The sequence below is a fragment of the Coregonus lavaretus genome (genome assembly GCF_964263955.1).
Source record: "Coregonus lavaretus genome assembly, contig: HAP1_SCAFFOLD_918, whole genome shotgun sequence".
Lineage (NCBI taxonomy): Eukaryota > Metazoa > Chordata > Actinopteri > Salmoniformes > Salmonidae > Coregonus > Coregonus lavaretus.
This window is the reverse complement of record NW_028161843.1, coordinates 59,198-198,119: the sequence shown is the minus strand read 5'-3', so window position 1 is coordinate 198,119 and position 138,922 is coordinate 59,198. Positions and strand designations below refer to the sequence as shown.

General features: G+C 45.5%; 3 protein-coding genes across 5 annotated transcripts; 1 reads left to right on the top strand and 2 right to left on the bottom strand.

The window, feature by feature from the left end:
* Positions 1–22,828: 22,828 nt before the first annotated feature.
* Positions 22,829–112,367, bottom strand: LOC311120006 (coronin-7-like; the record flags this gene model as incomplete). The annotated part of the gene is made up of 9 exons (XM_084194640.1): positions 112,234–112,367; positions 109,341–109,437; positions 108,842–108,922; positions 107,414–107,484; positions 102,905–103,091; positions 100,086–100,162; positions 88,337–88,387; positions 23,139–23,225; positions 22,829–22,911 (listed from the first exon to the last, which is right to left on the bottom strand). Coding segments are annotated over exons 1-9 (794 nt in total), but the record flags the coding sequence as incomplete, so codon positions are not given.
* A 391-nt stretch (positions 112,368–112,758) lies between these two features.
* Positions 112,759–123,793, top strand: LOC311120008 (dnaJ homolog subfamily A member 3, mitochondrial-like; the record flags this gene model as incomplete). 2 transcript variants are annotated; one of them, XM_084194641.1, is made up of 11 exons in its annotated part: positions 112,759–112,966; positions 113,623–113,765; positions 113,893–113,976; positions 114,266–114,478; positions 114,761–114,913; positions 114,994–115,141; positions 116,263–116,456; positions 118,200–118,315; positions 118,502–118,599; positions 118,770–118,902; positions 122,004–123,793. In XM_084194641.1, the coding sequence occupies 10 exons, from the start codon at positions 112,759–112,761 to the stop codon at positions 118,886–118,888; spliced, it is 1,476 nt and encodes a 491-aa protein (XP_084050767.1). In that variant the 3' UTR covers positions 118,889–118,902; positions 122,004–123,793. The 2 variants fall into 2 exon arrangements, with proteins under 2 accessions (XP_084050767.1, XP_084050768.1); XM_084194642.1 differs by lacking the exon at positions 118,770–118,902.
* A 2,412-nt stretch (positions 123,794–126,205) lies between these two features.
* On the bottom strand, positions 126,206–135,755 carry LOC311120012 (heme oxygenase 2-like). 2 transcript variants are annotated; one of them, XM_084194645.1, is made up of 8 exons: positions 135,673–135,755; positions 134,803–134,894; positions 132,441–132,577; positions 131,929–132,046; positions 131,249–131,461; positions 130,650–130,925; positions 128,984–129,113; positions 126,206–128,664 (listed from the first exon to the last, which is right to left on the bottom strand). In XM_084194645.1, exons 3-8 carry the CDS (start codon positions 132,521–132,523, stop codon positions 128,537–128,539), a joined length of 948 nt encoding a protein of 315 aa, XP_084050771.1. In that variant the 5' UTR covers positions 132,524–132,577; positions 134,803–134,894; positions 135,673–135,755; the 3' UTR covers positions 126,206–128,536. The 2 variants fall into 2 exon arrangements, with proteins under 2 accessions (XP_084050771.1, XP_084050772.1); XM_084194646.1 differs by having other exon boundaries at positions 135,610–135,679.
* Between the last annotated feature and the right edge of the window lie 3,167 nt (positions 135,756–138,922).

Here is a 138,922-nt window from a genome sequence, read left to right as displayed (position 1 = left end):
CTCTCACACTCTCACACTCTCACACTCTCACTATTCAAACACCAGTTCACAGTCACAACCTTTAACCAGGCAGCACTGCTCAGCTGAAGCATGTGTGTGTCCTCGTCCATCCATCAATTGCCTGTGGTTTCACTTCAGTGCTACTAAAAGACCCCCCCACCCCCCCATTCCCGTCCCCTCTTCTCCCCCGTCACACCACCCAAGACTGTCTGGCTGAAAGGCCCAACAGCACACCAGCTTTGTCCCTCTGAGAACAAACTGGCCCCTCAAACATGTTCCTGAACAGGGGCCCTTTTCTCTCTAGGTGTTCCTCTGGTCAAAACATGTTTGTCTAAGTCTCTTTGTCTAAGCTGTTGTCTTTTCATGCCGTCTGCCCTCTATGTTGTTAAGGTCCCATTCACATAGAGGACGGAGAGAGAGACAGGAGATGAGAGAGGCAGGTTCAGGTATATGCATCGGAATAGAAGGGAATAGATTGGAAGAGGAGTTTTATTCATTTATTTCTCCTTTATTTAACCAATGAAGTCCCAATGAGATATAACCTTTTTAAGTGAGCCATGAAAACAATAGAATAGCACTGAGCAGAGCATGTTTTCCCACGACAGAGACACAGAGAAACCACTATTATAAGCATAGAGCAGTGAGCCACAACACAGCAATACAACTAGACTGTTGAATATGGACCATGACATCATCAGCATTAAGAAGACAGAGCCTTAACATGGGAATCAAATAAATCAGCGACACTGGGAGAAGAAATGGATGAGAAAATCTTGTCTCCTACAGAGACACATACCTCACTGGCTGAGTGATTTAGCGGTCCCTGGCCCCGGCAGAGCCCGCCAGATAAAAGACAAGTAGAGAGGGAGAGGGGATGAGACAGGGATGAGACAGGGATGAGACAGGGATGAGACAGGGATGTCCTGTTTGGCTGTATGAAATATGGTAGTAGAGACACTTGTGGAAGTCGTGAGACTATTCCAGTAGGGTGACAGCCTGTCAAATACAGCCTGTCAAATACAGCCTGTCCATACTGTCAAATACAGCCTGTCCATACTGTCAAATACAGCCTGTCCATACTGTCAAATACAGCCCGTCCATACTGTCAAATAAAGCCTGTCCATACTGTCAAATACAGCCTGTCCATACTGTCAAATACAGCCTGTCAAATACAGCCTGTCAAATACAGCCTGTCAAATACAGCCTGTCCATACTGTCAAATACAGCCTGTCAAATACAGCCTGTCAAATACAGCCTGTCCATACTGTCAAATACAGCCTGTCAAATACAGCCTGTCAAATACAGCCTGTCAAATACAGCCTGTCCATACTGTCAAATACAGCCTGTCCATACTGTCAAATACAGCCTGTCCATACTGTCAAATACAGCCTGTCAAATACAGCCTGTCCATACTGTCAAATACAGCCTGTCCATACTGTCAAATACAGCCTGTCCATACTGTCAAATACAGCCTGTCCATACTGTCAAATACAGCCTGTCCATACTGTCAAAAACAGCCCGTCAAATACAGCCTGTCAAATACAGTCTGGAGGACATATGTGGGGAGTCTAATGCAGGAGAGTGTGCACACATTCGCACACACACCATAAACCACTTAGTCATTATGAGGAAATCCATGGTAGAAATGGAGGACATTCTTGTTAGCTCATCTCATACAAGCACACATACAGTAGTGTACACACACACACACACACACAATGGATGAGTAAACTTCAGATGCCCTGTATAGGGTTGCACAATTCTGTGAACTTTCAATAAATTCCCTGGTTTTCCAGAAATCCTGGTTGGAGATACCAGATTTCCTGCTTATTCCCTTTATTTATTGAAAGTTCCTGGAATTTTGCAACTCCTAGCCATGTAACCCGTCCTTCTACTGTTATAAGATTATGTATGTTGTTGTGACATGGTCTGTGTGTTCTGAATTGTGTGTGTAACGAGTGTCAGTGTAATGCGGTGGATCGAAGTCAGGCGCAGGACACAGAACTCGAAGAAACGTACTTTACTGAAAATGAGTAAATAAAACAACACAGAAATACCTTCACACAGGAAGGAACTAACCCGCTCACCAACGACACACAAAACGAAAAACAACCACGCATAAAACACATTGGGAGCCACTGGGTTAAATAGGGAAGGCGTGATTACAATAATGGGCAACAGGTGTGTGACATAGACAACAGGTGCAACATAGAAACATAGACCATAGATCGGCAGTAGCTAGTATTCCGGTGACGACGAACGCCGCAGCCTGCCCGAGCAAGGAGGAGGGGCAGCCTCGGCAGAATCCGTGACATCTTCGCCGCCCGGATGTACTCCAGATTGCAGTGGTCAGTGAAAATGAGAAAAGGGTGGTTAGCCCCGTCAAGCCAATGTCTCTACGCTTTCAGGGCTTGGACCACGGCCAACAGCTCTCGGTCCCCCACATCATAGTTGCGCTCCGCCGGACTGAGCTTCTTAGAAAAGAACGCACAGGGGCGGAGCTTGGGTGGTGTGCCTGAGCGCTGGGAAAGTACAGCACCTATTCCAGCCTCCGACGCGTCCACCTCAACCGTGAAGGCCAAGGAGGGATCCGGATGAGCCAGCACTGGAGCCGAGGTAAACAGGTTCTTCAGATGATTGAACGCCCTGTCCGCCTCAGCTGACCACCGCAGACGCACCGGTCCCCCCTTCAGCAACGAGGTAATGGGAGCCGCTACCTGACCAAAGCCCCGGATAAACCTCCGGTAGTAATTGGCAAACCCCAAAAATTGCTGCACCTCCTTCACTGTGATTGGAGTCGGCCAATTACGCACGGCCGAAATGCGGTCACTTTCCATTTTCACCCCAGACGCAGACATGTGGTACCCTAGGAAGGAGATGGACTCCTGAAAGAACAGGCCTTTCTCCGCCTTGGCATACAGGTCATGCTTCAACAGTCGTCCAAGTACTTTACGCACCAGGGACACATGCTCGGCCCGTGTAGCGGAGTATATGAGAATGTCATCAATATACACCACTACACCCTGTCCGTGCAGATCCCTGAAAATCTCATCGACAAAGGCTTGGAAGACTGATGGAGCATTCATCAACCCGTATGGCATGACGAGGTACTCATAGTGTCCTGAGGTAGTGCTGAAAGCCGTCTTCCACTTATCTCCCTCCCGAATACGCACCAGATTGTACGCACTCCTGAGATCCAATTTCGTGAAGAAGCGCGCCCCGTGCAGTGATTCCGTCATACATGCTATCAGAGGTAAGGGATAGCTGTACTTGACAGTGATCTGATTAAGCCCACGGTAATCAATGCACGGGCGTAACCCACCAGGTGAAGTGGAATGCCGAATGTATCCCTTTCTCAGAGATTCGGAGACACATGTTTCCATAGCTGCCTTCTCCGCCTGTGACAGAGGATACACGTGACTCCGGGGAAGTGCAGCGCCTACCTGGAGATTTATCGCACAATCCCCCGGACGATGGGGTGGTAATTTAGTCGCCCTCTTCTTACTGAAGGCGAGAGCCAAATCGGCATACTCAGAAGTAATGTGCACTGTGGAGACCTGGTTTGGACTCTCCACCGTAGTAGCCCCCAAGGAAACCCCTACACACCTCCCTGAGCACTGACTGGACCTTCCCTTGAGAGCCCTCTGTACCCTCTCCTGGTCTCCCTAAGCGCAGCACCTCCGAGCTCCATGGGGGTAGATTCGGAGGTGCTGGGGGATGGAATGAATGGGCCCTGATCAGAATGTCCGCGGGTCTCCAACAGGTTATCCAGCCTGATGGAGATCTCCACCAGTTGGTCCAGGTTGAAATTGGTATCCCTGCAGGCCAGTTCCCGCCAAACATCCTCCCTTAGGCTGCACCGATAGTGGTCGATCAGGGCCCTCTCATTCCATCCGGCGCTGGCTGCCAACGTCCTGAACTCCAGCGCAAAATCCTGGGCGCTCCTCCTCTCCTGTCGTAGGTGGAACAGACGCTCGCCCGCCGCTCTCCCCTCCGGTGGATGATCGAATACCGCGGCGGGTGAAATCCTCGTAGCGGACAGATGCAGCGTCAATTCCTCCCCACTCTGCGTTGGCCCACTCGAGCGCCTTCCCCGACAGACAGGAGATGAGGGTGGACACGCTCTCGTATCCCGAGGGCGCCGGGTGAATGGTTGCCAGGTAGAGCTCTACCTGGAGAAGGAAACCCTGACACACGGCTGGTGTACCGTCATATGCCCTCGGGAGCGAGAGCCGAATCCCACTGGGCCCAGGTGGAGAAGGGGTGGACTGTGGTATGGGTGGTAGAGTGGTTGGAGGAGGTGTGGGAAGGCCACCTCTCTCCCAACGGTCCATAGTATTCATCACCCTCTCCATGGCGGTGCCGAGCGCCTGGATGATAGTCTCCTGTCGTTGAAATCGTTCCTACATCGATTCGGACTGACGGGCTGTACCTGCTGACTCCATAGATGATGCGTGGTTCTGTAACGAGTGTCAGTGTAATGCGGTGGATCGAAGTCAGGCGCAGGACACAGAACTCGAAGAAACGTACTTGAGTAAAGAAAACAAGACAGAAATACCTCCACACAGGAAGGAACTAACCCGCTCACCAACGACACACGAAACGAAAAACAACCACGCACAAAACACATTGGGAGCCACTGGGTTAAATAGGGAAGGCGTGATTACAATAATGGGCAACAGGTGTGTGACATAGACAACAGGTGCAACATAGAAACATAGACCATAGATCGGCAGTAGCTAGTATTCCGGTGACGACGAACGCTGCAGCCTGCCCGAGCAAGGAGGAGGGGCAGCCTCGGCAGAATCTGTGACAGTGTGTTCTGAAACACTGACAGAGACGACAGACCAGTTGAGACACGTTGATATTGTTAGTGTGTCTGTGGGTACACTGTTTGATGAGTGTGTGTGTGTGTGTGTGTGTGTGTGTGTGTGTGTGTGTGTGTGTATGTGTGTGTGTGTATGTGTGTGTGTGTGTATGTGTGTGTGTGTGTGTGTGTGTGTGTGTGTGTGTGTGTGTGCATGACAGCAATATGCGTGTGTATGCTGGTCGTTCTTCCAGTGTGTGTGGACAGTGAGTGAACCATCATAGCTTGCCTGCAGGAATGCGGCCCCTCCAGCTGAGCCACGCTTGGGCTGCTTTGTGAGGGACACCTGTGCCCTATGCGCCCTCTGGGTCTATTTACCATTGCTAATTTGCTCCCCAAATTGAGTTTTAAAAGGGTAGGAAGCATGAGTTTTTACTCACCAAAGTAACAACAAAGTGTGGTCAAAGACTTAGTAACTTAGTTGTACGATCTAGTTACCTATAAGTACAAACATAGTTATGTTTTGGGTTATTACATATTTATTACATTATTTACAAATATCTTCTAATCTACCCATAATGCACTATTTCTCAAAGTCATATGGAGAATCTACTCTGTGCTACCGAGTTCGTATGCTAGCTCAGTAGCTAGCTCAAGCTGACTTTTTTAAATTCATTTTTATTCTGTATTTATATAACCTTTATTTAACTAGGCAAGTCAGTTAATAACAAATTATTATTTACAATGACGGCCTACTAACGTTAGTATCCTCATGCTCTTCACTGACTTTGTGGCAGTGTTATCTATTGGGAACCCATTAGCATGGCAGGCTTCTTGCCGTGGGCTCATAACGAAAGGTAAAATCATAGCTGCTTGCTCTAATTGTGTAGTACCTCATCTGTTCTCCTTATTGTTTTGTCAACTTTTCAGCATGTTATCTGTGAAGTAGGCTACAGGAGTTTTGTAACTTTTTCCACCTTGGCTTAGTGCTAGCACGCTAGCTGACTGACATCTGGAATCTATCTATTTGGGATATTTCTCACTATATAGCTATTGGATTTCTCTCACTGACTCTCCTTCGTCCCGGTGAAAACTCCCGCCTAAAAATATAATTAAACCAGTAATCATGAGTGCAAGAGATTTGGTTTAATTTTGAAGTTATACATTTTAAGTTATTTTTGTTGGAGTTTCCATTATAGGGAATAGGCTGGCTTGCCGGGTCCTCCATATTACATCACACCCCGGAAAAACATTTTCAGACATTACTTTGGCATTCTTCAGAATGATCGGTTTCATGCAATAACTAGAAAAATAGAAAAGTGAGGTATAACTTTGCATTGGGACTTGATGTGTATACTATCCATATGTTACATGTGGTTATGTTTATGCTACCTAACTTTAAAGTTATTTAAAATTGTAAATTAGTGTTCTAAATGAGTGTTTAGTGTACTTTGTGTTGAAAATAAAAAGTAATGTGCTAAAATTTAACATTTTACTCTGAATCAACAACCATTACTGTTTCCATTCTGCTTTCCTCATCTTTTATTCACCTTTGGTAATGTCTCAAACCTAATGACATTTGGAGGTTAAAAGGGACCCCAGTGCATTCTATTACCTGACTGGCTGCTGTAATAACCTGACTAGTGCTGTAATAAGGGTTGAATGAGGCATGTTCAACCCCCCAGGCTGACACAGTGACCCTAACAACAACACTGACTAACTGACCTTCCTGAATGCAAACAGCCATGCAGGGGACTTCATTTAAATCAATTTGAAGCAACAGGAAAGCCCCTTGAGATCCTCAAGCTGCCTCAAGTGCAGGCCAGACACAAAGCGGCTGTTGGTTGTTCCTCTACCTTTTCTTCCCTTTCATTCTCTTTCATTCTCTTCCTTTCTTCCCACAATGAGGGAATTATTTCCTATCCCCCTCCAGCTCCTGCCAATTACATTTTGATGAAGCTTTTCGTCCTGGTCTAAGCCAACCTGTGACCCCCTCCACGGTTGCAGTGCAATAAGGAGCCAGAGCAGGTGCAGAGCTGCTTTGTTGTCATAACATTTCCATGGAGACCAACTAGACAGGAACTGTTGTCTTCCTATTGCTTTTTGCCTTTCTCTTCTAAACCATCACACACACACACACACACACACACACACACACACACACATACACATACACATACACATACACATACACATACACACACACACACACACACACACACACACACACACACACACACACACACACACACACACACACACACACACAGACACACACACACACAGATCTCTCAGAGACAGAAGTCTGAGAGGGGCACCTGCAGGACATAGATAAGACAGCATGGTGCTGGAGCATCCAGTCAAATGACCAATTACACAGTGGGCAGACACCCCCCACCCCCACCCACCCCCCCAAACACACACACACACACTCCGACACACACTCTCCCCCCACACATACACACCACTTTTCCCATTTAACTAAGCGTAGCATATTACCCCTGCCTCACTGACACTGACATGTTTCCAGTCGAGACACTGATTCCTGATTCGCTGGAGAAATATGGCCCACATGGGACGTGACATCACCGTGACCCGCAGGCAGCCCACCTGTCAACAGCGAATCACGCAGGCTCGTTAATGAACAGTTTCCCTTACGGCATGTTGAGCAACGGAAAGATGAAGAGACCAGCTATGGGTCAATAGTTTGGAAAAGATGAGGAGAGGGATAAAAGAGAGAAACAGAGGGATGAGGCAGTCGGTCTATCTGTGTGTCTGTGCTCTTTATTAAAAGAGCCAGTCGGAAAACTGTGCTCAGCCTCTTCACTTAGAAAGAGGGGAAATTTGGGCCATTCTAACAGGAGTTAGAAGGAAACCTGATGTGGATGAGTGCTCTGGACGTTACACAGACCGTGCATGTCCCAAATGGCCCCTGGTCAAAAGTAGTGCACTATATAGGGGATAGGGTGCCATTTGGTACAGCCACTGATTATACACACAGGAGAAAAGCAGACCTTGGAACGGTTATAGTAGTAATAGTATGGCAACACTATTGGCACTGCATCTAAAGGACAGAGGATGGTTACCACATTATCAAATGTCATATCAAGCTGGATCTAAAGGACAGAGGATGGTTACCACATTATCAAATGTCTTATCAAGCTGGATCTAAAGGACAGAGGATGGTTACCACATTATCAAATGTCTTATCAAGCTGCATCTAAAGGACAGAGGATGGTTACCACATGATCAAATGTCTTATCAAGCTGGATCTAAAGGACAGAGGATGGTTACCACATCATCAAATGTCTTATCAAGCTGGATCTAAAGGACAGAGGATGGTTACCACATCATCAAATGTCTTATCAAGCTGGATCTAAAGGACAGAGGATGGTTACCACATCATCAAATGTCTTATCAAGCTGGATCTAAAGGACAGAGGATGGTTACCACATTATCAAATGTCACATCAAGCTGGATCTAAAGGACAGAGGATGGTTACCACATCATCAAATGTCTTATCAAGCTGGATCTAAAGGACAGAGGATGGTTACCACATTATCAAATGTCTTATCAAGCTGCATCTAAAGGACAGAGCATGGTTACCACATTATCAAATGTCTACCTAGTCTCTTGTTGAAAGGGGGCTTGGTGAAGCACGAGCGGTTGGCTGGATTCGGTATGTTGTCTTAATCCAGAGCAGAGTAAATCAGTACAGCTGCTCTGTAGTCTCAAACAGTGTCCCACCAACCCTAAAACCCTCAAACACACTCTGTCTGTCTCTGTCCCTCTCTCGCCCTCTCTGTGTGTGTGTCTGTGTGTGTGTGTGCATCTGTGTGTGCGTTTCAATTCCTAACTTATGTGTGTGAGTGTTTGCATTAGTCTGTATTATTGCAGATGAGTCTATGAAGTGCACACTGACAACCTGCCACTCAGCATCAGCTCCAGACTGCACTATGAGAGACAGCAGTAGGGCCCAAGCTGCAGGGGAGCAGGGCAGAAGAGGAAACCCTATGGTAATGGGAAACACATGTCCCTCCATCTCCCTAGCTTTTTTCAGAGACCGCAGAGAGGGCGTCCATTCAACAGGCGACTGGCGTCCAAAAGGCATCATTTAAAACAGGAGCTCCACGCCACCGCAGTTCCACACCCACACACACACACACACACACACACACACACACACACACACACACACACACACACACACCACAGTTCCTGCCTCTGGTGAAAGGGACAGTTATGACTACAACACAGTGAGGCATTGAGAAGTAAGAAAGGGGGAGGGGAGGGAGGTGTATAGATAGATAGAAGGGAAAGGGGGGGGGGAGAGGGGAGAGGGGTGTATAGATAGAAGGGAAAGGGGGAAGGAGAGGGGAGAGGGGTGTATAGATAGAAGGGAAGGGGGAGGGGGAGGAGGAGAGGGGAGGGAGGTGTATAGATAGATAGAAGGGAAGGGGGGAGGAGTGAAAGAGAATCTACTTTGGTACAGATGTACAATTATACTTTTGACTTCTAAAACGAGGGTTTTAATGCCTTGGCAACACTTACCCAATGTACCTGTGGCTGTCTTACATACACTACCTAAGTTAAATGAACTGACTAAGTCGCTCTGGATAAGAGTGTCTGCTAAATGACCAAAATGTAAAAAATTTCCAAATAAATTCAATTGAGAGAGTATAGAGGGGTAGAAACAGAAACCGCTTCATCTTTAGAGGAAGGAAAGATAAAGAGAGAGAAATAGAGAGAGAGAGAGAGAGAGAGAAGGAAAGAGAGATTGAATGATGATAAGGCAGGGAAGAAAAAGATACAGGCCTCCACCAGCTCACACACAATCTGTTCATACTTTCATATCACCTCTACCTTACCTGTCACCCTAGACCCACTTCAATTTGTTTACCGCCCCAATAGATCCACAGACGATGCAATTGCCATCACACTGCACACTGCCCTATCCCATCTGGACAAGAGGAATACCTACAGTGGGGAGAACAAGTATTTGATACACTGCCGATTTTGCAGGTTTTCCTACTTACAAAGCATGTAGAGGTCTGTAATTATTATCATAGGTACACTTCAACTGTGAGAGACGGAATCTAAAACAAAAATCCAGAAAATCGCATTGTATGATTTTTAAGTAATTAATTTGCATTTTATTGCATGACATAAGTATTTGATACATAAAAAAAGCAGAACTTAATATTTGGTACAGAAACCTTTGTTTGCAATTACAGAGATCATACGTTTCCTGTAGGTCTTGACCAGGTTTGCACACACTGCAGCAGGGATTTTGGCCCACTCCTCCATACAGACCTTCTCCAGATCCTTCAGGTTTCGGGGGTTGTCGCTGGGCAATACGGACTTTCAGCTCCCTCCAAAGATTTTCTATTGGGTTCAGGTCTGGAGACTGGCTAGGCCACTCCAGGACCTTGAGATGCTTCTTACGGAGCCACTCCTTAGTTGCCCTGGCTGTGTGTTTCGGGTCGTTGTCATGCTGGAAGACCCAGCCACGACCCATCTTCAATGCTCTTACTGAGGGAAGGAGGTTGTTGGCCAAGATCTCGCAATACATGGCCCCATCCATCCTCCCCTCAATACGGTGCAGTCGTCCTGTCCCCTTTGCAGAAAAGCATCCCCAAAGAATGATGTTTCCACCTCCATGCTTCACGGTTGGGATGGTGTTCTTGGGGTTGTACTCATCCTTCTTCTTCCTCCAAACACGGCGAGTTGAGTTTAGACCAAAAAGCTCTATTTTTGTCTCATCAGACCACATGACCTTCTCCCATTCCTCCTCTGGATCATCTAGATGGTCATTGGCAAACTTCAGACGGGCCTGGACATGCGCTGGCTTGAGCAGGGGGACCTTGCGTGCGCTGCAGGATTTTAATCCATGACGGCGTAGTGTGTTACTAATGGTTTTCTTTGAGACTGTGGTCCCAGCTCTCTTCAGGTCATTGACCAGGTCCTGCTGTGTAGTTCTGGGCTGATCCCTCACCTTCCTCATGATCATTGATGCCCCACGAGGTGAGATCTTGCATGGAGCCCCAGACCGAGGGTGATTGACCGTCATCTTGAACTTCTTCCATTTTCTAATAATTGCGCCAACAGTTGTTGCCTTCTCACCAAGCTGCTTGCCTATTGTCCTGTAGCCCATCCCAGCCTTGTGCAGGTCTACAATTTTATCACTGATGTCCTTACACAGCTCTCTGGTCTTGGCCATTGTGGAGAGGTTGGAGTCTGTTTGATTGAGTGTGTGGACATGTGTCTTTTATACAGGTAACGAGTTCAAACAGGTGCAGTTAATACAGGTAATGAGTGGAGAACAGGAGGGCTTCTTAAAGAAAAACTAACAGGTCTGTGAGAGCCGGAATTCTTACTGGTTGGTAGGTGATCAAATACTTATGTCATGCAATAAAATGCAAATTAATTACTTAAAAATCATACAATGTGATTTTCTGGATTTTTTTCATCTCTCACAGTTGAAGTGTACCTATGATAAAAATTACAGACCTCTACATGCTTTGTAAGTAGGAAAACCTGCAAAATCGGCAGTGTATCAAATACTTGTTCTCCCCACTGTATGTAAGAATGCTGTTCATTGACTATAGCTCAGCATTCAACACCATAGTACCCTCCAAGCTCATCATTAAGCTCAAGGCCCTGGGTCTGAACCCCGCCCTGTGCAACTGGGTCCTGGACTTCCTGACGGGCCGCCCCCAGGTGGTGAAGGTAGGAAACAACATCTCCACTTCCCTGATCCTCAACACTGGGGCCCCACAAGGGTGCGTGCTCAGCCCCCTCCTGTACTCCCTGTTCACCTATGACTGTGTGGCCAAGCATGCCTCCAACTCAATCATCAAGTTTGCAGATGACACAACAGTAGTAGGCTTGATTACCAACAATGACGGGACCGCCTACAGGAAGGAGGTGAGGGCTCTGGGAGTGTGGTGCCAGGAAAATAACCTCTCACTCAACATCAACAAAACAAAGGAGATGATCATGGACTTCAGGAAACAGCAGAGGGTGCACCTCCCTATCCACATCGACGGGACCGCAGTGGAGAAGGTGGAAAGCTTCAAGTTCCTTGGCGTACACATCACCGACAAACTGAAATGGTCCACCCACGCAGACAGTGTGGTGAAGAAGGCGCAACAGAGCCTCTTCAACCTCAGGAGGCTGAAGAAATGTGGCTTATCACCTAAAACCCTCACAAACTTTTACAGATGCACAATTGAGAGCATCCTGTCGGGCTGTATCACCACCTGGTACGGCAGCTGCACCGCCCACAACCGCAGGGCTCTCCAGAGGGTGGTGCGGTCTGCCAAACGCATTACCGGGGGCAAACTACCCGCCCTCCAAGACACCTACAGCATCCGATGTCACAGGAAGGCCAAAAAGATCATCAAGGACATCAACCACCAGAGCCACTGCCTGTTCACCCCGCTATCATCCAGAAGGCGAGGTCAGTACAGGTGCATCAAAGATGGGACCGAGAGAATGAAAAACAGCTTCTATCTCAAGGCCATCAGACTGTTAAATAGCCATCACTAGCACATTAGAGGCTGCTGCTGCCTATTGAAATCACTGGCCACTTTAAGAAATGGGACACTAGTCACTTTAATAATGTTTACATATCTTGCACTACTCATCTCATATGTATATACTGCATTCTATTCTATAATATTCTACTGTATCTTAGTCCATGCCGCTCTGTCATTGCTTGTCCACATATGTATATATTCTTAAATCCCATTCCTTACTTTTTTGTGTATATCGGGTATATGTTGTGTAATTGTTAGATATTACTACACTGTCGGAGCTAGAAGCACAAGCATTTCGCTACATCTGCTAAAAACACGTGTATGTGACAAATAAAATGTGATTTGATTTGATTTGACCCCATCACCCCTGCAGTCAGTGCCGTCTAAACTATAAAGTCTCCCCTTGCACTGATACATAATTGGGCTGGCCTGTTAAGTCTGTCTGTGTGTCTGTGTGTGTATGTCTGTGTTTTGTCCATGTGTTGTGGAGAAGGACCTGGTGCTGTTCTCACTTTAAACCTGTGTTCTCTGCCAACCCTCCTCTTCACATCTATCTCACAGATCAGCTACTGCATACTGAATACACACCCAGGGGAGAGAAGAGGAGAGAGGGAGGAAAGCAGAGAGAAAGAGGAAAGAGGGAGGAAAGAGTAGAGGAGAGTGCTGAAATGGACTTGGGATAGAGGAGAGGATGGAAAATACCTATTCCATTAGTATGGCACGGTGCCTGAAAGTGATTGTGAGTTTAAAGGTTCATTTATATTGGAGAGACATGGGATGACTAAGTACAATCGCTTATATGTGAATTAGAGTTTGGAGCAGTCTGACTGCTTTTATCCGATTCCCCCAGTGAATTGTGGCGTGCCACGGTGACCATCATTAATTGTGTCAGCCATGTTGGGGAAACTCTGAGGAGTCGGGAGCTAGAAATACAATCACCAGATAATCTAATAGAGAAATATATTATTTCTACTGTATGAGTTCAACCAGGCCCCAGCCAGTAAGAAAGACACAGACCTGCTAGGAGAGCTCAGAGCAGCCTCCAGGAACCAGACAGTAAGAAACAGACACAGACCTGCTAGGAGAGCCCAGAGCAGCCTCCCAGATCCAGACAGTAAGAAACAGACACAGACCTGCTAGGAGAGCCCAGAGCAGCCTCCCAGATCCAGACAGTAAGAAACAGACACAGACCTGCTAGGAGAGCCCAGAGCAGCCTCCCAGATCCAGACAGTAAGAAACAGACACAGACCTGCTAGGAGAGCCCAGAGCAGCCTCCCAGATCCAGACAGTAAGAAACAGACACAGACCTGCTAGGAGAGCCCAGAGCAGCCTCCCAGATCCAGACAGTAAGAAACAGACACAGACCTGCTAGGAGAGCCCAGAGCAGCCTCCCAGATCCAGACAGTGTGTGAGTCATTTATAACCAATTACCTTCACGGCATTAAGCCATTTTAAACTGCCACGTCAGGATAATAGCTGCCATGAGACCAATGCTTCCAACTGCACCATCTGTGAGGAATCATAATCCAAACCATTAAAGAAAATATAGCCTCAAAGGTAAAGGAGGGATGGAGGGATGGAGGGAGGGAGGGATGTGGGGATGGAGGGAGGGATGTGGGGAGGGAGGGAGGGAGGAGGGGCATTTTCTTATTTTTCCTTCTGTGGTAAGTTCACACAAAAGAGCTCCTTCTTTATCCTAGGGACGCTGTGCAAATACCTGCGGGATGAAATCAAACCCCTCAGAGAATTATATTAGCGATTTAACCCTGCCAGCCGCCAGGTTGCATATTTCCTCTTTATTTTTATAACGGCGGTGAAAGACTCCATTACTCTGGTTCTCTAAAAGAGACTTAATTTAAATCCCAGAAAGAACCTGAATTCAGGAGGAGGGAGGCAGTTAGGGAGGAAGGGAGTTAGGGAGGGAGTTAGGGAGGGAGTTAGGGAGGGAGGGAGTTAGGGAGGGAGGGAGGGAGGGAGTTAGGGAGGGAGGGAGGGAGGGAGGGAGAGGTGGCCAGGTAAAAGAAAAGGTGTGCATGTTGAAGGCTTACTCAAGCTCTGGAATAATAATTTACTTTTCACTCTCCTGGTCTAGCACATGGGGAGAGGAGGAAGGTTGAGGGGGGTGGACACTGCAGTGGGGAGGTTGGGGTAGTTCGAGGATCAGCACACGAGTTTCCACTGAAAAGCCCATAAACCCACACTGAGTCGACGTCTTTAAAAAATGAGGGGGATTTCAGAACCCCCTAACCTCCCTCCCTCTCCTCTATTCCTGTCCTAAACTCCCCACCCACCCCTCCAGCCGAGCGTATGCTAAAATCCCAAATGACTAGCAGACTCCACGGACCGCATTTCAACTGTCAGAATGCCTGGACCACGTTCGAGTTCAGGTTCCTCTGACGGAGCGAGTGGTCACGTCTCCCAACCCCCCACCTGGGATTTATAAAACCTAACCTTGAGCTCACCGGCCCCGGTCTGCTCACCAACCTTTTGACCACAACCGTGAGTTTTGGACCGTGAGTTTCTGAGTAAACCCCTCTCCACTAGCCAGAAACTAGCTAACAGAAAATAGAAAAACTCCCCCAAAAAACAAACTCCAAAAAATATAAAACTACTGTTGGGCCAACACAGGCCAAACATAAACACAACCTTTTCTCAACTTCTTGCCTCGTTCCATAACTGCTCTTGTTTGGAGCATCTGTCCCTAATCCTCAGAGCAGCACTTCATCTGTGTTTGATTTTAGCATTCGAGCCGAGGGGGAAGAAGGGAGGACTGTTGTCTCCTTTATGGTAGAGAGAGGACTGTTCTCTCCTTTATGGTAGAGAGAGGACTGTTCTCTCCTTTATGGTAGAGAGATGACTGTTCTCTCCTTTATGGTAGAGAGAGGACTGTTCTCTCCTTTATGGTAGAGAGATGACTGTTCTCTCCTTTATGGTAGAGAGAGAGAGGGTCTCCTTTATGGTAGAGAGAGAGAGGGTCTCCTTTATGGTAGAGAGAGGACTGTTCTCTCCTTTATGGTAGAGAGAGAGATGGTCTCCTTTATGGTAGAGAGAGAGATGGTCTCCTTTATGGTAGAAAGAGAGAGGGTCTCCTTTATGGTAGAGAGAGAGATGATCTCCTTTATGGTAGAGAGAGAGATTATCTCCTTTATGGTAGAGAGAGATGGTCTCCTTTATGGTAGAGAGAGAGAGGGTCTCCTTTATGGTAAAGAGAGAGGGTCTCCTTTATGGTAGAGAGAGATGGTCTCCTTTATGGTAGAGAGAGAGAGGGTCTCCTTTATTGTAGAGAGAGAGAGGGTCTCCTTTATTGTAGAGAGAGAGAGGGTCTCCTTTATGGTAAAGAGAGAGGGTCTCCTTTATTGTAGAGAGAGAGAGGGTCTCCTTTATGGTAGAGAGAGAGATTATCTCCTTTATGGTAGAGAGAGAGGGTCTCCTTTATTGTAGAGAGAGAGAGGGTCTCCTTTATGGTAGAGAGAGAGAGGGTCTCCTTTATGGTAAAGAGAGAGGGTCTCCTTTATGGTAGAGAGAGAGAGGGTCTCCTTTATGGTAGAGAGAGAGAGGGTCTCCTTTATGGTAAAGAGAGAGGGTCTCCTTTATTGTAGAGAGAGAGAGGGTCTCCTTTATGGTAGAGAGAGAGAGGGTCTCCTTTATGGTAGAGAGAGAGGGTCTCTGCCTCAATCCAGACTGATTAAAGGGAGTTTGGATCGATTACACCGGGTGCCCGACCCCGGATAACACACGATGCTCACACAAACACACTGTAGACAGAGTCACACAGTCTCAGGCACGACACTGGCCAACATACATTAGACACACAGCGACTAGGGCCATGGTCTCAGGAATGACCCCGGCACACACACACAGAGCCAGGAAGAGGGGAAAGGTGCAAACCGGAGGAGGGCTAGTCCCATTGTTGTCACCTCAAAGCTGGCCAGGATAGGTCTGGCATCCCCGCCCAAAATACCACCACTCCAACTTCTCCCACCCCCAACAATGACTTCTATAAGACCCCCTTCATCCAAGCCACAACTAGACCCATAATCAAACCCAAACCTTCAACCAACCACCGACCCTCACTTCTATAAGACCCCCTTCATCCAAGCCACAACTAGACCCATAATCAAACTCAAACCTTCAACCAACCACCGACCCTCACTTCTATAAGACCCCTTCATCTATCACACTTAGACCAACTAAACCAAACCCCAGCCTGAGACCCCCACCTCCAAAACCCAGACTTAAACCCCCCACCACACACACATACAGCTCTGACAGAGAAGTCTCTCAGCACTGCTGCCTCGGAGGAAGAGGCCTTTAAATAACCTGTGACTTGGTTAAGAAAACACTCAGGTCAGCTCTCCAGGTACAGCCTCTGTCTCTCTGTGTGTGTGTGTGTGTGTCTGTGCCCCTGTCTCCGTCTGTGTGTGTGTGTGTGTGTGTCTGTGTGTGTGTGTGTGTGTGTGTGTGTGTGTGTGTGTGTGTGTGTGTGTGTGTGTGTGTGTGTGTGTGTGTGTGTGTGTGTGTGTGTGTGTGTGTGTGCCCGTCTCCGTCCGTCTGTGTGTGTGTGTGTGTGTGTGGGTGTGTGTGTGTGTGTGTGTGTGTGTGTGTGTGTGGGTGTGTGTGTGTGTGTGTGTGTGTGTGTGTGTGTGTGTGTGTGCCCGTCTCCGTCCGTCTGTGTGTGTGTGTGTCCGTCTGTGTGTGTGTGTGTGTGTGTGTGTGTGTGTGGGTGTGTGTGTGTGTGTGTGTGTGTGTGTGTGTGTGTGTGTGTGTGTGTGCCCGTCTCCGTCCGTCTGTGTGTGTGTGTGTGTGTGTGTGTGTGGGTGTGTGTGTGTGTGTGTGTGTGTGGTGTGTGTGTGTGTGTGTGTGTGTGTGTGTGTGTGCCCGTCTCCGTCCGTCTGTGTGTGTGTGTGTGTGTGTGTGTGTGTGTGTGTGTGTGTGTGTGTGTGTGTGTGTGTGTGTGTGTGCGTGTGTGTGTGTGTGTGTGCCCGTCTCCGTCCGTCCGTCTGTGTGTGTGTGTGTGTGTGTGTGTGTGTGTGTGTGTGTGTGTGTGCCCGTCTCCGTCCGTCTGTGTGTGTGTGTGTGTGTGTGTGTGTGTGTGTGCGTGTGCATATGTGTAGGTAAGATATATGTGTGTGTGCCGAGAGGAGCAGAACATTCCCAGTGACTGCAGACAATTAAGAAATCTAAAATCCTGGCTGTGTTTATTCAGTTCAGTCATGCTGCATCCATACCAAATGACCCTCGCTGATCCCCCTGTCAGCTGAATGGCACATTTACCAGTTCATATATAGTGCAGGCACTACGCATCATTACAGCACTACCCTAGTTAACCCTGTACCAACAATCCCCTAACCCAGCGTGTGTGTGTGTGTGTAACAGGAAGCTGACGGGAAACGCAGCTAGCCCAGGTAATCACCATGACGTCGCCATGCAGTTTTTACTGAACAAGCTGGTTGTAATTGAGTCCAATTGTAAAATTCACTGATTGCAACCGGGCCAGAAGGTCCTATTAAAGTCCTTATAATTACCTTTATGGAAAGAGAGAGAGAGAGAGAGAGAGAGAGAGAGAGAGAGAGAGAGAGAGAGAGCAAGAGAGAGAGAGAGAGAGAGAGAGAGAGAGAGAGAGAGAGAGAGAGAGAGAGAGAGAGAGAGAGAAAGAGATGGACAAAGAGAGCGAAAAAGAGAGAGAGAGAGAGAGAAACTTTAGGGGAAAAGAAAGGGGGACAAGAAGAGAGCAAGAGCACGATGCTAAACGCTCCACTCCTGATAGAAATCTGAACACTGACTTGAAAATGGCTCTAATGGCTGCCTTCTTCTAGCAGTAAAAACACCCAGAACCCTCTCATGCTCATCACCCACAAACCAACCCATCTCCTTTTTCTCCAACTAATTTCCCACATCATTCCTCGTCCAAGTTCTATTCCCCAAAAGCTAGCTTAACTGTAGCAGCAAGAGAGAGAGAGAACGAGAGAGAGAAAGAGAGAGAGAGAGAAAGAGAAGTGAAAGAGAGAGAAAGAGAAGTGAAAGAGAGAAAGAGAGAAAGAAAGAGAAAGAGAAAGAGAAAGAGAGAGAGAAAGCGAAGTGAAAGAGAGGGAGAGAGAGAGAGAGAGAGAGAGAGAGAGAGCGAAGTGAAAGAGGGAGAGAGAGAGAGAGAGAGAGAGAGCGAAGTGAAAGAGAGGGAGAGAGAGAAGAGAGAGAGAAAGCGAAGTGAAAGAGAGGAGAGAGAGAGAGAGAGTGTCTACACCATGATTTTCTAAAGCAAACAGTCCTACCGAACTGTGACACAACCCAGCCAACCTGATAGTAGCCAGCGCGATGCTTGGATTACACCCATTAAGCACAGTACATTAAATGAAAAGCAGTCGTCGTAAAAATAAATAAAGGACAAATCCCTCTTTATCTGAATCTCAGGCCCAATAAATACACTGTTAGGATATTTGACTCTGGTTTCCAGGATTGGTTTCAGAATCAACACAGTAGTGTGGTTGGGTAGAGTACGTTCATCATCCTACAGACTCAGGGTTGTGTTCATTAAGGCAAATGTAGCAAAACTTTTTGCAACCTGAAAAAAAAAAATACATTTCTTATTGGACATGCTCACATAGTACCTCCCTTTTTCATTCTGTTTTGTACCGTTTTCTTTCATTTGGTGCCTACTGAACATGAACCAGAGCTGTGCCCTTAAGTGCGATGTTGGAGAGTTAGACCTGAAGTGATGCCATGTTGGGGAGTTAGACCCAGAAAACTATACACCATGAGAACAGAAAAGAGAGAGGACTGGTAGCCATCAAGCTACAACTCATTTAAACAGTCATGAAGGCCATAGGGCAGGGGTATTCAACTCTTACCCTATGAGGTCAGGAACCTGCTGGTTTTCTGTTCTAGCTGATAATTAATTACACCCACCTGGTGTCTCAGGTCTAAATAAGTCCCTGATTAGAGGGGAACAATGAAAAAACGCAGTGGAACTGGCTTCCAGGTCCATAATTGAGTTTGAGGGTCATAGGGGATGTTTATAGGAGATTAGGTTTGAAAGAGACGTTTGGACAGGGAGCACAGAGAGGCCTGGAATAGGAGGATGGAGAGTGAGATGTATGGAGAAAGGGAAGGGGGGGTTGAGAGAGAGAGAGAAAGACAGACATGCAGGGCAGGGCAGGGCAGGGCAGGGCAGGGCAGGGCAGGGCAGGGCAGGGCAGGGCAGGGCAGGGCAGGGCAGGGCAGGGCAGGGCAGGGCAGGGCAGGGCAGGGCAGGCAGGCAGGCAGGCAGGCAGGCAGGCAGGCAGGCAGGCAGGCAGAAAGAAAGAAAGAAAGAAAGAAAGAAAGAAAGAAAGAAAGAAAGAAAGAAAGAAAGAAAGAAAGAAAGAAAGAAAGAAAGAAAGAAAGAAAGAAAGAAAGAAAGAAAGAAAGAAAGAAAGAAAGAAAGAAAGAAAGAAAGAAAGAAAGAAAGAAAGAAAGAAAGAAAGAAAGAAAGAAAGAAAGAAAGAAAGAAAGAAAGAAAGAAAGAAAGAAAGAAAGAAAACGAGAGAGAGAGAGACAAACTGAGACAGACAGAGAGAAAGCTAGAGAAACAAGACATCTAAGCCAGTCTGTCCAGTCTACTGATTGGCTATATGGGTATCTGTTTTCTATCAGGTGTGGGCTAGTAGCATCTGGAGGGGGAGTGGCCTTGGGAATGACAGCCGACTGACTGAGACAGCAACTGGACCCCTCCCACAAACGAGAGCACTCAACCATGACCATCAGTCAAATCACTGGGAAGCTATTGGGCTAGCTGCTAGGCTATAAATGGACATGTTGAAGCAATAAGAGTGGGGCTGTTCCAAGATGGCAGGTCAGTTGAGCTAAAGGTCAAGGGTCAAGGGATGCTACAATTATGTCCATTCCAAATGTCTGACTTAAGTCCATTATGTTCAATTATGTTCAATCAAAAGTATTAGCAACAGTTATAGACATTTTTCCTATGGACAAAAACTAAAATAAAGAGATGGTGTTTCTGATGTCTGTCAGATAGACAGTGAGAATGTGTTGACAAAGAGAGAGAGAGAGAACAGACAGTCAGAATGTGTGGAGAGAGAGAGAGAAAGAGAGAGAGAGTGAGAGAACTGTAATGTTTACTGTTAATATTTATTGTTTATTTCACTTTTGTTTACTATCTACTTCACTTGCTTTGGCAATGTTAACATACGTTTCCCATGCCAATAAAGCCCTTCAATTGAATTGAATTGAATTGAGAACAGACAGAGAGAATGTGCAGTGGCAGCTTGTAACCAGATGAGAAGGAGTAGAGCTCCTCACACCAATGACAGATTCTTCACACAGGTGGTTGCTCTCCTAGTCTCCTAGGCCCACCACACCCACACAGTCAGTTAACAGAGGCTGAGCAAACAGACATTCCTCGCCCTAAAGAAGAGACTAGGAGACAAACACACACACCTCATAACAAGCTCCCAGTTAATGATTGTGTGTTCAGTACCTCCGGGAAACAGCGTTTTAGTGGAAAATAACACATTCCTAACTCCTTTTCTAACAGGTTTTTGCCACCTCAATAAAGACAAATGTGCTTATACCAAAATAACTTATGAAATAGTATTTGATTGTGATATTTAGAAGCCCAGGAGTAAGTAAAAGAGCTGACGTCCATCACTTGTGGTCACTGTAGGCTGCTACAGGCTACTACTTAAAACACTATAGCGCTGTTTAAGAGCCCTCAAAACAGCTTTGGAAAAAAAGGGCTACATTTTACTTACCAAAACACATTTTGCATACCACTTTATGAAATTTGAGTGTTCACTATAGAGCTGATTTGGAGAGCCGAAAATATATTTGATTTCTACAGTGAATACCTGAGGAGACCATCAGACCACCACAAGGAGATTCCAGACATCCAGAGGCTTACAGGAAGGCTGATATCTTTTTCATTCAAACTGACAGCAAATGGAGGAGAACTGGAGATGAGTTGCTAAATGGGAATGGCAGGAGGAGGGAGGTAGGGAGAGAGGGAGGGAGGGAGGTGGATGGAAGAATGGATGGAGGGAGGAACGGAGAGAGGGCGAGAGCAAAGGAGGGAGGGAGGGAGACGGAAAGAGAGGGGCTGGAAAGATGGATAGACCTCTTGCTGTGTAAACTCCCAAACGACTCTCACAAAAACACAGAGCAGGAACATTCCAAACAGTGGCATTCTGAGGAGAATGGAGAACGTCTCTCTGTGTTGTGTGCTAGCCCTCTGAACCAGTAAAAAAACTGTAACAATGTCACAGCTATAACTGTCCCTGTAAAAGTGCTTCACAGTTCACACATCTCAAACTCACCCCATCCATATACACACAAACCCGCACGCTTGCGCACACACCCCTCATCCACCTCCACAGTACAGTTACTTTGTGACAGGTTGGGCCTGGGGCACCAGACAAACTCCAGTCCTGAAGAACTGAACCAAGGATCAGAACCAATACCCTTGCTACCATAGCAGTGGCACAACACAGCAACGAAGCAGCACAAATACCTCTCTCTCTCTCTTACTGTAATACAGAAGAACTCTGTGACAGAGGCACTCTAGCACCCCTCCTCCTTCCTCCCTCCCTCCTCCCTCCTCCTCCCTCGTTCCCTCTCTCCCTGCCTCTGGAGCCCGGACACGCTCCCTCTCTCCTCCGGTCCTCAGCAGCGGCGTTTGGAAAAATAAACGCAGGGAGCAGAGGATTTGGAGAGGTCAGAGGAGGGATTGAGGGAGGCTGGGGGCCAATGTGTATGTGTTTATCACACCATGGGGAACAGTTCATTCCTATTCTGGCTTTCCCTGCTCCTCCAGCGAGTGACATATCATACTAGTGTGTGTGTGTGTGTGTGTGTGTGTGTGTGCTTTCTTTTGTGAGCATGCGTGCGTGTGCACACACTGCTACTATGACCTATAACCCCTCACCCCGTCCCCTGCCCAGACAGACAGACTTGTCTCTGAGAGGACAGAGGAAAGGAAGAGGGGCTCCTCTGTTTGGGACAGGAACCAGGAAATGCTTGGAATGTAGAGAGGTACAGTCATAAGTCTGGGGGGTCCGACATCTAAGGGTGTGTCCTAAATGGCACTCTATTCCATATAGAGCGCTATGGGCTCTGGTCAAAAGTAGTGTACTACATAGGGAATATAGGGTGCCATTTGGGACGCAGCCTTGAACAAGTAGGGGCCTAGATCCAAGCCACACACGCATCCGGCATAGGCTAAAGTGCAGTTTGTGCACATACCACAACAGGCTGGACAGTAAATGTACACTGAACATGAAGACACACGCACACTGTGAACACACTACATATCATAGATGTCCAGCTCTCATCCATGGCAAATTGGGTGGGGGGCCTGCTCCTGCAAGTGCCTGTGCGCACGCACACACACACGCAACACACACACTCCCAACACACACACTCCCAACATACACACTCCCAACATACATAGACACATACAGCCAGACAAACAGCAGGGTCACTGTGTACTCACCCGTTGGAGGTGCCCAGGTTGGCAGAGCCCAGAGAGGATCCCAGCTTCCTGCTGTCCCACAGTCTCAACTCCCGACCACGCATCTGAACATACAATCATGTAGAATTTAATAAATCCACTTTATAACACACACATGGGCAAACACAAGCCCGCACGCACGTACACGCGCGCGCGCACACACACACACACACACACACACACACACACACACACACACAAAACTATGCATCTGAACATACAATCATGTCACACACACACACAAACAAAATCACACACACACTTAAAACTGTGTATGTAGTAATGTTGTCACCTGATCGAAGCCGGTGGTCAGTATGTGGTCAGAGTCCTTGACCCAGAGGATTCGAGAGTCCTTGTTACTCTGAAGTCCCTGGGCACTCTGTAGAGACACACAGGAGGATACAGAGTTAGACTGAATACCTGGGTTAGGTTAAGGTCACAGACAGAGAGGCTATGAGGGAGAGACACATTGAGCAACATGTTATGGTTAAGAGTCATGATGTTGTATAGCAATATGACTCAGAAACCTCATGGACATCATAGTTACAGTATTAGAGATGAAGACATCATAGTTACAGTATTAGAGATGAAGACATCATAGTTACAGTATTAGAGATGAAGACATCATAGTTACAGTATTAGAGATGAAGACATCATAGTTACAGTATTAGTGGTGAAGACATCATAGTTACAGTATTAGAGGTGAAGACATCATAGTTACAGTATTAGAGGTGAAGACATCATAGTTACAGTATTAGAGGTGAAGACATCATAGTTACAGTATTAGAGGTGAAGACATCATAGTTACAGTATTAGTGGTGAAGACATCATAGTTACAGTATTAGAGGTGAAGACATCATAGTTACAGTATTAGAGGTGAAGACATCATAGTTACAGTATTAGAGGTGAAGACATCATAGTTACAGTATTAGAGGTGAAGACATCATAGTTACAGTATTAGAGGTAAAAAACATCATAGTTACAGTATTAGAGGTGAAGACATCATAGTTACAGTATTAGAGGTGAAGACATCATAGTTACAGTATTAGAGGTGAAGACATCATAGTTACAGTATTAGTGGTGAAGACATCATAGTTACAGTATTAGAGGTGAAGACATCATAGTTACAGTATTAGAGGTGAAGACATCATAGTTACAGTATTAGAGGTGAAGACATCATAGTTACAGTATTAGAGGTGAAGATAATAGTTGTTACCAGACCATTATGCTGTTGTGCATTTACCGCTATACGTCTTGTTCATATACAGTACCATTCAAAAGTTTGGACACACCTACTTATTCAAGGGTTTTTCTTTATTTGTACTATTTTCTACATTGTAGAATAATAGTGAAGACATCAACACTATGAAATAACACATATGGAATCATGTAGTAACCAAAAACAAATCTAAATATATTTTAGATTTTAGATTCTTCAAAGTAGCCACATTTTGTCTTGATGACAGCTTTACACACTCTTGGAATTCTCTCAACCAGCTTCACGAGGAATTACTTTTCCAACAGTCTTGAAGGAGTTCCCACATATGCTAGGCACTTGTTGGCTGCTTTTCCTTCACTCTGCGGTCCAACTCATCCCAAACCATCTCAATTGAGTTGAGGTCGGGTGATTGTGGAGGCCAGGTCATCTGATGCAGGACTCCATCACTCTCCTTGGTCAAATAGCCCTTACACAGCCTGGAGGTGTGTTTTGGGTCATTGTCCGGTTGAAAAACAAATGATATTCCCACTAAGCGCAAACCAGATGGGATGGCGTATCGCTGCAGAATGCTGTGGTAGCCATGCTGGTTAAATGTGCCTTGAATTCTAAATAAATCACAGACAGTGTCACCAGCAAAGCACCCCCACACCATCACACCTCCTCCTCCATGCTTCACGATGGGAACCACACATGCGGAGATCATCCGTTCACCTACTCTACGTAGGACAGATTATCACCGGTCTAATGTCCATTGCTCGTGTTTCTTGGCCCAAGCAAGTCTCTTCTTCTTATTGGTGTCCTTTAGTAGTGGTTTCTTTGCAGCAATTTGACCATGAAGGCCTGATTCACGCAGTGTCTGTTACTTGAACTCTGTGAAGCATTTATTTGGGCTGCAATCTGAGGTGCAGTTAACTCTAATGAACTTATCCTCTGCTACAGAGGTAACACTGGGTCTTCCATTCCTGTGGCGGTCCTCATGAGAGCCAGTTTCATCATAGCGCTTGATGGTATTTGCGACCACACTTGAAGAAACTTTCAAAGTTCTTGATGACTTAAAATAATGATGGACTGTCATTTCTCTTTGCTTATTTGAGCTGTTCTTGCCATAATATGGACTTGGTATTTTAACAAATAGGGCTATCTTCTTTATACCACCCCTACCTTGTTTAACACTTTTTTGGTTACTACATGATTCCATTTGTGTTACTTCATAGTTTTAATATCTTCACTATTATTCTACATTGTAGAAAACAGTACAAATAAAGAAAAACCCTGGAGTGAGTAGGTGTGTCCAAACTTTTGAATGGTACTGTACGTGTTGTTGACAGGGAAGGATGGTGTGTGAGATCAACATAAAGATAATGACTAACAATGAGACGTCATCTCAAAGTGATGAGACGTCATCTCAGAGTGATGAGACGTCATCTCAAAGGAGGACAGCCTGGAGTGGACAGTGACGACAGAGTGACTGACAGATTGACTCATCCAAAGTGGAGGGGGAAACAAGAGACTGTTCTCTAGTCCTGCTTGTGAGAGATCCACAGAGGACAAACCGGGTGTTGTCCCAATGAAATAATGAAATAATGAATGAATGAATGAATGGCTTGTTATTGTTAATAAACCAGACTAGGTGACTTCTGCCCCCGAGACCAGGTTCTATTACTGCTATGACTGTCTCTATGTTACTGAAACACTTCTACCATGGAAATTGGTGTCAAAACAACCTTGTTAGAACGTTAAAACAACATTGTTGCAACATTAGACAATGTTAGACAGGGGTGCTGCTGCCCTGAAACTGATACAGGGTCAAGGAAGAGGAAGGATGACTAACAACTGAGGTTAGCTTTTGCTTAACGGTACAGAAGCTATAGTTGTCACAACATATACGTCTACAGATCTTTAAGGCTGAATAACACAGACCTCCTCAGAGGCCCCTATGCATGAATGCAGGCCTTTGTCTGTGCGTGTGTGTTCATCCATGTATGTGTGTGTGTCTTCCCATATCTGCCTGCGTGTGTGTGTGTGTTTGTGTGTGTACTGTTCTCCAGTTACATTGAGAGCCTCCTCTGGGCTTTGAGTTAACAGGCTCAGTGGAACAGGCACAGTTTCCACAGAGCAGGCCGCCGGCCTTGTCCCCCCAATTTACTGTTGTCATTTCTACCACCCGTCTGTGGCTGTGCCAACCCTTGGAGGAGCGTGACACCACAGCTGTGCAACAATAAGGCGAGGGTTTACACGTGTGTGTGCTGTGTGTGGTGACGTCTCTAAACAGGGTAGTCACCGCTCGGCGCTTGCACAGCGACATTAATCGGCTCGTTGCAGGCAGAGGAAAAACAAACACGGGGAAAACCTGAGCTGCCGTGTAGTTAGAGTGACAAGGCCTCTCACTGTGAACTGTGGGAACCCCCCATCCAAGAAAATGGTTGAATCCCAAGGCTATTTGTCATGTATGGGACTGAACCAACAGGTTGAAGAAAACAGGGGGTGCAAGTGGACGAGAGAAAAAACAAACCTGGGGGAAAATCCGAGCAGCCGTGTAGTGCAGAGCTTCTAGATTAAAGTTAGAGTGGCAGGCCAGGCCAGGCCTCACTGTGGGAAATGGCAAGTGGGAACATCCCCATTTTAGAATGTGAGGCAGTCCCCAAGGCCATTCATCACATATGAGACTGAACCAACAGGTTAAAGAAAATGGGCGTGAAAATGAGCTCACAGAGCTCTCCACATGTGCAGGGTGGGACCCATCACAAATATGGGCCCTATCAGGTCTAATTACAAGCCCACTTCCCCTCCTCTATTCCCCCCCTCTATTCCCCCTCTCCGCTCTTCCTCTCTGACGTCTTCCTCACCACACTCCCAGCCTCGTGGTTTGGGGATGAAGAGCTGAGGGGATAGAAACAGGTCTGGTTCATCTTTACTTCTTCATCTAAACCAGGGGTGTCAAACATCCGGCCCGCGGGCCGGATCAGGCCCGCAAACGGGTTTAATCCGGCCCGCGAGATGATTTTGATTTTTTTTTAAAAAAAATTGTAAAGTATAAAAATGCGCTGCAATTTTTCAATAAAATAAACTGCTGTTCCAATTGCGTCCACTGGATGGCGCAATAGCAATTGTGTTAAGCAAGCAAACTGTTTATACCGGGGCAGAGCAAGTAGGTCAAGCACGTGCAGCCAATGAGCTACTTTGTTTTGCCCGCGATTTTTATTACGGCTTCTACTTTTAACATTATGTGCTTTGGCACCCTCATTGCCCCAATATGTCTCTGTCAAAAAAGAGAAAAGTGGACGCAGAGTGCAGAGTGTTCCAAGAAAAATGGTCATCCTCCTATTTATTCACGGAATTGAATGGGAAAGCTGTATGTTTGGTGTGTTCACAGCATGTTGCAGTGCTGAAAGAATATAACCTTCGTCGCCACTATGTGAGTCTTCATGCCGACAAATATGACAACTTTCAAGGACAGCGGAGAAGAGAGAAGGTGAATGAACTGTTGGCGGGTCTGAAGAAACAGCAGTCTGTGTTTACTCACAGCCGAGACATCAGTGACGCTGCAGTGAAAGCTAGCTACCTCATTGCTAATGAAATCGCAGTGGCTTCAAAACCATTTAGTGAGGGTGAATTTGTAAAAACATGCATGATGAAGGCAGCGGAGATTGTGTGCCCTGAAAAGCGGCAGGCTTTTGCAAATATCAGCCTGACAAGAAACACAGTTGCAGACAGGATTTCCGATCTTTCAGTGGATTTGGACAGCCAGTTGAAGCAAAAAGTAAAGTCATTTATTGCGTTTTCGGTTGCAATTGATGAAAGCACGGACATTACAGATGTTGCACAACTGGACATTTTCATCCGCGGAGTTGATGACACATTGACCGTCACCGAGGAGTTCGTGGAGTTGGTGCCGATGACAGATACAACGACAGCAGCTGATATTTTTACCGCACTCGTCGGCGCGCTGGACAGGGTCGGAGTGGACTGGTCCCGCGCTGTCAGCCTGGCTACAGATGGTGCGCCCTCAATGATCGGGAAAAAAGCAGGCGTTGTGACAAAGTTCAGAGAGAAAGTGCAATCTGCAAATGGAGGACGTGATTTTTTGACTTTTCACTGTATTTTGCACCAGGAGGCTTTGTGTTGCAAGTCATTAAAGATGGATAACGTCATGAAGGTGGTCATCCAAACTGTTAATTTCATCCGATCCAGAAGCCTGAATCACCGTCAGTTTGACAGCCTTCTCAGAGAGAAAGACCACATCTATGGCCTGCCATACCACACTGAGGTAAGATGGTTAAGCCGAGGTGCTGTGCTGAGGCGTTTCTTTGATTTACGAGAAGAAATTGAACAGTTCATGGAAGAAAAGGGCAAACCAGTGTTAGAATTTCATTCCGCAGAATGGATGCAGGACCTTGCATTTATGGTGGATGTTACAGAGCACCTGAATAACTTGAACAAACAGCTGCAAGGGCGCAACAAAGTTGTCACGCAGTATTATGACAGCATACGTTCTTTCAAGTTGAAGCTGTCATTGTGGGAGACGCAACTTGCCGGTGGTGATGCAGCTCACTTCCCCTGTCTGAAAAATGTGTGCGCGACCCAACATGTGGCAGACATGAAGCGGTTCAAAGATAAAATAACGGGACTGTTACGGGAGTTTGAGCAACGCTTTCAGATTTATGTTTATATGTTTTTATGTTGATGTGCTATTGTTTTTAATTGATTTTATTTTATTTGTATATTTAACCTATTCTTGACTCTGTGGTTCTTGCACTTGTTTGGGGAACAGGATTTCATTATTTTTATCTACATTTCTGCCTGAGAAATGACACCCTGATATAGTTCTGTGATCTGTGATATACTTCTGTGAATCACTGAGGCATTGTGTGTTTGTGTGTTCTTTGTCCTCAGAACTTTCAAATAACTTGAGGTGTTTTATGATTAATAGTGATGTTGTGCTTGTACTATTTTGGACACACTGTCCTCAGGCTCCAGCTTTATGTTGTATGTTGATCGTATTAAAACAAAGAAAACAATCTGAAGTTGTTGTTTTTAAGTTATATATACCATGATTTTTCCGGTCCGGCCCACTTGGGAATAGATTTTCCTCCATGTGGCCCCTGAGCTAAAATGAGTTTGACACCCCTGCTCTATAGACTATCTACAGACTATCAGTAACATTTCAACTAACTATCTCCTAACCTTAACCCTTATCCTAACCTCTAAACGCTTCACTTCTTTCTTCTCTCCATGGCTCTTCCTCCACTGGTTACATATGGAGGACAAATGACACACACACTCAAAGAGAGAAGTACACACACACACACACACACACACACCCAATCAAATAGTCAAAACACACTAATGTACATGCGCGCACACACACACACACACACACACACACACACCTTGGTTGCAGAGTAATTCAACATGTAAAGAAATGTCAGAATTGACCGATTCTAGAAACTCAAGGCCTTGCGAGGGGATAGGTCGGTACAGGGAGGTGGACGTTAATTAGACTTTGGAAATGTGTTCTCTATTGATTTCAATGGAAAGGAATCCTAGTCGGGCCTCTCCCTCTCCCCTGGGCCATCATACCACTCAACACACTGTATACAACCAAACCAAAACAAAGGGCTTGAGCCAGTTCAACACACCAGGCCAAGGCTGTGTGTGTGTGTGTGTAGCTGCTTCTGCTCCTACTATCTTCCTGTCCAAATCAATGTAGCATGGTGCATAGATCATCATCATGGTTACAGGTTTGACTGTGTGTTTGGGCCACACTCGAGGTTAAAGTTATATTTATTACACCTGACTGTGAAGCGTGTAGAATTTGCTACATATGCTTCACACATGAGAACACACACACACACACACACTTCAATAAAGCGTTCTTTAAAGGAAATCCTCAGATGTATTGTACTGTAAGACATCTCTGGGAGGGGAAATATATCTCGGAGCAGCATACCATGCCTTGTATCCAACACCATATGTGAGATATATGGAGAACTTAGCAGTGTTGGGCTCTTGGTAGGGGTCCAAATAACTCCATTCACTGGAGGATTATTGAACATATACCAAGCCAGATATTTCTTAAGCAACGTGGACACCAAACAAAGACAGAGTTGATAATAACTCCGTACTAAGATAAACACCACAGCCACAATGAAAGGGGGATCTTTCAGATGGTACAGTACCTTGGCAATGCCTTATTCAGGTACAGTACTTGTACTTATAAGGTGTGTGTGGAGGGGCTGCTGGGTACGGTGTGTGTGGATGGGTTGGTGGGTACGGTGTGTGTGGAGGGGTTGGTGGGTACGATGTGTGTGGAGGGGGTGGTGGGTACGGTGTGTGTGGAGGGGGTGGTGGGTACGGTGTGTGTGGAGGGGTTGGTGGGTACGGTGTGTGTGGAGGGGCTGGTGGGTACGGTGTGTGTGGAGGGGTTGGTGGGTACGGTGTGTGTGGAGGGGGTGGTGGGTACGGTGTGTGTGGAGGGGCTGCTGTGTACGATGTGTGTGGAGGGGGTGGTGGGTACGGTGTGTGTGGAGGGGCTGGTGGGTACGGTGTGTGTGGAGGGGCTGGTGGGTACAGTGTGTGTGGAGGGGGTGGTGGGTACGATGTGTGTGGAGGGGCTGGTGGGTACGGTGTGTGTGGAGGGGGTGGTGGGTACGGTGTATGTGGAGGGGCTGGTGGGTACGGTGTATGTGGAGGGGCTGGTGGGTACGGTGTGTGTGGAGGGGCTGGTGGGTACGGTGTGTGTGTGTGTGTCTCATGCTACTTCTGGGTGAATATTATGACAGATAGGAATGGCTGTACGGGGAGGGGCTCAGAACGAATGGAGAGATCATAGGAGCAATGGATCAAAAAAGGAGAGGGAAGGAGAGATAGAGCCAAGCATGGAATAAACAGACGAGGGAGAGAATCCTTTGTGTTCTATAGCCATCTCTTCTCCTCTGTGGATGACAGGGTCAATAAAACATGAAGTTGGGACTCTGGCCAAACTCAGAACGACTTGGGCTCTGTCTATTGTACAGTACCTTCCCTTGGTTGGTGTTGAATGTTGCCATAACCTTAGGGCAGTGTTGTCTGAAAGCAGCAGTGTTGGCCCTCATTCTTACTGGCAGCCATTGTGTACCAGAGGAAGATACAAGTAGCTTTAATAAGGCACAGGAGAACAGTCAACAGAATTAACGTATTATCTATCAGCACTATCAGTTGTTGTTGTAATAACTGACGCACAGCCACTCCATGTCAAAGTCCCACAGCAACTAAATGACTTAGTAATAACTGACAGACAGCCACTCCATGTCAAAGTCCCACAGTAACTAAATGACTTAGTAATAACTGACAGACAGCCACTCCATGTCAAAGTCCCACAGTAACTAAATGACTTAGTAATAACTGACGCACAGCCACTCCATGTCAAAGTCCCACAGTAACTAAATGACTTAGTAATAACTGACAGACAGCCACTCCATGTCAAAGTCCCACAGTAACTAAATGACTTAGTAATAACTGACAGACAGCCACTCCATGTCAAAGTCCCACAGCAACTAAATGACTTAGTAATAACTGACGCACAGCCACTCCATGTCAAAGTCCCACAGTAACTAAATGACTTAGTAATAACTGACGCACAGCCACTCCATGTCAAAGTCCCACAGTAACTAAATGACTTAGTAATAACTGACGCACAGCCACTCCATGTCAAAGTCCCACAGTAACTAAATGACTTAGTAATAACTGACAGACAGCCACTCCATGTCAAAGTCCCACAGCAACTAAATGACTTAGTAATAACTGACGCACAAATCAAATCAAATCAAATGTTATTGGCCACATGCGCCGAATACAACAGAAGCAGACATTACAGTGAAATGCTTACTTACAGCCCTTAACCAACAGTGCATTTATTTTTTATAAATAAGTAAAATGAAACAACAAAAAAGTGTTGAGAAAAAAAGAGCAGAAGTAAAATAAAATAACAGTAGGGAGGCTATATATACAGTGGGGTACCGGTGCAGAGTCAATGTGCGGGGTAGTTAAAGTAATACGTACATGTGGGTAGAGTTAAAGTGACTATGCATAAATAATTAACAGAGTAGCAGCAGCGTAAAAAGGATGGGGTGGGGGTGCAAATAGTCCGGGTAGCCATGATTAGCTGTTCAGGAGTCTTATGGCTTGGGGGTAGAAGCTGTTGAGAAGTCTTTTGGACCTAGACTTGGCACTCCGGTACCACTTGCCGTGCGGTAGCAAAGAGAACAGTCTATGACTAGGGTGGCTGGAGTCTTTGACAATTTTGAGGGCCTTCCTCTGACACCGCCTGGTATAGAGGTCCTGGATGGCAGGAAGCTTGGCCCCAGTGATGTAATGGGCCGTACGCACTACCCTCTGTAGTGCCTTGCGGTCGGAGGCCAAGCAGTTGCCATACCAGGCGGTGATGCAACCAGTCAGGATGCTCTCGGTGGTGCAGCTGTATAATTTCTTGAGGATCTGAGGACCCATGCCAAATCTTTTCAGTCTCCTGAGGGGTAATAGGCTTTGTCGTGCCCTCTTCACGACTGTCTTGGTGTGTTTGGACCATGATAGTTCGTTGGTGATGTGGACACCAAGGAACTTGAAGCTCTCAAACTGTTTCACTACAGCCCCGTCGATGAGAATGGGGGCGTGCTCAGTCCTCTTTTTATTCCTGTAGTCCACAATCATCTCCTTTGTCTTGGTCACGTTGAGGGAGAGGTTGTTATCCTGGCACCACACGGCCAGGTCTCTGACCTCCTCCCTATAGGCTGTCTCATCGTTGTCGGTTTTCAGGCCTACCACTGTTGTGTCGTCTGCAAACTTAATTACATTTACATTTTAGTCATTTAGCAGACGCTCTTATCCAGAGCGACTTACAGTTAGAGCATACATTATTTATTTTTTCATACCCCCTGTGGGAATGATGGTGTTGGAGTCGTGCCTGGCCATGCAGTCATGGGTGAACAGGGAGTACAGGAGGGGACTGAGCACGCACCCCTGAGGGGCCCCCGTGTTGAGGATCAGTGTGGCAGATGTGTTGTTACCTACCCTTACCACCTGGGGGCGGCCCGTCAGGAAGTCCAGGATCCAGTTGCAGAGGGAGGTGTTTAGTCCCAGGATCCTTAGCTTAGTGATGAGCTTTGAGGCCACTATGGTGTTGAATGCTGAGCTGTAGTCAATGAATAGCATTCTCACGTAGGTGTTCCTCTTGTCCAGGTGGGAAAGGGCAGTGTGGAGTGCGATAGAGATTGCATCATCTGTGGATCTGTTGGGGCGGTATGCAAATTGGAGTGGGTCTAGGGTTTCTGGGATAATGGTGTTGATGTGAGCCATGACCAGCCTTTCAAAGCACTTGATGGCTACAGACGTGAGTGCTACGGGTTGGTAGTCATTTAGGCAGGTTATCTTAGAGTCCTTGGGCACGGGGACTATGGTGGTCTGCTTGAAACATGTTGGTATTACAGACTCAGTCAGGGACATGTTGAAAATGTCAGTGAAGACACTTGCCAGTTGGTCAGCACATGCTCGGAGTACACGTCCTGGTAATCCGTCTGGCCCTGCGGCCTTGTGAATGTTGACCTGCTTAAAAGTCTTACTCACATCGGCTACGGAGAGCGTGATCACATAGTCATCCGGAACAGCTGGTGCTCTCATGCAAGCTTCAGTGTTGCTTGCCTCGAAGCGAGCATAGAAGTGGTTTAGCTCGTCTGGAAGTCTTGTGTCACTGGGCAGCTCGCGGCTGTGCTTCCCTTTGTAGTCTGTAATCGTTTTCAAGCCCTGCCACATCCAACGAGCGTCAGAGCCGGTGTAGTACGATTCAATCTTAGTCCTGTATTGACTCTTTGCCTGTTTGATGGTTCGTCGGAGGGCATAGCGGGATTTCTTATAAGCGTCCGGGTTAGAATCACGCTCCTTGAAAGCGGCAGCTCTACCCTTTAGCTCAGTGCGGATGTTTCCTGTAATCCATGGCTTCTGGTTGGGGTATGTACGTACGGTCACTGTGGGGACGACATCATCGATGCACTTATTGATGAAGCCAGTGACTGATGTGGTGTACTCCTCAATGCTATCTGAAGAATCCCGGAACATGTTCCAGTCTGTGCTAGCAAAACAGTCCTGTAGCTTAGCATCTGCGTCATCTGACCACTTTTTTTATTAACCGAGTCATTGGTGCTTCCTGCTTTAGTTTTTGCTTATAAGCAGGAATCAGGAGGATAGAGTTATGGTCAGATTTGCCAAATGGACGGCGAGGGAGAGCTTTGTATGCGTCTCTGTGTGTGGAGTAAAGGTGGTCTAGAGTTTTTTTTCCTCTGGTTGCACATTTAACATGCTGGTAGAAATGAGGTAGAACGGATTTAAGTTTCCCTGCATTAATGTCCCCGGCCACTAGGAGCGCTGCCTCTGGATGAGCGTTTTCCTGTTGACTTATGGCCTTATACAGCTCATTCAGTGCAATCTTAATGCCAGCATTGGTTTGTGGTGGTAAATAGACAGCTATGAAAAATATAGATGAAAACTCTCTTGGTAAATAGTGTGGTCTACAGCTTATCATAAGATACTCTACCTCAGGCGAGCAAAACCTCGAGACTTCCTTAGTATTTGATTTTGTGCACCAGCTGTTGTTTACAAATATACACAGACCGCCACCCCTTGTCTTACCGGAGTCAGCCGTTCTATCCTGCCGATGTAGCGTATAGCCTGCTAGCTGTATGTTGTCCATGTCGTCGTTCAGCCACGACTCGGTGAAACATAAGATATTACAGTTTTTAATGTCCCGTTGGTAGGATAACCGTAATCTTAGGTCATCCAATTTATTTTCCAATGATTGAAGATTGGCTAATAGGATTGATGGGAGCAGCAGTTTACTCGCTCGCCGTCGGATCCTTACAAGGCACCCCGACCTACGTCCACGATATCTCCGTCTCTTCCTCATGCGAATGACGGGGATTTGGGCCTTGTCGGGTGTCTGTAGGATATTCTTCGCGTCCGCCTCGTTGAAGAAAAAATCTTCGTCCAATAAGAGGTGAGTAATCGCTGTCCTGATATCCAGATGCTCTTTTTGGTTATAATAGACGATGGCAGAAACATTATGTACAAAATAAATTACAAATAATGCGGAAAAACACACATAATAGTACAATTGGTTAGAGGGCTGTAAAACGGCAGCCATCTTCTCCGGCGCCATTCTACAGCCACTCCATGTCAAAGTCCCACAGCAACAAATGACTTAGTAATAACTGACGCACAGCCACTCCATGTCAAAGTCCCACAGCAACTAAATGACTTAGTAATAACTGACAGACAGCCACTCCATGTCAAAGTCCCACAGTAACTAAATGACTTAGTAATAACTGACGCACAGCCACTCCATGTCAAAGTCCAACAGCAACTAAATGACTTAGTAATAACTGATGCACAGCCACTCCATGTCAAAGTCCCACAGTAACTAAATGACTTAGTAATAACTGACGCACAGCCACTCCATGTCAAAGTCCCACAGCAACTAAATTACTTAGTAATAACTGACGCACAGCCACTCCATGTCAAAGTCCCACAGCAACTAAATGACTTAGTAATAACTGACAGACAGCCACTCCATGTCAAAGTCCCACAGTAACTAAATGACTTAGTAATAACTGACAGACAGCCACTCCATGTCAAAGTCCCACAGTAACTAAATGACATAGTAATAACTGACGCACAGCCACTCCATGTCAAAGTCCCACAGCAACTAAATGACTTAGTAATAACTGACAGACAGCCACTCCATGTCAAAGTCCCACAGTAACTAAATGACTTAGTAATAACTGACAGACAGCCACTCCATGTCAAAGTCCCACAGTAACTAAATGACATAGTAATAACTGACGCACAGCCACTCCATGTCAAAGTCCCACAGTAACTAAATGACTTAGTAATAACTGACGCACAGCCACTCCATGTCAAAGTCCCACAGCAACTAAATGACTTAGTAATAACTGACGCACAGCCACTCCATGTCAAAGTCCCACAGCAACTAAATGACTTAGTAATAACTGACGCACAGCCACTCCATGTCAAAGTCCAACAGTAACTAAATGACTTAGTAATTGAAAATGAAAGTGCTCAGGGGTGGATGGATTTGCCTCCCTCTTCGCTAACTACTACTGCTTGTTTTTCACTCAGTGTAGTTTAGGATCCTCCCAGGCCTGTGCTGGGGAACAGGCCCAATGGAGCATGGCCGGACAATGACGCACTGCCAAGAGGACACACACACACACACACACTGGCACACCAGCATGCACACAGATACACACCCACACAGACACACACACCACTGTCATGATCTCTTTTCTAATTTTCCTCGGTTAAAGTCACAAACTGCTAAAAAGAGAATAGGCCTAAAGATATCGTCTTGGCAACATATGCCTTACATCAAATCTAAAAAGACATCCCTTGACCTAAATGACCGATGGAGTTTGTCCATCAATCTCACCCCTATCACCCTGTGTCTAGGCTCTCGTGAAAGAGCTACGTACACGCAAGATTCCATTCTGGGTGCCGAAATTACCCTCCATCTGACCTGTAGAAAAGATCTGCATCCCAAATGGCACCCTATTCCTTAAGTAGTACACTACTTTTGACCAGAGGCCCTTGGGCTCTGGTCAAAAGCAGTGCAGAGAACAGTGTGCAATTTGAGACACAGCCAATGTGATTTACCATTACAGCAGCTTTCAACAGACAGCTCTAGGATTGAAAGCAAATTAACGGCAGTAATATCAAACAGAACACTGTGCATACACACACACGCTAGCCATAGATCTAACGGTCTGACATTGATGATGTCACTGTGCCCATAGTCCATACTAGATCCGATGGCACGCATGCCTCGTAGCGTCTCAGAGACATGGTGATGATGTCATAATTCAGCAGTGGTGGTGGTGGTGCAGCTGTGTGTGTGTAGGGAGGGGGGAACTCAGAGGCCAGGGGGACCAGGGATATCCATCAGGCTATGGAGCTCCCACCTTCTCCCCAGTCTCCCTCCTCTCTCCCCTCTCCCAAATAAACAGTGTTTCAGATGGAGGGTAGGGGGCCTGGCGGTCACTCAGCTCAGCCTACAGAGAGCAGGTCTACTGCTGACACCACAGGGCCTACAGAGAGCAGGTCTGCTGCTGACACCACAGGGCCTACAGAGAGCAGGTCTACTGCTGACACCACAGGGCCTACAGAGAGCAGGTCTGCTGCTGACACCACAGGGCCTACAGAGAGCAGGTCTACTGCTGACACCACAGGGCCTACAGAGAGCAGGTCTGCTGCTGACACCACAGGGCCTACAGAGAGCAGGTCTACTGCTGACACCACAGGGCCTACAGAGAGCAGGTCTACTGCTGACACTATAGGGCCTACAGAGAGCAGGTCTACTGCTGACACCACAGGGCCTACAGAGAGCAGGTATACTGCTGACACCACAGGGCCTACAGAGAGCAGGTCTGCTGCTGACACCACAAGGCCTACAGAGAGCAGGTCTACTGCTGACACCACAGGGCCTACAGAGAGCAGGTCTACAGCTGACACCACAGGGCCTACAGAGAGCAGGTCTACTGCTGACACCACAAGGCCTACAGAGAGCAGGTCTACTGCTGACACCACAGGGCCTACAGAGAGCAGGTCTACAGCTGGCACCACAGGGCCTACAGAGAGCAGGTCTACTGCTGACACCACAGGGCCTACAGAGAGCAGGTATACTGCTGACACCACAGGGCCTACAGAGAGCAGGTCTACTGCTGACACCACAGGGCCTACAGAGAGCAGGTCTGCTGCTGACACCACAGGGCCTACAGAGAACAGGTCTACTGCTGACACTATAGGGCCTACAGAGAGCAGGTCTGCTGCTGACACCACAAGGCCTACAGAGAGCAGGTCTACTGCTGACACCACAGGGCCTACAGAGAGCAGGTCTACTGCTGACACTACAGGGCCTACAGAGAGCAGGTCTGCTGCTGACACCACAGGGCCTACAGAGAGCAGGTCTACTGCTGACACCACAGGGCCTACAGAGAGCAGGTCTACAGCTGACACCACAGGGCCTACAGAGAGCAGGTCTACTGCTGACACCACAGGGCCTACAGAGAGCAGGTCTACTGCTGACACCACAGGGCCTACAGAGAGCAGGTCTACTGCTGACACCACAGGGCCTACAGAGAGCAGGTCTACTGCTGACACCACAGGGCATACAGAGAGCAGGTCTACTGCTGACACCACAGGGCCTACAGAGAGCAGGTCTACTGCTGACACCACAGGGCCTACAGAGAGCAGGTCTACTGCTGACACCACAGGGCCTACAGAGAGCAGGTCTACTGCTGACACCACAAGGCCTACAGAGAGCAGGTCTACTGCTGACACCACAGGGCCTACAGAGAGCAGGTCTACAGCTGGCACCACAGGGCCTACAGAGAGCAGGTCTACTGCTGACACCACAGGGCCTACAGAGAGCAGGTCTACTGCTGACACCACAGGGCCTACAGAGAGCAGGTCTACTGCTGACACCACAGGGCCTACAGAGAGCAGGTTTACTGCTGACACCACAGGGCCTACAGAGAGCAGGTCTACTGCTGACACCACAGGGCCTACAGAGAGCAGGTCTACTGCTGACACCACAGGGCCTACAGAGAGCAGGTCTACTGCTGACACCACAGGGCCTACAGAGAGCAGGTCTACTGCTGACACCACAGGGCCTACAGAGAGCAGGTCTACTGCTGACACCACAGGGCCTACAGAGAGCAGGTCTACTGCTGACACCACAGGGCCTACAGAGAGCAGGTCTACTGCTGACACCACAGGGCCTACAGAGAGCAGGTCTACTGCTGACACCACAGGGCCTACAGAGAGCAGGTCTACTGCTGACACCACAGGGCCTACAGAGAGCAGGTCTACTGCTGACACCACAGGGCCTACAGAGGACACAGCATCTGGGCCTCGGGCTGTGTGTGTGTGTGTCCTCTGCCCTCTCCCACTGCTCACGATCGCCCATCCACACTCCCAACACCTGGGCCCAGCCTGCTACCCCACACACACCACACATTTTTCTTTCACACGTACATACATGAGGAATGAGTGGTATGTTTTCCTTAGCAGCAGAACAAAGAGAAACACAGAGCTCTGGGTTTTAGGAATCAACTCTCAGGAAGAGAGGGAGAAAAGAAGGAGAGAGTGATGGTGCGTGACTTGGAGGGTCTGAAGGGGGACGTAGAGAGGAAGAGAGGAAGACAGGGCACACCTGCCTCAACGATGGGGTGATTTGGGGTCACAGACAGACCAATCCAACAGGAGAGGCACTTTGGAAGTGACAGGAAATTACATCATTAAATTGTGAGGTGAATAATAATAATACAGGTGTTGGTGACAAAATGTAGAATTATGAAAAGAGAGGAAAGACTGGTCTCTACAGGTAGGACAACAGTAAGAACTCTGAGTCAGTGTGTGTGTGTGTGTGTGTGTGTGTGTGTGTGTGTGTGTGTGTGGCCTATTTCTCTCTAAGTGAGGGAGGGAAAGTGGAGATAACCCCCCAAAAATGGATGATACTGTAATAACAAGAGGAATAAAAACTGAGGTGATTTACAATGACGAGTGGTAGTCCTATTAGACACTGAGACCAGACAGAAGACATCTCCCAAAAAGACACAGTCAGCGTCTAGCTCAGAATATTATGGATTTATGGATCTATTTAATGTCCCTCTCCCAATATAAACACATTAGCCTTCTCACTCCCATTCTCCTTACGTATCAGCGATCCCAGCTTAACCAGACGGAGAGCACATCTGTGTCACTCAGAGAGAATGTTGTCTCACCCACCAGGACTGTGTATCAGGTGTCTGTGCGCACATATGAGAACGATTGCACTCTCCCTCCCTCCCCCTCTATTTCCATGTGCTCACTGGGGCCATAAGTATGTTATCATGAGTACCAGTCCTGTAGAAATTGTTTAACCTGGCTTTCTCCTGGTGCTTATTTTTCCTATAGATCATACGACTTTGATATAATGTATAGATCATATAACTTTAATGTCACATTGCCGTGATGGTTGTAGAACTAATGATAACGAGGGAAGTCGATCATTGATAGAAATCTCCCCTTCGTTCCTTCATCAAGCTCTATTAAAATAAATGTATTCATTCATCTTGTTATTCATTTATCCTCTCCATACATTTTTTCTCTCCAATAAATAAAATTACAGTTTTAAAAACTCTCTCGAAAACCTCATGACCCCTTTGAGTGGTTAATTATGGTTGTCACTAGTTACCACAGCCACAAAGTTATAATTATGTCTAAACCCTAACTATTTCTAAAAATCTGAATTTTAAACCTAACCCTAACCTTAAGCATAACCTTAACCACACTGCTAACCTTATGCCTAACCTTAAATTAAATGTTTGTTATCAATCATTTTCAAGATATAGCCAATTTTGACTTTGTGGCTGTGGTAACAAGTGACAACCGTTAAAAACGCCTCCTGCAGTGCTGACAGACCAGGCATTCCTTCCAGACTCTGTGTCCCCCTGCCTGGTCTGGTTTGCTGCACAGAGCTGATGCTGTGGTGGAATTGGAGCCTGATTACTGCCTCTGCCTATAGACAGACCAGCGACCAGAACTACTGAATTCCAGACCTGGGTTCAAATACTATTTGTTTTCTTTCAAATACTATTGAGCATTTTATTGAGCCACGTGGAGTTGGACAGGGTTTGCAGATGGGTGGGGTTTGCTCCTTTGGGACTTTTCCCATTGTGCCATAGTCTCTATGGGGGTGCCACAGGGTTCAATTCTTGGGCCGACTCTTTTCTCCGTGTATATCAATGATGTCGCTCTTGCGGCTGGTGACTCTCAGATCCACCTCTACGCAGACGACACCATTTTGTATACATCTGGCCCTTCATTGGACACTGTGTTAACAAACCTCCAAACGAGCTTCAATGCCATACAACACTCCTTCCGTGGCCTCCAACTGCTCTTAAACACTAGTAAAACTAAATGCATGCTCTTCAATCGAACGCTGCTGGCACCCGCCCACCCGACTAGAATCACTACTCTCGACGGGTCTGACCTAGAGTATGTGGACAACTACAAATACCTAGGTGTCTGGTTAGACTATAAACTCTCCTTCCAGACTCACATGAAGAATCTCCAATCCAAAGTTAAATCTAGAATCGGCTTCTTATTTCGCAACAAAGCCTCCTTCACTCATGCTGCCAAACATGCCCTCGTAAAACTGACTATCCTACCGATCCTTGACTTCGGCGATGTCATTTACAAAATAGCTGCCAACACTCTACTCAGCAAATTGGACGTAGATCACAGTGCCATCCGTTTTGTCACCAAAGCCCCATATACTACCCACCACTGTGACCTGTACGCTCTTGTTGGCTGGTCCTCACTACATATTCGTCGCCAAACCCACTGGCTCCAGGCCATCTATAAATCACTGCTAGGCAAATCCCTGCCTTATCTTAGCTCATTGGTCACCATAGCAACACCCACCCGTAGTATGCGCTCCAGCAGGTATATCTCACTGGTCATCCCCAAAGGCAACACCTCCTTTGGCCGCCATTCCTTCCAGTTCTCTGCTGCCAATGACTGGAACGAACTGCAAAAATCTCTGAAGCTGGAGACTCTTATCTCCCTCACTAACTTTAAGCATCAGTTGTCAGAGCACCTTACCGATCACTGCACCTGTACACAGCCCATCTGAAATTAGCCCACCCAACTACCTCATCCCCATATTGTTATTTATTTTGCTCATTTGCACCCCAGTATCTCTATTTGCACATCATCTCTTGGACATCTATCATTCCAGTATTAATACTAATTGTAATTATTTTGCACTATAGCCTATTTATTGCCTTACCTCCATAACTTGCTACATTTGCACACACTGTATATATATTTTCTGTTGTATTTTTGACTTTATGTTTTGTTTTACCCCATATGTAACTCTGTGTTGTTATCGCACTGCTTTGCTTTATCTTGGCCAGGTCACAGTTGTAAATGAGATCTTGTTCTCAACTGGCTTACCTGGTTAAATAAAGGTGAAATAAATACAAATAAAAGTGCCAGGCAAGCTCAATCAAGCACAGCCAAAGTAGTTGAAAGAAAACAAATACTACTTGAACCCAGGTCAGCTGTACTGTCAAGAGTCAGACATACCATACCCCAGCTGCACTCCTTCATCCCTCCAACTGTCAACCTGCTCCTCATTTCCCCTCTCCTCCCTTCCTCTAATGGAGCCATCCCTCTTTTCCTTCATTCTCCCTCTCCTTTAATCAATAACCTTCACCCTCTTTTCTTTTCATCATCTATCCTTAAACAGACTCATTCCACTTTTTTTCTTTTCATGTACAGGCAATTAGTTATTTCACTAACTATTTGACTTTCTTGTACCCCATTTCCCCTATCACGCCCCATTTGCTCCATCATTCAGACTCAGAATAGAGCTGGCCTATTCACCATCTCCAATGTTATTCCCTCTTTTCACAGAAGCCGGTAGACCGGCAGCAAATAGGACAGGAGGAACAGAGCGAGGGAAACTGGGGAAAACGAGGGGGGAAAAAAACATGAATATCAAACCAGCCATTTTATTCTTTCATTTCCTTTCCTGCTTACCACCACTTTTTCAACCATTAATTGGAAACATCTTCCAGTTCCCTCCCTCACTTTGTCTCTCAAACTCTAGAACCCATAGATCCTTCTTTCCTTCTTCTTCTCTACCTCTCATTCCCTTCTTTACTCCGCCTTTCCTTCTTCTTCTGAAATTAAAATCAGCGGTAAGCATCAGAACAACGATACATATCTATTACAAGCCTAAAGCCTAGATGATTGCGGGGTGCAGCTGAAACAGCAGTGACTTGAGTTTTGACCTCGTCGTACACCGTTGGGTCAAACCACCCTGACATACTAATACACATGTGAGTGTTTGGTTACACAAACTTGAGCTTCAAATCTCAGCTTCAAATCTTTTAAGAAATTTACCTCAGAAAAAGTCCTCACAAAATACCCTTTATCTTACTGCTTAAAATATCCAGACAGTGTTTCCCCTATATGCATTTAAATCGTGTTTTTTTTTTTTTGGGGGGGGGGGGGGGGTATTTTAGGGATGGTAAAACTTTTTCAGTGTAAACTTAAAAGACTAAAACCAGATATAAAGTATGTAGAAAAGATAATGGACCTATATCTTTTAAAATAAGATAATCTTCAAGAACTAAAAATCACCAAAATAAAAACTAAACAGTCAAGGAGAATCTGAAATTCCAAAAATGTCATGGCATGGGGCCCCCATTGATTTTGTTATAATGTTTGAGTCACTCAGAAAGCATAAGAACAAGGCATAAACCGTGGCAAAAAGTGTATAACTGCAGGATATTTGCTTTAAAACTGAATATATTCTCTCTGCCCCATGGGAAAATGTGTATAACTGCAGAACATTTGCTTTAAAATAGAAAAATGTTGTCTCTGCGGCCAAGGAGCCCATCTAAAACCCAGCCAGTGACACCCCTCCCCCCACCTTTTAGTCACTACATTTGTCTGCCCTTGTCTTCAGGACATTCTCTCCACCTCTCTCTCCCCTGTCTTTCTAGGAGTGAAAGTTACAAATACTAAAGAGATGGAAAAACCCCAGTTGATATGAACCATAGAGACAGTACGAGGGCTGTGGGCCATGGCTGTAGGCTGCCATCAGGGGAATAGTGATATGGCCCTGAATGATGCAATGTGTGTGTGTGTGTGTGTGTGTTTGTGTTTGTGTGTTTGTGTGTGTGTTGCTAGGATAAATATAGTATCCAGCGTGAATGGGATATCCAGAAGGGTTTTCCCTCCCAGTTGTTTGTAACCCCCGGACTGCATTCCCACAGCCTTCCTGGGAAAAAGTATGTGGAGGAGAGGAGAGGAAGAGAGGATGGATGGAACACAGAGAGGGGGATTGGGGAGAAGAGGAATGATAGTGATAGAAGTCCTTGGTAGCCTACTCATAATGTAAGCAGAGGATATCCCAGTGTCATCCCACACACACACACACACTTTATATCTGCCATATAAAAATAGTTGTGAACCCGAAACAAGAAAGCCTATTATATAACACCTTTATACCGGCCCATGGGATGCAAGTGCAGATGTGCCCCAGATATTACCACAATTCACTCATTCACACCGGCGCCAAACCACTGACTAAATAAAAACCCTGCGTTGGTCAGGCTCCATTATGTACACACATACTACTCTCCTGTCAGAGTGTGTTTTGGAATTAACAGGGAAAGATTTAGTTCTTCAATTACTCTTTAGAGAATGATTGGCGGCCGGGTTAGTTTCCATTCCGCTAGGGGACTTTCTGAGAGATTGATCGCCACTAGATCGCCTGCCGCAAAGACGTCACTGACTTTGTGGTTTCAGAAGGGGCAAGGAACAACACTGGCCTTCAGGATCCTTCAGCATGGTGGAAAAATAAAACAGGGACAACACTGGCCTTCAGGATCCTTCAGCCTGGTGGAAAAATAAAACAGGAACAAGACTGGCCTTCAGGATCCTTCAGCATGGTGGAAAAATAAAACAGGAACAACACTGGTCTTCAGGATCCTTCAGCCTGGTGGAAAAATAAAACAGGAACAACACTGGCCTTCAGGATCCTTCAACCTGGTGGAAAAATAAAACAGGAACAACACTGGCCTTCAGGAACCTTCAACCTGGTGGAAAAATAAAACAGGAACAACACTGGTCTTCAGGATCCTTCAGCCTGGTGGAAAAATAAAACAGACAGGAAGAGAAGTGGAAGAGAAGAAGCAGAGTTCTGAAAAAATATAATCTCTCCTTCAATAAAGAGGGTGGAAGGGGTCAAAAGAGAGAGACAGAGGTAGAGGTATAGAAAGAGAGAGAAGAAAAGAGGGGGTAAACAGAGAGAGCGTGAAAGAGAGAGAGAAATAGAGAGAGACAGAAAGAGTGTGAGAGAGGTAAGGAGAGATACAGGCCAGGTCATAAATTCTGTTCAATAAGGACAGATACAGGGCAGGTCATAAGGTCTGTTCAATAAGGAGAGATTCAGGCCGGGTCATAAGGTCTGTACAATAAGGAGGGTTTCAGGGCAGGTTATAAGGTCTGTTCAATAAGGATGATTCAGGGCAGGTTATAAGGTCTGTTCAATAAGGAGAGATTCAGGGCAGGTCATAAGGTCTGTTCAATAAGGACAGATACAGGGCAGGTCATAAGGTCTGTTCAATAAGGAGAGATTCAGGGCAGGTTATAAGGTCTGTTCAATAAGGAGAGATTCAGGGCAGGTCATAAGGTCTGTTCAATAAGGATGATTCAGGGCAGGTTATAAGGTCTGTTCAATAAGGAGAGATTCAGGGCAGGTCATAAGGTCTGTTCAATAAGGAGAGATTCAGGGCAGGTCATAAGGTCTGTTCAATAAGGACAGATTCAGGGAAGGTCATAAGGTCTGCTGAATGTGTAGTGTGCAGGCTGGGGCTGTATAGGCCCTGTGGTTTGTCCACAAACCCGTGGCTAAAAATACAGACAGCAAAATGGAGGTTACATAGACAGACGGTCCAACTGCCTCCGTGCTGAACTGCAGCAGGCGCTCTGAGCCCCGGCTTTCTCACCGGTGTAGGCTTTCAGTAGCTGGCACTCGTCTTCAAAACCCTCCTCCGCTACTCTCCTGGAGGATATCATCCCCCTCTTCCTCATCTGTTTACCCACGATCTTTAAAGAAGGTAAATAAACAATGAAGTTCTATGTGAGTTCCATTAAATGTCAAGTACTGCCGATTCCAAATCAGGTGTTTTGTTTATTTCCTATAAGTCTACGTCACTGTGAGTAAATTCTTGCTATTCAGTACATGCATCCTCCCAGATCCACAAACCAAACACCCCCTCCTCCTAACCCTCCTACCCCTCACCCCCCCCTGGATAACCTATACTGGTGGGATAGGGTGCTTAACGTGTGACCCTCCCCTCTTCAAATTGGTGCCACGTGATTTTTCTCGACACAGATGAGGCAACTTTCAGAAATAGTCTCAGAGGCCAGGTCGCTCTGTGTGTCTGCAGGTCCCTCCATCAGACAGTCACACAGACACGTCTAGAAAGCCTGGCTAAAGGGCAGCCGATTTGGGTTTTCGCCGATGTCCTTTTATGGTAAACTGGCCTTATCCCGTGGGTTTCCGGGACAAGCGTCAGGTGACAATGGCCCGCGCACGACCACTGCCAAGAAGAACATATCGTCCCAGTCGGTGTGCTAGGAAAGGAACGTCCGGTCGTGGTGCGCTGATAAAGTATTTGACGGAGCGGAGGGTAATCTAATACGGTACGAGCTGTTTGCTGAGGAAATCACACAGGGTGCAAAAAACATTAGTGAGTCTGATAGCCAGGCCTTTCTGAGTTCTGTTCTGATGACTCATGGTGACTCAGGAATAAAATACTTTGACGGACTCAGAAACGGAGCACTTGTTTTCATTTGCTTATTTTGGATGGCTACTTTAGAAGGTGTAGTTACAGTCTGCACATCTGCTAAGCGGATATAAATACCTTTGAGAAAGATAATGAAAAATACGTTTTCATATTCTCAAATCATCCTGCACCTGTGAAATGAAACCAAGCGGTCACAAGGGGAATGGTGGGAAATGGACAAACCACCAATCTCACAGGTTATATTATGACTCTGGCAGGAGATATGAAACCCACTTTTAGAGACTTTCTCCAATCCATTCCACTAGAGGTCCAAACTCTAGTGCTGTTCCTTCCACAACTCCCTTGGGCTCTTTCCAAATTCCTCTCTCCTCGCCTCCTTCTCAAAACGCATTGGAGTAGAAGATCCAAGGTCCAATACCTTTTGAGAAAAAGTCTAGAAGAGAGGATGTGAGGAATCGAGTAAAGACTAATGAGTCTAGGGCTAACAGCCCCGTGGGGCTCAGTTGGTAGAGCATGGTGCTTGCAACGACAGGGTTGTGGGTTCTATTCCCACGGGGGACCAGTACCAAGAAGTACTGTGGCTCTGGATAAGAGTGTCTGCTAAATTACTAAAATGTAAATTTAACAGCATTGCCCCAGTGGAGCTGATGAAATCAACGTCTCTTTGTGATATTTGCCCAGGCCTACAAATCACTTTAACTGCAGTGTGAAGTGATATAAAACACAGAAGTGGGGAGGAAGGCTGTGATTATTTAGCCACGGTGCTAATTGTGCCTGAGTGCCCACAGCAGTTGGCGAACCAGCCAGTCAGCTAGGAGTCTGGCCTGAGACCAGGAAGTACTGTGATGTGGTCAGCCTGGGGCCTGGGGACACAGCATGGCTCACTACACCCCCAGCTGGCTCGCTTCTCCCTCTGGGACAGTTCTCCAGGGAACACTGGACATCAGAGCTCAGCAACAGAAAATCACCTAACATCACGACAGAGCCCACTGGCGGGAGATATCACCTAACACCAAGACAGAGCCCACTGGTGGGAGATATCACCTAACACCAAGACAGAGCCCACTGGTGGGAGATATCACCTAACACCAAGACAGAGCCCACTGGTGGGAGATATCACCTAACACCAAGACAGAGCCCACTGGAGGGAGATATCACCTAACACCAAGACAGAGCCCACTGGTGGGAGATATCACCTAACACCAAGACAGAGCCCACTGGAGGGAGATATCACCTAACACCAAGACAGAGCCCACTGGAGGGAGATATCACCTAACACCAAGACAGAGCCCACTGGAGGGAGATATCACCTAACACCAAGACAGAGCCCACTGGAGGGAGATATCACCTAACACCAAGACAGAGCCCACTGGCGGGAGATAACACCTAACATCAAGACAGAGCCCACTGGAGGGAGATATCACCTAACACCAAGACAGAGCCCACTGGAGGGAGATATCACCTAACACCAAGACAGAGCCCACTGGAGGGAAATATCACCTAACACCAAGACAGAGCCCACTGGAGGGAGATATCACCTAACACCAAGACAGAGCCCACTGGAGGGAGATATCACCTAACACGAAGACAGAGCCCACTGGAGGGAGATATCACCTAACACCAAGACAGAGCCCACTGGAGGGAGATATCACCTAACACCAAGACACAGCCCACTGGAGGGAGATATCACCTAACACCAAGACAGAGCCTACTGGCGGGGGATTTGTCGACAACATCCTGTATATGTTTCAAAAAGAGAAAAAGAGTTGTAGTCCAGTCACTGGACAGTTCTAGAAGGTTTTTAATGTATTAGAACACTTAAGTTGACATTGCACACGGATACACACACACATACACTCCACAATGGATGACAAAACGTCAACTGTTATAAGATGATGTATGTTGTTGTGAAATGGTCTGTGTGTTCTGTATGTCTGTTCTGAAACACTGACAGAGATGACAGACCGGTTGAGACACGTTGACATTGTTGGTGTCTGTCTGTGTGTTCTGTATGTCTGTTCTGAAACACTGACAGAGATGACAGACCGGTTGAGACACGTCGACATTGTTAGTGTCTGTCTGTGTGTTCTGTATGTCTGTTCTGAAACACTGACAGAGATGACAGACCGGTTGAGACACGTTGACATTGTTAGTGTCTGTCTGTGTGTTCTGTATGTCTGTTCTGAAACACTGACAGAGATGACAGACCGGTTGAGACACGTTGACATTGTTAGTGTCTGTCTGTGTGTTCTGTATGTCTGTTCTGAAACACTGACAGAGATGACAGACCGGTTGAGACACGTTGACATTGTTAGTGTCTGTCTGTGTGTTCTGTATGTCTGTTCTGAAACACTGACAGAGATGACAGACCGGTTGAGACACGTTGACATTGTTGGTGTCTGTCTGTGTGTTCTGTATGTCTGTTCTGAAACACTGACAGAGATGACAGACCGGTTGAGACACGTTGACATTGTTGGTGTCTGTCTGTGTGTTCTGTATGTCTGTTCTGAAACACTGACAGAGATGACAGACCGGTTGAGACACGTTGACATTGTTAGTGTCTGTCTGTGTGTTCTGTATGTCTGTTCTGAAACACTGACAGAGATGACAGACCGGTTGAGACACGTTGACATTGTTAGTGTCTGTCTGTTAGACAGTAAGAGTATGCATAGGATACATGCATCTAACAACAATGAGAGAAAGACAAAGACTTTAGAAGCCAGGGGATGGATCTGCACACTGAGAACACACAGAGAGAGAGAGAGAGAGAGAGAGAGAGAGAGACAGAGAGAGAGAGAGAGAGAGAGAGAGAGAGAGAGAGAGAGAGACAGAGAGAGAGAGAGACAGAGAGAGAGAGAGAGAGAGAGACAGAGCGAGAGAGAGAGATAGTGAGAGAGAGAGAGAGAGAGAGAGAGAGAGACAGAGAGAGAGAGAGAGAGAGAGAGAGAGCGAGAGAAAAAACATACGACATCATAAAATCCATGTACACAACAACAACAAGTGTGCAGTTAAAATTGGCAAAATTCCCCTACCTCTCTAACTCACTAAGCACTAGTCTACTATCCCTCTAACTCACTAAGCACTAGTCTACTACCCCTCTAACTCACTAAGCACTAGTCTACTACCCCTCTAACTCACTAAGCACTAGTCTACTATCCCTCTAACTCACTAAGCACTAGTGTACTACCACTCTAACTCACTAAGCACTAGTCTACTATCCCTCTAACTCACTAAGCACTAGTCTACTATCCCTCTAACTCACTAAGTACTAGTCTACTATCCCTCTAACTCACTAAGTACTAGTCTACTATCCCTCTAACTCACTAAGCACTAGTCTACTACCCCTCTAACTCACTAAGCACTAGTCTACTATCCCTCTAACTCACTAAGCACTAGTGTACTACCACTCTAACTCACTAAGCACTAGTCTACTATCCCTCTAACTCACTAAGCACTAGTCTACTATCCCTCTAACTCACTAAGCACTAGTCTACTATCCATCTAACTCACTAAGCACTAGTCTACTATCCATCTAACTCACTAAGCACTAGTCTACTACCCCTCTAACTCACTAAGCACTAGTCTACTACCCCTCTAACTCACTAAGCACTAGTCTACTATCCCTCTAACTCACTAAGTACTAGTCTACTACCCCTCTAACTCACTAAGCACTAGTCTACTACCCCTCTAACTCACTAAGCACTAGTCTACTATCCCTCTAACTCACTAAGTACTAGTCTACTACCCCTCTAACTCACTAAGCACTAGTCTACTACCCCTCTAACTCACTAAGCACTAGTCTACTATCCCTCTAACTCACTAAGCACTAGTCTACTATCCCTCTAACTCACTAAGCACTAGTCTACTACCCCTCTAACTCACTAAGCACTAGTCTACTACCCATCTAACTCACTAAACACTAGTCTACTACCCATCTAACTCACTAAGCACTAGTCTACTATCCCTCTAACTCACTAAGCACTAGTCTACTACCCATATAACTCACTAAGCACTAGTCTACTATCCCTCTAACTCACTAAGCACTAGTCTACTACCCCTCTAACTCACTAAGCACTAGTCTACTACCCATCTAACTCACTAAACACTAGTCTACTACCCATCTAACTCACTAAGCACTAGTCTACTATCCCTCTAACTCACTAAGCACTAGTCTACTACCCCTATAACTCACTAAGCACTAGTCTACTATCCCTCTAACTCACTAAGCACTAGTCTACTACCCATCTAACTCACTAAGCACTAGTCTACTACCCCTCTAACTCACTAAGCACTAGTCTACTATCCCTCTAACTCACTAAGCACTAGTCTACTATCCCTCTAACTCACTAAGCACTAGTCTACTATCCATCTAACTCACTAAGCACTAGTCTACTACCCCTCTAACTCACTAAGCACTAGTCTACTACCCCTCTAACTCACTAAGCACTAGTCTACTACCCCTCTAACTCACTAAGCACTAGTCTACTATCCCTCTAACTCACTAAGCACTAGTCTACTATCCCTCTAACTCACTAAGCACTAGTCTACTACCACTCTAACTCACTAAGCACTAGTCTACTATCCATCTAACTCACTAAGCACTAGTCTACTATCCCTCTAACTCACTAAGCACTAGTCTACTATCCCGCTAACTCACTAAGCACTAGTCTACTACCCCTCTAACTCACTAAGCACTAGTCTACTATCCCTCTAACTCACTAAGCACTAGTCTACTACCCCTCTAACTCACTAAGCACTAGTCTACTACCCATCTAACTCACTAAGCACTAGTCTACTACCCCTCTAACTCACTAAGCACTAGTCTACTACCCCTCTAACTCACTAAGCACTAGTCTACTACCCCTCTAACTCACTAAGCACTAGTCTACTACCCCTCTAACTCACTAAGCACTAGTCTACTACCCCTCTAACTCACTAAGCACTAGTCTACTATCCCTCTAACTCACTAAGCACTAGTCTACTATCCATCTAACTCACTAAGCACTAGTCTACTACCCCTCTAACTCACTAAGTACTAGTCTACTATCCCTCTAACTCACTAAGTACTAGTCTACTATCCCTCTAACTCACTAAGCACTAGTCTACTATCCCTCTAACTCACTAAGCACTAGTCTACTACCCCTCTAACTCACTAAGCACTAGTCTACTACCCCTCTAACTCACTAAGCACTAGTCTACTATCCCTCTAACTCACTAAGCACTAGTCTACTACCCCTCTAACTCACTAAGTACTAGTCTACTATCCCTCTAACTCACTAAGTACTAGTCTACTATCCCTCTAACTCACTAAGCACTAGTCTACTATCCCTCTAACTCACTAAGCACTAGTCTACTACCCCTCTAACTCACTAAGCACTAGTCTACTACCCCTCTAACTCACTAAGCACTAGTCTACTACCCCTCTAACTCACTAAGTACTAGTCTACTACCCCTCTAACTCACTAAGCACTAGTCTACTACCCCTCTAACTCACTAAGCACTAGTCTACTACCCCTCTAACTCACTAAGTACTAGTCTACTACCCCTCTAACTCACTAAGCACTAGTCTACTATCCCTCTAACTCACTAAGCACTAGTCTACTATCCCTCTAACTCACTAAGCACTAGTCTACTACCCCTCTAACTCACTAAGCACTAGTCTACTACCCCTCTAACTCACTAAGCACTAGTCTACTACCCCTCTAACTCACTAAGCACTAGTCTACTACCCCTCTAACTCACTAAGCACTAGTCTACTACCCCTCTAACTCACTAAGCACTAGTCTACTATCCCTCTAACTCACTAAGCACTAGTCTACTATCCATCTAACTCACTAAGCACTAGTCTACTACCCCTCTAACTCACTAAGTACTAGTCTACTATCCCTCTAACTCACTAAGTACTAGTCTACTACCCCTCTAACTCACTAAGTACTAGTCTACTACCCCTCTAACTCACTAAGCACTAGTCTACTACCCCTCTAACTCACTAAGCACTAGTCTACTACCCCTCTAACTCACTAAGTACTAGTCTACTACCCCTCTAACTCACTAAGCACTAGTCTACTATCCCTCTAACTCACTAAGCACTAGTCTACTATCCCTCTAACTCACTAAGCACTAGTCTACTACCCCTCTAACTCACTAAGCACTAGTCTACTACCCCTCTAACTCACTAAGCACTAGTCTACTATCCCTCTAACTCTAAGTTTCTTTCCACAGGGCCGTGGGGTGAGACAGGGATGCAGCTCCCAGCCTCACCCTACTAGAATCTGAAGTCGAATGTCTACTGTTTGCTGATGATCTGGTGCTTCTGTCCTCAACCAAGTAGGGCCTACAGCAGCACCTAGATCTTCTGCACAGATTCTGTCGGACCTGGGCCCTGACAGTAAATCTCAGTAAGACAAAAATAATGGTGTTCCAAAAAAGGTCCAGTTTCCAGGACCACAAATACAAATTCCACCTAGACACCATTGCCTTAAGAGGACACAATAAACTATACATACCTTGGCCTAAACATCAGCGCCACAGGTAACTTCCACAAAACTTGAACGATCTGAGAGACAAGGCAAGAAGGGCCTTCTATGCCATCAAAAGGAACATAAGATTCAACATACCAATTAGGATCTGGCTAAAAATATTTGAATCAGTTATAGAACCCATTGCCCTTTATGGTTGTGAGGTCTGGGCTCCGCTCACCAACCAAGAATTCACAAAATGGGACAAACACCAAATTGAGACTGCATGCAGAATTCTGCAAAAATATCCTCTGCGTACAACGTAAAACACCAAATAATGCATGCAGAGCAGAATAAGGCCGATACCCGCTAATGATCAAAATCCAGAAAATACCCGTTAAATTCTACAACCACCTAAAAGGAAGCGATTCCCAAACCTTCCATAACAAAGCCATCACCTACAGAGAGATGAACCTGGAGAAGAGTCCCCTAAGTAAGCTGGTGCTGGGGCTCTGTTCAGAAACATAAACAGAGCCCCAGGACAGAAACACAATTAGACCCAACCAAATCATGAGAAAACAAAAAGATAATTACTTGACACATTGGAAAGAATTAACAAAAAAACAGAGCAAACTAGAATGCCATTTGGCCCTAAACAGAGAGTACACAGTGCCAGAATACCTAACCACTGTGACTGACCCAAAATTAAGGAAGGCTTTGACTATGTACAGACTCAGTGAGCATAGCCTTGCTATTGAGAGAGGCCGCCGTAGGCAGACCTAGCTCTCAAGAGAAGACAGGCTATGTGCCCACTGCCCACAAAATGAGGAGGAAACTGAGCTGCACTTCCTAACCTCCTGCCAAATGTATGACCATATTAGAGACACATATTTCCCTCAGATTACACAGACCCACAAAGAATTTGAAAACAAATCCAATTTTGATAAACAGCAGCAAGATTTGAGACCTGTTGCCACAAGAAAAGGGCAACTAGTGAAGAACAAACGCCATTGTAAATACAACCCATACCTGCACATCCTTACAACACACATAGCCATAATATCCCATCTGAAATGTCTCCATTCCTTTCGAACTTTTGTGAGTGTAATGTTTACTGTTCATTTTTTATTGTTTATTTCACTTTTGTTTATTATCTATTTCACTTGCTTTGGCAATGTAAACATATGTTTCCCATGCCAATAAAGCCCTTTGAATTGAGAATTGAGAGAGAGAGAGGTTATGGTAACTTAAGACAAAAACAAGCCCGTCCCTGGCCTGCACTCCTAATGCCTTTTGTCATTTACAGCTCTGTCATAATTGCGACAGTTACAGTTAGCTGGCTTTAGTTCCCCCGTAACCACATAAAGAAGGCCTTTATCTTCAAAAGTCACATTGTACTGTATAGGGGCCTGCAGCATCTGCACTGGGAGCTTCCCTTGTGAACAGACCTGGGTTCAAATACTATTTGAAATCATGTAAAATACTGTATCTGGGCTTGATTGAGATCGCCTGGCCTAATGGAACCAATAGAAAAGTCCTAAAAGTGTAAACCCCGCCCAATTGGCACCTCGGGGTGACTAGAGCAAATGCTGAAAGTATTTGAAAGATTTCAACTAGCATCTGTTCTTCTACTAATCTCACTGCAACTCCCCTCCAAGTCTCCGACTACTACTTTGTATCCTTTTCTCTCTCGCTCTCCACCAACACTACTCACTCTGCCCCTACTCAGATGGTAATGCGCCGTCGTGACCTTCAATCTCTCTCCCGCTACTCTCTCCTCTTCCATCCTATCATCTCTTCCCTCTGCTCAATCCTTCTCCCTCCAATCTCCTGATTCTGCCTCCTCAACCCTCCTCTCCTCCCTTTCTGCATCTTTTGACTCTCTATGTCCCCTATCCTCCTGGCCGGCTCGGTCCTCCACTCCTGCTCCGTGGCTTGACGACTCATTGCGAGCTCACAGAACAGGGCTCCGGGCAGCCGAGCGGAAATTGAGGAAAACTAGACTCCCTGCCGACCTGTCATCTTTTCACTCCCTCCTCTCTACATTCTCTTCCTCTGTTTCTGCTGCTAAAGCCACTTTCTACCACTCTAAATTTCAAGCCTCTGCCTCTAACCCTAGGAAGCTCTTTGCCACCTTCTCCTCCCTGCTGAATCCTCCTCCTCCTCCCCCTCCCTCCTCCCTCTCTGTAGATGACTTCGTTAACCATTTCGAAAAGATGGTTGACGACATCCGATCCTCATTTATTAAGTCAAATGACAGCGCTGGTCCTGCTCACACTGCCCTACCCTATGCTTTGACTTCTTTCTCCCTTCTCTCTCCAGATGAAATCTTGCGACTTGTGACGACCGGCCGCCCAACAACCTGCCCGCTTGACCCTATCCCCTCCTCTCTTCTCCAGACCATTTCCGGAGACCTTCTCCCTTACCCCACCTTGCTCATCAACTCATCCTTGACCACTGGCTATGTCCCTTCCGTCTTCAAGAGAGCGAGAGTTGCACCCCTTCTCAAAAAACCTACACTCGATCCCTTCGATGTCAACAACTACAGACCAGTATCCCTTCTTTCTTTTCTCTCCAAAACTCTTTAGCCAACTCTCTTGCTATCTCTCTCAGAATGACCTTCTTGATCCAAACCAGTCAGGTTTCAAGACTGGTCATTCAACTGAGACTGCTCTTCTCTGTGTCACGGAGGCTCTCCGCACTGCTAAAGCTAACTCTCTCTCCTCTGCTCTCATCCTTCTAGACCTATCTGCTGCCTTTGATACTGTGAACCATCAGATCCTCCTCTCCACCCTCTCTGAGTTGGGCATCTCTGGCGCGGCTCACTCTTGGATTGAGTCCTACCTCACAGGTCGCTCCTACCAGGTGGCGTGGCAAGAATCTGTCTCCGCACCACGTGCTCTCACCACTGGTGTCCCCCAGAGCTCAGTTCTAGGCCCTCTCCTATTCTCTCTATACACCAAGTCACTTGGCTCTGTCATATCCTCACATGGTCTCTCCTATCATTGCTACGCAGACGACACACAATTAATCTTCTCCTTTCCCCCTTCTGATAACCAGGTGGCGAATCGCATCTCTGCATGTCTGGCAGACATATCAGTGTGGATGACGGATCACCACCTCAAGCTGAACCTCGGCAAGACGGAGCTGCTCTTCCTCCCGGGGAAGGACTGCCCGCTCCATGATCTCGCCATCATGGTTGACAACTCCGTTATGTCCTCCTCCCAGAGTGCAAATAACCTTGGCGTGACCCTGGACAACACCCTGTCGTTCTCCGCTAACATCAAAGCGGTGACCCGATCCTGTAGGTTCATGCTCTACAACTTTCGCAAAGTACAACCCTACCTTACACGGGAAGCAGCACAGGTCCTAATCCAGGCATTTGTCATCTCCCGTCTGGATTACTGCAACTCGCTGTTGGCTGGGCTCCCTGCCTGTGCCATTAAACCCCTACAACTCATCTAGAACGCTGCAGCCCGTCTGGTGTTCAACCTTCCCAAGTTCTCTCACGTCACCCCGCTCCTCCGCACACTCCACTGGCTTCCAGTTGAAGCCTGCATCTGCTACAAGACCATGGTGCTTGCCTACGGAGCTGTGAGGGGAACGGCACCTCCGTACCTTCAGGCTCTGATCAGTCCCTACACCCAAACGAGGGCATCGCGTTCATCCACCTCTGGCCTGCTGGCCCCCCTACCTCTGCGGAAGCACAGTTCCAGCTCAGGATAAAAGTAATCCTTCTACCCTCCCCCTTTTTTTTTGATATATTGTAAAGTGGTTGTCCCACTGGCTATCATAAGGTGAATGCACCAATTTGTAAGTCGCTCTGGATAAGAGCGTCTGCTAAATGACGAAAATGTAAAATGTAAATTTGAACCCAGGTCTACATTGTACTGTATAGGGGCCAGCTGCATGTACACTGGGAGCTCTGCTTCTGAAACACGGATGCACCAGGCCGAGGTATTGTAGCCTACATGTATGTATAAACATATAGTGGGTCACATCTATAAAAATATAGTGCAGGGGTGTCAAACTCATTCCATGGAGGGCCTAGTGTCTGCTGGTTTTTGGTTTTTCACCCAACTTTTAACCTAAATCTAATGTCACAGTGAAATGTTTTGTTGATTTCATGTTGAATTCACGTTAGTTGACAACTCAACCAAATGTAAATAAAAAAATAGACTTTGAATTGACGTCTGTGTCCACTGAGATGTGTGTCCACTCCTCCACAGGCAGGCCCTACACTACACTACATTGAGATGTGTGTCCGCTCCTCTACTGTAATACATTGGGTATCACGATCACTCCCCGGACCCCACAGTGTTGACCCATGGCGGGCGTTCACCAGTTCACTGACAGACACAGTGATTAATAGCCTGAATCCCACTACACCAACAACCAGCTCAATCTCCAGCATGGAAACCACCCTACCAAGCTCCAGAACACCATCAGGGTGTCAACTATGACGGAACCCTTTGAACGCCAAATTACCCTAACTCTCAACTTGAGAGGGGAAGTAAGAAGGGACTTTTCCTCAGCTCTCGGAGTGGTGAACCGCAAATTGTCACAGGACTCCTCGTCTTCAGAAACTCAATTAGTGTGAGATGATCTAATTTGGCGTTGGATTGAGAGGGAATCAGTGGTGTTGTTGACTTGCCCGCCATATGTCAGCCAGATTTCACAAACCACCCTCCTCCGTTCCAATCTTTCCCTCCATTCCTGTACATAGGAATAAAGCATTCTGGGATTCTTGTCCTCTCTTGAACTCTTCACACTTGTACTTGTATACAGGTTAAAAATAGCAGATATGGACACTGATAAGCACCTAAATTGGAACGCAGTGGCTGTACAGTAACATGCTATGCATGACGTCAGAGCTCAAGGTCTCCACTTCACAGCGCAGTATTGGTTTTGACTGACAGCAGTTCTGAACTTGAACACCGCGAGCGACAAGAAGTTGCCCCCATCCCTCCCAATAATTAGGCAACTTTTGTCAGAGAAATCCTGTAAATCGATGTATTTTGAAAGATGAGACATTGAGGATTATAATGAATACCGCTTTGATGTCATACAAGCAAGCCAAGCACCTGTGAGTCCAAATGTGCACTTCACATCCCCATATCATAAACCTCATGTAATATACAGTGTCAACGTTTATGATCACTATGTTTGATGTACAGTTACAAGATGACATGGCGTCATACCCTGGCTTATTCTGAACAGAATGAGCCTGTTTGTCTATTGTGAAGACATTTGGTGGAGAACATGCATCTGAATTCACTCCAAAATTACAATCTGCTTCTCTGAATTGCCTTGTGAAAGCCTAACATTGTAAGATAGTATTTTGTAACTTAGCTAGCCATGTTCACAATAGAACATGCTTTCAAATGATGCCCACCTGACCAGATTGCGATTTATAATGGACCGTTTTTGGAATGCGTAAACAACAACAGTAATTGTGTGATGGCTGGGATGCAGGGCTGTGTTCCAAACAAAACAACTACAAGTCTGCTTGCTCTACTTCCTCAACGGCACAGCTAGGAGAGCTAAAAATAGTACCTTATAGTTGAAGACTCTTCTTTGAGTCATAAAAGTGCATTGAAATTACATAGGAACTGTGCACACTTTGGAGAGGTCTGGAGGCAGGTAGCCTGGCGGGTAGGAGCGTTGGGCCAGTAACCAGAAGGTTGCTGGATCGAATCCCCGAGCTGACAAGGTAAAAACCTGCCATTCTGCCCTTGAGCAAGAGAGTTAACCCCAACAACAACTGCTCCCTGGGCGCCAATGATGTTGATTAAGGCAGCCTCCCTCACCTCTCTGATTTAGAGGGGTTGGGTTAAATGTGGAAGACACATTTCAGTTGAATGCAACTGACTAGGTATCGACCTTTCCACTTGGAGACACCAGTTAGACCTCTTACTCAAACCCTTGTCATTGCTTTGTCTTATGTTGAACCTACCCCAAATGTTCCATGAATATTCTTATCATGTTACTAAATGTATCCAGATTATTTTTAGATTATCAACAAATGCAGCAAAAAGTACAGTAAATGTAAAATGCACATAAAATCAATCAGTGTAATGTTTGAATTCAGTCATGTGTCAGGTGTACTGTTGTGTCATCACCTTTAGTCTAATAATTTTCCCATCATCTCCTAACTGTTCCCTTTTGATTGCTACCATGGTTATGCATATGCTTTCCATATTTCTTCCGTAAGAAAATTTACAATTAAGCACTATCCATATAGGCCAATTCCCACGAGTGTAAGGTGATTGGATGACAGGCCCAGTGGTTAGAGCAAGGGCGTAGGTTTTACTTCATCATTGGGGGGGCATGTTATATGGGGGGGGGGGGGGGGACATATTATTGAGGGGGACAATTTCACTTCTTTCTAATATTCAGGGGGACACGTTAGGTGCTTGGGTTAGAGCATCCACCATTGACACCAATATAGGCAGGCCTACTGTCTGTATACACGTTACACACCTGTGTCCAACTCCAGTAACAGCAATGTAATATCTACCAGCTGCATCACATTCTTCTAAAATGGCCAATCAAAGCCACTACATTAACTGTTATTTATATAAGGCTGAGGGGAAACAGAGCTTTGGATCTGCGTTACGTGATGAGTGGCGCTGAAATGAATCTCCCAAACCCAGAGACAGTGTTACATACACACAGATGGCAACACCGCACCACAGAAGACGAAAAATAAATCGTTATAGTGTGTGTGTGTGCTGAGTCTGGACAACTCACCACTTCAGACACACACACACACACACACACACACCTCCCCCTCACACACACGTAGGGGAGAAAAGATGCCCAATAATCAAGACAAAGGGACAGCATTGTGTGGGCTGGAGGCTAGAGGCTGTTGTGGCTGGAGGCTGCTGTGGCGCTCTGAATTTCACTGGCCTGTCCTGGCCATGCTGGTAGGTAGTGAACCACCAGGACTGTTATTATTACACTAGCACGTGTTATACGCTCACTGACTAGCGTGTGTTATGTAGAAAACAGCAGGCTGATGAGGAAGGAATACAGGCTAGCTTCATTGAAACACCACCATTGGTTGGTCCATAGAAGGTCAGGGTCATATTCATTAGGGCATATTGTAGCACAACTCAAATAATTGCATTTATTAAATGGACAAATTCAGGTAGTCCCTCCCTCTTTCAGTCCGTTTTCTTCCGTTTGTGCCTAATGAATACGACCCGGCTAGCTAACATACTCGGTGAGCATTGAGCAACCTCGCTCTACGGTTCATTTCCTTAAGGTCCACTAAGGTCGATCTCAGCTGCGTCCTGGGGCCTACTCTTAGCACGCTGCGGGGCCCTGCTCCTAGCTCCACCATGGGGTCGGCTCCCAGCTCCTCTCTGAGGCCCAGTGACTTAGATCTCTTATGTCAGTTTAACTCTCTGAGGTGCTCGGTATTCCACTTGCCTGTCAGTATCGGTTTACCATCACCATGATTTAGATCAAATTCCAATCCTAAGAAAAGCAAGGGTCACCAATGGTGTGTATGTGTGTGTGTGTGTGTGTGTGTATGTGTGTGTGTGCTCGCATGTTAGAGTGTGTTTAACTCTGTGATGAGCTAAAACGTTGACACAAGACGAAAAACACCTACCTAAACCATAAAAGCCAGAACTCACAAACACACACACCAGTTCACACACACACACACAGAGAGACGGCTACCACCGGCTCCATGCATTCCCCAAACCCACACAAATAAACCACCAGTGTAACGCCTCATTACCGACAAAACACAGGGGAGAGAAGATCAACAAGGAACCCCAGTCCCAGACACACCTAGTCCTACCCAGTACACACTACCTGGTCTGGCCTCACTGACGGAGGCTAAATGGTTTCTGGGCCCGTATTCATACAGCATCTCAGAGTAGGAGTGCTGATCTAGGATCAGGTTCTTCCTGTCCAGATGATGGCATTCATTATGATCTAAAAGGCAAAACTGATTCTAGATCAGCACCACTAGGCCACTCTGTGTTGTCTCAACAGCTCCAGTAACAACAGGGTCAATATACTAAAACAGCATCAGATGTGATCTGTAGTTTGGATATGAAGGATGAAGCAATGACTTTTAACACAAATGTTTCAAAAACACATTCAGGGAGACCAATTATGAGGAATGTGGTTAAATCACAAATGAAGCAAAAGTGAAACCAAGGATAATGTTGAAATTAGGTGATCTTGAACACATACATTACCACATTAATAAGACATAATGACAAGAAAGAAATTCCCCTCCAAAACAACAGCAACATCCCAAGTGAGCTGAGATCTTTCAACACAAGGATCACACCATCCACCTCTTCCCAGCATCCCTTCAGAGAGGGAATAGAGAGAGAAGTGCCATCTCCCCCAGAACTACCCATGATACATCATGGGTTTGTCCTAAACGGCAACCTATTCTCCATCTAGGAACAGGGGTCTAACTTCAGACCCAACACAGGAAAGCATGGCTCAGTGTGGCTCTGCCTCCGCCATCTTGGCTCCAGGTGTCGCCCACGTGTTGCACGCTGGGCTACATTAGCTGGAAACTGACGGTCCCGGGGCTGCAAGCGCATTAATGAGCTCTCCGCTCCCAAACAACACACACATGTTGCAGTCAGAATCGAGCTGTGAGCGCTCTCTCCGTCTTTCTGTGCCAGCTGGCTAACACACACATGCACACACTTCCCCTTGCCTCACTCCTCCAAAAAAGAAAACTTCACTACCATAAGCTCACTGAAAAACACACACACACACCTCTGTTCATTAGCTTAACCAGCTGGAAACCCTTCAACCCTCTCCTGGAACCCATCCCAGAGTCCCTTCCTGGAACCAACCCATTCTGTTACAGTGGCTTGCGAAAGTATTCACCCCCCTTGGCATTTTTCCTATTTTGTTGCCTTACAACCTGGAATTAAAATAGATTTTTGGGGGGTTTGTATCATTTGATTTACACAACAAGCCTACCACTTTGAAGATACAAAATATTTTTTCTTGTGAAACAAACAAGAAATAAGACAAAAAAACAGAAAACTTGAGCATGCATAACTATTCACCCCCCAATGTCAATATTTTGTAGAGCCATCTTTTGCAGCAATTACGTATTAAGTATCTTGGGGTATGTCCCTATAAGCTTGGCACATCTAGCCACTGGGATTTTTGCCCATTCTTCAAGGCAAAACTGCTCCAGCTCCTTCAAGTTGGATGGGTTCCGCTGGTGTACAGCAATCAAAAGTCATACCACTGATTCTCAATTGGTTTGAGGTCTGGGCTTTGACTAGGCCATTCCAAGACATTTAAATGTTTCCCCTTAAACCACTCGAGTGTTGCTTTAGCAGTATGCTTAGGGTCATTGTCCTGCTGGAATGTGAACCTCCATCCCAGTCTCAAATCTCTGGAAGACTGAAACAGGTTTCCCTCATGAATTTCCCTGTATTTAGTGCCATCCATCATTCCTTCAATTCTGACCAGTTTCCCAGTCCCTGCCGATGAAAAACATCCCCACATGATTAAGGCTGAACGATTTTGGAAAATAATCTAATTGCGATTTTTTGCCCCCAATATTGCGATTGCGATTTAATATGCGATTTAATTTATTTATCCTTTTTCCCCTACAAAACATAATGAATGATTTAAATATGACCAACACAATAGTATATACATTTAGTGTGAAATGTTCTTTCCCATAGGCTGGGTCTATTTGTTAGAATTAAATTCAAACATGTATGACTTGAAATAAATGACATTTTTATTGAACTGCTCATTACAGAAACATCTGTGGCTTTGCCACTGTGCATTTAAATAATTTAAACAAAGGCATGAACTTTGTAAACACTGTGTGCAAAAGGTACAGTCTTAAGAAAAAAATAATTTTAAATTGTATGTATCTTACTGCTCCCAAGTCAGTAACATTTCACACAACTGAAACAAGGAATTTGCTTTGAAAATATTTTGTAAAATCAAAGTAAATAAAGTTATAAATAAAAAATGAGAAATGCACTTTTAATTTAGACAAACTATTTTTTATAAACGATTTGAATATTATAATATAAAATAGATGAGCCTCACTTATCTCAAGTACACAACAATAACACACCACACAGACTAAAGTTCACTACGAGTATGGCACTGCCAGCCATACTTATCCAACAGTTCTGTTCTCAGTGGCTCACAGGTTTTTTGCTAAGAAAACCAGAATATTGACTTTTTCTGGCTTCAAGGATGAGCGAGTGCAAGTCACAATATTCCCTCCTGTGCTAAAAAGACGCTCTGAGGGAGCGCTTGTAGCAGGTACACAAAGATACTTGCGTGCCATGGTGCACAACTGTGGGTAGCTGATCTTGTGCACCCTCCACCAAGCCAATGGATCATCTTCTCCATCAATGGTAGGAGTCATCAGGTAATTGTTTATCTCTGCCTCTGCGACATCTTCAAGATTTACAGGCAAAGAAGGAGAGGCTGAACTGGTCTTGAAAAAACTGCCAAGAGACCTCTTCGTCTTTTCCCCCAAGGACTGTGCACTTTGAGGCATCTGAACAGTTTCAGTACGAGACCTCTTCTCCTATTAGATGAAAACAACAGCCATTAGTTTTCCAGTTAGATTTTACAGAACATTTTTGTTTTTGTGAAATACATAATTATTTACCCAATGATATGTACGTTGTGCCAAGTCTACTATCTCTGTCTTCAGACGAGTCTTGATAGCAGGGATGTTGTCTGTACTGATGTACTGTATTTTGAACCTAGGGTCCAGGAAACAGGCAACATCCAAAAGCTCCTGGATGTTTGGGTCTCCATATTTGTTATTGAGGTATGCTAGGACTTTGGTTTTTATTGATTTAGTCAGGTCAGTGTCCTCAGCATCTTCAGCCAGGACTGATGTGGCAAAAAGGTGGAGAACTGGCTTGAGGTAGGAGATGCTTACATACTCCTCTCCAGAAAGAGCATCAGTAAACTCCAGTAGAGGATGCAGTGCCTTGTGAATCGACTCCAACACGTCAATATCCTGCCAGGTTGGGATAAGGGAGCGTGCATATCGATCTCCAGACAATACCTGAGAAATGGCTTTGGCCTGTTCAAGCACTCTGGCAATCATCATTTCTTTAGAACCCCATCTTGTTGGGCACTCTTTATATATATTTGTATATTCAGCTTTACTAATCGACGCATCTCTCTCTCTCGCACTCGCGCACACACACACACACACACACACACAAACACACACACACACACACACACACACACACACACACACACACACACACGATAACTTACCAATGGCAAGATGTAATCTGTGGCCAAAACATTGGAGCCTCGTCCATTCATTAAGCCGCGCAGCAAGCACCATATTCGACGCGTTGTCCGTCGTGATGCAGACGTGATTCTCCTCGTGGAGATCCCAGCTGACAAGCCCTTCTCTCAGGCCGGCTGCAATATTTTCCCCTGTGTGATCGTCTGGGAAGTAGGTAGTTTGTAGGCAGCGAGCTCGGAGGTTGAAATCTTCATCAATAAAATGGACTGTAAGACTCTGGTACGGCTCAGCTGTGCGGCTTGACCACATATCAGTAGTGCTAGCAAAAAACTCCACCGTTTTAAGTTCCGCGGCGACTTTCTCTTTGCACTTTTTGTACAGCTCCGGTATGGCAGTCTGACTGAAGTATGTGCGGGAGGGTATACTGTAACGTTTATCAAGCGTATGTATTAATGCCATGAACCCAGGCTTGGTCACCGTGCTGAGAGGCATCATATCTTTGGCTATGAACTCGGTTATTGTCCGAGTGATTTCTCCGTGCCGTTTTGAATTACGTTCATACGGAGTGACACTTTCGAACATTTCTGTCAGTGATCCCTGTCTTGAGGTATTTGGCTTGTCTCGCGCACTGATGCTCGGCATTTTGGTCATACAACTGTCATGCATTGATTTGTGGTATTTTTTTAAGTGCTGAAACAGGTTTGTAGTGTTACCCCGTGAAGTAGCAATCGGAGCACGGCATGCTCTGCACAACACCTGACGCTGCTCAGCATCTTCTTTTTTTAAACCAAAATAGTTCCACACCACCGACGTGCTGTTCCTCTTCGATATTAAAGTATCAGCTGTGTCAGTTTCTGACTGTTCCGTCGAGCAAGAGGCCATTGCGCTGGACAGCATGAAAAGTCGCGTCACGTGACCACCTCAAATCGCGCACGTTGCGATTAGAAAATCGCGTTCAGTCAAATCGCGATATTATCGCGAATGCAATTAATCGTTCAGCCCTACACATGATGCTGCCACCCCCATGCTTCGCTGTGGGGATGGTGTTCTCTGGGTGATGAGAGGTGTTGGATTTGCACCAGAGATAGCGTTTTCCTTGACGGCCAAAAAGCTCAATTTTAGTCTCATCTGACCAGAGTACATTCTTCCATATGTTTGGGGAGTCTCCCACATACCTTTTGGCGAACAGTAAACGTGTTTGCTTATATATTTCTTTAAGCAATGGTTTTTTCTGGCCACTCTTCCGTAAAGCCCAGCTCTGTGGAGTGTACGGCTTAAAGTGGTCCTATGGACAGATACTCCAATCTCCGCTGTGGAGCTTTGCAGCTCCTTCAGGGTTATTTAACATTTTAACATTTAAGTCATTTAGCAGACGCTCTTATCCAGAGCGACTTACAAATTGGTGCATTCAACTTAGGATAGCCAGTGGGACAACCACTCCCTTTATTTTATGGGGGGTGGGGGAAGGTAGAAGGATTACTGTTATACTATTCCAGGTATTCCTTAAGAGTTAGGGTTTCAAGTGTCTCCGGAAGGTGGTCAGTGACTCCGCTGTCCTGGCATCGTGGGGGAGCTTGTTCCACCATTGCGGTGCCAGAGCAGCGAATAGCTTTGACTGGGCTGAGCGGGAACTGTGCTTCCGTAGAGGTAGGGGGGCTGGGTAGGGGGGCTAGCAGGCCAGAGGTGGATGAACGTAGTGCCCTCGTTTGGGTGTAGGGTCTGATCAGAGCCTGAAGGTAAGGAGGTGCCGTTCCCCTCACAGCTCCGTAGGCAAGCACCATGGTTTTGTAGTAGATGCGAGCTTCAACTGGAAGCCAGTGGAGTGTGCGGAGGAGCGGGGTGATATGAGAGGTTATCTTTGGTCTCTTTGTTGCCTCTCTGATTAATGCCCTCCTTGCCTGGTCCGTGAGTTTTGGTGGGCGGCCCTCTCTTGGCAGGTTTGTTGTGGTGCCATATTCTTTCAATTTTTTTAAATAATGGATTTAATGTTGCTCTGTGGGATGTTCAAAGTTTCGGATAGTTTTTTTATAACCCAACCCTGATCTGTACTTCTCCACAACTTTGTCCCTGACCTGTTTGGAGAGCTCTTTTGTCTTCATGGTGCCGCTTGCTTAGTGGTGCCCCTTGCTTAGTGGTGTTGCAGACTTTGGGGCCTTTCAGAACAGGTGTATATACTGAGATCATGTAACAGATCATGTGACACTTAGACTGCACACAGGTGGACTTTATTTAACTAATTATGTGACTTCTGAAGGTAATTGGTTGCACCAGATCTTATTTAGGGGCATCATAGCAAAGGGGGTGAATACAGTTGAAGTCAGAAGTTTACATACACCTTAGCCAAATACATTTAAACTCAGTTTTTCACAATTCCTGACATTTAATCCTAGTAAATATCCCCTGTCTTAGGTCAGTTAGGATCACCACTTTATTTTAAGAATGTGAAATGTCAGAATAATAGTAGAGAGAATGAATTATTTCAGCTTTTATTTATTTCATCACATTCCCAGTTGGTCAGAAGTTTACATACACTCAATTAGTATTTGGTAGCATTGCCTTTAAATTGTCTAACTTGGGTCAAACGTTTCGGGTAGCCTTCCACAAGCTTCCCACAATAAGTTGGGTGAATTTTGGCCCATTCCTCCTGACAGAGCTGGTGTAACTGAGTCATGTTTGTAGGCCTCCTTGCTCGCACACGCTTTTTCAGTTCTGCCCACACATTTTCTATTGGATTGAGGTCAGGGCTTTGTGATGGCCACTCCAATACCTTGACTTTGTTGTCCTTAAGCCATTTTGCCACAACTTTGGAAGTATGCTTGGGGTCATTGTCCATTTGGAAGACCGATTTGCGACCAAGCTTTAACTTCCTGACTGATGTCTTGAGATGTTGCTTCAATATATCCACATCATTTTCCTTCCTCTTGATGCCATCTATTTTGTGAAATGCACCAGTCCCTCCTGCAGCAAAGCACCCCCACAGCATGCTTCACAGTTGGGATGGTGTTCTTCGGCTTGCAAGCGTCCCCAAACATAACGATGGTCATTATGGCCAAACAGTTCTATTTTTGTTTCATCAGACCAGAGGACATTTCTCCAAAAAGTACGATCTTTGTCCCCATGTGCAGTTGCAAACCGTAGTCTGGCTTTTTTATGGTGGTTTTGGAGAAGTGGCTTCTTCCTTGCTGAGCGGCCTTTCAGGTTACGTCGATATAGGACTCATTTTACTGTGGATATAGATACTTTTGTACCTGTTTCCTACAGCATCTTCACAAGGTCCTTTGCTGTTGTTCTGGGATTGATTTGCACTTTTCGCACCAAAGTACGTTCATCTTTTTTACTAGGATTAAATGTCAGGAATTGTGAAAAACTGAGTTTAAATGTATTTGGCGAAGGTGTATGTAAACTTCCGACTTCAACTGTATGCACGCACCACTTTTTCATTATTTATTTTTTTAATTTCACTTCACCAATTTGGACTATATGTCCATTACATGAAATCCAAATAAAAAATCAATTTAAATTACAGGTTGTAATGCAACAAAATAGGAAAAACGCCAAGGGGGATGAATACTTTTGCAAGGCACTGTCCTCCCTCTCCAACAGAGCTCCTCTCTGTTGGGACCAGGATCCTCCCATATTCATTAGCTGATTAGCTCACCCCCCTGCAAATACCCTAACTGACACACAAACACAATCTCATAGACACACACAGGTCATGATCTCATAGAAAAAAAAAGAAAAAAAAACACATACACACTCTCAGAAAATTAACAAGTCTAACAGGTGGGTGAGATTCACCACACCCAAGTTCCCAAACTTTCCAAAATGTCTTGCACACAAAGCACAGTAGTGAACATTCTGTATTTAATTCCAGGGGGAGGAACCTGTCATATAATCTAGAAATAATAGCAGGCTTCAGCACAGGCATGAATGGAATAACCATATGATATTATTATATGACTCTGTCCAGGAACTATTTAGGACAGTAAAATCCCATCCTCGTTAGACGTCATTCCTTCCATACAAGGTAGATCCTTTAAAACCAGAACTGACACTGGAGGAAAGGCAGTAGGCAAGACTGTCCCAAATGGCACCCTATTCCCTATATAGTGCACACATTTTGACCAGAGTACCGCCCCCGGTCAAAAGTAGTGCACTATATAGGGAATAGGGTGCCATTTGTGATGCGGGCCAGGCAGTAATACAGGGAGCTACAGTAGGCAGTAAAAAAGAAATGATGGAGGGAGAGGGGGAATGAATGGGGCAACATCTGGGTAGAGTTAGTCGCTAGCCATTAGCAGGCCCTGCTGGACGCAGTCTGGAGCCCCATGGGGGGAGAGAGTGAGAGAGTGAGTAAGGGTGAGAGGTAAGGGGGGAACGGAAAGAGAGAGAGAGACAAAGGGCAAAAGACAGTGGGTGAAGGACGGCATGGAGAGACAGAGAGAGCAGGGCAAAGGACAGGGGGTGAAGGAGGGCATGGAGAGACAGAGAGAGCAGGGCAAAGGACAGCAGGTGAAGAAGGGCATGGAGAGACAGAGAGAGAGGGCAAAGGACAGTGGGTGAAGGAGGGCATGGAGAGACGGAGAGACAGAGAGAGCAGGGCAAAGTACAGGGGGTGAAGGAGAGCATGGAGAGACAGAGAGAGCAGGGCAAAGGACAGCAGGTGAAGAAGGGCATGGAGAGACAGAGAGAGAGGGCAAAGGACAGTGGGTGAAGGAGGGCATGGAGAGACAGAGAGAGCAGGGCAAAGTACAGGGGGTGAAGGAGGGCATGGAGAGACAGAGAGAGCAGGGCAAAGGACAGGGCGTGAAGAAGGGCATGGAGAGACAGAGAGAGAGGGCAAAGGACAGTGGGTGAAGGACGGCATGGAGAGACAGAGAGAGCAGGGCAAAGTACAGGGGGTGAAGGAGGGCATGGAGAGACAGAGAGAGAGGGCAAAGGACAGGGGGTGAAGGAGGGCATGGAGAGACAGAGAGAGAGGGCAAAGGACAGTGGGTGAAGGAGGGCATGGAGAGACAGAGAGAGGGCAAAGGACAGGGCGTGAAGGAGGGCATGGAGAGAGAGAGAGACAGGGCAAAGGACAGGGGGTGAAGGACAGCATGGAGAGACAGAGAGAGAGCAGGGCAAAGGACAGGGGGTGAAGGAGGGCATGGAGAGACAGAGAGAGACAGGGCAAAGGACAGGGGGTGAAGGACAGCATGGAGAGACAGAGAGAGAGCAGGGCAAAGGACAGGGGGTGAAGGAGGGCATGGAGAGACAGAGAGAGACAGGGCAAAGGACAGCGGGTGAAGGACAGCATTGAGAGACAGAGAGAGCAGGGCAAAGGACAGCGGGTGAAGGAGGGCATGGAGAGACAGAGAGAGACAGGGCAAAGGACAGGGGGTGAAGGACAGCATGGAGAGACAGAGAGAGCAGGGCAAAGGACAGCGGGTGAAGGAGTGCATGGAGAGACAGAGAGAGACAGGGCAAAGGGGGACAGGTAGTTATGAGTTATGACTGCACACACATTAAAACTAAACGCTACAAATGCTTCAAACGCTCAAAAGGTGACCTCACAAAATAAGATGTGCTTTTTGTCCAAAATGCAGCATGGTTAAAATGTCAGTATAAACCATGTCATATAGGATTACATGGAGGGAAGAGGGAGGTGAAGTGCGGGGTCGGGAGCATCAATCATAAGGGTCACAGGTACAGGTGCTAGTTCAGATTCAAGGACAGAAAAAGTGAAGTGAAATGCGCATCTCTTTCGATTTAGATTTCACTCTTCAGGACGAGCGTGGTAGCCTGGTCCCAGATCTGTTAGTGCAGCACAGCCAACTCCCTTGGCAGCATAAACAGATCTGGGTCCAGGTCATGAGTGCGGAGGATGTAGCAATAAAACAATGGTTCACAAGGACACACACACAAATGCGCACATACACATCCATGTTAATTTGAATAGCATTATAATTGTTATAGTTCAGGTTCTTTAGAGGGTTCTGATTCCTTAAAAAGGTCTAAATATTTTTACACAGGTTTCCTTTTTTTCTCACACAAACCCTCTTTCAGCACTGCCAAAGAATGAGCTGTTGATACTTCCTGGAGAATAAAAAGTGTTTAGTGTCAGAGAACGTCTAACACCAACACATCGTGATATTACGTCAACATTGTGAAACACCAAATAAAACATACATAAAGTACAGAATGCAAACTATCCAAGAAAATGTCATAGCTCATACTCAGAGCTTACACACATTACCCATTACACAAGGAATCAATCTAACCATGTTTCTAACAGTGGTTTTTAATATACCCAATCACGCTGTCCGCTGGACACTGTTAAATTTCAATTCAGAAGTGGCTAGATGGTTACTATAGCAACCTTGTTAACTGTGAACTTTGTCTGAAAACAAACAGTTTTTAATAAGTGGACTGAGTGTCCAAGACTGATTCCTCTTCTCCCATTGTAAACGTGTGCGTTGTAAATATGTCATGGCTGAACTATCCCACAGTCTACCTACCCAGAGATCGGCTTCTCCTCAATAGCACTTTGACCTCAGGTTTTCCCTTTCTGGATTATAGGCTCATAGATAGTACAGTTCAACAAGATAACACAGACAGCAATCAATAAACACATCATGTAGTACAGTACAATGTGGGGGAATGGAGCCACAGAGATAAGACTTAATGCTGGCTGGCACTCTATAGTAGGGTTTAATGCTGGCTGGCACTCTATAGTAGGGTTTCATGCTGGCTGGCACTCTATAGTAGGGTTTCATGCTGGCTGGCACTCTATAGTAGGGTTTGATGCTGGTCTGGCACTCTATAGTAGGGTTTAATGCTGGCTGGCACTCTATAGTAGGGTTTCATGCTGGCTGGCACTCTATAGCATGGTTTAATGCTGGCTGGCACTCTATAGTAGGGTTTCATGCTGGCTGGCACTCTATAGTAGGGTTTCATGCTGGCTGGCACTCTATAGTAGGGTTTCATGCTGGCTGGCACTCTATAGTAGGGTTTGATGCTGGCTGGCACTCTATAGTAGGGTTTAATGCTGGCTGGCACTCTATAGTAGGGTTTAATGCTGGCTGGTACTCTATAGTAGGGTTTGATGCTGGTCTGGCACTCTATAGTAGGGTTTCATGCTGGCTGGCACTCTATAGTAGGGTTTCATGCTGGCTGGCACTCTATAGTAGGGTTTAATGCTGGCTGGCACTCTATAGTAGGGTTTGATGCTGGTCTGGCACTCTATAGTAGGGTTTAATGCTGGCTGGCACTCTATAGTAGGGTTTCATGCTGGCTGGCACTCTATAGCATGGTTTAATGCTGGCTGGCACTCTATAGTAGGGTTTCATGCTGGCTGGCACTCTATAGTAGGGTTTCATGCTGGCTGGCACTCTATAGTAGGGTTTGATGCTGGCTGGCACTCTATAGTAGGGTTTCATGCTGGCTGGCACTCTATAGTAGGGTTTAATGCTGGCTGGCACTCTATAGTAGAGTTTGATGCTGGCTGGCACTCTATAGTAGGGTTTAATGCTGGCTGGCACTCTATAGTAGGGTTTAATGCTGGCTGGTACTCTATAGTAGGGTTTGATGCTGGTCTGGCACTCTATAGTAGGGTTTGATGCTGGTCTGGCACTCTATAGTAGGGTTTGATGCTGGTCTGGCACTCTATAGTAGGGTTTAATGCTGGCTGGTACTCTATAGTAGGGTTTGATGCTGGTCTGGCACTCTATAGTAGGGTTTGATGCTGGTCTGGCACTCTATAGTAGGGTTTGATGCTGGTCTGGCACTCTATAGTAGGGTTTCATGCTGGCTGGCACTCTATAGTAGGGTTTCATGCTGGCACTCAGGAGGGACTGTATCGCTGTAGCCTCTGTAGTCTTCGCCCTCATGCTGAAGAGGGAGATTCACATTAAAAGAGACAAAACAATGTATTTGTATGTTGAACTTAAGGGAATTTCATTCAAAAGATGAAAATAAAAGTTTTGTTCTTGAGCTTAAAATATTTTTGATATGTCTACTATGTGTCTCTGTAGCTCAGCTGGTAGAGCACGGCGCTTGTAACGCCAAGGTAGTGGGTTCGATCCCCGGGACCACCCATACACAAAAAAAATGTATGCACGCATGACTGTAAGTCGCTTTGGATAAAAGTGTCTGCTAAATGGCATATTATTATTATTATTATTATGTGTCTAACCCAGAGACTCGAGTAAAAATCAGTCTATAGGAGTCGGTGTTTGTTCATTTGTGTGTGTGCCCGTGTTCGTGTGTGAATGCATGCATGTGAACATGCTTAGATGCCTGCTTACACATACTGCAGTAGAACTACTGCTAAGGGAATCTGCAGTATGATCGGAGTTACTTTGCGGCCAAGAGGAGCGTTTTTCCAACTGGATCGGGCCGGCGTCCGGGCGCACCTTCCAAGGCTTTTATTAGAGTCCACAGGGACACACGGAGCTCCGAGCCTCCGGCCACTGTGACATTTGTTGGTCTGATGTGATTAATAAGGAGCATCCAGACACTGCACTTGATGAATGTATTAAATTGTTTCTTTTAATTATAAAGATGCACCTGTTAAGAACTTTTAAGACTCCATGGACTGATGAGAAATTGAAAAACTGTATGGTTGAAAGAGATGGGGCAAAAGGAGTGACTAATAAGTCTGGCTGCACATCTGACTGGCTGACTTACTGCAAATTGAGAAATTATGTGACTAAACTCTATAAAAAGAAGAAGAAACTATATTATGAAGCCAAGATCAATGATATAAAAACTTTGGAGTACTTTAAATGAAATTATGGGCAGAAAGAGAAATTCAACTCCATCTTTAATCGAAACAGATGGCTTATTCATCACAAAACCAGTTGATGTTGCCAATTATTTTAATGATTACTTCATTGGCAAAGTCAGCAAACTTAGGCAGGAAATGCCAACAACAAACAGTGAGCCATCATATTCATGCATAAAAAAACTCATAATGAAAGAAAAGCATTTTAAGTTTGAATTTTGTCAAGTTAGTGTGGGAGAGGTGGAAAAATGATTGTTATCGATCAATAATGACAAACCTCCTGGCATTGACACTAGATGGAAAGCTACTTAGGATGGTAGCTGACTCTTTAGCCACTCCTATCTGTCATATCTTTAATCTGAGTCTAGAGGAAAGTATTTGTCCTCAGGCCTGGAGGGAAGCCAAAGTCATTCCGCTACACAAGAGTGGTAAAGCGGCGTTTACTGGTTCTAACAGCAGACCTATCAGCTTGCAGCCAGCTCTTAGCAAACTGTTGGGAAAAAAATTGTTTGACCAAATACAATGCTAGTTCTCTGTAAACAAATTGATCACAGACTTTCAGCATGCTTATAGAGAAGGGCACTGATGATTGGTTGAAAGAAATTGATAATAAGAAGATTGTGGGAGCTGTACTGTTAGATCTCAGTGCTGCCGTTGATATTATTCACCATAACCTGTTGTTGAGAAAACGTATGTTTTATGGCTTTACAACCTCTGCCATATCATGGATTCAGAGCTATATATACAGTGAGGGAAAAAAGTATTTGACCCCCTCTCAATCAGAAAGATTTCTGGCTCCCAGGTGTCTTTTATACAGGTAACGAGCTGAGATTAGGAGCACACTCACACAAGACCATCGCCAAGCAGCTTGGTGAGAAGGTGACAACAGTTGGTGCGATTATTCGCAAATGGAAGAAACACAAAATAACTGTCAATCTCCCTCGGCCTGGGGCTCCATGCAAGATCTCACCTCGTGGAGTTGCAATGATTATGAGAACGGTGAGGAATCAGCCCAGAACTACACGGGAGGATCTTGTCAATGATCTCAAGGCAGCTGGGACCATAGTCACCAAGAAAACAATTGGTAACACACTACGCCGTGAAGGACTGAAATCCTGCAGCGCCCGCAAGGTCCCCCTGCTCAAGAAAGCACATATACAGGCCCGTCTGAAGTTTGCCAATGAACATCTGAATGATTCAGAGGAGAACTGGGTGAAAGTGTTGTGGTCAGATGAGACCAAAATCGAGCTCTTTGGCATCAACTCAACTCGCCGTGTTTGGAAGAGGAGGAATGCTGCCTATGACCCCAAGAACACCATCCCCACCGTCAAACATGGAGGTGGAAACATTATGCTTTGGGGGTGTTTTTCTGCTAAGGGGACAGGACAACTTCACCGCATCAAAGGGACAATGGACGGGGCCATGTACCGTCAAATCTTGGGTGAGAACCTCCTTCCCTCAGCCAGGGCATTGAAAATGGGTCGTGGATGGGTATTCCAGCATGACAATGACCCAAAACAAACAGCCAAGGCAACAAAGGAGTGGCTCAAGATGAAGCACATTAAGGTCCTGGAGTGGCCTAGCCAGTCTCCAGACCTTAATCCCATAGAAAATCTGTGGAGGGAGCTGAAGGTTCGAGTTGCCAAATGTCAGGCTCGAAACCTTAATGACTTGGAGAAGATCTGCAAAGAGGAGTGGGACAAAATCCCTCCTGAGATGTGTGCAAACCTGGTGGCCAACTACAAGAAACGTCTGACCTCTGTGATTGCCAACAAAGGCTTTGCCACCAAGTACTAAGTCATGTTTTGCAGAGGGGTCAAATACTTATTTCCCTCATTAAAATGCAAATCAATTTCTAACATTTTTGACATGCGTTTTTCTGGATTTCTTTGTTGTTATTCTGTCTCTCACAGTTCAAATAAACCTACCATTAAAATTATAGACTGATCATGTCTTTGTCAGTGGGCAAACGTACAAAATCAGCAGGGGATCAAATACTTTTTTCCCTCACTATATATATATATATATATATATATATATATATATATATATATATATAAATAATAGAAATCAGAGGGTTTTCTTTAATGGAAGCTTCTCTAATGTCAAACATGTAAAGTGTGGTATACCGCAGGGCAGCTCTCTAGGCCCTCTACGAGTTTTATTTTTACCAATGTCCTGCCACTGGTATTAAACAAAGCCTGTGAGTCCACCCAGACTATTTACATTGACCCCCCAAACATTTGTTTTTACACTGCTGCTACCCGCTGTCTATCATCTATGCATAGTCACTTTACCCCTACCTACATGTACAAATTACCTCGACTAACCTGTACCGCTGCACATTGACTCGGTACCGGTACCCCCTGTGGATAGCCTCGTTATTTTATTGTGTTAATTTTTATTATTTTTTACTTTCGTTTATTTGGTATATATTTTCTTAACTCTTTCTTGAACTGCATTGTTGGTTAAGGGCTTGTAAGTAAGCATTTCACGGTAAGGTTTACACATGTTGTATTCGGCGCATGTGACAAATAAAGTTTGATTTGATTTGTATGCTGATGATTCAACCATATACAGTGCATTCAGAAAGTATTACGACCCCTTCACTTCTTCCACATTTTGTTACGTTACAGCCTTATTCTAAAATGTATTACAGTGTTTTTTCCCCTCATCAACCTACACACAATACCCCATAATGACAAAGCAAAAACAGTTTTTTAGACATTTTTGCAAATTTATAAAAAATATATAAACTTAAATATCGCATTCATATAAGCATTCAGACCCTTTACTCAGTACTTTGTTGAAGCACCTTTGGCAGCGATTACAGCCTCGAGTCTTCTTGGGTATGACGCTACAAGCTTGGCACACCTGTATTTGGGGAGTTTCTCCCATTCTCCTCTGCAGAATCCTTTCAAGCTCTTTCAGGTTGGATGGGGAGAGTCGCTGCACAGCTATTTTCAGTTCTCTCCAGAGATGTTCGATCGGGTTCAAGTCCGGGCTCTGGCTGGGCCACTCAAGGACATTCAGAGACTTGTCCCGAAACCACTCCTGCATTGTCTTGGCTGTGTGCTTAGGGTTGTTCAAATCAAATCAAATTTGATTTGCCACATGCGCCGAATACAACAGGTGTAGACATTACAGAGAAATGCTTACTTACAAGCCCTTAACCAAAAACGCAGTAAAAAAAATATATCAGTCAAAAATAAAATAACAGTAGGGAGGCTATATACAGGGGGTACCGGTACAGAGTCAATGTGCGGGGGCACCGGTTAGTCGAGGTAATATGTACATCTGGGTAGAGTTAAAGTGACTATGCATAAATAATTAACAGAGTAGCAGCAGCGTAAAAGAGGGGGATGGGGTGGGGTGGGCAATGCAAATAGTCCGGGTAGCCATGATTAGCTGTTCAGGAGTCTTATGGCTTGGGGGTAGAAGTTGTTAAGAAGCATTTTGAACCTAGACTTGGCGCTACAGTACCGCTTACCGTGTGGTAGCAGAGAGAACAGTCTATGACTAGGGTGGCTGGAGTCTTTGACAATTTTTAGGGCCTTCCTCTGACACCGCCTGGTATAGAGGTCCTGGATGGCAGGAAGCTTGGCCCCAGTGATGTACTGGGCCGTACGCACTACCCTCTGTGATGCCTTGCGGTCGGAGGCCGAGCAGTTGCCATACCAGGCGGTGATGCAACCAGTCAGGATGCTCTCGATGGTGCAGCTGTATAACTTTTTGAGGATCTGAGGACCAATGCCAAATATTTCCAGTCTCCTGAGGGGGAATAGACTTTGTCGTGCCCTCTTCACGACGGTCTTGGTGTGTTTGGACCATGATAGTTTGTTGGTGATGTGGAAACCAAGGAACTTGAAGCTCTCAACCTGTTCCACTACAGCCCGTCGATGAGAATGGGGGCATGCTCAGTCCTCTTTTTTTCCCCCTGTAGTCCACAATCATCTCCTTTGTCTTGACCACGTTGAGGGAGAGGTTGTTATCCTGGCGCCACACGGCCAGGTCTCTGACCTCCTCCCTATAGGCTGTCTCATCGTTGTCGGTGATCTACCACTGTTGTGTTGTCGGCAAACTTAATGATGGTGTTGGAGTCGTGCCTGGCCATGCAGTCATGGGTGAACAGGGAGCACAGGAGGGGACTGAGCACGCACCCCTGAGGGGCCCGTGTTGAGGATCAGCGTGGAAGATGTGTTGTTTCCTACCCTTATTTAAACAGCTTAGAAAATTCCAGAAAATGATGTCATGGCTTTAGAAGCTTCTGATAGGCTAATTGACATCATTTGAGTCAATTGGAGGTGTACCTGTGGATGTATTTCAAGGCCTACCTTCAAACTCAGTGCCTCTTTGCTTGACATCATGGGAAAATCAAAAGAAATCAGCCGAGACCTCAGAACATTTTTTTTTTTTAGACATCCACAATCTGGTTCATCCTTGGGAGCAATTTCCAAACGCCTGAAGGTACCACGTTCATCTGTACAAACAATAGTACGCAAGTATAAACACCATGGGACCACACAGCCGTCATACCGCTCAGGAAGGAGATGCGTTCTGTCTCCTAGAGATGAACGTACTTTGATGTGAAAAGTGCAAATCAATCCCAGAACAACAGCAAAGGACCTTGTGAAGATGCTGTAGGAAACAGGTACAAAAGTATATATATCCACAGTAAAACGAGTCCTATATCGACATAACCTGAAAGGCCGCTCAGCAAGGAAGAAGCCACTGTTCCAAAACCGCCATTAAATAGCCAGACTACAGTTTGCAACTGCACATGGGGACAAAGATCGTACTTTTTTGAGAAATGTCCTCTGGTCTAATTAAACAAAAATAGAACTGTTTGGCCATAATGACCATCGTTATGTTTGGAGGAAAAAGGGGAAGGCTTGCAAGCCGAAGAACACCATCCCAACCGTGAAGCACAGGGGTGGCAGCATCATGCTGTGGGGGTGCTTTGCTGTAGGAGGGACTGGTGAACTTCACAAAATAGATGGCATCATTAGGAAGGAAAATGATGTGGATATATTGAACAACATGTCAAGACATCAGTCAGGAAGTTAAAGCTTGGTCGCAAATTGGTCTTCCAAATGGACAATGACCCGAAGCATACTTCCAAAGTTGTGGCAAAAGGGCTTAAGGACAACAAAGTCAAGGTATTGGAGTGGCCATCACAAAGCCCTGACCGCAATCCTATAGAACATTTGTGGGCAGAACTGAAAAACCGTGTGCGAGCAAGGAGGCCTACAAACCTGACTCAGTTACACTAGCTCTGTCAGGCAGGAGGAATGGGCCAAAATTCACCCAACTTATTGTGGGGAAGCTTGTGGAAGGCTACCCGAAACGTTTGACCCAAGTTAAACAATTTAAAGGCAATGCTACCAAATACTAATTGAGTGTATGTAAACTTCTGACCCACTGGGAATGTGATGAAATAAATAAAAGCTGAAATAAATCATTCTCTCTACTATTATTCTGACATTTCACATTCTTAAAATAAAGTGGTGATCCTAACTGACCTAAGACAGGGAATTTTTACTAGGATTAAATGTCAGGAATTGTGAAAAACTGAGTTTAAATGTATTTGGCTAAGGTGTATGTAAACTTCAACTGTACGTACGGTCACTGTTGGGACGACGTCATCGATGCACTTATTGATGAAGCCAGTGACTGATGTGATGTACTCCTAAATGCTATCGGAAGAATCCCGGAACATATTCCAGTCTGTGCTAGCAAAACAGTCCTGTAGCTTAGCATCTGCGTCATCTGACCACTTTTTTATTAACCGAGTCACTGGTGCTTCCTGCTTTAGTTTTTGCTTATAAGCAGGAATCAGGAGGACAGAGTTATGGTCAGATTTGCCAAACGGAGGGCGAGGGAGAGCTTTGTACGCGTCTCTGTGTGTGGAGTAAAGGTGGTCTAGAGTTTTTTTCCTTTGGTTGCACATTTAACATGCTGGTAGAAATTAGGTAGAACAGGATTTAAGTTTCCCTGCACTAAAGTCCCCGGCCACTAGGAGCGCTGCCTCTGGATGAGCGTTTTCCTGTTTACTTATGGCCTTATACAGCTCATTGAGTGCAATCTTAGTGCCAGCATCAGTTTGTGGTGGTAAATAGACAGCTACAAAAAATCAAGATGAAAACTCTCTTGGTAAATAGTGTGGTCTACAGCTTATCATGAGATACTCTACCTCAGGCGAGCAAAACCTTGAGACTTCCTTAGTATTAGATTTTATGCACCAGCTGTTGTTTACAAATATGCACAGACCGCCACCCCTTGTCTTACCGGAGTCAGCCGTTCTATCCTGCCGATGTAGCGTATATCCCGCCAGCTGTATGTTATCCATGTCGTAGTTCAGCCACGACTCGGTGAAACATACGATATTACCGTTTTTAATGTCCTGTTGGTAGGATAACCGTAATCTTAGGTTGTCCAATTGGTTGAACATTGGCTAATAGGATTGACGAAAGAGGCAGTTTACTCGCTCGCCGTCGGATCCTTACAAGGCACCCCGTCCTACATCCATGTTATCTCAGTCTCTTTCTCATGCGAATGACGGGGATTTGGGCCTTGTCGGGTGTCTGTAGGATATCCTTCACGTCCGACTCGTTGAAGAAAAAATCTTCGTCCAAAACGAGGTGAGTAATCGCTGTCCTGATATCCAGAAGCCATTTTTGGTCATAAGAGACAGTGGCAGAAACATTATGTACAGAATAAATTACAAATAACATGAAAAAACACACATAATAGTTTAATTGGTTAGAGGGCTGTAAAACGGCAGCCATCTTCTCTGGCGCCATCTCAGTCAAGATGTCCTGTTGGAAGGTGAACCTTTGCCCATTCTGAGGTCCTGAGCGCTCTGGAGCAGGTTTTCATCAAGGATCTCTCTGTACTTTGCTCCATTCATCTTTCCCTCGATCCTGACTAGTCTCCCAGTCCCTGCCGCTGAAAAACATCCCCACAGCATGATGCTGCCACCACCATGCTTCACCGTAGGGATGGTGCCAGGTTTCCTCCAGACGTGACGCTTGGCATTCAGGCCAAAGAGTTCAATCTTGGTTTCATCAGACCAGAGAATCTTGTATCTCATGGTCTGAGAGTCCTTTAGGTGCCTTTTGGCAAACTCCAAGCGGGCTGTCGTGCTTTTTACTGAGGAGTGGCTTCCGTTTGGCCAGTCTTCCATAAAGGGCTGGAGTGCTGCAGAGATGGTTGTCATTCAGGAAAGGTTCTCCCATCTCCACAGAGGAACTCTGGAGCTCTGTCAGAGTGACCATCAGGTTCTTGGTCACCTCCCTGACCAAGGCCCTTCTCCCCCTATTGCTCAGTTTGGCTGGGCGGCCAGCTCTAGGAAGAGTCTTGGTGGTTCCAAACTTCTTCAATTTAAGAATGATGGAGGCCACTCTGTTCTCGGGGACCTTCAATGTTGCAGGAATGTTTTGGTACCCTTCCCCAGATCTGTGCCTCGACACAATCCTGTCTCGGAGCTCTACGGACAATTCCTTCGACCTCAGGCCTTGGTTGTTGCTCTGACATGCACTGTCAACTGTGGGACCTTATATAGACAGGTGTGTGCCTTTCCAAATCATGTCCAATCAATTGAATTTACCACAGGTGGACAAATCAAGTTGTAGAAACATCTCAAGGATGATCAATGGAAACAGGATGCACCTGAGCTCAATTTCAAGTCTCATAGCAAAGGGTCTGAATACTTATGTAAATAAGGTATTTCTGTTTTTCCTTCTTTTTTTATGTGCAAAAAATTCTAAAACCTGTTTTCGCTTTGTCATTATGGGGTATTGTGTGTAGATTGATGAGGGAAATGTTTTCTTTAATCCATTTTAGAATCAGTCTGTAACGTAACAAAATGTGGGAAAAAGTGAAGGGGTCTGAATAATTTCCAAATGCACTGTACATGTCAGCAACCACAGCTAATGAAGTCACTGAAACCCTTAACAAGGAGTTGCAGTCAGGTTTAGAATGTTTGGCCAGTAATAAACTGGTCCTGAACATCTCTAAAATGAAGAGCATTGTATTTGGTACAAATCGTTCCCTAAGCTCTAGACCTTAGCTGAATCTGATAATTAATGGTGTGGCTGTTGAACAAGTTGAGGAGACTAAATTACTTCGTGTTACCTTAGATTGTAAACTGTCATGGTCAAAACATATAGATTCAATGGTTGTAAAGATGGGGAGAGGTCTATCCATAATAAAGAGATGCTCTGCTTTTTTGACACCACACTCCAAAAAAAGCAAGTCCTGCAGGCTCTAGTTGTCTTATCTTGATTATTGTCCAGTCATGTGGTCAAGTGCTGCAAAGAATGACCTAGTTAAGCTGCAGCTGGCCCAGAACAGAGCGACATGTCTTGCTCTTCATTGTAATCAGAGAGATAATATAAATACTATGCATCCCAGTCTCTCTTGGCTAAGAGTTGAGGAGAGACTGACCGCATCACTTATTTTTATAAGAAACAATGTGTTGAAAATTCCAAATTGTTTGCATAGTCAACTTACACACAGCTCTGACACACACACTTACCCCACCAGACATGCCACCAGGAGTCTTTTCACAGTCCCCAAATCAAGAACAAATTCAAGAAAGCATACAGTATTATAGAGTCATTATTGCATGGAACTCCCATCTCATATTGCTCAAATAAACAGCAAACCTGGTTTAAGAAAACCAGATAAAGCAACACCTAACGGCACAATGCCTCTCCCCTATTTGACCTAGATATCTTGTGTGTATGTATTGAAATGTAGGCTATGTGTGCGTTTTTTTTATTGATGTAGTTCTGTCATTGAGCTGTCCTTGTCTGTGAATGTTCTGTATTATGTGATGTTTGGTGTGGAGCCCAGGAAGAGTAGCTGTACATCATAATCAAAAGGACAACAGCAATGGCAGGAGGACAAAAGCAGAAAGAAGGTCTCTCTCTCTCTCTCTCTCTCTCTCTCTCGTCTAAAACAGAGCCTCATTGTCATGGCTGCCAGAGTCCACCCTGCCTGGAAGCTAGCTCACCGTGCCCACTGCTAGTTTAGACTTACTGTAATGATAAATACCAATGCCTGGAAGCTAGCTCAACGTGCCCACTGCTAGTTTAGACTTACTGTAATGATAAATACCAATGCCTGGAAGCTAGCTCACCGTGCCCACTGCTAGTTTAGACTTACTGTAATGATAAATACCAATGCCTGGAAGCTAGCTCAACGTGCTCACTGCTAGTTTAGACTTACTGTAATGATAAATACCAATGCCTGGAAGCTAGCTCAACGTGCCCACTGCTAGTTTAGACTTACTGTAATGATAAATACCACTACCTGGAAGCTAGCTCAACGTGCCCCCTGCTAGTTTAGACTTACTGTTGTGACAAACGCGAGTCTGAATGACCACGAGATCCACATGCACACACAGACACACACACACACCTCCTATAATGAAAAATAAGAGTCTGAGCAGTCACACACACAGCCTGTATGTTTAAAGTAACAGGGGAGAGAGGGGAGCGTCCGCTCTCAGTAATGCAATAGACTGGTGTGTTTTCACTCCTTTGCCCTGCCCGCGCTCTCCTCCAAAACCCATTCTAGGCCCTCTCTAATTTCACCAAAAGCAGCAGAAGCCCAAATGGAGGAATCTGGCCCCCAAGAATCCAGAGAAACTATTCACTTTCCTGTCTCCCTCTCTCCTCTTCCCTGCCAGGGACCACAGCCTCCGTGTCTGCAGCCAGCACCGGCCCAAAAGTATGAGGAGTATTTTCAGCTCAGTAATTTCAAAACACACACACACGCACACCTTGTAACTAAGTATGGGCAGGGAAGAGGCCTCGCTAGGGAGGTCAGTTTTGGGGATGATTAGGGAAAGTACAGAGCCATGAGGAGATGGACAGACAGACAGAGCCAGATAAGTATTAAGCAGGGAAAGGTAGTCAAATGTAAAATAAGGGTGTTTTCACATATAATCCTCTTTAAAAGAACCAAACTCAGTCCTCTTTAAAGTGAACTCTGGGTAAAAAAAAAAAAAAAAGAACTCAGTCCTCTTTGCATTCACATTGCTATGTTTAGAAAGGAACCAATATCTTTTTCCAACATTCAATCAATACACTCTGGGTTTTTACAAAGTGCAGGACAAGCCATTTAAATCAGAACATGTTATCGGACTTACATTTTGGAAGCTAATAGATTGCATTTATGAGACATAATAACTGTAATCAGACGATACTATTAACATGTAAATATTATCGGTAACAGAATTAATAGCAGAAGAATAACTGCAGATTAAATAATGCTGTAATTGAACATTGTACACCCAGTGTAGGCTACTGCCCTTTAATAAGAGCTAGAATTGATATTGGTGATTCTCACCAAATATGTTGTGGTCTTCTCACACTATTCAAACCCCCACAATCGAATAAACAGCTTATGATGCTCTCTTAGCCTATAGGACCGAGTTTGGAAAACCCTGATCTAGTGTGTGGTGCTAGAATAATGACAAGTGAACATGGGGAGCGTTGTGTTCACACTTCCCTAAAAAAGGGAACCGGAATTCAGCGAACCGAACTCAGACCACATCTCGAGATGGTCTCAGTTCGGTTCGCTTCAGGGGGGCTCTTTTGACGGGTCCGAGTCTTTGGAGCCTTCGTCACTGCACAAAATGAAGCGAACAACACTGACTTCACAAAAATTGTCTGAAAGGGACTAAGTGGAAAACACCCTAAGATCAAAACGGCATGTTTCAGCTGGGAGAGATTCTGAGAACGACACACACACACAACCCGTGCCAGCTATCTAAATGTACACTATGCGTGCGCGCATCCACACACACACACAAACACACACAGTTTGAATACGGCTCCTCCTGTCCAAAGCCTAAATTACCCAGCTCGCTCTCTTTCCCCGTAAATATAGCAAAAATCACAGCTACAATTACTGCCTATATATTTACTCCACCTGCCTATAAGGGAACATAATCATGTCCATCCTAAACTTAACCATAACCCTTAACCTTATGCCTAAACCACCCCTAAATTAAGAGCAAAACACACATTTTTGATTTAATCCATTTTCACGAATAAAGCCCATTTTGACTTGGCAGCTTTGCCATAGTGGGAACCAGAGTGATGGTGGGCCAGCTTTGAGGTATACTGTAGCTACAAGCTGGGTAGAAGCTACATGTATCATGGTCCCCCACATGGTTATGCTTAAGCAAGCAAACTGCCGTAACAAAGGTTAAGGCTATAGAAAGAGTAGGCTAAAACACACCCAAGTTTGGCATCAGGGCTAAGGTGGAAGTAGCCTGGTGCCAGATCTGTTTGTGCCATCTTGCAAACTCATATGGTCATTGTCATGCCAAATGAACATAGGAATTGGCTAAAGCAACAGGTTTGGCGTCCAGGCTAGGGTTGAACAGGACACAGTCAAAAATCTACTCCATATGCCCCTGGATGGTACTGCACTGAATGAATGCTAGCCCGGTCAACAGTGCTTTAGCAAGCAAACTCCTCTAACAACCACTTCACCCAGATTTGGCTAGGGGTGGAATCAGGACACAGTCAAAAATCCTCTCCAAGATATTTGCCCTGGATGGTACTGCTGCACTGAACGCCTGTTGAACGATGACATGATTTGTTTAGTGAAGTCAAAACACTTCATCACTTCTCACCTCCTTTAGAGGAGATCCTCCCTTTAATAGTTACCAGCTTTCCTCCAGACCTGGGATCAAACACTATTGGAAATCATTTCAAATACTAGATGATGTGCTAGATTGAGCTTGTCTGGCTTAATGGACCAATAGACTAGTCCCAAAAGTATAAACCATGCCCATTTTGCACTCCAGGCGGCTAGAACAAAGATTTGTATATAGCCTCGTTATTGTTATTTATTGTGTAAGTATTTTCTATTTGCTAATTTTCTTACTTTTTTAACTTTGCATTGTTGGGAAAGGGCTCATAAGTAAGCATTTCATGGTAAAGTCTACACCTGTTGTATTCAGTGCATGTGACAAATACAATTTGATTTGATTTAAAATAGTGTTTGAACCCAGGGTGGCTTTCCTCCGATATCCAATAGAGGATTGTGGTGCAGTGCTCTGTGGCCTCACTTGATGAGGGAACAACGGTTCAGTCTCGCGTGAAGATAAAAACCTAGTTATCTATGAGGTCGAGACAGTCTCGCGTGAAGATAAAAACCTAGTTATCTATGAGGTTGAGACAGTCTCGCGTGAAGATAAAAACCTAGTTATCTATGAGGTCGAGACAGTCTCGCGTGAAGATAAAAAGCTAGTTATCTATGAGGTCGAGACAGTCTCGCGTGAAGATAAAAACCTAGTTATCTATGAGGTCGAGACAGTCTCGCGTGAAGATAAAAACCTAGTTATCTATGAGGTCGAGACAGTCTCGCGTGAAGATAAAAACCTAGTTATCTATGAGGTCGAGACAGTCTCGCGTGAAAATAAAAACCTAGTTATCTATGAGGTCGAGACAGTTTTGACACCAGTACTATTTCTATTGTGGCCTCGCCGGCAATTCGCTGCCATCAAATCACGACAGAACAGACAGAGTTGTTACAATGCATTGTGGGGGCAGAAGACAAGCCATACACCCTGGTGGAATACATCTTAAAGGCCCACTGTGTAATTTAAAAACAACAAAACAGTAGCCCCACCACTTGATTTGCTATAAACCTCAGAGATGGGGCTGGAGAAATGTTACCACTTAAAATCAGCTTTGGATAGCATTCATAAGGGATATCCTTCAACAATAAATGAGTATCATTCTTTTAAATATAAAAACTGTCTGCTAATATCACACTGGCCCTTTAAGTTGACATAAACAAACAATCTGGGGGCATCACAATGACATCCAAGACCAAACCGTCGTCGGAAACCATGTCTGTCAGATTCCAAGTGTTAACTGTAATGTAATGCTGTGTTTAACAGTACTCTGAGACCCATGTATACATTAGATGGATTCACACCCTCGATCCGGCCCAATAACCAGCCTCATCGGGTTCCTGCCAAATGGCCCCCTTTCTCCTATATAGTGCACTACTTATGACCTGACCACTATGGGCCCTGGTCAAAAGTAGTGCAATATAGAGAGAATAGGGTGCCATTTGGGACACCACCTGTATGTTAGGATGAACCACCGCTCCGCTCGTTAAAGTCTACTCTACCACCCAACATGGTGTTAATGGGTGTGGCGCTCCTTCTCACGTTCTCCAGAGAGACATCTGAAAGCTGTCAAGGGGGCTAAGATGATGGGGCTGGGGCTTTCTGGTTTAACTATAGCACACTTAGCAGGTCCTCTTGATGAATATGAGAGTGTAAGTGTGTGTGTGTGTGTGTGTGTGTGTTCCGAAGCCCTGGGTCCGGAGTTCTAGACATGTGGACCCTTCACAAAGTCTTACTCCGATCCAAGCTAACGAGCAAGAACCCTTAAAAGAGCAAACTGAAAACATTCCAACAGGTTTTGCTTGGGTTTCACAATGGTTTTTATCAAAACGCATCGAGAAACCTAAGGAATTCTGAGTCATTTGAGTAGCAGTTCATTTCTAACAATGGTTCCATTGCCAAACGTATCCACTAACAGAGGGGAATTGAAGTAGTCCATTGGAGTGCTGTCCTGTTGTTTAAAGGCTGGAGATGTTGTCAGAAAGGTTATCCAGTTTCTGACTGACTGACACACCTAAGGTAAATACTGTATTGGAGGGTTCAAACATTTGGACTGGAGCCAGTTATCCTCTCACATTGATTCAGCAAACACACTCACAGTAAAAATTACACACACACACAGAGAGAGAGAGAGAGAGAGAGAGAGAGAGACAGAGAGAGAGAGACAGAGAGAGAGAGACAGAGAGAGAGAGACAGAGACAGAGACAGAGACAGAGACAGAGAGAGAGAGAGAGAGAGAGAGAGAGAGAGAGAGAGAGAGAGAGAGAGAGAGAGAGAGAGAGAGAGAGAGAGAGAGAGAGAGAGAGAGAGAGAGAGAGAGAGAGAGAGAGAGAGAGAGAGAGAGAGAGAGAGAGAGAGAGAGAGAGAGAGAGAGAGAGAGAGAGAGAGAGAGAGAGAGAGAGAGAGAGAGAGAGAGAGAGAGAGAGAGAGAGAGAGAGAGAGAGACAGAGAGAGAGAGACTCATGTACACACAGCCCAAGGCCACGTCCAACTTTTTTCAACTTCCTTTCTGACAAGGTGTCTGACGTAAGTCGGCACAGAGGCATCGGAAACAGTAATCCTTTCACAAAGGTGTCAGAGCTACACACACACAGACACACACACACAGCCACACACACACACACAAACCCTCTTTGGCAGTGAGCTGTCCTCCAGGTATTTACACAAGGGCGGTGGGCGCTGAGCGGTGTGTAATATTTAATCTGCTGGCATCGGCATTTATTGTTTTTCCAGCCAGTCTCTGTTTACAGATGACAGACGGAGCTTAACACAGGGACTAGATCACTAATGACATCTCTCTGGGAGGTCCCTTTGACGTCCGCCGCCCAAAAGTCTGAGAATATTTTCTCAATGTTGCTAACCCTCCTCTGTGTGTGTGTGAGTGCCCCCTCCTCAATTCCACTCAGTTCCCCATTCCTGCTGGTTGTGATGGAGTACCATTGGTTGGCCAAAAGCTGGGACAGGGTTGCCATCGTCAACAACTCCAATAAATCCCAGTAAGGAAGTAACCAGTGGTCACAAAGGTTCACGGTCGCACCAACTCCCACAACACCATTCATAATGTTTCCCTTGGTTCCCACGGGTAACCAGCTTGTGTACAGTTCTAATGAATCAATACTTAGATAAATCAGGAAGAAGGGACAGTGGTGAGAGCTTTGGGCCAAAGCCACCATGTTTTTTAGTGGGACTAGGACATCCCACCACGCTCCATGGTGAAGTTTCCCCTACGTACAGATCTGGGATCAGCTACCCCTCACCCAATCCGAAACTTAACCAAAAGTTGGGAAAATGCACAACTGACCAAAGATCAGCATGTAGGGGCAACTTCACCCTACACCATCCCACCACAGCACAGTGTGGGGCGAGGCCTACAGACTGACAGGGCAGCTTCCAGAGGGAAGGGTATGGTGGTCTGGAGGTCGGCCATTTTAAATCGACACAGAGAAGAAAGAGATGGAGAGCTGAGAGGGTCAGGCTGACCTCCGCTGACCTCCAGGACAAAGTCACAGACAGCCAGGTCCTACTCCCACTGCAGGTCACAGTCATACAGAATGTATCACCCCTGTTTACTGTTAATCTACTCATTCATTCTATGAGCCCTATCAAGTAGCAGCATCCATTCACTGGATGGATCGCAATGAAAGATGGCTCTGGTTTGTTCGTGTGGGTTAGGGGAGATGTGGAGTCCAGTAGAGTGACTTACCTGAACAGGTGTCAGCTGGGCTCTTGGGTCAAAGACTCGCAGCTTTTTGTCCTAGAAAACAGAGAAGAGGAAAGATGCATATTGGGGTAACTTGGAAAATGACACAGAAGCACTCACGATCAACGCCACAAATATTTTTTTGACAGATCTTTAGATTTGAATCAGAAGCCCTGATTGGTCCCCTTCTTACTCTTCTAAATCTTCAAAAAATGTGCATGGCCTTAAATAGTGCTGATATTTGTAGAAGCCATGCATGATTACAGTGAACCACTATAAAATCTTGAAATAACTTCCCATAGTCCATGAAATGACTGACAATTTCATTTCAGCAGACAAAAATACACTCACTGGTCAGTTTATTAGGTACACCACCCCGTTCACGAAAATGGTTCGGTCCTACATACAATGAGTCACGTGACCTTGACTTGCTATATAAAACAGGCAGACCGGCATCAAGGCATTCAGTGGGCAAAACGAGTGACCTAAGCGACTTTGAGCATGGTATGATCGTCGGTGCAAGGTGCGCACCGGTTCCAGTATCTCCGAAACGGCCGCCTCCTGGGCTTTTCACGGTGCAGTACAATAATAACGGTGCAGTACAACAGTGGTGTGCAGAACGGTGTCTCAGAACGCACAACTCGTCGGTCCTTGTCACAGATGGGCTATTGCAGCAGACAACCACACCGGGTTCCACTCCTATTAGCTAAAAACAAGAAGAAGCTGCTCCAGTGGGGACGCGATCACCAACATTGGACAATTGAGGAGTGGAAAAACATCGCCTGGTCCGACGAATCCTGGTTCCTGTTGCGTCATGCTGATGGCAGAGTCAGGATTTTGCGTAAGCAGAGTCCATGGCCCCATCCTGCCTGGTGTCAACGGTACAGGCTGGTGGTGGTGGTGTAATGGTGTGGGGAATGTTTTCCTGGCACTTGTTAGGTCCCTTGATACCAATTGAACAATGTTTCCATGCCCCGAAAAATTCAGGCTGTTCTGGAGAGAAAGGGAGGTCCAACCCCGTACTAGATGGGTGTACCTAATAAACTGGCCATATTGTATAAAAATATAAAATAAAGGAAATTCACATGAGCACCACAATGCCTACTCCACCCATGCTCTACCAAGGTTTTCCAGCACACAGCTTTGACCTACTACAGTAGCTATGTTGGTCTATTGTACTTCAAACAATGTGTATGCAGGTTGCTTAGGATTCAAACCTTCTCGGACTATATTACTGGAGCCAGGAGTTACAGCAGACTATGTAACTGGAGCCAGAAGGTGTTCCTGACCATGTGGTCTGAACCGGTAAAACTCTGGGCCATGTATATGTATCAGATCTGAATGATCCTCTGAACCCTTTTCCATAGAACATCTCAGAGTAGGATATGCTGATCTAGGATCAGGTCCTACCTGTCCATATAATGGTATTTATTATGATCTAAAATGAAAAACTGATCCTAAATCAGTACTCCTACTCTGAGATGCTTTACGAATAGCGGCCATGATCATACAGCAGTATTCCAGTAACCCCTCCTTGCCCTATTGCGTCCCCCCCAACCCCACTTTACCCTACCCCCCCTTCACTTCACCCCCACTGACCATCAGCACACGGCAGTAATCAGGCCAACCAATCAGAGTGGGGATTCTCTGTGATTGAGAGGAAATGGGGTGTAATGGGAACAGGCTGAGGCCGGGGACATTCCTGTCCTGGTGTGTGTGTGCCACTCAATACGACACAGGGCTCAGATATCACAGTTAACCACTGACAGAAACACACAGCATAATAACAGGTAATAACTATAATAACCCTTAGACCAAACACAAACCCCACTAAGACATCATTACATGTCAGAAAGAATCAGGGCAATGACACTGACTGATACGAGGACTCAGGTTTCTGTGCACTTACACACACATATAGCCAACAGACACACACAACCAGAAAACAGGCAGGCAGACCAGCATTAACCTTTCTGTGAGACACACACACACACACCCCAGCTCAACTAGCCGGTGCCCCCGCACATTGACTCTGCAACGGTACCCCCCTGTATATATAGCCTCCCTACTGTTATTTTATTTTACTTCTGCTCTTTTTTTTCTCAACACTTTTTTTTGTTGTTGTTTTATTTTTACTTTTTTGTTAAAAAGAAATGCACTGTTGGTTAAGGGCTGTAAGTAAGCATTTCACTGTAATGTCTGCACCTGTTGTATTCGGCGCATGTGGCCAATAAAATTTGATTTGATTTGATTCGAGAAATCAACATTGAAGAAAGGGATTGTTGAGAGGAAGGGGTTCCCCTGGCCTTGCCTTCAAAGACCCAGTTCAAAGTGTGTGTGTGTTTTCCCCCAGCAGTCGCCACTTTGGATGATGAATTTATTTGCTGTTTACTGCTTGGAATAACAAACAGGGCTTTTCCTAATCCTACAGTGTTGTGTGTGTGTGTGTGTGTGTGGTGGCGGCCCACCCAGAGGTTAGTGTAGCCTAAGGCTGTGGCTTTGGGCCTCTGTGACCCAGGCTTCAGCCTGGGCTCAGAGACCACAGTGCCAGGCCCAGTCCGAGCAACACACACAGACACAGACACAGCAGGGAAAACACAGCAGACTAGGCAGGGTGGACAGATCATCAACCGTCGCCCCTAGAGACTGGCTGCCCTTACTGACCTTAACACACTACAAACACACAGACACACACCCGCGTACACACACACACACACACACACATACACTCCCCTTGCCAACAGAGGACTACTCAGTGTACTCACAACAAACAAAATAATCTGCCGGAGGGGAAACTATCTGGCTGCAAACACCTAGATGAGAGTCAGTCACATGCAGATGTGTCCACCATTGGAAACAGACACACTCAAACAATCAAACAGACCCTCATAACCTCCTGACAATAACCTATTGGCTTTAAACACGCGCAGGCGCGCAGGCACGCATGCACACACACACACGCACGATCCACCCTTTCTCATAAATGCACAGATGGGGTGCCCACACTCCCTAACACAAACACAAGTGTGTGTGTGTGCAGAGAGTACAGCTGTTTAATCAAAGCAGCATTGAGCTCACCTCATTCTCAGGCTGCTGTTAATGAGTTCTACTCTGCTGTAGAGCTTTCACACACACACACGCACGCACGCACACACAGCCAACCTCCCCTTTCCAGTCGTCCATGGCAACTCCCCACAAAAAAAACAGTGTCAATCACCAGTGACTGACAGTCCAGACTGTGTGACAGCAGGAGAAGTTGGTTCACACACTGATAATAACTAATAACCTTTCTTAATCATGGGAGTGTGTGTGTGTGTGTGTGTGTGTGTGTGTGTGTGTGTGTGTGTGTGTGTGTGTGTGTGTGTGTGTGTGTGTGTGTGTGTGTGTGTATTAAAACAGAGCTGGATAAAAAGTATATCCAATATGAAGAGAAAAGGGGAATATCTGCTCACTGTGAAAACCCCATTTTAACAGAAGCTATAGGACTCCACAGAGAGGTCATGCCTGCTGCTGCAGACAACAGCATGGGCTGAAAGTGAAAGGAGCTGCTCAGTACATGAAGACAAACAGAGAGGTAGTGAGAGAGGAATGGTATAGGAACTGTTTCTGTTTTTGGTGTAGGATTGATGGAACAGGATAGAGGTGGTGAACTGCAGTGTTTAAAATCTGTCTGTTACAGCCCTTGATGGAATATGCGTCTCTAGGCCCCTAAATCTGGGTAGTATGTATTAGAGCACACCATAGCCAAACGTTTTGCAACGGAAAATGAAAATGAGCGTTTCTTATTGGTAGTTTCTTCCATTTAGCGCCTAATGAACACACCCCAGGCCTGTCATGATGAGTGCTGCTCACTCGTTGACGGATGGATGGCCACGGTCTCCCTTCATCTGATGTAGCACACCCCCACGTTCACCCACTTGGTTGAGCCCGGCCCCAATTGAACACACATGTTGGCAGGGCCTATTTGCTTTAATGAAGGGGATTGGAGAGATTGAAGGGCCCATTGAGTTAAACTACACCCCTGGTCTCAGTCAACCTAGAGAGGGCAGAACCTCTGGAACCCAGACACTCTGATCTAGTGTCACATTTCTCCTCCACTCTGTTTCTCCCTTTCTTTTTCTGTCTTTCGCTTTTTCTCTTTCTCCTCCACTCTCTCAGGCCAGCAGCAGCCCTCCTAAGGACTATCATCATGTCAAGAGTAATGCTGGTCTGAGCACGGGCCATTACTGACTGACTGATGGGCCAACTCCTTTCTGGTCACTGGGAATACACACATGGGAAAATGACACCCAGTCTGACACACACAACTGTTCAACACACAGAGTCATACGACAGCCTGTCTCTCTGTAGGTTTTGATCCTGCTTGGTCTACTAAAATGGTAATGTAATGGTAATGTTCCTTATGGAAACATTTTTAAATGTTTTGCAACAGAAATCTAAAATGAGCGTTTCTTATTGCACAAGTTCAGGTAGTCCCTCCCTGTTTCAATCAAAGATATATATTTTTATGTTTGGTGCCTAATGAACACAAGCCACCCAAGGCTCTCTCTCTGTCTCAGCGAATCCAACCAGATTATCTATGAATGTCTGTATGTGACACCTCTACCTTACCTGTCACCCTTGACCCACTTCAATTTGCTTACCACCCCAATAGATCCACAGACGATGCAATCGCCATCACACTGCACACTGCCCTATCCCACCTGGACAAGAGGAATACCTATGTAAGAATGCTGTTCATTGACTATAGCTCAGCATTCAACACCATAGTACCCTCCAAGCTCATCATTAAGCTCGAGGCCCTGGGTCTGAACCCCGCCCTGTGCAACTGGGTCCTGGACTTCCTGACGGGCCGCCCCCAGGTGGTGAAGGTAGGAAACAACATCTCCACTTCCCTGATCATCAACACTGGGGCCCCACAAGGTGCGTGCTCAGCCCCCTCCTGTACTCCCTGTTCACCTATGACTGCGTGGCCAAGCATGCCTCCAACTCAATCATCAAGTTTGCAGACGACACAACAGTAGTAGGCTTGATTACCAACAATGACGAGACTGCCTACAGGGAGGAGGTGAGGGCTCTGGGAGTGTGGTGCCAGGAAAATAACCTCTCACTCAACGTCAACAAAACAAAGGAGATGATCGTGGACTTCAGGAAACAGCAGAGGGTGCACCCCCCTATCCACATTGACGGGACCGCAGTGGAGAAGGTGGAAAGCTTCAAGTTCCTTGGCGTACACATCACCGACAAACTGAAATGGTCCACCCACGCAGACAGTGTGGTGAAGAAGGCGCAACAGAGCCTCTTCAACCTCAGGAAGCTGAAGAAATCTGGCTTGGCACCTAAAACCCTCACAAACCTTTACAGATGCACAATTGAGAGCATCCTGTCGGGCTGTATCACCGCCTGGTACGGCAGCTGCACCGCCCGCAACCGCAGGGCTCTCCAGAGGGTGGTGCGGTCTGCCGAACGCATTACCGGGGGCAAACTACCCGCCACAAGACACATACAGCACCCGATGTCACAGGAAGGCCAAAAAGATAACCAAGGACATCAACCACCCGAGCCACTGCCTGTTCACCCCGCTATCATCCAGAAGGCGAGGTCAGTAAAGGTGCATCAAAGCTGGGACCGAGAGAATGAAAAACAGCATCTATCTCAAGGCCATCAGACTGTTAAATAGCCATCACTAGCACATTAGAGGCTGCTGCTACCTATTGAAATCACTGGCCACTTTAAGAAACGGAACACTAGTCACTTTAATAATGTTTACATATCTTGCACTACTCATCTCATATGTATATACTGCATTCTATTCTATTGTATCTTAGTCCATGCCGCTGTCATTGCTTGTCCATATATGTATATATTCTTTACAAGTTTTGTGTGTATTGGGTATATGTTGTGAAATTGTTAGATATTACTTGTTAGATATTACTGCACTGTTGGAGCTAGAAGCACAAGCATTTCGCTACACCCAATATAACATCTGCTAAACACGTGTATGTGACAAATAACATTTGATTTGAAGTGTGCAAGAGAGAGGGAGAGGACAAGGAAAGTACACTGAAATTTGCCACAGCACATAGCTCAAAGGCAGGAACTGTTAAAAAATGAGTTATGTTAACCCCCGCTGATGAAAAGGCCCCTGCCTACTCTTCAAGTTCAACTACAACTATTCATGAAACAATTCCACTTCTACTCATAAACTCCCCTCTCTCTCTCTCCCTCTGCCCCCCTTCCCATAAACCCCTAGCTACCGCCACTCTGGCACGCCCTACTCAACCACACACACACACACACACACACACACACACACACGATGGAAATCCCTTCCAGCATGGTTATTATTTCCCTTACAACAGGAGGGGGCACCACGCATGCCTCCATGCCCAGGTCCTCTCTCCTGGGGTGCTAAATCACCCGCTCTTGAGGCCTTGCGACGGGCCTCTGTGGCCAGGTGAGGATTGAGGTCCCCTCCTGCGTGTGTTTTTCACCTCCACTCTTTACTTTGCTTTAAAAATGCTGTAACTCCCAGAGCCTGTCAGGGAGCTGGGGGTGGAGGTAAGGCCCTTACTATAGCTCCCTTCTCCCCAGGAGAGGCAGGGGTCGGGCGGGGAGAGGCAGGGGCAGTGGGGGAGAAGAGGCCTGGGTCGTTTCCATTAGGGAACAACATAGCGAAACATTTTGCAATGGAAAACTAAAACAAGGGTTTCTTATTGGACACGTCCAAGTAGTCCCTCCCTGTTTCAGCCCATTTTCTTCCATTTGGTGCCTAATGAACATGATCCTGGATGTGTGCATTGTTGGGGTTAGGGGTCACTTGGGTTTTCTGCATGCGGGGGCCTGATGGATGCCGTCCTACACGAAACAGTTACGTACCCTGCCTCCACTGCCTCGTTAAGGCCTAATTAATGACACATCCAATGTTCCGTTCTGTTTTCAGAAAGAAAGAAAGAAAGAAAGAAAGAAAGAAACTTGCCAGACAACTAACACACTAACTAATCTTAATTGGAAGGCTTGGCTGCTCAGTGCGGATCACGCACCTTTGCATTACTTCATGCCTCTGTCAACACGATCAAACTATTATAACGCTAAAACAATTAGACAAACTGGCTATTACAGTATATCACTGATTTTCCAAATCTCATCTCTCTTTCTCAATCCCTGAGTTTAGAACCCAAAGAAAAATTGAGGTGGACGGTTTATAGAGAAGTCTGTATCCAGTAAAGAAAGTGGGACACGGTCAGTCAGAGTGCAAGATCTACACCCGGGTTAATGAGTGTCATCCCTGTTGACTCGTTGATGGAATGATCGGCTCAAAAACAGATGCTGTTTAATGTCTGGTAGCGCCAACCAGGCAAACAGGGGGATAAGATGTTCCGTTGGCGGCATCTACAGGTGAGACGCGGCTACTACAGCAACAACAGTATTGCATCTCAGGTTGACAGTGTTTTTAGAAACACTCTTGGGGACCTCCCGAGTGGCGCAGCTGTCTAAGGCACTGCATCGCAGTGCTTGAGGCATCACTACAGACCCGGGTTCGATCCCAGGCTGTGTCAAAGGCGGCCAAGGCAGGGAGACCCATGAGGCGGCGCACAATTGGCCCAGCATCGTCCGGGTTAGGGGAGGGTTTGGCCGGACGGTATTTCCTTGTCCCATCGCGCTCTAGCGACTCCTTGTGGCGGGCCGGGCGCCTACAAGCTGACTTCAGTCGCCAGCTGGACGGTGTTTGCTCAGACATATTGGTGCGGCTGGCTTCCGGGTTAAGCGAGCAGTGTGTCAAGAAGTAGTGCGGCTTGGCAGGGTCGTGTTTCGGAGGACGCATGGCTCTCGACGTTCGCCTCTCCCGAGTCCGTAGGGGAGTTGCAGCGATGGGACAAGACTGTAAATACCAATTGGATATCACGAAATTGGGGAGAAAAAGGGGTAAAAGTACAAAAAAAATTAAACGAATAACAAGAAACACTCTTGGAAGCAATAGGCAAGGGCCATTCAGCAACTGACTGTTCTGTGTGTTTGAGGGGATCAGCCTGAGCAAGTCTAGGTGCAGAATCCCTAATCTTGATCACATAGTGAGTAGTTATTTAATAGGTGATTTAATAATGTTTACATACCGTTTTACCACTTCATATGTATATACTGTATTCTAGTCAAGGCTCATCCTAGATAACTACCGCTGTACACATCTTTTATATTAAAATACTTGTCCATATTGTCCATACACATCATATACTGTCCATATTGTCCATACACATCATATACTGTCTATACACATCATATACTGTCCATACTGCCTATACACATCATATACTGTCCATATTGTCTATACATCATATACTGTCCATATTGTCTATACATATCATCTACTGTCCATATTGTCTATACACATCATCTACTGTCCATATTGTCTATACACATCATATACTGTCCATACTGCCTATACACATCATATACTGTCCATATTGTCTATACATATCATCTACTGTCCATATTGTCTATACATATCATCTACTGTCCATATTGTCTATACACATCATATACTGTCCATAATTATACACATCATCTACTGTCCATATTGTCTATACATATCATCTACTGTCCATATTGTCTATACACATCATATACTGTCCATATTGTCTATAATTATACACATCATCTACTGTCCATATTGTCTATACATATCATCTACTGTCCATATTGTCTACAGTGGGGTCAAAAAGTATTTAGTCAGCCACCAATTGTGCAAGTTCTCCCACTTAAAAAGATGAGAGATGCCTGTAATTTTCATCATAGGTACACGTCAACTATGACAGACAAAATGAGAAAAAAAATCCAGAAAATCACATTGTAGGATTTTTTATGAATTTATTTGCAAATTATGGTGGAAAATAAGTATTTGGTCAATAACAAAAGTTTCTCAATTCTTTGTTATATACCCTTTGTTGGCAATGACACAGGTCAAACGTTTTCTGTAAGTCTTCACAAGGTTTTCTCACACTGTTGCTGGTATTTTGGTCCATTCCTCTATGCAGATCTCCTCTAGAGCAGTGATGTTTTGGGGCTGTCGCTGGGCAACACGGACTTTCAACTCCCTCCAAAGATTTTCTATGGGGTTGAGATCTGGAGACTGGCTAGGCCACTCCAGGACCTTGAAATGCTTCTTACGAAGCCACTCCTTCGTTGCCCGGGCGGTGTGTTTGGGATCATTGTCATGCTGAAAGACCCAGCCACGTTTCATCTTCAATGCCCTTGCTGATGGAAGGAGGTTTTCACTCAAAATCTCGCGATACATGGCCCCATTCATTCTTTCCTTTACACGGATCAGTCGTCCTGGTCCCTTTGCAGAAAAACAGCCCCAAAGCATGATGTTTCCACCCCCATGCTTCACAGTAGGTATGGTGTTCTTTGGATGCAACTCAGCATTATTTGTCCTCCAAACACGACGAGTTCAGTTTTTACCAAAAAGTTCTATTTTGGTTTCATCTGACCATATGATATTCTCCCAATCCTCTTCTGGATCATCCAAATGCACTCTAGCAAACTTCAGACGGGCCTGGACATGTACTGGCTTAAGCAGGGGGACACGTCTTGCACTGCAGGATTTGAGTCCCTGGCGGCGTAGTGTGTTACTGATGGTAGGCTTTGTTACTTTGGTCCCAGCTCTCTGCAGGTCATTCACTAGGTCCCCCCGTGTGGTTCTGGGATTTTTGCTCACCGTTCTTGTGATCATTTTGACCCCACGGGGTGAGATCTTGCGTGGAGCCCCAGATCGAGGGAGATTATCAGTGGTCTTGTATGTCTTCCATTTCCTAATAATTGCTCCCACAGTTGATTTCTTCAAACCAAGCTGCTTACCTATTGCAGATTCAGTCTTCCCAGCCTGGTGCAGGTCTACAATTTTGTTTCTGGTGTCCTTTGACAGCTCTTTGGTCTTGGCCATAGTGGAGTTTGGAGTGTGACTGTTTGAGGTTGTGGACAGGTGTCTTTTATACTGATAACAAGTTCAAACAGGTGCCATTAATACAGTTAACGAGTGGAGGACAGAGGAGCCTCTTAAAGAAGAAGTTACAGGTCTGTGAGAGCCAGAAATCTTGCTTGTTTGTAGGTGACCAAATACTTCTTTTCCACCATAATTTGCAAATAAATTCATTAAAAATCCTACAATGTGATTTTCTGGATTAGTTTTTCTCAATTTGTCTGTCATAGTTGACGTGTACCTATGATGAAAATTACAGGCCTCTCTCATCTTTTTAAGTGGGAGAACTTGCACAATTGGTGGCTGACTAAATACTTTTTTCCCCCACTGTATATACATCATATACTGTCCATATTGTCCATATACATCATATACTGTCCATACACATCATATACTGTCCATACTGCCTATACACATCATATACTGTCAATATTGTCCATACACATCATATACTGTCCATATTGTCCATATACATCATATACTGTCCATATTGTCCATATACATCATATACTGTCCATTAGGGGTGTAACGATCCATCTACTACATCGATGTATCGATTTATATTCCTATGATCCAACTACATCGATCTGTGCTCGGCGAGTTGGCCTTTTGGACAACATATATCAATCTAACATCGTTTTAAAATGTAATAAATCGATTGTATCGATACTAGGAAATAACCCATTGGATTTAAGCACGTCAGACTTTATATGGATGTTTTTTCTTAGCACTTTTAATGATAAAGGCTTTAAACATTACTCGATTCAGTCTGCCTATCCGTGACGTCATCGCGCCAGCAGCAGCGCAAAGGCGCCAAGACAACAAAACATAGCATGGCGGACGACAGAGGAGAAGCCGACGAGCGAGAAATTATCAAGCCACCATTGCGGTCCTTACAAGAAACAGGAATCTAGGAAACTTCACCTGCACTGTCCAGTATCCAGGTATTTATTTCAGTCACACTGGTTGAATTTTTGGCTAAAAGGTTACTGAATCGATTTCAAGTCACTGAATCGTTTCGGATCGTATCGTTCTAAATGAACCAATATCGTCCTTGAATCGTATCGACAACCACGAATCATGATACAAATCGAATCGTTGTTCAAACGAATCGTTACACCCCTACTGTCCATACACATCATCTACTGTCCATATTGTCTATACACATCATATACTGTCCATACTGTCGATAAACATCATATACTGTCCATACTGCCTATACACATCATTGCTCTTCCTGGTATTTCTTCATTCCTTTCTTTTTATTTGTGGTATTTGTGTGTATTGTTCAGTACTAATGTACTGACCTAGGAACATAAGCATTTCACTGCACCTGCAATAACGTCTGCTAAATATATGTACGCAACCAATAACATTTGATTTGATTTGTAGATCAGTGATTCCACACAGTACGACAGCAATGTAGTAGATGTCAAACACACACATTATGTGAACCTCAGCTGCTGTTGTTTACCACTGGAGAGTTGGGAAGTATTTAAGACACAACACATATGATAGATACAGAGGTTGCTATTTGACAAACCTTCATTGATGGATAGAGAAGTTGCTATGTGACAAACCTTCATTGATAGATAGAGAGGTTGCTATGTGCCAAACCTTCATTGTAGGATCCCATTGAAAAGCAGATCACAATGTGTGAACATGCACTTTCTGCCGTCTTTTCTATCCAACTCCTGTGCTCCTATATTTAGATGTACTGTACATGATAATAATAGTTCCTGTCTAGTCTCAGTATGTAATGTAGGACTGACTCACCTTGCAGGAGGAAGCCAGCAGGGAGCCATCCTCTTTCCAGCTCAGACTCTGCAGCTGATCACCGTGCGGCTCCAGAGCTGCAGATAGACACACACAGGTCAGAGGTCAAGAGACTGGTCAGCTCAGCCCACAGGTTATCACAGGGGAGATCAAGTCAAGGAGAGGTCACAGAGAGGTCAACAGCACAGGTAAACACAAGACAGGGAACAACAGCACAGGTCAACAACAACAGCCCAGGACAGGTCAACAACACAGGACAACACAGAAGGCTAGGTCAGAGGAGAACAACTAAAGCACACAAAGAGATTCAGGATGAATAGCCAGAAAGAAAGCACAGTTAGAAACAACACAGGGAGGCACATAAGTCAACACAGGACAGGTGAAGCCAAGACACAGGACAGGTGAGGCCAAGACACAGGACAGGTAAAGCCAAGACACAGGACAGGTGAAGCCAAACCACAGGACACAGAGGGAAACACAGGATGAAACAACAGTACATAGATTGTAGAAACCCCAAAGCAGACCCAGTTGACCCAGTTAAGACCACCTAGATCAATGGTACACAGGACATAATGAGGTTATGGTGCTATGGCTGGTTATGGCTACAGCATAGCATTGATGGGTTATGATGACACGACAGTAGATAGCATAGATGACAACAGCATTTGTCAATGGTGAAGAAAGTCGTCACACGGGACACACACACTCTCCCCAAGTGTTGAGGTTCACCCTGATGAACCCAGACCACATTAACAGCAGGGTCAGGGGTCAGAGAGGGGTGGTGAGGGAGTAATGGAAGGGCAGGGCACAGCCTGAGGGGGGCAGCAGTGAGCAGCATCAGCCATCATGGTGGGGCCTGTCTGTCAGGACTGGGTGGAAGGCCAGCGGATAAGCAAACTGCCCCAGGCCACCCAGACCAGACCAGACCAGACCAGACCAGACCAGACCAGAGAACCACGGAGACTGAGAAGAGGCAGACGTTACCTCAACCGCTCTTCAGCAGCAGAGACAGCATAGACTGCCTGTCTGTCAGTGAGACAGAGTCACCCTGAGGACACCGCCTCGCATGACCCCAACATAGAGAGACGTGATACACCAATAACAGAGAGACGTGATACACCAATAACAGAGAGACGTGATACACCAATAACAGAGAGACGTGATACACCAATAACAGAGAGACGTGATACACCAATAACAGAGAGACGTGATACACCAATAACAGAGAGACGTGATACACCAATAACAGAGAGACGTGATACACCAATAACAGAGAGACGTGATACACCAATAACAGAGAGACGTGATACACCAATAACAGGGACGTGATACACTAATAACAGGGACGTGATACACCAATAACAGGGACGTGATACACTAATAACAGAGAGACGTGATACACCAATAACAGGGATGTGATACACCAATAACAGGGACGTGATACACCAATAACAGGGACGTGATACACCAATAACAGGGACGTGATACACCAATAACAGGGACGTGATACACCAATAACAGGGACGTGATACACCAATAACAGGGACGTGATACACCAATAACAGGGACGTGATACACCAATAACAGGGACGTGATACACCAATAACAGGGATGTGATACACCAATAACAGGGACGTGATACACCAATAACAGGGACGTGATACACCAATAACAGAGACGTGATACACTAATAACAGAGACGTGATACACCAATAACAGAGAGACGTGATACACCAATAACAGGGACGTGATACACCAATAACAGGGACGTGATACACCAATAACAGAGAGACGTGATACACCAATAACAGAGACGTGATACACCAATAACAGAGAGACGTGATACACCAATAACAGGGACGTGATACACCAATAACAGAGAGACGTGATACACCAATAACAGGGACGTTATACACCAATAACAGACGTTATCCACCAATAACAGGGATGTGATACACCAATAACAGAGACGTGATACACCAATAACAGGGAGGTTATACACCAATAACAGAGAAACGTTATACACCAATAACATAGAGACCTGATACACCAATAACATAGAGACGTTATACACCAATAACATAGCGACGTTATACACCAATAACATAGAGATGTTATACACCAATAACATAGAGACCTGATACACCAATAACATAGAGACCTGATACACCAATAACATAGCGACGTTATACACCAATAACATAGCGATGTTATACACCAATAACATAGCGACGTTATACACCAATAACATAGCGACGTTATACACCAATAACATAGAGATGTTATACACCAATAACATAGAGACCTGATACACCAATAACATAGAGACCTGATACACCAGTAACATAGAGACGTTATACACCAATAACATAGAGACGTTATACACCATTAACAGAGATGTGATACACCAATAACAGAGACGTTATACACCAATAACAGAGATGTTATACACATAGAAAACAATGTAGAACTACAGATGGACAGAGAGTGTTGCTCGCTCACATGTTCAACATTACTGTGACACAGAGCAGAAGGAAACTAAATAAATGTGAAAGGATCAAACTGACTGATTGTGTATGGTCTGTTTGCTGGTATATGTGTGTGAAGATGTGGGTTTGTACTGTATGGATCTATTTGTGTGTGAGTGATTGTGAGTGTGTGTGTTCATCGTTCATGCATTTGTTTGTGTGTGTTCATGCTTTCCGTCAATCATGTGTCAGTGTCTATAAGAGAGTGTGTGTTCATGCATTCGTCCATTCTTTCATGCCTGCATGGTGTATAGCTCCTCTGCTCTCCTCCACTCCTCCAGTGTATCCTACCTGCTAGCGGTGAGTTTTGGCGGCTGGCGTCCCAGAGCTGGGCTGTCTTGGTGGAGCCTACAGCCAGCAGGCCAGAGGAGGTGGGGTGGAAGGAGACCAGCTCCAGACGACCCTCTCCGGGACACAGGGTCACCTCCGCCCCCCCGGGCTGCTCCTGTTCTGGTTCACACACACGCCACAGCTTCACCTGGATGGACCCACACCAGGCCAAGAAAGCATGTTTTTAGTGACCTTGTTGTGCGGAGTATAAGAGAGACACACACTCGCGCACACACGTTCACACAGGTGTCAGGTGAATGGGCTCTCAATCAGACATGAAGAGAGTGGCCAACGGACATACAAAAGTATGTGGACACCCCTTCAAATTAGTGGATTCGGCTATTTCAGCCAAACCCTTTGCTGACAGGTGTATAAAATTGAGCACACAGCCATGCAATCTCCATAGACAAACATTGGCAGAAGAATGGCCTTACTGAAGAGCTCAGTGACTTTCAACGTGGCATAGGATGCCACCTTTCCAAAAAGTCAGTTTGTCAGATTTCTGCCCTGCCAGAGCTGCCCCGGTCAACTGTAAGTGCTGTTATTGTGAAGTGGAAACGTCTAGGAGCAACAACGGCTCAGCCGCAAAGGGGTAGGCCACACAAGCTCACAGAATGGGACTGCCGAGTGCTGAAGCGCGTAGCGCGTAAAAATCATCTGTCCTCGTTTGCAACATTCACTACCGAGTTCCAAACTGCCTCGAAGAAACGTCAGCACAAGAACTGTTCGTCGGGAGCTTCAAGAAATGGGTTTCCATGGCCGAGCAGCCGCACACAAGCCTAAGATCACCATGCGCAATGCCAAGCGTCGGCTGGAGTGGTGTAAAGCTCGCCGCCATTGGACTCTGGAGCAGTGGAATCTGGGTTTGGCGGATGCCAGGAGAACGCTACCTGCCCCAATGCATAGTGCCAACTGTAAAGTTTGGTGGAGGAGGAATAATGGTCTGGGGCTATTTTTCATGGTTCGGGCTAGGCCCCTTAGTTCCAGTGAAGGGAAATCTTAATGCTACAGCATACAATTACATTCTAGACAATTCTGTGCTTCCAACTTTGTGGCAACAGTTTGGGGAAGGCCGATTCCTGTTTCAGCATGACAATGCCCCCGTGCACAAAGCGAGGTCCATACAGAAATGGTTTGTCGAGATCGGTGTGGAAGAACTTCAATGGCCTGCACAGAGCCCTGACCTCAACCCCATCGAACACCTTTGGGATGAATTGGAACACCGACTGCGAGCCAGGCCTAATCGCCCAACATCAGTGCCCGACCTCACTAATGCTCTTGTGGCTGAATGGAAGCAAGTGTATGTTACATATGCATATAAATACAGTATTATACACATGTAAATGTTACATATGCATACATCTATCTAATGTTAGAGAGAAGCTTTTGAGGTTTGTATCTTGCTCCATGTCAGTAGGTCATCGAAGGAAATGACCTAAACTAATCCCTTCACCCCAGCTACACTGAATGAACGTTCAAACCCCAGCTACACTCACTGAACATTCAAACCCCAGCTACATTGAATGAACGTTCAAACCCCAGCTACATTCACTGAACATTCAAACCCCAGCTACACTCACTGAACATTCAAAGGCAGAGTATAGACATGCTATTAGCCCCAACCCCATTGTTTATGAACAGTGAGTTCATTTCAAACAGCTGGCCTTGCCCTAAAACCCACCGCAGCCGACTCAGTATGCCCATACCCAACCACCTACTGTTAAACGTTGGAGCTTTCACTACTAGGACTATGGATACCTGGACCATGTTCTCACTACTAGGACTACTGACACCTGGACCATGTTCTCACTACTAGGACTATGGACACCTGGACCATATTCTCACTACTAGGACTATGGACACCTGGACCATGTTCTCACTACTAGGACCACTGACACCTGGACCATGTTCTCACTACTAGGACTACTGACACCTGGACCATGTTCTCACTACTAGGACTATGGACACCTGGACCATGTTCTCACTACTAGGACCACTGACACCTGGACCATGTTCTCACTACTAGGACCACTGACACCTGGACCATGTTCTCACTACTAGGACTACTGACACCTGGACCATGTTCTCACTACTAGGACTATGGACACCTGGACCATGTTCTCACTACTAGGACTACTGACACCTGGACCATGTTCTCACTACTAGGACTATGGACACCTGGACCATGTTCTCACTACTAGGACTACTGACACCTGGACCATGTTCTCACTACTAGGACTACTGACACCTGGACCATGTTCTCACTACTAGGACTACTGACACCTGGACCATGTTCTCACTACTAGGACTATGGACACCTGGACCATGTTCTCACTACTAGGACTACTGACACCTGGACCATGTTCTCACTACTAGGACTACTGACACCTGGACCATGTTCTCACTACTAGGACTACTGACACCTGGACCATGTTCTCACTACTAGGACTATGGACACCTGGACCATGTTCTCACTACTAGGACTACTGACACCTGGACCATGTTCTCACTACTAGGACTACTGACACCTGGACCATGTTCTCACTACTAGGACTATGGACACCTGGACCATGTTCTCACTACTAGGACTATGGACACCTGGACCATGTTCTCACTACTAGGACTATGGACACCTGGACCATGTTCTCACTACTAGGACTACTGACACCTGGACCATGTTCTCACTACTAGGACTACTGACACCTGGACCATGTTCTCACTACTAGGACTACTGACACCTGGACCATGTTCTCACTACTAGGACTATGGACACCTGGACCATGTTCTCACTACTAGGACTACTGACACCTGGACCATGTTCTCACTACTAGGACTACTGACACCTGGACCATGTTCTCACTACTAGGACTATGGACATCTGGACCATGTTCTCACTACTAGGACTATGGACACCTGGACCATGTTCTCACTACTAGGACTACTGACACCTGGACCATGTTCTCACTACTAGGACTACTGACACCTGGACCATGTTCTCACTACTAGGACTATGGACACCTGGACCATGTTCTCACTACTAGGACTATGGACACCTGGACCATGTTCTCACTACTAGGACTACTGACACCTGGACCATGTTCTCACTACTAGGACTATGGACATCTGGACCAACTGGACTGGAGAACCAGGTGGTATACAGCTGCAGATCCAGGATTCAATCCAGCAATAAGGTGGTAAAATGGCAGCTTTGAAATGCCACCTGGGGCCTGTTAGTGGGATAAATAATATGCTGTTGTTTCAGGGCTGTGCTGTGCTGAGCCTTCAAATCCTGGGTGTCTGTGTGTGTGTGTGTGTATTTGCATGCGTGTTCATCAAACTGAAAGTCAGCATCAGTGCGTCTGTTTCTGTCTCTATGGCTAAAGCAGAGCGATGCCACTTTAGCTATGATTTATCTAAAGCGATGACAAAGTCTTAAAACAGCGTGTGTGTGTGTGTGTGTGTGTGTGTGTGTGTGTGAGTGTGAGTGTGTGTGTGTGTGTGTGTGTGTGCATACATGTGTGTTTGTGGGTGTGGATGTCTGTGTGTGTTACTCAGCACAACAAGGTGACAAAAACAATGTTTTCTTGGCAGCAGATGAAAGCTGGAATATAAAATATCCTAGCTGAGCTCAGGGCTCCTCTACAGATGTTGGGTACTTTACTGTGGACTGAGGCTTACGGCCCAGTGTGGCTGTACATTTGTTTACTCAGCCCTCTGAGGCAGACCCTGCTGCTGAGTCTGCACACACACACACACACACACACACACACTCACACACTCACACACTCACACACTCACACACTCACACACTCACACACTCACACACTCACACACTCACACACTCACACACTCACACACTCAGCACATTCTTAAGGCTGAGCACCTGTGGGGAAGCAGCTCTGAGGTAAGATGGACTCTGAGTGACTTCAAAGGTTTCTTTCCACATAATAACAACAGTCAATGCAATTCATTTTTTCATCCAGATCTGTCATAGCCCTCGTTCCCGGCCTAAAGACACAAACAACTGTTAATGTGCATGTACCATGGAAAAATACAACAGACGGTCTGCAAGAGAGTGTGAGACCATAACAAGATCCTCTTTCCTCCCTTCCTTCCTGAAAGCAATCACTCATCTTATAGTTAGGTGAAGGGCCAAGAGGAAGGAAGGAAAGAATGAAGGATGTTTAAAAAAAAATGAAGACAGGGCCTTAGAGGAATGAGGACAGAGAGACAGGGCCTTAGAGGAATGAGGACAGAGAGACAGGGCCTTAGAGGAATGAGGACAGAGAGACAGGGCCTTAGAGGAATGAGGACAGAGAGACAGGGCCTTAGAGGAATGAGGACAGAGAGACAGGGCCTTAGAGGAATGAGGACAGAGAGACAGGGCCTTAGAGGAATGAGGACAGGGTCTTAGAGGAATGAGGACAGGGAGACAGGGCCTTAGAGGAATGAGGTTGGAGAGGGCCTCACCGTTTCATCTGCAGAACAGGTAGCCAGGAGATTATCATCAAACGGAGAGAAGTCCAAATCAGTTATCAGATCTGAGAGAGTGAGAGAGACAGAGAGAGAGGAGGAGGACAAACAAGAGATTTAGGTCACAAGTGTAAGGGTTTATTTCAGAACAATGGCATTTGCATTCCTCTTGTGATCACTTGGGAACAAGGAGTATAATTTGTAAGTTAAAAGGTCCAATGCAGCAGTTTTTATCTCAATATCAAATCATTTCTGGGGAACAATTAAGTACCTTACTGTGATTGTGTTCAATTAAAATGGTCAAAAAGAAACAACAATAGCTTCTAAACAAATAGCAATTTCTGAAGCAATAATTTTGCTAGGAATGTCTGGGAGTGGTCTGTGTGGGGAGGGGAAAACTGAAAACTAGTGGTTATTGGCAGAGATGTTTGGAACCCTTTTTCTAATTGGTCAATTAACTAATTTACCGCCTGGTGATGTCACACTAAAACAGGCTGAAATATCAGGTGGTCTTTCCAAACAGCTCTTACACTAAAAGGGCATTACAATCATTTTCATAATTTCATAGTATTATTCCAACCTCATAGTGTGGAAATATATATAAAACACAGGAAAATCACATTTTTGACTGCACTGGGCTTGTAAAAAAACGGACAAAAGGGAGTGAGTTAGAAAAAGGTTGAGGTTGAAACATAGCCTGTCTCTCACGTTAGAAACCACGTTAAACCAAGAGGATATTCCCTTTTGGGACAATGATTTTTGAAGTCGTAGGCAGGGCTAGCTCATCACGAGACCATGAGCAACCATGTACCCGACTCATGTTCGCTACACCTAGTTCCATATCTGGTTGTACTGTCTATCTAACTCCTTCGGTCGGGAGTCGTGACAATGACCATAGCAGTTGGCAAGACAGACAGCACATTAATTGATCTGGGACTGGACTATGTCAAACGAACTCATGGTAAGAATTTGAAATATTAAAGATGCACTATGCAGAAATCGCTCTGCCATTTCCTGGTGGCTAAAATTCTAATAGTTTGCTTAATTGCAGTTTATGTGACAAAACAAACAAGTGTAGTGTACAGGGTCATTGTACCATCTAAACCACTGAGAAATATATTTTACATAACCAAAAATATTGTATTTTCAGCTGTTTGAAGCAAAAGACGCAAAAATAAAACTAAACGGGAAGCATAGAAATAGTGCACATAGAACAGATCTACCGCTTCTTAAGACTTGCTTTCGATGCAGATGACAGATCTATAACACACATTTCTATATGGATTTGGTCAGGTCGCCCAAAAAGTTACATATTGCAGCTTTAAGAAATGTAAAACAACAGAGAGAGAAATGAGAGAGTTGTGATGAGTGGATAGTGTCTGGTGCTTGTGAAGGAGGGATGAAAAGTAGATAGAGGGATCTTACCAGCATGACATGGGATCAGAGTCACTGTCCACTTGCCATCAGACCCTGGTTCCACAGAGGTGAGGCCGAGCATTCCTCCACCTGGTGACAGAGAAAGAGACACACACACACAAAAACACACACAGAGAGACACACACAGAGACACAGACAGTGTGATCGATACAGTCTCTCTTTCATACAAAACAGATGGAGATTCAAGATATGGGAAATATCTGCTCTGTGATGGTAATACCTGCTCACACACGCTTCAACAGACAGGTAAACTTACCAGAGAGACAGACAGCATGACTCCTCATAAGAGACCAGACAGAACATTCTTAGTTGAACCCCAACCGCATACCACTGTTGCCTGAATCACACTATAGGGCCAAACGGATACCACATCCACCATAGTTGCTAGAACCATGCATGAACTGACATTTTGAAAAGAAAATGTCCAAGCCAGCACAGTACGGTTCCGGTTGGCCCTATAGTTGTCCCGACTGAGTCTCATCCTTACCGGCCTGGTCAGTGTTGAAGGCCACAAGCCTGGGGCTGGATTTGATGTGGTTCCCCTGAGAGGTGAAGGATCCTGCCCGGATATTACTGATCCAGCCCTGGACACAGAGGGGTAATTAACAGTGCATTAGGGGTACGTGTGGTGGGACTCTGGAGCTATCATTAGGAAGCTGACTGATGGAACTGGCCATCAGATAAAACAAAGGTGATCACTGTGGTCTAAAAGATGACTGTCTAACGGACATTATGAGTAGGCTATTTCTGACCTATGCTAATACAATAGAGTAGGGACAAACATAATTGTTGTTATACATGACAAGAAAACCATTAGAATGTTTCAGTTGTTGTCTGTTCACTTAAAATGCAAGTCTGTCCAACTGAGTGGGATCCTAAGCGTTCCCTTGACAAGTCCACACAAGAGAACAGCAGCTCACACTCTTTCAGACACACACTGCTGAAGTGCAATGCAGTTCATAGTCATCCCAAAATAAACTGTGGATACCTTAAACGCAGAGGCAGAGCACACACACACTGCTTCTCCAAACACCCAAGATTAAAGACTAACTGTGATAATAAGGAAGACGGTATCAGAGGGCGTGTTGTTATACACACACCCTCTGCCGTGCCTGTTGTATCAGCAGAATGTTAAGGAAGTGGAAGCGACTCCCTGCGATGTGCATTCTAAAACCTCTTTTCACAACAGTAACAACAGGGCAGAGGCAGGAGGGCTGTGTGTTTGAATACCACTGCTGCCAAAACCGTTATGGACTAACCATGTCAGACAATAGGCCTAAACACAGTCGCGAGCACCAGCAGGGAAGGTACAGAGAGCACTTTGCAGCCCAGACAGCGTCTGACAGCCTAGCAAAACAGCTAGTTTCTCTCTCTCAGGAAACACACATTACTGCTCCATAGGCAGCCAGGCATAAAGAGAACCAGGTGCCCATTCACACTCACTCACTCCTTGGAGTTCTCCCTCCCTCTCTAACCCTCTCTCTCCCTCTAGCTCTCTCACTCTCGCTTTCGCTCTCTCTCTCCCCATTTGAAGTGGTGCTTTGAGCGTTGCTTTTCTGAGGCAGTGCTCGTAACAGGATCAGAGATCCACTCTGCAGCTGAAACTCACTCACACTGTGAGACTGTGTGGAAGCTTGCTACATTGAGAATAATCATCCAAGTAATGGTCTGTTTCATAACCTATTTATAAGAGCAACCTTTTCAAGCTGTATTTTAGCCAGAGAGGGGTCACTCATGATGTAGACCTATTATAAAAGGGAACTTAACTCTCATCAATGCCAAATCAGTCATGAACTTCAGCTATTGCTTGACCGTGCAGCAGTGTACTGTAGTTTACACTGTAGGCCTAACCACTGTAGGTCATCATGCACATACAGCTCTGAGGAGACTGCAGTTGGGTGTCACACATGCTCTGAGCACCTGGTAGCAGCGGTGTGTGGCTTCACCATCAGATACATCTAAGGGCCTCTGGGGCTTTAGCATAGGACTGAACAGCTGACTGGACTAATCCCCAGTCCTCAGACCTGCTGTGACTGCACTTGAGTCCCAGGACCTGCCACAGCCAAGGCCCCGGCCCCAGTAGCCTTGCCCAAGCCCTTGGGTATTTCCCATTTTCATCTTTCTCTCTATCCCCCCACACAATAATGTGTGACAAAGCCCAGGCTAAACCTGAATAAATATATACATATAAAGAGACAAAGCCCAGGCTAAAAAAGGCAAGCCATGGTTCTAAATAAGAGGGATTGTTCAGGTGGTAGCCTACATCTGACAGCATGTAGGAGGTGACTAGCTGGCATCATGAGAAGTCCTCAAGGCTGTTCAGGTGGTAGCCTACATCTGACAGCATGTAGGAGGTGACTAGCTGGCATCATGAGAAGTCCTCAAGGCTGTTCAGGTGGTAGCCTACATCTGACAGCATGTAGGAGGTGACTAGCTGGCATCATGAGAAGTCCTCAAGGCTGTTCAGGTGGTAGCCTATATCTGACAGCATGTAGGAGGTGACTGGCTGATATCATGAGAAGCCCTCAAGGCAGAACTATTTTTCATCAAGGGGCTTAGCTACAGCAAGTCCAGAGATCAACTTGCATCATCAGGATCTACTAGGTTATAAAATGAAATCCTCCACAATGCCTAAATCATCCACTTGATATTAAGAATGTCAGACATTTCCACTGTCTCAGCCAGTCATCACAAGACAGCAGTGGGGAGGTTACATAATCATCCACAGGAAGAGTAGTAATGGCTGTCTGTGCAAATTGGAGCACAGCCCAAACGTGTGTAACTCAATCTACCTGCTTTTTAAAACCGGTATGCGAGGCACTCCCAGGTATCTAACACCAGGACTGACGGCATGACACCACCACGGTGTATCTTATTCACAGCCTACAGTCATTGGTTGACAGAGAGGAGCTTTGTTAAATGGCGTAGGGATACGTATTGTATGTACAGTGCACTTTACATCTCAAATCTGAGCATTGCTGCTACATTGTAGAATGGTGACCGGTTACAATGAGAGCAAGAATTCGCAACAATGTGGCCATTCAGTGATGATGAGCATCACAGCCTATCTGTAACATCCGACAATCCTGCCCAATACGAACCACTGTCAAACGTGGAATTTGCATAGACTGCTGAAAGCTAGCTAGATAACAATAACCACATGGTTAACACTGTAGCAGCCTTCGCGATTTGCTCTTGATTTTCGTAGACAATTGTTTCTCTACCGACACACTCTTGCGATGCAATAGCCTTCTGCAGATATGCAGGAAGTTCAATTTCCTCCATACATTTTCAGACGTTCCCCAAAACACCACTCCGTCTTCTTCACGGTTGCTAAGAACCAATGCTGGCGAGGCTTTCTTTCAACGCTCATTACTTACATCTTTCTTGGCGATCTTCGGGGTGGTGTTTTTGAATTTGGAGGTCTTGAAACGATTCATTCTAGTCACCTAAATTAACTTTCGTGCCTTCCGGGTATCTCTGTCTTGTTGATACTCTCCTAAAAGCGCGAGCACTCAGCAGCACGCTCCTTTTCAGATGACAGTTCTCGAGTTCAGCACTGTCACAACTCGCTGTACTATGTGAACGACTCTATCGACGATCGACTCAGATCCCTGTTTAGCTACATCAATTGTGATTGACCACGGTAAAATACAAATATTTATGTTTTAAATGTTTAATCGTGAGTAAGAAGCGGACTGCATGGGATACAAATGTTTAAATACTCATCCACAGTTTCTCAAGTGCAGATATTGCAACAGAGTGAAAGTTAGTTTGCTCTCAAGTTGGCAATCTTCAATCTTGAAACAAAAATATCTTTATTGGCGGTCAACGCTTCTGCGCATGTCCGTGACACCGCTTTACTTGCACATGCGCAGTCCCCGCTGAGTAACAGCAGTGGAGTAATGATGGCGTCCTCAGCGGCTCGGTGCTCCACACGCTGGATAACAGTTGCTGTGTTCTCCGGTCACCGTCGTGCTTGCTGTGCTCTGGCCCCTTCTTCTAATGGAGGTGCCAGAAGTCTGTCGACTTTAGGAACACAGAAGATGTGGCCGGGAGGCAATGCAATGCGCGGGGGCACGGGGAATGCGTTGACATTGAGAGGGCTGTCAGGTAGGGGGTGCACTTAGACGGCCTAGCTAGCAAGCTAGGCTAGCTTGATGCTAGCGTTTCTCGTAGTTTCCATGCACCTTTTTGGACACAACTGACAGTCTGCAATCAGTTTTTTTGACACCACGGTAACATTCCTAACGATGCAACTGAAAGACAGACTAACGTTAGCTCATGGATGATGATGACATACCATGGAAGAGGGATGTAATCCCATAGCTAGCTAGCAGTTAGCTTGTACGCATTCAAATTGTTGGGGGTGTTTGATACTGTAGCTAGCCTGCAGCTGCATAGCCATTGCATGGAAAGTCATGTCAGGTCACAGCACTGATGATCTTGAACGGACTGTCAGGAATGGCTACTGTACTGTACAGTCAAACACAGTGCGTTGAACTAGCTGTATCTGCATGGTCCCTGATTAGGTAGTTACAGATGCCAACTGGCGTTGGCTAGAAACTTCTTGGCCCAAGAGCTGATCATAACAGACAGCAGCTAACTTTAATGTATTTAGTTTGAGTCCCCAGATATATCGATAGAGCCCTGCTTAGTGTTATATATGAATTGTGTGAGTGTACAGGCCTGTAGGTACCTTGAAAATAGATATATAATCCACAATCATGTCGCCAGGTGTAATCTACTCACATGCCCTTTCTTTGTAGTTCCAGGTGTCAAATCTCCCCATGTCATCTGCACACTGTCCTTCCACACAAGTGCCCCGGCATCCAACAAACAGGACTTCTACACAGTGCTGGGGGTACCACGCACTGCCACCCAAAAAGAGATCAAGAAAGCATATTACCAGGTGTGTGTGTCACTGTGTGTGTGTGTGTGACCACTTCCTGTGTAGTGTTGACTTACTGTATTGATCCTTTGCTTTCACCACTCACCACAGTTGTTGAAGGAGAATGTTTGTTGTTGTCTCTCTTCAGATGGCCAAGAAGTATCATCCTGACACCAACAAGGAAGACCCTAAGGCCAAGGAGAAATTTGCTCAGCTGGCTGAAGCTTATGAGGTTTGGCTCAAGTTCTTCTTCAAAACCGGCTTCCCCTTTAAGAAACTAAAATGAGATTAAAGGGATAGCGGTGAAAGGTATAGCAATATTTCTGTGACTTGTGTAGCTGATGTGGAATCACTAGTTAGTTAGTTACTTGCCTAACTGGTTTCTTGGTACTATTTGATGTCACTCTTGAAGTGTCTGTTAATCAAATAAACAAAACATCAGAACCACTTGACTTTATGATGGAACTACCTGATCTTACTGGAGGACTGTGCATCTTATTTCCTGCTTTGTTCTCCCCCAGGTGCTGAGTGACGAGGTGAAGAGGAAGCAGTATGACACGTACGGGGTGGCAGGGTTTGATGCCAACCAGGCGGGTGGTGGTGGACACCAGCAGTACTGGAGCGGACAGACCAGCAGCGTGGACCCAGAGGAACTGTTCCGCAAGATCTTTGGGGAGTTCTCCGGAAGCCGCGGCTTCGGTGACTTCAACGCCATATTTGATCAGCCCCAGGAGGTACGTTGTTGGGACGCCTTACTGCTTTTAGAAGCAGGGGGTTTGGAGAGGGCGTTACGACTAGCCTAATCCCAGATCTGTCTGTGCATGACAACGACCATATGAGTTGGCTATACAGCACAAACAGAAGTTATGACTCCTCATTCAAGTAAATGTTCAGTGAGGCCATATTGAGTGAGCCCATGCCAGGAAGTAAAAGCAGGAAGTAATTCTTTTTTTAGGAGTGTAAACCTTTTGTTAAGGACATCCAAGATTAATCTCTTGTCCCTGCTTTCCTCCCAGTTTATCATGGAGCTGACGTTCAACCAAGCTGCCAAGGGGGTCAACAAAGAGATGGCGTTCAACACTGAGGCCAGCTGCCAGCGCTGTGAAGGCAAAGGGAGCGAGCCGGGTACCAAGGTTGTGCACTGCCACTACTGCAACGGCTCTGGCATGGTAGGTGACATGATGTGTGACGTGATGTGTTCGTGTCTCACGTGCTTGTCTCACGTGCTTGTGTGTTTTGCGCTGTGCAGGAGACGGTGAACACGGGCCCCTTTGTGATGCGGTCGACATGCCGTCGCTGTAGTGGGAAAGGCACTGTGATCTCCACCCCCTGTAACTCCTGTCACGGGACCGGACAAACCAGACAGAAAAAGACAGTTACGGTGCCTGTGCCAGCAGGTGAGACACACGTACACCCACACACTGACTCTCACTCACTCCTATACCTACCCAGTCTTACCTAGAATCTTTCAAAACAATACTTGATCTAAAAATAGTATGCATTTTCTTACACACACAGAGACCCAGAAGCAGCCTTTTCATCCTGAATCTCTCACATGAACACTTCCTTTTCTCAATAAGATCACTGACCAATTGTATAATGATCTTATACTGTTTGAAACTTCTATAAAACTCTAAAATGCTGCATGAAGCAGTCCCTACTGTTTAAAACTTCTATAAAACTATAATGCTGGATGAATCAGTCTCTGAAACCGGGTGTACACTACACAATTTTGGCCTTGATTTAGCTGTCCCAGACACGTTTTTGAGATCAGATACAAAATCCCCATGTCGTTGACTACTCGGGGTGCGCGGCCATCACCTACGCACGTTTAATGTGAGCGGGTCAGAGACTCAATATGAGGGCTACCGATCCTGTCTTTGAGCAGTCCCAGACGTCCTGATATTTTCAAACATGTTTGATTTTATCGGCACAAAATCTGCAATACTCTTGTAGTGTGTTAGATGTGCAACGACATGTTTTGAGAACGGTGATCAGCAATAGCCAATGAGAGCTGGCCAGAGAAGAAGCCCTTGAGATGATGACGTTGTTTTGCGTCACCCAGAATGTGTAGACTCTCCAGCAGGAGCCATGACCACTACTAGTATGCGTTTGTACTTGCCTTTAACCAAAGCCAAAGTGTCAAATCGTTACAGCTCTGAAGTTCACAAGCAATGTTATAAAATTCAAAATGTTGGCTAGATATTTCAACTCTATGGCAGGTGTGAATGTCTGACTGAAAATGTTTGAGGCTGATTTGTTCTAGCTACGTTGACAATCTAATTGCATAAATGTTTGGGTGAGACAGCGTGGTGGTATGAAGTATCGTGTAGTGTGTGACCCCGTCTGTGCCACATCGTGTAGTGTGTGACCCCGTCTGTGCCACATCGTGTAGTGTGTGACCCCGTCTGCACCACTACGTAGGAAAGACGTTTAATGTGAGAGGCTCAGCGATGTTAGGATATTGAAAGTCGTGTAGTGCACGCCCGGCTTAACTGGCTGTGTTGTCTCTTTGCAGGTGTTGAGGACGGTCAGACGGTCAGGATGCCTGTGGGGAAGAAGGAGGTGTTCATCACGTTCCGGGTCCAGAAGAGCCCAGTATTCAGACGGGATGGAGCAGACATCCACTCTGATGTGATGATCTCTGTAGCTCAGGCTGTCCTGGGGGGCACGGCCCGGGCACAGGGCCTCTACGAGACAGTCAACCTCTCGGTGAGAGACACACAGACATACCAACCTTTCTGTGACACATACATACATACATACATACATACATACATACATACATACATACATACATACAGTTGAAGTCGGAAGTTTACATACACTTAGGTTGGAGTCATTAAAACTCGTTTTCAACCACTCCACAAATTTCTTGTTAACAAACTATAGTTTTGGCAAGTCGGTTAGGACATCTACTTTGTACATGACACATAATTTTTCCAACAATTGTTTACAGACAGATTATTTCACTTATAATTCACTGTATCACAATTCCAGTGGGTCAGAAGTTTACATACACTAAGTTGACTGCGCCTTTAAACAGCTTGGAAGATTCCAGAAAATGATGTCATGGCTTTAAAAGCTTCTGATAGGCTAATTGACATAATTTGATTCAATTGGAGGTGTACCTGTGGATGTATTTCAAGGCCTCAAAAGAATCAATCGAAATCATCCAAGACCTCAGAAATAAAATTGTAGACCTCCACAAGTCTGGTTCATGCTTGGGAGCAATTTCCAAACGCCTGAAGGTACCACGTTCATCTGTACAAACAATAGTACGCAAGTATAAACACCACGGGACCACGCAACCGTCATACTGCTCAGGAAGGAGACGCGTTCTGTCTCCTAGAGATGAACGTACTTTGGTGCGAAAAGTGCAAATCAATCCCAGAACAGCAAAGGACCTTGTGAAGATGCTGGAGGAAACCGGTACAAAAGTATCTATATCCACAGTAAAACGAGTCCTATATCGACATAACCTGAAAGGCCGCTCAGCAAGGAAGAAGCCACCGCTCTAAAACCGCCATAAAAAAGCCAGATGGTTTGCAACTGCACATGGGGACAAAGATCATACTTTTTGGAGAAATGTCCTCTGGTCTGATAAAACAAAAATAGAACTGTTTGGCCATAATGACTATCGTTATGTTTGGAGGAAAAAGTGGGATGCTTGCAAGCCAAAGAACACCATCCCAACCGTGAAGCACGGGGGTGGCAGCATCATGCTGTGGGGGTGCTTTGCTGCAGGAGGGACTGGTGCACTTCACAAAATAGATGGCATCATGAGGAAGGAAAATTATGTGGATATACTGAAGCAACATCTCAAGACATCAGTCAGGAAGCTTGGTCGCAAATGGGTCTTCCAAATGGACAATGACCCCAAGCATACTTCCAAAGTTGTGGCAAAATGGCTTAAGGACAACAAAGTCAAGGTATTGGAGTGGCCATCATAAAGCCCTGACCTCAATCCTATAGAAAATGTGTGGGCAGAACTGAAAAGGCATGTGCGAGCAAGGAGGCCTACAAACCTGACTCAGTTACACCCGGTCTGTCTGGAGGAATGGGCCAAAATTCACCCAATTTATTGTGGGAAGCTTGTGGAAGGCTACCTGAAACGTTTGACCCAAGTTAAACAATTTAAAGACAATGCTACCAAATACTAATTGAGTGTATATAAACTTCTGACCCACTGGGAATGTGTTGAAATAAATAAAAGCTGAAATAAATAATTCTCTCCACTATTATTCTGACATTTCACATTCTTAAAATAAAGTGGTGTTCCTAACTGACCTAAAACAAGGAAATTTTACTAGGATTAAATGTCAGGAATTGTGAACAACTGAGTTTAAATGTATTTGGCTAAGGTGGATGTAAACTTCAGACTTCAACTGTACAGACATAGGAGTGATGGATCGATGGCCAGTAACTAACTGTGATTGGTGGATCCTCTTGTAGATCCCTGCTGGGATCCAGACAGACCAGAGAATCCTCCTCTCTGGGAAGGGCATCGCACGGATCAGTGGCTATGGTTACGGAGATCACTACGTCCACGTCAAAGTCAGAGTCCCCAAGTAAGCTATTGACAATACACCTTTAGATAACATCTCTGTAGTAAGTTACTGACAATACACCTTCAGATAACATCTCTGTAGTAAGTTACTGACAATACACCTTCAGATAACATCTCTGTAGTAAGTTACTGACAAATGTTAGATGCTCATCTCCACTCTTGTGTGTGTGTGTGTGTGTGTGTGCAGGACCCTGACAGACAGACAGAAAGCTCTGCTCATGAGCTACGCAGAGGACGAGACTGAAGTGGAGGGGACTGTCAATGGTGTCACCAGCACCACTGCAGGTAGTGGCACACACACACTGTTTCTGCGCTAGGTTCCTACACACTGACTGCACACTTACCTGCTTCACTTCATTTGGTTTACAATTAGTTGAGGTCCCAGCTCTGCTGATCAAGGCTGATAATGTGAAATTAGTGAAATCTTGGCTCACGCAGTACATGTTTCTGACCAGGTGGGGGCAGCAGTGGTAAGGAGTCTGGGGCAGGTCAGGACAGGCAAGAGGAGGGAGGAGAGAGCAAGGAGGAGCAGGGCTTCTTCACCAAGTTAAAAAAATGGTTTAGCTCCACCTGACAGTCACAAACCAGGTAGGACACTCTAGTCATGATGTCTCCTTTGCCACTTGTGGACATGCATATGTGGGATACACAGTTTGTTTCTGGAACAAACTGGTTCGTGGCACACCATTTGTCAGTCAGCTGGTTTGTGGCTGTCATCTGTATAAAGGTGCATGCATACATACATACAAAAGTATGTGGACACCCCTTCAAATTAGTGGATTCGGTTATTTCAGCCACAGCCATGCAATCTCCATAGACAAAAATTGGCAGTAGAATGGCCTTACTGAAGAGCTCAGTGACTTTCAACGTGGCACTGTCATAGGATGCCAGCTTTCCAACAAGTCAGTTTGTCAAATTTCTGCCCTGCCAGAGCTGCCCCGGTCAACTGTAAGTGCTGTTATTGTGAAGTGGAAAACGTCTAGGAGCAACAACGGCTCAGCCGCAAACGGGTAGGCCACACAAGCTCACAGAACGGGACCACCGAGTGCTGAAGCACGTAGCGCGTAAAAACCGTCTGTCCTCAGTTGCAACACTCACTACTGAGTTCCAAACTGCCTCTGGAAGCAACGTCAGCACAATAACTGTTCGTCGGGAGCTTCATGAAATGGGTTTCCATGGCCGAGCAGCTGCACACAAGCCTAAGATCACCATGCGCAATGCCAAGCGTCGGCTGGAGTGGTGTAAAGCTCGCCTCGATTGGACTCTGGAGCAGTGGAAACACGTTCTCTGGAGTGATGAATCACGCTTCACCATCTGGCAGTCCAACGGACGAATCTGGATTTTGCGGATGCCAGGAGAACACTCCCTACCCAACTGCATAGTGCCAACTATAAAGTTAGGTGGAGGAGGAATAATGGTCTGGGGCTGTTTTTCATGGTTCGGCCTAGACCCCTTAGTTCCAGTGAAGGGAAATCTTAACGCTACAGCATACAATTACATTCTAGATGATTCTGTGCTTCCAACTTTGTGGCAACAGTTTGGGGAAGGCCCTGTCCTGTTTCAGCATGACAATTCCCCCGTGCACAAAGCGAGGTCCATACAGAAATGGTTTGTTGAGATTGTTGTGGAAGAACTTGACTGGCTTGCACAGAGCCCTGACCTCAACCCCATCGAACACCTTTGGGATGAATTGGAACGCCTACTGCGAGCCAGGCCTAATCGCCCAACATCAGTTGCTAACCTTACTAATGCTCTTGTGGGTGAATGGAAGCAAGTCCCCGCAGCAATGTTCCAACTTATAGTGGAAAGCTTTCCCAGAAGACTGGAGGCTGTTATAGCAGCAAAGGGGGGGACCAACTCCATATTAATGCCCATGATTTTGAGATGAGATGTTCCACGAACAGGTGTCCACATACTTTTGGTCATGTAGTGTACATGCATACACACGATGGTTTAACCATAGAAATACACTGCTCAAAAAAATAAAGGTAACACTTAAACAACACAATGTAACTCCAAGTCAATCACACTTCTGTGAAATCAAACTGTCCACTTAGGAAGCAACACTGATTGACAATACATTTCACATGCTGTTGTGCAAATGGAATAGACAACAGGTGGAAATTATAGGCAATTAGCAAGACACCCCCAATAAAGAAGTGGTTCTGAAGGTGGTGACCACAGACCACTTCTCAGTTCCTATGCTTCCTGGCTGATGTTTTGGTCACTTTTGAATGCTGGCGGTGCTTTCACTCTAGTGGTAGCATGAGACGGAGTCTACAACCCACACAAGTGGCTCAGGTAGTGCAGCTCATCCAGGATGGCACATCAATGCGAGCTGTGGCAAGAAGGTTTGCTGTGTCTGTCAGCGTAGTGTCCAGAGCATGGAGGCGCTACCAGGAGACAGGTCAGTACATCAGGAGACGTGGAGGAGGCCGTAGGAGGGCAACAACCCAGCAGCAGGACTGCTACCTCCGCCTTTGTGCAAGGAGGAGCAGGAGGAACACTGCCAGAGCCCTGCAAAATGACCTCCAGCAGGCCACAAATGTGCATGTGTCTGCTCAAACGGTCAGAAACAGACTCCATGAGGTTGGTATGAGGGCCCGACGTCCACAGGTGGGGGTTGTGCTTACAGCCCAACACCGTGCAGGACGTTTGGCATTTGTCAGAGAACACCAAGATTGGCAAATTCGCCACTGGCGCCCTGTGCTCTTCACAGATGAAAGCAGGTTCACACTGAGCACATGTGACAGACGTGACAGAGTCTGGAGACGCCGTGGAGAACGTTCTGCTGCCTGCAACATCCTCCAGCATGACCGGTTTGGCGGTGGGTCAGTCATGGTGTGGGGTGGCATTTCTTTGGGGGGCCGCACAGCCCTCCATGTGCTCGCCAGAGGTAGCCTGACTGCCATTAGGTACTGAGATGAGATCCTCAGACCCCTTGTGAGACCATATGCTGGTGCGGTTGGCCCTGGGTTCCTCCTAATGCAAGACAATGCTAGACCTCATGTGGCTGGAGTGTGTCAGCAGTTCCTGCAAGAGGAAGGCATTGATGCTATGGACTGGCCTGCCCGTTCCCCAGACCTGAATCCAATTGAGCACATCATGTCTCGCTCCATCCACCAACGCCACGTTGCACCACAGACTGTCCAGGAGTTGGCGGATGCTTTAGTCCAGGTCTGGGAGGAGATCCCTCAGGAGACCATCCGCCACCTCATCAGGAGCATGCCCAGGCGTTGTAGGGAGGTCATACAGGCACGTGGAGGCCACACACACTACTGAGCCTCATTTTGACTTATTTTAAGGACATTACATCAAAGTTGGATCAGCCTGTAGTGTGGTTTTCCACTTTAATTTTGAGGGTGACTCCAAATCCAGACCTCCATGGGTTGATACATTTGATTTCCATTGATAATTTGTGTGTGATTGTTGTCAGCACATTCAACTATGTAAAGAAAAAAGTATTTAATATGATTATTTCATTCATTCAGATATAGGATGTGTTATTTTAGTGTTCCCTTTATTTTTTTGAGCAGTGTATAATAACTAGAAAAGTCATCCCCAGTCAAATCAATGTTCAGCTGTGACTCTATTTCAATGGGTGGAGGTACAGTAGTTTGTCCTATGCTTGTTTTGCAAACACATGCAGTAATTCTGTTTTTGTCTTTTTTATTTAATTTTACTGAAAGGTAAAAGGTCCACTGGGAACTGAGAGGAGATATTGGAGAGGCGAGTGGCCGAGGTAGAGAAGACAGCTACATGGCCATAAGGAGAGACCAGATATGGGGGAGTGTTGGAGGGATGATGTCTACTGTATCCTACTCTGGCACTGTACTAGTCTGGTTAGCCCAGATCTACCTTCACAGATCTACCTTCGTCCTTGATCAGTTCCCTAGCAGTAGAAGACAATGGAATGAAACAGACTCAAACAGAATGTGGTCCTAACTCACTCCTGCTGCCTACGCTATGAAAGTTACCAGGAAGTGACTGCCCCTTAGCCTTGTAGTTTTTTGGATGGTGTTCAATGTGCAAAAATGTTGCGCAATGGTCTTCAAGCACAAATATTTCATAAAAGCCATCGGTTAGAAGTAAATTAATATAAATATAATATAATTATACATATCTTAAATGACCGTGTGTTAACAAATGTGCCGATATAATCATGAAGCCCATACAAAAGATTAAGGGACATCATCCGGAAGTAAAGCGAAAGGTGCGGCTACGTTCACAGGGTATTCCATAGATTTTCCAAATGTTCCTGTCCATCAGATTCCTAACCGTGTGGTAGCAGCAGCAGTCACTCAAAGTATGGTCTTTCTGCTGTCTTCTCTGAGGAATGCACTGTTTCCAGTGATTGCCAAAAAAAACACGGATATACAAAACATTAGGAACACCTTCCTAATATTGAATTGCATCCACTTTTGCCCTCAGAACATCCTCAATTCGTTGGGCATGGACTCTACAATGTGTCATGCATTCCACAGGGATGCTGGCCCATGTTGACTCAATGCTTCCCACAGTTGTGTCAAGTTGGCTGGATGTCCTATGGGTGGTGGACCATTCTTGATATACACGGGAAACTGTTGAGCGTGAAAAACCCAGCAGTGTTGCAGTTCTTGACACTCAAACTGGTGCGCCTGGCACCTACCACCACACACCGTTCAAAGGCACTCAAATCTTTTGTCTTGCCCATTCACCGTCTGAATGGCACACAACCAATCCATGTCTCAATTGTCTCTAGGCTTAAAAATCCTTATTTAACCTGTCACCTCCCTTTCATCTACACTGATTGGAGTGGATTTAAGTGTAATTAATATGGGATCATAGCTTTCACCTGGTCGGTCTGTCATGGAAAGAGCAGTTATTCCTAATGTTTTGTACACTTAGTGTATAAGAATCCTAAAGCATAGAAAATCAATATTTTATTTAAAAGGACTCGGATGCAATAAGGAACTTTGTTTTGGTTGAAATCCTCCTGATTTTTGAAATGTGTAGTAACTCAGCTGTTTGTTCGGATTCCTCTATGATCTGTATGCTTCCTGTCTAGCGAACCACAGCAGCGAGTTGTACCAACCTCATAACCGCATTAGTACTGTGAAACAGCTAAGGTGAGATAAAGAGGAAGTTGTCTGGCTGATAGCCTTCTCCATTACATTAAGGTTAAAAAAAATAGTGTGTAATGTGTGTGGAGATGCATTTGGTTGTGTGAGAACCCAGACATCCAGGATAGGTATGACTGGACCAGTTGGATCAGATGTGGCTGGACCTCTGCTCTGTCCTCCTACTCTGCCCCTCGTCAACCCCCTCGCTCTTGATGAATCTGAGAATTCACTCAAAGCAGCACATACTTTCATGTACCCCCATTCTGCCTTGTTACATATGTAAATAGACAGCTGTTCATATTGCAACCGTACCAATGTGTCACATGTTAGAGAAATAAATAACATACTATCTATAATAAAAGTGAAATCTAAATGAATTGATGTTTAGTGTCTTATTGCTGCCAGATGTGGAGAACACAGAGAGCAGAAATACTAAACTACTGTACAGCTGTAGAACGGGCCAATGACCCTGGTCTATTACTTCAGATATCCTTCCTTCCTTGAAGTATTAACAGATCTGAATCAGTTGGATCAGTGCAAGTAACATTACTTACACATATCCAACCACTAATAGATCTGTGCTATATTAAGGACACAAGGAATGAAAGATGAACGTTTGAAGTATTCAAACAGATCAAATGTCTCAACTTCCCCTCCCAACACATGAAATGACAACAAAAGTATAAAGGAAATTCAATTATTTATTTTACTACAGACAATATGATGTATTCCTGTGATTTTCTTCTTTCACAATGAGACCATTGACATTTGTTGTAAATCATCAGTCACTGATAAAGGTTAATTTGAGTTAGATTGCAGTGTACTGTACAAGACTAATGGGTTCGATAACACGGTTACGGTTTGCTTTCTGTTACAACCGACAAGGCAAGAAAGAGCCACGCAACGTGTGCCTGTCAAGCGCTCACTGAGATCACCAGGCTTCCGTTAGTCCATCGCCAACAACACTCACACCTGAGATTATGGATCGTGTTCATTAGGGCACACGTTTTAGGGCACAAGTCCAGTTAGTCCCTCCCTGTTTTGTATTTTCTTCAGTTTAGTGCCTACTGAACACAACCCAGGTCATTCCAGAACTCCTCAAATGTTCTAAATACTGCAACAGTTCCATCCCCTGAAAACAAATCCTAAAATTAAGAGAAAAAATAGAATTTACATTGAACTCAAATAAGACAAGTCTTGCAATATACAGCGGGGGAAAAAAGTTTTTAGTCAGCCACCAATTGTGCAAGTTCTCCCACTTAAAAAGATGAGAGAGGCCTGTAATTTTCATCATAGGTACACGTCAAAATTCCAGAAAATCACATTGTAGGACTTTTAATGAATTTATTTGCAAATTATGGTGGAAAATAAGTATTTGGTCACCTACAAACAAGCAATATTTCTGGCTCTCACAGACCTGTAACTTCTTCTTTAAGAGGCTCCAAACTCCACTATGGCCAAGACCAAAGATCTGTCAAAGGACACCAGAAACAAAATTGTAGACCTGCACCAGGCTGGGAAGACTGAATCTGCAATAGGTAAGCAGCTTGGTTTGAAGAAATCAACTGTTGGAGCAATTATTAGGAAATGGAAGACATACAAGACCACTGATAATCTCCCTCGATCTGGGGCTCCACGCAAGATCTCACCCCGTGGGGTCAAAATGATCACAAGAACGGTGAGCAAAAATCCCAGAACCACACGGGGGGACCTAGTGAATGACCTGCAGAGAGCTGGGACCAAAGTAACAAAGCCTACCATCAGTAACACACTATGCCGCCAGGGACTCAAATCCTGCAGTGCCAGACGTGTCCCCCTGCTTAAGCCAGTACATGTCCAGGCCCGTCTGAAGTTTGCTAGAGTGCATTTGGATGATCCAGAAGAGGATTGGGAGAATGTCATATGGTCAGATGAAACCAAAATATAACTTTTTGGTAAAAACTCAACTCGTCGTGTTTGGAGGACAAAGAATGCTGAGTTGCATCCAAAGAACACCATACCTACTGTGAAGCATGGGGGTGGAAACATCATGCTTTGGGGCTGTTTTTCTGCAAAGGGACCAGGACGACTGATCCGTGTAAAGGAAAGAATGAATGGGGCCATGTATCGTGAGATTTTGAGTGAAAACCTCCTTCCATCAGCAAGGGCATTGAAGATGAAACGTGGCTGGGTCTTTCAGCATGACAATGATCCCAAACACACCGCCCAGCAACGAAGGAGTGGCTTCGTAAGAAGCATTTCAAGGTCCTGGGGTGGCCTAGCCAGTCTCCAGATCTCAACCCCATAGAAAATCTTTGGAGGGAGTTGAAAGTCCGTGTTGCCCAGCGACAGCCCCAAAACATCACTGCTCTAGAGGAGATCTGCATGGAGGAATGGGCCAAAATACCAGCAACAGTGTGTGAAAACCTTGTGAAGACTTACAGAAAACGTTTGACCTGTGTCATTGCCAACAAAGGGTATATAACAAAGTATTGAGAAACTTTTGTTATTGACCAAATACTTACTTTTCCACCATAATTTGCAAATAAATTCATTAAAAATCCTACAATGTGATTTTCTGGATTTTTCTTTCTCATTTTGTCTGTCATAGTTGACGTGTACCTATGATGAAAATTACAGGCCTCTCTCATCTTTTTAAGTGGGAGAACTTGCACAATTGGTGGCTGACTAAATACTTTTTTCCCCCTACTGTAATTGCATTACATTTACATTTTAGTCATTTAGCAGACGCTCTTATCCAGAGCGACTTAGTTAGTTAGTGCTTTTTTTATTTTATTTTTTTATTTTTTCATACTGGCCCCCCGTGGGAATCGAACCCACAACCCTGGCGTTGCAAACGCCATGCTCTACCAACTGAGCTACATCCCTGCTGGCCATTCCCTCCCCTACCCTGGACGACGCTGGGCCAATTGTGCGCCGCCCCATGGGTCTCCCGGTCACGGCCAGCTACGACAGAGCCTGGATTCGAACCAGGATCTCTAGTGGCACAGCTAGCACTGCGATGCAGTGCCTTAGACCACTGCGCCACTCGGGAGTGTTAACATAAACCATTAAGAACCCGAGACCCAACAGGTACATGACTGTGTAATGAGGCTCTAGACTGGTCTGGACAGCCATAACTACACCTGGGTCATGTTCATTAATGCAAAAGTTTTACAAAGTTAAGCCACGGAAATCAAAAATGTCTTATTGGACTAATCCAGATAATCCCTGTTTCATTCTGTTTTGTTGATACCCAATGAACACGACCTGGTAAAGGCCTTCAACGCCTCCGATGGAGGGCTACTGAACACATAATGTCATCGAACACCTGCAAAGGATTCAATGACTACCAAATACACCAGAGATGGATAGGAGAGAACCACAGACCTGAAAACACACAGCATAGAACCTGTTTAAATATTGAACCGAGATAACGTCATGTGATGTCAGCAACTTGACCTTTGGTATTCAGCATTCTGACCATTAATCTCTTCATCTTCAAGCGAAAGCATAGAATACAACGCAAACTGTTGTCTTCAATGTTAAAACTACAAACAAATCAAGGAATGTAACGTTGATGTCAGTGTGAAACCTGAATAGGATCTGCTAAATACTGTAGTGGCCTTATAATTCCTCAGATATAAACTTATGGTCACCTGCACAACACACTGCTCTCCTCCACAACTAAACAACGATGGCCCAACCTCATCAGGTTGGTGCATAGCTTTTAAGTCTTCAATGTTATCCATTCAGACTAATGAGGTACCTTGTCTTCACCAATCTTTCCTGATCTCATCTCACCTGTCCTGCCCTGTCTCCCAGACCATTACACTAGCTGCTGTATTCGCTGCCTCTACCTGGTGTCCACAGGCCTAGAACAATACTGAAAATCAACTTTATACACGTTTCCAGGACGGATGTGTCCGTTTTCAGACACGCTGTACCCCTGTAGACTGTCTGAGTGCAATGCAAAGGACAAGGGACTGGACAGCACTAGATAACTAAATACAACGTAGCATAAAACAAAAAATACACTTCAGAAATTATTAATAGTAATATTGCTCGTCCATCCTAAAACACGAGAACTAAAAGGTGTCCATCCTGTCACTCACTCACTGTCTGTGTGCTTTTCACAGGAGGTTGGAATTTTCTGCCTGCATTCATTTTGAGAGAAGAGAAAAATAATACATTGTGATGTGTGCCAACCGTTGGCAGACATTTTAAAGTCTAGACCTTTCTATAAAGTGTGCTCTTGCTGTCAGTTAGCCTGTGTTGTCCGTAACCGAATCTTGGGACTACTTCCAAGAGAGTATCGCCCCCATAACCATTAACACAAACTTAAAAAGATGCCTCTCAACCTACTCACGCAAGACATAGTAGTCTGCCCTGCAGAAACACTCCTGCACTTTGCCAGGTCTGCATATTAACATATGCATAGAACTTGTTACTTTTACTGTATACGGCTCAGCAGTGTTTGAGTTGGGCTGGTGCTCACCGGTACAGAGTGCCAGCACCTCAAATGTTCTACTTCTTCAGTACCAGCACCTAATTCAGTCCACTTCAAGCACTGAGGCTCACCGCTCTCATATTTTCAAGATGACATTTTGGTTTGATGGACGGATTGTGGGGCCACCCAGGGGACAACAGAATATAGTCCAAGTCCCCATGGCAAGCTAAAAGTGTCAAAATCCACAAAGCCTTTTTTGTCATAGCGGGGTAGCTGTTTTTTCACTCTAACTCTACTGCATCACTCGATAATACAATTGTTTGGGATTATAAAAGAGACTTCAACCTGACAACAAATCACACTATAATCTAATCAAGTAAGATCAATTGTCACCTCATGTCAACTCAAGAAGAAATAAATCCTATAACAGGATTGAATAAAAAAAAATGGCTCTAAAATGATACTAAGAGCTACAAATATGACCAACCATACTGGGAGGATACAGGACGGAGGGAGAGTGAGAGGGAGGTAGTAGAGAGAGAGAAAACGAGAGGAGGGGAGGAGGGGTTACAAGGTCTGGGTACGGACGGGTTCTCATCCAAACGTTCAGAAAACAATTCTTCCTTTCTTCCCTCCCTGTTTTTCCTCCTTCTTTCCTGCAGGACAGCCAACGATTGGCTGTGGGGTCAGATCACATGAAGTACCACGCAGCCAATCCGGCGAGGGCAGCGACCCAGGCGGCGAATAGGACCTGGCCTGTGGGGTGTCTGAGGACGGCCATGGCCAGCTGACCGACGTACGCCGAGCCCCCACTGGCCGCTGAGATAGACAGAGGACAAAGAACACGGTAAGCAAACCTCCCACATTACCATCTGAAACACTCTTATACCAGTTTTAAGCCAGGCCAAGCCAAGCTGTACTGCACTGGCCTAGTTAGGAAGCCACCATAGTTGCTGAAGCCATGCTGGATAGGACAATGTGAAAAGCAAATATCCAAGCCAGCATGACAGTGTGGAAAGGGTATTGGTTCTAAATGCCCACGTATTGCTAACATGGCACAACAACTTTCTTTCAGGTGGTTTTCTGGATCAAATAACTGTTTCCAGACAGAGCCTACAGGAGTTGTGTGTTAGCGTACCCATTTGTGCGGCGTAGTAGGGGCATTTGTTGAGGTCTCCTCCGGTCCCATGGGCCCCGTGAACGGGCATGCCCGCGTCCATGACCTCCTCCTGGATATCCTTACCCATCTCCTCTAGCTCATCAAATACCTGACACCAAACACACAAAAGACAGGGGATTACAACTGGTTCGTGTTCACTCAGCACGAAACAGAAAAAAAGGTCAAACAGGGAGGTACCGTCTGAAAATGTCCAATAAGGAAAGCTTATTTTCGTTATTGCTTTGGAACAGTTTGCTATTGTGTGTCCTGATGAACACAATCCCTGAACTGAAACAGTAAGCTGAATTCTGATGGCCCAGAATTTACCACAAAGTTTCACATTATGGGTGGGTAGGTGGGAGAGTGAAAGGAGTGATATTTCACTTAAGGAGGTGCCACTGGTAAAATAAATGGCCATTTGCCATGATGCAGAACCGTAACAAGAATATGATCAAGTTCAACATTTGACATTCATGTAATGTAATCAGAAGCCAGATGCGAGGAAGTGAATTAATGATCATATCTGGGCACTTGAAATTGAAATATAATAGATGGCGCATTGTCTGGCTACACTCTCAGAACCAGTTGGCAGTGGTTACGGTGATAAGCACAAATCCAACCATCTGCTGTTGGCCAAAAATGTTCCCTGGGCACAAGACTCTTATCTCCAAAGACAGGATCAATACAGTGGCTGGTTATTGAGATTTAAGTAATCATTTAATGATACAATACTGAAAAATGCCCATCTATGAAACTAACACTGAAACTAAACTACTGTGGCCTACCTCTGAAACTAAACTACTGTGGCCTACCTCTGAAACTAAACTACTGTGGCCTACCTCTGAAACTAAACTACTGTGGCCTACCTCTGAAACTAAACTACTGTGGCCTACCTCTGAAACTAAACTACTGTGGCCTACCTCTGAAACTAAACTACTGTGGCCTACCTCTGAAACTAAACTACTGTGGCCTACCTCTGAAACTAAACTACTGTGGCCTACCTCTGAAACTAAACTACTGTGGCCTACCTCTGAAACTAAACTACTGTGGCCTACCTCTGAAACTAAACTACTGTGGCCTACCTCTGAAACTAAACTACTGTGGCCTACCTCTGAAACTAAACTACTGTGGCCTACCTCTGAAACTAAACTACTGTGACCTACCTCTGAAACTAAACTACTGTGACCTACCTCTGAAACTAAACTAATGCGACCTGGCTTCCTCTGAAAATTAAACGTCTCTTTTTTTATTTAACCTTTATTTAACTAGGCGAGTCAGTTAAGAACAATTTCTTATTTACAATGACGGCCTACCCCGGCCAAACCCTCCCCTAACCCGGACGACGCTGGGCCAAATTGTGTGCGCCGCGCTATAGTACTCCCAATCACGGCCGGTTGTGATACAGCCAGGATGGAACCTGGATCTGTAGTGACGCCTCTAGACCGCTGCGCCACTCAAGGAACCACAGATATGAGATGGCAATATTTCCAGCCATTACCTAGAAGGAATTACTAGAAGACCCACCACCCCAGAAGGTGCAGCAGTCTCTGTTTACTAGAAGACCCACCACACCAGAAGGTGCAGCAGTCTCTGTTTACTAGAAGACCCACCACACCAGAAGGTCTCTCTCTCTTCCCTTCCTCACCTCCATGTTGAACTGAAAGGCCAGCACGGCCTCCGCCACCAGCCTGTCCTTGGTCGCCATGTCCAGCTCCAACTCATTCATCCGGCTCCTGTACAGCTGTTTGAAGGCCTTGGCGCTGTGGATGCCGTCAAACTGGTAGAAGTAGACGCCCTCGCCCGTCGCTGGCAGCTTCAGCGCCCGCTGGGCCACCTTCTTCAGCACCTGGCCCCCGGACAGGTCGCCCATGTAGCGAGTGTAGGCATGGGCGACCAGCAAGACCGGCTCTTCCTGACCCACCTACAATACAAATACAACTTCATTGTCCAATGTTCTTGCCTTTTGGCTGTCTTCTGTTATTCTCAACCTCCCCTGGACTCCACACATACACCAGAGGATTGAAGCAGCACAGGGTCAGCTGCAGTGCAGCACCCATGGAGTAGTTTTAGGCATTAAGTGCCTTGCATAAAGGCACAACGGTAGTGGATGGTGGTAATGTGAATCTGAAACTAGCAGCCCTCCAGTAGCCAGTTCAGTCCCCACTTTTTTAATCGTCTAGCCTGGGACTTGAACCAGCGACCTTCCGGTTTCCGGTCCACTTCTCTAACCTCTGGGTTACCCACCTTGTGGATGCGTTCCACGTAGCGTTGCGTGGCTGGCGAGCAGCTGACCCGCTCCCGCCAGTCCTCACCATAGAAGTAGTCCAGGTCGCGGGCCAGGGCGTCACGTCTATTCAGCTCTGGGAAGTAGAGCGGGGAGAAGTCAGGATGATCCTTGTTCCTCTCGATCTCCTCCTCCATGGCTTCGTAGGTGTAGTAGAGGGCCACATCGCCCAGCTGAGGGGGAGGAGAGATGCAGGGACACAGGAAGAGAATAAAAGGACAATTTTACCCCAAATATTTTATTTTCAAATAATTGACAGTCCCTCAAATACTGTGCGTCAACATTCACGTTTTCAAGATACATCCCTTTCTGTATCCTGGCAAAGTCTCACAAAGTGAGTATGTCAAAGCACTTCATGTTCTTTAAAGCTTTACAGGAGATCGTTGTTCAGTACAGTGGTTGTTCATTACCAGTGGTTCTGAAAGACCCATCACGATTCTTGACAGTATTATCTTACAAAGCGTTTGCAAAGTGAGGATGTCAAAGTTAGATCAAAATGCCTACACCCTTAAAACTGACTGCTGTGGGTAAATCAGATTATGCATACTGTTCAAGACAGTGAATGCAGCTGTACTAAGTCTCAGAAAAGACATTTCTCTGAGGAGTCCTTTTATGTGGCTGCTCTATTCTCCAGACTGACCTTGAAGAGCTCCTTGCGGATGCGCCCCCTGAGGAAGTCCTTGACAAACTGGGTGTTCTCAGCCTTCTCGTGAACCTCTTTGGTCCCGGCAGCCAGCAGTTCAGAAAGGTCTGTGGGGCTGTGGGGAGGACACATTGGCTGACAACGCATGGGCAACTAGAGGCACACACTAACTAAATTACCCATAGGGCTGGCTTCCCAAACCCAGATTAATCTTAGTTCTGCACAACAACAAAACAACGTTCAATGTAGCTTATTGTCCATTGAGCATGCTTTTTACTCCAGGAGAAGGCGTAATCTGTGTCCGGGAAACGTGCCCATTGTGTTTTCGACTCTCCTCAGAAATAAAGAGACAGACCAAATCTGACAGAACTGAAACATACCCTGCCCACACCCTGGCACTTTAACATACACATGAGAAAGGACACCTCTCACTTCCAGAAATTCCCCAGCCCCCATCTAGTTTCAGAAATAGCATTGAAGTGAAGTTAGACCATCCCAGATTTCTGTACCTGAGAGTGTCTTCTGGCTCTTTCTCTGCGTTCACCAGGCCTCCTCCATTGGCGACACTCTCCGCATTTACAGAGTCCTCCATCTTTTCTGCAGACAGCTTGGTCCTGTCACTCAGACAGACACTATTTGCCAGTCTCTGCCAAAGACAGAACCCCAAAACAAGACCCACACATTCAAAACTGACTCACTATTGAGTGGGTGGGGTAGCCTACATGAGAGGCACATAGCCTAGATACAGTATGTGCACATATATAGATATAGAAGTAGTGCTTTTGTAAATAGTAGTCCAAATTTCAATGACAATAGTCTGAAGGGATAGTTCTCTGTAGCTCAATTGGTAGAGCATGGCGCTTGTAACGCCAGGGTAGTGGGTTCGATCCCCGGGACCACCCATACGTAAAAATGTATGCACACATGACTGTAAGTCGCTTTGGATAAAAGCGTCTGCTAAATGGCATATTATTATTATAGTTTGAGATTTTGGCAACTAATCCATTTTTCAATTTACCCAGTCAGATGAACTCACGGATATCATTTGTATGTCTCTACGTGCAGTTTGAATTAAGTTGAAGGAAATTAGTGTTAATGGAGCAATTGCCAACTAGCATGAGTGCAATGACTGAAAGTCTATGGGATCAGCTAGCATGCTCATCTGACTATGGGTATGCTGTCCCCACTGTGTTCTGGGGTACAGGTTGACAGCTAGCATAAACAGTTGCCCAATAAATCCATAAGAGAGAGGAGTTGCTTTTTTCTTAAAATGAAAATACAGAAAGGAAACATTTCTTAACTCTGAACAATAACATGGTAAACCTAACATTTAAGAACAACACCGTAGAAATAAATAATAATAATATGCCATTTAGCAGACGCTTTTATCCAAAGCGACTTACAGTCATACGTGCATACATTTTTTATTTTTGTGTATGGGTGGTCCCGGGGATCGAACCCACTACCCTGGCATTACAAGCGCCGTGCTCTACCAGCTGAGCTACAGAGGACCACATAAACAGACGTTACATAACAGTAGCCAAGTTAGAAAGCAGAACTATAGAACAGTAACGTTAGTTAGCTAGCGTTGTAAGTTTGCTCATAACAAGTGTAAAAAATAATGCCACAACCTTTAAACATTTCTCTCATCGTATAATAGCCAACGTTGTTATGATACTTACAATACTATGCTTGCAAAGGGCATAAATGCAGATAACTGAAAATAACACTGCAAGTAGAAGAAATAGCTTAATTGCCTAAATCTCAAACTATCTCTTTAATAAGAGCAGAAGTCCAGAAATTAGTGCAAACCCAGCACAACATATCATATCAGATACAACTTCAACATAGCAAAAAGCATATAGATTTTATGATGAATCCTCGGCTCATCCCTGTATAAACTTAATATGGTAGAGTTTAAGCGTAGTAGTAGGCATAGCCTACATCTTTGAGGGTGACAACAGAACCCATCATAATTAGCCAATTTCTTTGACTTATTATGACAATGTAATGAACTCAACTCTTTGCTAAAGCTACATTCATTAAAACATCAAGAAGGGTCCATGAAATGAAAATATGGCCACATAAATTAGTACCCTTTGTTATTGCGGTCTGAAAATGTCTCATGTGCCAAGATTGTGCAAGAGTTTCTTGGAAGAGGCAAAAGAGCACTCAGGCTAATGTGGGTGGGTCTATGCTCTATTCTGCTGTGGGCCAAAATATTTACTTCATTATTATTCTACACTGTCATCATGGTGTAAACAAAAGATTGGGTATATGATATAAACGTGTTAATATCCTAGGGACAAGTAAAACCCATTTCAAACATATTTCTACATTTAGGAGAAGAAGGACTAAACAGAAAGGCAGCATTTGATACACAGACTCTCCATCCGATGTCTTGTTGACAAGTAGCCTAGTTATGACCAGCAGAACATCAGCTCACAACACAAGTTAGGCTAGATCTACAGAATAATCTCTACAGAAACACCAGACACTTTTCAGATCAGTGTCACTTCAGTAACAGGAGCAGCCTACTACAATAAATACTACAATTATATGTAGCTTCTGTGCCTTATGATATCAGGTCCAATCCACTTCAAGTCCACATGAGAGGCCTCCCGAGTGGCGCGAGGTGTCACTACAGACCCGGGTTCGTTCCCGGGCTGTATCACAGCTGGCCGCGACCGGGAGACCCATGAGGCGGCGCACAATTAGCCCAGCGTCGTCCGGGTTAGGGAATAAAATCCAAATGAGAACCATAAACCCATAGCATGTATAAATAGGAGCACCATGCCTCCCAGATAAGGTAGGGAGATGCAGTCGTCAACCCAGTGGTCAACGCAGGCAGTGACAATGCTCTTTTCTTACCAATGTGTTGTTGTTGTTGTTGTTGTTGTCGTCGTCTTGGGCTGTTGGTGGTCACTGGTCAAAAGTCCTCTGACAGTTGATTCAGCTGTGACCTTATTCAGAGTGCCAGAGATAAGGGAATGTGTGTGTGACTTTGGCAGCACTGACACACATGTAACAACAGAGTGAATAGCTGGCACCACATAGCAGGGGCCTAGTATTAGGAGGCCCTAGTCGCGTCACATAGTAAAGAGGGAAGTCAACAATGAAGAGGCCTGGAATTACATAGAGAGAGCCAGACAAAGGAGCTCATAGTATACACAATGCTAGATGTTCAGTTATTCTGGTGTTTACTAGATAGCTAACTGTAAACTGTATCAAACAGTAGTTCTGGTTGTATCCATGACATTGTTCCAACACTTTACATGGATTTGATCTAATGCGTCTTACATCTTAATTTGTATACATTTGAGGATATGGCAAGGGAATATTGTAAGCTAGCTAACATGACTCAACTGAGGTCAGAATGTCGATTGGTCTTGCTAACGTTGAAACAAAGATGCTAGCTAGCCACCACCAGTAGAGCCATTAGCTAGTTCAACAATTTAGCCCATGACATCAAGTCACTGAACTGGCAGTTGTTTGAGATGTTGCACGCTAGCTAGCTATGTAGCTGCTAACCTTTTGATGAAACAGTTTACAAGTGTTATAAACAGCGCCAGCTAACTAAACAGTTGATACGTGCGTTACTTCAGGATGAAAATGTGTCAATCATTTTAGAATAGCCAAATCTATTGTTTTGATGCTGTAGAAAGCTAAATAACTCACATAGGGTTATCTAGCGTCCTATTCTGGCACTATTGTACAGACAATAAACATACAGTAGCTTACCTTCTCTGCGCACTCTGCGGAGCTCTTCTTCAGCGTTGCTTATTCTTCTTCTTTGAGACTGGGTTGGCGGATCGCATCCAACTTTTAGGTGCATACACCGCCACCTACTGTACTGGAGTGTGAGGCCAGTCACATCCTACCTACATTAACTTCCGGTAATACAAAATTGGGGGGAAAGGAAACTTACCCTGCCAACTATTAGCCCTCACTAAAAAAAACACCATCCCATTCCACTATTTAACCTTATCTAATCCTACTATAGGCCAACGGTCTAAGAGGACAGAACACTACCACTCAACACCCCCTGCAAGTCTTCTGCAGTAAAACCTCACAATTCCCAAGTACTTCTGTGCAGCTTCCACCACAACCTCTATTTTCTGTGACTTGCGTTCCATTTCTGCAGTACAACCTTGACAACCATGGCTATAAATGCTAAGAAACCCACCTGACTGAATCACATATTATTCCCATCCCTCTCTATTGTCAGGAGACTGAAAAGATTTGGCATGGGTCCTCAGATCCTCAAAAAATTATACAGCTGCACCATCGAGAGCATCCTGACTGGTTGCATCACCGCCTGGTATGGCAACTGCTTGGCCTCCGACCGCAAGGCACTACAGAGGGTAGTGCGTACGGCCCAGTACATCACTGGGGCCAAGCTTCCTGCCATCCAGGACCTCTATACCAGGCGGTGTCAGAGGAAAGCCCTCAAAATTGTCAAAGACTCCAGCCACCCTAGTCATAGACTGTTCTCTCTGCTACCGCACGGCAAGCGGTACCGGAGTGCCAAGTCTAGGTCCAAAAGACTTCTCAACAGCTTCTACCCCCAAGCCATGAGACTCCTGAACAGCTAATCATGGCTACCCGGACTATTTGCACTGCCCCCCCACCCCATCCTTTTACGCTGCTGCTACTCTGTTAATTATTTATGCATAGTCCCTTTAACTCTGCCCACATGTACATATTACTTCAACTACCTCAACTAGCCGGTGCCCCCGCACATTGACTCTGCACCGGTACCCCCCTGTATATATAGCCTCCCTACTGTTATTTTATTTTACTTCTGCTCTTTTTTTCTCAACACTTTTTTTGTTGTTGTTTTATTTTTACTTTTTTGTTAAAAATAAATGCACTGTTGGTTAAGGGCTGTAAGTAAGCATTTCACTGTAATGTCTGCACCTGTTGTATTCGGCGCATGTGGCCAATAAAATTTGATTTGATTTGATTTGATTTGATTTGGTCTCTGCCTACTCACAGGAACCTCACCATGTACCCATCTTCCTCTACCACTCTCTTCACTTCTTCAGCATATTACATTTTCTGTACTACTTTCTGACCTCAACCTGCCTTTCTCTCACCAGACACCTCCAATCTCCAGCCCCATGGGCAACCCACAGCTTACACATAAAACTTTCTCCAACGATACTACTCATTCCTTCATCTCATGCCCTCCTGCACATTTCTCACATCTAGGAATCTCCCTCCTACACACTGCAGCAACATGACTATAAGCTTGGCACCTAAAATACCGTAGTATTTTCTGAACAAAAAGCTCTCATGGGATAACTAACACATCCGAACTTGACCTTTTTGGGCAAAGACTGCATCAAAACTCAGCAGGCCAGATAATGTCTTCTCCGTTTCACCATGTGCTCCGCCGTGTTTGCATCGCACAAAACAGCAGGCATCACAGACACCAGGAATCTTCCATTTCATCTGATCTTCCGCAACACTTAATGCCACCCCGCTATCACTCCTTTCAAAGGCGCCCTGCTCCCAAGAGCAAAGCAAGTCACAGTTCTTGTCCCTAGTCACGTGGTCCGTAGCGCCCGCTCCTTCTGGACGGAAGAAACACAATAAATAATCAGGAGTCCACGTGTTGAGTTGCTAAGTAGAGATCATATGGCCATTACAAATCGTCCCCAAAAAATCCATAGTCACATGATTGTGTTATTATTGTGTTATTAGCTACCCAATATGATTCATATATATGGTATATGGTTACAGGGTTGGGGCCTAACGGATTAACGGATTACAAAAAAACGTGTACTATATTCTTCATGGGTTGCGATCTGTACATCCTGAGCGCGCTCTGCTGAAATGCGCTGAATTAAATATGATAATGCTTTGAATTTATGAACGGCCTATTTCGCAATTCAGAACAACGTAATTGGCGATCAAAGTTACTCTATCATTACTACAATGAACAAAAATATAAATGCAATAGGTAAAGTGTTGGTCCCATGTTTCATGAGCTGAAATAAAAGATCCCAGAAATGTTCCATACACAGAAATGTTCCATACACAAAACTTATTTCTCTCAAATGTTGTGCACACATTTGTTTACATCCCTGTTAGTGAACATTTGTCCTTTGCCATCCACCTGACAGGTGTGGCCTATCAATAAGCTGATTAAACAGCATGATCATTACACAGGTGCATCTTGTGCTGGGGACAATAAAACGCCACTCTAAAATGTGCAGTTTTGTCTCACAACAAACACAATGCCACAGATGTCTCAAGACTTGAGGGAGAGTGCAATTGACATGTTGACTGCAGGAATGTCCACCAGAGCTGTTGCCAGAGAATGTAATGTTCATTTCTCTACCATAAGCCGCCTCCAACAGTGTTTTACAGAATTTGGCAGTAGGTCCAAGGCCTCATAACCGCAGACCATGTGTATGGCGTCATGTGGTGAGCAGTTTTCAGATGTCAATGTTGTGAACAGAGTGCCCCATGGTGGTGGTGTGGTTATGGTATGGGCAGGCATAAGCTACAGACAACGAACACAATTGCATTTTATCGATGGCAATTTGAATGCACAGAGATACCGTGACGAGATCCTGAGGCCCATTGTCGTGCCATTCATCAGCCGCCATCACCTCATGTTTCAGCATGATAATGCATGGCCCCATGTTGCAAGGATCTGTACACAATTCCTGTAAGCTGAAAATGTCCCAGTTCTTCCATGGCCTGCATACTCATCAGTCTCCCATTGAGCCTGTTTGGGATGCTCTGGATCGACATGTACCACAGCAAGTTCCAGTACCCGCCAATATCCAGCAACTTCGCACAGCCATTGAAGAGGAGTGGAACAACATTCCACAGGTCACAATCAACAGCCTGATCAACTCTATGCGAAGGAGCTGTGTAGTGCTGCATGAGGAAAATGGTGGTCACACTAGAAACTGACTGGTTTTCTGATCTACTTGTTTTTTAAAGGTATCTGTGACCAACAGATGCATATCTG

Coding starts and splice junctions, on each gene's coding strand:
- LOC311120012 (XM_084194645.1), bottom strand. CDS start 132,523: ATGGAGGACTCTGTAAATGCGGAGAGTGTCGCCAATGGAGGAGGCCTG. Junction 131,462..131,928: donor TCCGCAAGGAGCTCTTCAAG/GTCAGTCTGGAG, acceptor CCTCCCCCTCAG/CTGGGCGATGTGGCCCTCTA. Junction 129,114..130,649: donor CCTTTCAGTTCAACATGGAG/GTGAGGAAGGGA, acceptor GTTTGGTGTCAG/GTATTTGATGAGCTAGAGGA.